Source organism: Xiphophorus maculatus, chromosome 20 (genome assembly GCF_002775205.1).
Source record: "Xiphophorus maculatus strain JP 163 A chromosome 20, X_maculatus-5.0-male, whole genome shotgun sequence".
NCBI classification, from domain to species: domain Eukaryota; kingdom Metazoa; phylum Chordata; class Actinopteri; order Cyprinodontiformes; family Poeciliidae; genus Xiphophorus; species Xiphophorus maculatus.
Window position 1 is genome coordinate 1,302,804 of NC_036462.1, and position 121,896 is coordinate 1,424,699.

General features: G+C 39.1%; 1 protein-coding gene across 7 annotated transcripts; it reads left to right on the top strand.

Moving 5' to 3' along the window:
• The first annotated feature begins 23,311 nt into the window (after positions 1-23,311).
• Positions 23,312-119,477, top strand: chl1 (cell adhesion molecule L1 like). 7 transcript variants are annotated; one of them, XM_023324786.1, is made up of 29 exons: positions 23,312-23,651; positions 76,155-76,352; positions 77,674-77,691; positions 80,553-80,661; positions 80,793-80,983; positions 82,463-82,585; positions 83,554-83,724; positions 83,924-83,947; positions 84,025-84,136; positions 84,210-84,391; positions 86,372-86,503; positions 88,215-88,355; positions 89,815-89,926; positions 91,195-91,361; positions 91,440-91,605; positions 93,024-93,148; positions 93,425-93,526; positions 93,776-93,973; positions 94,567-94,637; positions 95,357-95,579; positions 97,516-97,631; positions 97,745-97,949; positions 98,081-98,203; positions 102,732-102,911; positions 104,086-104,115; positions 106,005-106,070; positions 114,423-114,554; positions 115,620-115,692; positions 115,831-116,515. In XM_023324786.1, the coding sequence occupies exons 2-29, from the start codon at positions 76,247-76,249 to the stop codon at positions 115,901-115,903; spliced, it is 3,471 nt and encodes a 1,156-aa protein (XP_023180554.1). In that variant the 5' UTR covers positions 23,312-23,651; positions 76,155-76,246; the 3' UTR covers positions 115,904-116,515. The 7 variants fall into 7 exon arrangements, with proteins under 7 accessions (XP_023180554.1, XP_023180548.1, XP_023180550.1 ...); XM_023324780.1 differs by lacking the exon at positions 115,831-116,515 and adding an exon at positions 118,778-119,477 and having other exon boundaries at positions 23,314-23,651; XM_023324781.1 differs by lacking the exons at positions 23,312-23,651; positions 115,831-116,515 and adding exons at positions 39,057-39,220; positions 118,778-119,477.
• Positions 119,478-121,896: the final 2,419 nt, after the last annotated feature.

The window sequence follows — 121,896 nt, forward strand, 5'->3', positions numbered from 1 at the left end:
CAACTTTGTGAAGGAAAAAAGAACAACATGACAAACCCCAACATTAAAGATCCATGAGAAATGCCAACATACTAGAATAAATCCTAAAGGCATTTTACTTGCTAAACCCTTAACCACTAATTAAGTAGCAACATGTTCATATTTTCTTATGATTTCAACACTTTAATTACAACAAAAATGCAGTTTTTTTGTTGCTAGTCGCCACAGATTTTACAATCAACCTCCAAGCCAAACGAGCTGTTTCCTATTAGAGCAAACAAACATATGCTCTAACTCTCACATTGCCTGGAGCCGAGCTGAGTCAGTCTCCTGAAGCTTTAATTACGTACCTTTTTTTGTTGTTGTTTTCACAATTAATGACTGTTTGAGCATGATTGTAATTTAGGCCTATTGCTTTCTTTAGCTGTAGCTTGTAGGGAAATAATGTAATGAAAGCAAAAGGAAAATAAGCACAGAAAAAATATGGGTGTATTTGCTGAACAGAACATTTTCACTATTGATACACATGAACTCACCTTTGTTTTGCTTTTATTGGAAGCCTAGTTGACATGAAGATACAGAGTTTTTGGACACATTAAATCTTCAAATGCTTTTCTAACAATCTCATTTTGAACCAGACATGGAGCCAAAATGTTTCGATAAGACTCTCCTCATTCTGCATGATGGAGTATTTCATTTTCCCAGACTCTTTCCAGGATCTTAAAAAACCAAAACTACAACATGTGACTGTCATATTTCAATAAATCAGAATATTTTAAGATGAGGCCCATTTTGAAAAAAAAAAAATTAGGCAGGTATTAATACTTTTCATTAAACAAATTTTTCTGTGTTATAAAATGTTTTTTAATTGGTCTGGTGTAAAAGTGTAATTATAAATGTCATATTTTCATTACATGTAAGTGGGAAATGATCATATTTAACAGAAATAAAGACTTTCAAACATCCATCAGTGTGTAACTAATCTATATAATGTATATTTGCTTAATGCTAAAGTTCATGAAATCAATAAACTTTTCACTGACATTCTAAGTTTTTGAATGGGCGTGATTATTAAAGTACATTATGAGCCACTACCTATCTGCAGCCTGTGAATGTGTACAAATCAAGCGCACCTTTTCACAGTGCATGCAGTTACAGCTTACACTCCAGCCTGCTTTCACTCCTGATAACATGAACTAAAGAGTATTTATAAGATTCGAGTCACAAATCACAGGTACAAGTCACGTAATGAGACTTTAGAGTATAAGTCGAGTCTTTTTGTTTTTGTACCTTCAGTAGAACTTGAGTCCATGTCTCAAACTCGTCTCATCACCTCTGGAAATGTCCGTGTGTTTATGCATTTATGCTTCGTAATTATGAATGGTGAAGGTGGAAACATTTAGTCAGTCATGGGAGGAATCCATTCTGAGTACAAATATTATTCAACAAAAGAAAATGGAAAATGAAATGAGGAAGGATTCAGCAGGGGGATAATTTCCCAGAGCTACAGGTGCATCTCAGTGAATTAGAATTTCACAGAAAAGTTCCTTTCTTTCAGTAATTCAGTTTGTAAATTGAAAGTCATGTTTTGCATAGATTCAATGCACACAGTGTATTTTACCTCTGCACCACCACAGCACCCGCTTCTGACTCTTTTCTGACTATCAGAACAACAGTCTATTGTCCCTGGAAGAACAGCGTCCATGAGGTTAAGCCTGGTACTGCATGAACCAGAGAAACTGTGTGTGTTGGGGGAACCCAAGTTTGACTCTGGTTCCTTGTGGTGCCTTCCTCCAGCTCTGCCGAGTAGCGAAGCCACTTCTTGACAGTTGAGGAAGGCACCGGTTTGGGATGGTTAGAAAGCTGATAAAAAATATTCTAAAAGTTTTGAAACATATTGAAGTATTAAGTAATGTACTGGTTATAGGTCTGAGAACAAACACACAAACCGTATGGTTCCACTTGTACACTCAGTTAAATTAATAAGGACATGCCAATGAATCATGAATATTTATGTTAATGTTGTCTATTTATGTCAACATTTGTCTATCAAGCTGCAGCATAGGCACAAAACGCTGCAGTTATTTAACAATAAACACAGTTAAGATAACAGAAATATCAAAAGTGCTCAGAGTAGAATACAAATCAGCAGCAGGTTGCACCAAGTCAGCAGCAAAGAGGCTGTGTGGTTGGAATGAACTACCAGTGTAAAAAGAGGGGCTGAACCGCTCCACTGCTTGTAGTGGCTTTTAGATGTTTTTGTGTCAACACAATATGCAAGGTCAGTAATGACTTTTACATACAAGTAATAAAATGCGCAGAAAAGAATCACAATACTGCATCATTTAAAATGTGATAAACCCCTGTCCAATAATAGAATTTTTCCTTAACCAAAAGTCAACCTTTTTGATCATAGTTCAACATTGTATTACCATCGTTGGCTATCTGGGCTGAGACTGTAGAAAACACTTTTCCTTCTTGTTTTATTTTCTTTATGTTAACTAAATCTTTATGTAAAATGCTCATTTATTTACTGACGGTAGACCACAGTATTCTGAATTTTAATAAAAGTGTAACCTGCTTCCCAGGTTTTTCTTTCTGATTATTAATGTTTAAAAATCTAGAAAAAACAATAAAATCAAATAAATTAATAATAATAATAAAAATTATAATAATAATGTAATTCAATACAATATAATTAAAAAACACACATGGTTTCATAGTGGTTTGCATTGAAAAGGGTCAAATATTATTTTTATTTTTTTTGCATGATTTTCTTCACGCACGTGTGAATTCTCCCCAGGGACTCGAGTTTTCTCCCACAGTCTAAACGCACGTGCGTTAGCTTAATTGGCCGCTCTAAATTGTCCCGAGGCGTTAGCGTGTGCACGCGCTGCTTTCTGTTCTTGTGTGTCTCTGCATCATCTAACCGCGATAAATGTTTTTCCCTGAGCCTAGTAACTCACAGTTACTGGTGTTATTTATGAAGGCACAGTGGCTTGAAATGGCTATTGAGAAAAAATATAAAATGAGGGCGGATAAAAATAAGGTTTGCTGAAAGTGCGGCGCCAACAACGACTGTGGAGTGAGAGCTGGGTGGCTCACAATATGGAGACAGTTTAAGGGTGAGTGCAGTTCTGTCTCTGTCGTCTGTTCGCTGCACTTTGGCAACAGGAGAAAGCAGAGCATATCTGAAGCCCGTTCTGGTGCTTCATTTGGACCTAGATACATATTGTGAAAAAAAGAGCAGCAGCCTTTTTTTTTTTGGAAGCTTAACATGCTCGAGCTCGTTGATTTTGCTTTTTATTCGACAATCTCTGCGTTCAGTGCAACATCTGGAAAAGTGGCCAATATGTGCAGGGGTGTGAATGGCAATTTCTTTTTCCCTTGGAGAGGCGGTTGCCAAGTTTGGAGGGGGGTCTGGCGGCAGATGGTGCGGGTGTGAGATTAGAGTAGGAATTGACACATGGCGGGAGGCTGAGCTGGTGTGAAGCCACAGTGGATGAGAGCAGAGTTCAGAGATCTTCTCTATGGGGATGCATCACCGGCTCTGTAGTTTCTTTCAACTTTAGGGGAAACATATTAAATGCAACAACTATTTTTTAAATAGTGTGTTGATTTAAAATACAGAGTGAACACACTCTGTAGACAGTATGATTTAAAAAAAAAAAATGTTTAATTTTCCCCGCCGGCCTGAGCTGTGCCTGGGGTTTATATATAACAAAATGAATAACTAAGTAATCACTGGCCAGGACTACTTTGCATATGGCTGTGTTGTGGGAATAAAGTTCTTTATATTACTGCTGCCAAAAAACGGGATGATACTGCTGCCGGAGTTCATTAATAACAATTGTGGCCCATAATTTTTCAAAAAATATGATGTGTGCTTTTATGTGCAGGGCCATATCAGAACAACTCTATTTTCACTGGCGCAATTAAGGACAAGATGGTCGCTCAAGGGCATAAACATGGCTCTTTGATTCATCTCCCTGGTGCTAAATCACAAGGCTTTTGACCCTGTGTAATACCCACTGCTGACCCAGCAGAAAAAAAGACTAATTACAAAGCTGCAAAAAACTGTTGTGATACACTGGAGGCCAGGAAATAATTTTTAATAATAATAATGGTAATATGTTGTTGGTTTTTTACTTCTCTTCCTATAAACAGCCAGGAAAGACTAAAACATAACTTTAATCTTTACGCCTCTGATCAAACATGTTCTCATGATTTAGATATGTAGTAACCAGTATAGGCAGAAGAGGGCGACAGAGACTAAAAATTAAAAATAATGCATAGTTTAAAAAAAATTGTTTTGTCCAACAGAGGGAGGCAGAGGATTATGGGGGAAAACACCAGCATTTCTGCAATAGTCTAAACGGGTCTGATTCTAGGCTGGCTGGCTCTGTATACTTTATCCCTGAATCAAAAATGTATGAGATTACATTTTCCTCCAACAACACCTGTAATTGCTTTTTGAAATCTGCAGCTTTTTTTGTATTATTATTTCTATTGGCTATCTGTTTGTCTTTGCGAAATGGCTAAAGCTGAGTGTAACTTAATGGATTTTAGTTTGGGTTTTTTGTCTCAGATTTCCAGCTGAATTTAGGTTTGACCCAAATCAACTGAGTGTAGCTCCAGTTCTATATTCAGGGTTGGGGTTCTGCCTCTCATGTCTGGCAGCTTCTTAAAGTTTTTCTTCCAGTACCTTATATTTAGTTCTGTTAGCGCTGAGCTACTTAAGGTAGCCAAGTAAATAGATAAATATCATTTTGTTTGCATTTTGTTTAAAGCTAATTATTTAGTTCACTAACTGAATAGTTTCACTAACTGAACTTGAAGCTAAATATTTAGTTTGGAACTTAGCATTTTGATAGTAGCTCATTATTTAGCTTGATAACTGAATATTTACTTTGCAGTTAACATTTAGCTTACCTAAATGTTTCATTTGTAGCTAAACATTTTGTTTGAAACTGATTATTTAGCTTCTGTCAGGACTGGGTTTTTGGGTTTGGTTTTGATCTTTATCATTATGTCTTAGTTCTCTTTAGGTTAGCCCTTTATGGACCTTATGATTTTATTATTTGAGATATTTAGTGTTATTACAACTGTCTTGTTATTGCTCTCCTTATTTTCAATCATTCATAGTGTTTATAGTTAGTTTTTTTTTTCTTTAGTTACCTTAGGTTCTGTTATTCTTGAATATCCATGTCGAGCTTTCTTTAGTGATTATAGTTTATTTTTATTTAACCCTTCTAGTTATTCCTTATTTCAGCCTCCCTGTAGTGTTTCTAGTAATGTTTATTTCTTAGTTATTTTCATCACCCCAGGTTCAGTTATTCTTACATGTCTGAGTTTAGGTTTACCTTTCTTTAGTAGTTCTAGTTATTTCTTAAGTCCTTCTAGCTTTCCCCAGTAGTGTTTCTAGTTTTCTTATTTTGTCACTTTAGGTTTAGTTAGCCTTTTGTCTGATTCTATGTCCATCCTTCTTTATTTATTCTAGTTAGGTTATTTTTTTTGTTTAGTCCTTCTAGTCACCCTAGCTCTACGTCCCCTAGGTCTTATTATTGTTAGATCAGCCTTCTTCCTGTTTAGATTTATATTTTTTTCCCTCATGTCTTTTTGTCTTCTAGTTTATCAGGTTTTCTTTAGTATTAGTGTTTCTTTAGTATTAGAAGTATTTTCAGCTCCCTGGTGTTTCCCCTCTTTGTTTTCCGCAGTATATTTTCTTAGCCTCCCTGTTCCACCATCTCCCCTCCAGCTCCTGTGCCAACTACTCACACCTGCAGTCAGTTAGCTCATCTAGTTAGGCCCATTGTTCCATTTACTACCTCCCAGTACTTAAGCTCCTCTATCTCAGTCACAACTCACCAGTCCGTCTTGTTATCCTGCTCGTCACTATACTTCTTTCTACCCATGTAACACTTCCTGGATGACCTATTGTTCCCTGTTGTCTTTAGTTTGCTTTGTTTTTCTCTTTGGATTTCCCTGGATCATTAAATTTTTTGTCATTTGAATTTCTTTATTAAAACATCCACAACATTCAACTTCTTCTGCCTGCTGCTACTGGGTCCCAATCTACACACATCATGACAGCTTCATAACTAATTGTTTAGTTTAAGTTACCACTTAGCTTGCTAACTAAATAGTTTAGGGCTAAATATTTAGTTTGTAAACTATTTAGCTAGCTGATTAAATATTTATGTAATTTTCAAATATTTATGTTACTTTTTCTGCTATGACAGGCTAAATAACCAAAATTATTGCTCTTAATTTATTTCACTGTGTAACTTTGCAAGCAGCACCCCACAGTATGATCAGAGTCAGTTTCAGCATCACTTTCCCAACAGACCATTTGCATGTTTGTGTGTTTCCCATACATGGTCAGTGTTTGTCTCATCTGACAAGAATGCTTTGTTTCACATGTTCTCTGTGTCCCTTATATGACCTGTGCCAAATTGCAGTGCAGATTGTTTCTATTCTTTTGAGCAGTCTTTTGTTTGTTTCCTTGTCTGGTCTTTTCTTCTGGTTCCCCAAACACAAGATTTGTGGCGTACATGGCGGTCACTGCACTGAGCAGAGGAACTCTGCAGCTCATTTTATTACCCAACTCTGCTCCAAACATCTCCACAAGTTTTTCCTTGACAAACAAGTTATTTCAAATAGAATTTAGAAAATTAATTGGTTGCACTCGGTTTTATTTAGGGGGATCAGAGTTGGGGTGTGAATAAAAATGCACTTGACACTTGAAAATATGACAGGTCACACTTTTACAAAGTCATGCATGATACAAAACCAGGACTGGGTTTTTTAACTCAAACATTGCCAAGCGAATTAATGATCTGCTGCTTGATGGTTTTCCAAGTCAGTCATGAAATGAGTAAAAGTGCCAGAGGCAGGCAATTGATCTTAGTCAAAGGGTTTTTTTTCTCGGGGATCAACATGAGAAGCTATGTTTGAGCCCATAAATGACACAAATGACAAAAATAATGAGTAAAAATGATTGTTATCCCAGGAGAGATGGCTGCCTGGTAGCTCAAGTGCATAATTGGGAGTTTGCAGCAGGGATCAGAGGTCGGTCAAAGCCATGGGTTTTAAACAGACCATGTTGGAATGGACTGAAAGAAGAATTTTGTTGTAAGGCTGATGCAGAGATTTTTAGGCGGTGTGTGATATCTGCTAAGAGTTTAAATGAGATGGAGAGAGAGAAAGGATACCATTCCTTCTCATAATTTCTTAGGCTGTGTGTTGTTTTACAAAGACCTGAAAAGCTTTAATAGTAACATGTATTATTCTTTGAAAATAATCCATGAAACATTTCTGACAATCTGCTCTATGTCTAACCACATGTCCAGGTTTACAGGTTGCAGCTAAAATGGTTTTAAGGAAATTGCTAGATATTCTGAAGGGATCTTAGTTCTCCAGAGAATGTTTAAATCATTCATTGTCTGTGTTACCTCAGTTATTCTTGGTTTTAATCAGACCTGCCTTGTTTCTGTTCTGCTTTAGTTCATTCTAAAACAGAACAGAGTTGTCTTAGTTAAAAATATGTATTTCTTGTGTTTAGTTATTCTTTATTTCACATTTCCATTGACATTATCGCAAAAATTTGAATTCCGAAAGTAAATTTTGTTTATTGGAAACACGTCAATTTTGGAAGAAATTTCTGTTTTTGGATAAAATGTTTTTGTGTAAGAATGTGGTGGTTTTTCAGCTGTATCAAAATTAGTGTATTTCACAGAACTGCATTGGAAACACTTTTTTTGCATTACACAAGTCGTTTGATCAACCGACAGATGTTAGCACTGGCAGAAACCATGAAGAAGGTGACAGGAAGTGGTTGGAGAATGGTGGCATGGCAGGTTTTTCAATGACACGTTTTAGTGAAAACACTTATTTTAATTGTGTTTCTGATTTAATGGAAACACCTCAATTGTCAAATTATGTTTTGTCGACATTAGTGAAATATCGACAACATTTTCCAATTGTAATGGAAACACAGCTTTTGATCATTTACAGTAGTTGTTCCTCTTATGTTTTAAATAAAAACAGTTTGATCATGTTGTGCATTTTTGTTTTAAGTATTTACTGTATTATCGCAATACAGTGACACAAGGTTAGCATACATTGACATTGACATATGGGGAGAATCTCGTAAAAGTCCCAAGCCTAATCTTGACCTAAACAAACATGGAGAAAAGCAGATGACCTAGTAATTATTCAAAACTAATGATGTCTTTTCAGTCTTGTGACATGTTCTCATTATGTGCACTGGAGAGAGAAATAAGAAGACACAAACTGTTAGATGGGTGATATTCTAAGCAGGAAAGAAAAGGGGGCAGAGGTGGTGGGGAGGGTTGACTTCATCAGGGCTTGGTGTGAGCACCAAGAGGCCAGACAGAAACTCGATTACTGGGAAATGGAAGTCTGTTGTTGTGTGACTCTGACAGTGTGTAGTGATGGGTGGAGGGGGTGAGGGGAGGCATGACTCCAAGATGATACCATCAAAGTCCTCCTTTATTTTGCCTGATGAGGAAGCGACGTCCCATCTCCCTGAGCTGCCAGAGGCCATGCTGATCTCATCTGGCTGTCAGACGCAATGATGGGAAGGCTTCTTGCTTCCCCCAGAGCCACAAGTAAATGAACGAATTAGTGAATGGACTCTGCATCAGGTCTCACAATGAAACTGGATTGAGTACATTAGCATTTTTTCAGTTAAACTGACTGGATATATCCTGCGCTGTGATAAGACGTGTGCTATCTTTGATGAATCCAAGTTGCGCTATGCCGCTTGGTGCTGGAAATTCAAAGCACTGTTATGAGACACTCCTCGGTGCATCTGGGGGTTGGTTTAGGGTGTTCTCCCCTCTTGTGCTCCACCCTTGATCCTCAGAGACACAATAGAAATGGCAAAACAGAAAAGAAAGCAACTGCTTTGGAGTATTTTTAGAGGCAGATGCAAATCATTGCATTTATAAAAATGTATATAAAAAAAAGCTTGCTACATATTTGTTAAAACTGTCACCATGTTGTGACAGTTTGCTTTGAGACGGATATGAAAAGATCAGTCTCCTCCACCTCCTCTCTGAGCTACTATTGCCACCTGAAGAAATGCACCGCTCCCAACCAAAAACAACCAAACAGAGCCAGTAGGAGGGGCTTAGTGCTGTAAATCAATGTCATGTACTTGCTTCAAATTGTGCTAGAGGCAGAGAAACAACTTAATGTTACATGAAAACTGTTTAGCCACCATCATAGTCCAGTTAACACCAGGAGAAGGTAGAGCAGCTCAATCCTTTCACAGATGTTCTGTCTCATGCCATACTATCACAGCATAGTGACAGTTTCAACAAATGTTTAAAAAAATATTTTTTTTATAAAAGTTACATACTGCAGCTTTAAATAATTCAAACCTAAAATAACTAGATCATTTTTGTTTAGTTGTACATAAACTAAATAGCAAAGACATTGTAAGTTACATTGGAATAAGCCATTTGGTCAAGACTTTTTCAGGGTAAGCTATATTCTTAAACTGATCTGAAAGTGTCATTTTTCATCATCAACAACAGCCTTATTGTGTTACATGAGGTTAAAGAATGCATGCATGTCGACATGCATGCATGCCTGCATGCATTACAGAATCATGATGTCATCAGAGCATCCATCCATCCATTATCTTACACCCTTGTCTCTAGTGGAGTCGGGAGGGATGCTGGTCCAGCAGGAGAGAGGCGGGGTCACCCCGGACAGGTCACCACTCCATCGCAGGTCATCAGAGCATATTTTAGTTTTCAACAAGTTGTACACATGTTGAAAACTTTCTTTCATAGAGAAAGTTTTCTCTGTTCATTTGGTTTTTAAATGAGTAGAAAAGGAGTAGCTTCCTGACCCTTTACAATCCAAAATCCTCATCACTTTCAAACACTTCAGAGTTGATGAGAACTAATCTATGTTCACTTGAAATCTTTTATTAAACAGAATGTTTTGTTGTACAATGTGGTTTGAGAATAACAGCCATGTAGGGGATGTTTAAATTGTGGGATTTCACGCCGACGGCAGGTCACAGATGCCTGGGTTGTAAACAGACTGCGCCCTGTTGAAGCTAGCAGCGGAGTCTGACACCCTTAAACGCTCCGAAGAGCAACACCGCCTGGTGAAATAAATCCAAACCTTGACTACTCCACTGCAGTCAGACAGTGCCTAATGAGATGCAGCCGAAATACTAATTGACTTCCCTGGATACCACGTTGCATACATCGCCATGGAAATTGAACCAGCCATAGCTTTTCATACTAAAACGAAATAAAATCCTTTTTTATCCATATCTCCATTTTTTCTGAGTCTAAATAAAACATTTCCTTTCCGTAATCATCCCAATCTGTTAACTGCTAATCTTATTAAAGAAATAATGAGGTTTAATAAATGTAAGACATGATTAAACAGATTATATCTGCTTGAGGAATTAGTTATAATGGCTCCAACGTATGAGGCATGGAGAGTGAAGCGCTGTGGATAGAGGCCGTTAAAGGAGATGCTGTTAGTGCAGGGAGGAGGAGGAAGCGCCTGGATCCCCGCTGACACCAACACGGCCCGTTCTGTTCCCTGTCACAGTGACATAAAGCAGTCCTGAGTCACTGCTGAATCGCCTCCTGAATCCCTCTGCTTGGCTGACACCCTGACCCCCGCTACCCCACAACCCCCACCCCCTCCACACATCAGATCATGTGTCCTAATCAGATGGATAACAAGATCCAGAATGTCTCCTCCTGGGGAACAGATACTTAGGCAATAAGCTGGAGAGCAACATGTTAATTGCACAGAAACATGTGGTGAAGGCAGTGCAACGTTTCTGCAGGTTTCACCAACTCAAATTTAAGTCGTTATGAGACCTTTTTAAGACCATTATGAATACAATTTAAGATCATATCATGATTATCATAGTTAACCAAAAATAACGAAAACTGAAATAGAGAAAATATTTTTAACTTGCATTAATAAAAATCTTAATTAATAGTTAACAGAAACTATTTGGAATTATATTGTGCATTTATAATGCTATTTGCAACATGCTAAAAATATAGATACAATATCCTTTGTTTTTGTGTATATGAATCTTTTGAAATGATGTGCAATAGATTTTTTCCCCAACACAAGCAGCTGTCGGCACGATACCGAACTCCATTCTCCTCCTGGCGGCTCTTAAGCCAGTCCACAAAATGGTTACAGCTAAAGTCCAGCCAACTGAGAAGACATTTGCACTTACCCAAAAACCTACTTATCTAGCTGGCAAGGGCATATTAGCAGCTAGTTAGCGGTAGCTGCAACTGCCGCGAGTCACAGAACATAATGCAGGTTTGCACACAGTTCAAAACCCCCCAAACGACTATTTAATATACAAGATTAAATAGTCCTGGCATGACAACATTTAAGACCTGTGATGTTTTTAAAGCCATCTTACTTTTTTTAATGAGTAAGACATTTTAAGGCCTTAATTCTTACATTTAAAGCTGCGCGGACACCCTTTAGGGACTTGGCCCAGGCTTCACTAAGCTGGGCAGTTTACAACATGCATATCATTTCCTCTGCTGAGGAAGAATGTTGTAAACTTGAGTCTTTATGGTTCTCTAATATTTCAAACTGACAGTTTGGGATTTCTGCATGTATCCAGGCCCCATGGCTCTATAAAACAGCTTGTTTTAGAGTGTTAATATTTTAATGCAGGGCAGCGCACTGTGCCCATCCATTGTTTAGATACATTAGATTAATAACAGCAGAAACTGGGCTGCCAGCATCATGTTTTAGTGGCTTTAAGTGCTTAATGTGAGACAGACTCCATTGTCACACTGGATTCTGTTCTCATGTTGTGAAATGAATACTGTTGTAACAAATATTCAGACACTTTGATCCAAAGTGTCTTAGATGTCAGGAACAAATTGGGACCAGTGTGGTTTACAGTATTTGACCAAAGGACAGTTTGACATGACATGGATGATAGGAATAATACCAGACTTCAAATTGTCTAATGATTACTCAGAATATAGTTTCTAACTGTACTAGAAAGTCAAACAAGTCAAGAAAATCATTAAAGCTTAAGGAAATAAACTTTGACTACAATTGTCTTACTGGATATTCAGATTTAATAGCTCTACAGCAGAGACCAAAACCTGCAGTTTCCCTTATCTCTGTGGAATAGCCAATCAGTGCCATGGAAAATGAATGCCACTCCTGGATTGGCTTTGCAAATACCAGCCAATAGCACATCGAGCCTATAGCTGGTTCCAAAGCGGCATTTTCTAGTAAATATTTTAGATTTATTCAATGAAGAATTTTATGCGAATAATTTGGAGTTACTGTTCACAGGAAAATACGTAAACAAGTGACTTAGCAAATATGCAAGGGTACGCAGATATTATTAAGCTGTTACTATTTTATTACAGTGTAAAATATAACGTTAATATTTCTGTGAAATAATTATACTTACCAAAATAATTCAATGCAAAACAAGAAAATGTTTTATTCTATAAAAAATTCAAATCAAGTGTAAGTTTGTGAAACATTTCTACAGCAGAAAAATGTCAATAGTATGAATTCCTTTAAAACTTTAACATAAGAAATTAATTCTAGAATCTGACATAAGATTCTTCAAGAGTTTTCAAGTTTCAGCCTAGAAAGGCTTTTCTGTCAGTTATTGAGAAGGTTATGAATAATGTTGGATATATGTATCCAAATAAACATTTGGATAAATATAAATTTTATAAAGCTAATGTTTTAAACAGTAATACTTATCTTTTGAGACGTACTTGTGTCATTTTCCAAACAACTTTTAGTAAATCAAAGTCCTCTTTAAGTGTAAATTTACCAGTCAACATAGAAATTACACAGGATTTCTATGTTATTTCCATGGCTGTCCATGGCAAGTGTGCCATATATAACTGTATATATAACTGATTTGATACATGCAGCATAAAGTATTTAGTCAAAGTGCCAAGTGGATTAATTTCTTCTACCCCTGCTGAACCTTCAGTGGGTGTCACAAATCAAAAGAGTGGAAGAAACTCCATCTGTCTTCCAGTAACTAAATTAATAACATTAGCTAAATGCCTCTTGTCAATCTTTAGAAGGTCATGATAAAATAGAGCTCAGCTTGTCATGTTCCGTGTAGGATTTGATTTGAGGCTTCAGAGTGTTGGTTGCTAAATAGCTGAAGAAGAAAATGTGGCAGAGATCGATATGTATTCATACCAAATTCTTTGGTTTTTTGTTTTTAATTATCTAACCAAACAATAAGGGGTGCAACTGCATAAACTTGTGATTTATCACTCCACCTAATGCTTCACATTAATGAGAACGTGAGAAGACAATGAAGCAAATGAAAGGCATTATTTCCATTGATTGCAGGTGTGTTTCTCTTTAATTCGCCTTAGGGCTAAAGACTTGGTTAGATGGGGTTGCAGATTTAAGCTTATTGATCTGTTGTTGGGCCCTGCTTTAAAGCCACTTCGCTGGTTATTACCTGTCCTCCCATTCCCCTGGGTGCAGTGTTTGCCCCTGCTACCAAGCATGCTACCCCCCCCCCCCACACACACACACACACACGCACACACACGCCCCCATTTCAGATGGCTCCATAGGACATTTAATTGAAACAGACAAAATAACACCGCTGTTATCCCGTGGGCTTGATTCTATTAGCATCTTACGTGGGGGCTTAGGGAACGCAGCCGCAAGCGAAGGGGGTAACACGGACAACACCATCCATATCTTTGGAACTCCTCTGGGGGATGATCGCATTGCCTACAGGGCTGAGATGGAATCTTTCCCCCATTCCACCAGAGCTGATGAAAGACATCCTGCTTATCAGGGTCCCGATGATGTTTGTCCAAAACATCTGTTTACACAGAAATGAATTCACATCCAAACACGGATGGCTGTAGATGGATTTGAGCTTCCACTCGTCTTCCAAGAGACATCGACCTTTTTGCCCTGGTACGAGCGGACAGGCAATTATTTGCATGATCACACAGTCATTGTGTTGCGTCCAACCACTGAGAAATTTAATTATCTCATGGTAAATTCTTTCGTAGAAGACAAGTAGCGAGCCAGGCCCGTCCTCATTTCCCGCAGTGGTTCATGTCCATCACTGTGTCTATGTGATTGGATTTTTACTCCGTAAGGATTCATGTGTGAAAAACTACGCCTGTTTGCTTGCTTTGACTAATGCGCCACATATTAATTATAAGTGGCCACCTTCTGCTGCGTTGTCTGATTCTCAGAAATAATGGTTGATAGAATTGGAGTATGGATTCTGCTGAGCAGTGGAATCAATTGTCTCACCTGAGTAGTCACATAAACAATAGGCTTCAACAGACAGTAATGCTGCTGCATGCCTGTAAGACCCACATACGCATCATTCAGTGACAGCACTCCACTTTATCAAGAGGGCCGCACTCATATTACTGAAGGAACAAGAGAGTAGAACCTTATTCCCCATTTCCTCCTTTGTTTAATGATTGACGGCCGCCTGGTACCATTCTAACTCAAATCTCATTGCAGCAATATTTGGATTGCTATGGAAACGGCTTTTCACCCAGACATGATGGTGTCTCCCAGCTTTTATTGGGTAACAGGATGCTCCTATACAGTCGCTCTCATAAAGAGGAAATGATTCCACGAAGACATACGATGAAGCTCCACCAACAGAGCAAAGCACGGTCCCTGGGGAACGAGTGCCTACGCAAAGAGCAACCTGCCACGGTAAAAAAAGAAAACCTTCTCCCAGCCGGCTGCTGATATTAATTACCAATTGAAAGATGTGCCTCCAGCATTTCCTAAGTATGGCTGGGAGGGGAAGCTACCGATGTTCACACACACGCGTGTGCACCCCCACACACACCCCGACATGTCTTCTGGTAGAAAAATGGGAGAAGCTCTTGCTTTATTCTCAGCTCCTTGCAGCATGTGTCCTGGTAAGAAGTGGGAGAAAGCCTTCTTGTAATAAATCACAGCTCCCTCCAGATAACACGCCATGCGCTCACTCTACCTCTGTGTCAACTCCCATAATGCTTCTGTGCAGTGTAGCCTACAGCGTGCAGAAAATCACAAATAACTCTGAATAATTTCCTTCCCGACTTGTTTTTGCAGGAAACCTTTCTGCAATAACTGTATTGCTTTTGACAAAAAATTTAACCAAATTCATTCGTAGCCTATGAATATATCACCAATTCACAACATGCCATCTGAAAGCCCTTTACAATACAAACAGATCCCATTTTAATACAGGGATACAGTGGTGGGCACTCTTCTGCTAATAGTGGAGCAAAGTTTTTGTTTAGCGCTTTAGTGTTTTGGCTAACTTTAAAAATGCTTAGTTGACTTAGCTTCCCCTAAATTAATTCTTCTAGATAAATTTTAAAGCTCAAATTTACTTGACTGTTTTGTGAGCTTTTAATTGAAAAAAGTTTGACATCTCTGTTGAAGTTATTGACTGTTGAATGTTGACTGATGTTTACATTCATGCTCATATTTTAAAGTGAGTGAAGACTGTTCATTTCCTCTCCAGTTTCTTTTTCTCCCCAATAACTTTATTTTAATCAAGACATAGAGGAACAAAATGGATACTAAAAGTCAATGTAAATACAATATCTAAGGGCTTAGTAGAACATGTAAAATATAATGTCAGCATTAATTTAGTTCTCCAGGTATATCTACCTTTTAAGGGTAGATATAATGTGAAATGAAGTTAGCACTTTAGCATTAGCTCTTAGAAATTATTTGTTTGTGAATACAGCAGATGTGTGCGCAACTTGACTACATCAAGAGCCGGTTGGCCTTTGAACTCTCACTGGTTGCCATAGTTACCCACACTTATTTAGTTGTTTTAGCAATGTTGTCAGCAATACAACTGTTTATCACAGCGTGATAAAATAAGTTATTCTACCAAATTAACATTAGTGGATGAGATGCAAATTAATAACCCATAAGCAGCTTTAGTGTTAATGCAACTAACCTTTTGGCTGTCGGTGCCAACCACTGGAGAAATATATAATCAAATCAGCTAAATTATGTTGATGGAATACCATGCAAATACATACATTTTGTTGCATTCAGGTTATTAAGGAAATACAGTTAAAAAAGTAGTGCAGAATAAAATTTAGTGATTGTTTTTGCAATATACCATAATGCACAATATTATTTGTCTCCAATCTTAGATGGTTAGAGCCTCATTTGTTTTGGTTCTGTATTTCCTTTAATTAAATACAGACATGTTTCAGTTTTGGACTTAATCAGACTTTCAGTTTGACATATGACACTATTTAGGACACAGAGGACATATTTTCAAAATGTTTTACTTAATGATTTTAGCAGTCTCACCTTGCTGTACATAGTTGGCAGCCCTAAGGTCTGCACTATTTAGATTGAATGAAAAGAAAGCCTGTCTTGTACCGAATAACATCCTTGGAAAACCCAACAAAATCAGTTTTATATTGACCTTGCATTGTGATTTATCAGTAAACCTAACAAATTTACAATCAGAAATGTTTGAACTGGGAGCAGACTAAAGTATTTTCATTGCAAGTTGCAATAAATCTATTAAATTTAGCCATATTTAAAGTGCCTCCACCTCTGTGTGTGTTTCCAGGGCTAAAAGTGCGGCATGCTCACCCACCACTAACTAAAGGTAGTCTTTGATAATGCATGCAATTAAAAATAAAATTTTCCGTCCATTTGGTGGGTCTGGGTTGAGCTGTGTGCCTCTTTTCATTTCTGCTTAACCAATTCATATTGACCTTGCAAGCAAAGCCACTTACTGCATGCTCTCCAGTTTATTTTTTTTGTTCTGAATTTCAATAAATCCTAAGTAATTTAATTATACATCTCCTTTTGCAGTGGCTTCTGGGGACCACTGCTGACTTAAGTGGCCCATATTGCAAATAATGAAACCACCAAGTGAGCTACAAGGGGATGGGGGGGGGGGGGGGGGGGGGGGGGGGGGGGGGCAGCTGAAGGAGTTTCGGGGCCCACTGCTGCGACACAAGGTACAAAAACCATTTTCATGCCCCACTGTGAGGAAAGAAAAGCACATGTTGGCTGTTCTCTTTGTGTAGGTGTGAAATGACAGTACAAATGAAACCTAACTTATTGAATCATTGCCTTAGTATTCCCTTAATGCAAACATCCGCAACAAGAGAAAACAAATGATCCAAACTGGAATGAATGAACAGGTTAAATCTTTTGTGAAGGCGTTGAATTCCACTTTAAATAAATAAAACACTGGTCAGCATTGTTATGAGCTCCTGACAACATAATCCATCTTCATTTTTGATGAAAGCCTATAGGCTGTCTCAAATAGAGCAGGCGAGGCAGCACACAGGCTGCATATTTACTTCCAGCTCATTTATTCTCATTATGCAGCTCTGAGGACGTCAATGAGGGGATTTCTGCCCCACAGTGATATTCACAGTGATATTTGAAGATGCAGTAGGAGAGAGAGGGAGAGCAGGGAGAGAGATAGTAGGGGTGGGGGTGATGCATCAGACGGAAGAGGAGCAACGGGGGGTGCATGCCGTCATGCTCTGCCCATGAACTTTGACACCTTTGACAGTGGTACCCTCTGTTTTCAGTCCCCTTGTTGACGGCACCAGCTCATTCTTTTCCCCCTTGTTCAGTCTCCGTTGGAAATGTCACCACCCCCCTCACATAATGAGACCCTGCCCAGTCTAGCTGAGACAGATTCACAAATTTGAAACTTTGTTTTACCTCTGTGCAGTAATTAGGGTTTCCAGCACTCTCAATACTTGAGAAATGCTCCTGAGTCAGTGTGAGGTATTACTGTAGATATTCTAAAAACAAAGCTGTCCTTGTCCATTTAATGGTACTAGACTTTTTCAAACTCAGATATTTTTTCTGATTGATTTAGGAGCTGCTTTTCCACTAACCATAAAAGAGTGCAAATTAAGATTGAAAAAATAAATTTGCTTAAGGGAAACAGAACCATTTCAGAAAAATTAGTTTTTTGATAAAATGTGCATGTGCTAGGATGAGGTGGTTTCTCAGCCTTATTGAAATTGGTTTATTTTGCAAAACTGCAATGGAAACTCTTTTGACAGAATTACTGAATTACTAGGGGGACAGTTAGTTCCCCTCGTAATTGGTCGCAGTACAGGAAGTGTGGCCTAAAACTTCTGTTGTTCTAAGCCAAGAATCTGCTGACGGTAATGACCAGAGCGTTGTGGAGAGCCTGTGTCTTGTCAGTGTGTGGCGTACCGTTGGCACTCTCCAACTCTGTTGACATTTTTCAGGGTCACTGAGTGAAAGAGATCACTTGGATTGGCTGTGCACTATAACAAATTAGTGCAATAGAAGTGATGTGGCTTATATATACACAAACTTCCAAAACTTCTTGTACATTGCAATTTTCTTCTCCACAAAACAGGAACACAACAATAAGGAATTTAAATAACAGCTAATAACTGATTCATTGTCAAAGTATTTTATTTTATCAACAGTAGACTGACTCTAGAAAGGGGAAGAAAAGGCTTTGTTCCCTTAATCTTTTAATGATTAAGGGAAGAAAATGATCCAAAACAACTAAGATCCTTGTGAAGAATAATTCATGATCTTGTTCAATCTTGAATTAACTGTGATTTACTTGTTTATTGTTCACAATCTCTAAATACTCCCAGGTTTGGCATGTAGGATTAATACATCACTTAAATGAACCTTAAGTAAACCTATCTGACAATATGGAGCTGACTAATTGATCTTTAGAAAGAATACATGGGGCCCCAAATTAAAGACATTCAAGAACAGGTGAGGGAGGAAGTCACTGACACCTGTCGATCTGCAAAGGGTTACAAAGCCATTTCTAAAACTTTGAGATTCCTGTGAACCACACTAAAACATTATCCACAACTGCAGAACACATGGAATGGTTTAGAACTTTTGTAGAAGTGACTGACCAACTAAAACATTCTCCAGGACTGCACCGACGACTCATCGTGGAGGTCACAGAAAAGCTGGAACAACCTCTAAAGTACTGCGAGCCTCATGGTTCTGTCAAGAGCAGTGTTCAGTACTTAATACTAATGCCTCATTTCATAAAAAATTAAGTTCAGTTTTATTAGACCACAACACATTCCCCTCAAAAGTCACAGGAGATTTTAGCTAGGATATAGCTCTGTCAAGAAAAAGGCTTCTACATGCAACCCTACTCTACTGCTTAGAGACATGGACAACAGATGACATTGTTAGTACATTAAATACTAATGGATAAATATGCAGGTTTAGTTATGTACCATATTTCCTCTAATTGTTGTTGGATGCCTCGATAATAGTATTGGGTGGTTTGCTATTTTATCCTGACTGATACCTTTGCTCAATGTATCCCTTGATTTGTGATCTTGTCAATAATTTCTTGCTTATGATAAGATGACCCCTTAAACTAATTAATTAGTTGTTTTTGCAATTGTAAGACACTGATCAATTTGAGTGAGAATGATTAATTTATGATAAATAAAATTAGCTGAGCCTAAAACTGATGGTGTTTTCCATAGATTGAAATTTATTCCCACACACAAATCTATGAAAGTATCCATGTGTTTTACAGATGATGCCACAGTGTTGTGAGAACTTAAAGACACAACTGAGAACTAGGACTAAGGGCTATAATAATGAAACAGGAGCAATGGAAAGGGTACACTTGTAAATACATGAGTAATTACAGAACATAAGCAAACTCAATAGATATTGACAGAAATGTTCACCATAAACAGTCTGAATTGGTTGCCTTGAGGTGTCGTTAGGTTTGCCTTTCAACTGCAACAAACCTCAACGCTTCTCACATTTTCATTTAAATTTTGTTCAATGTTTTCAAATCAAAGCCTGTGTGTGACATGTGCTTTTTAATGCTGCTTTAAGCCTTTATATGCAAACAAAGACAGAATATCATGGTGACAGCAGGAAAATAGGAACCAGCCTAATCAGTTTACATATAAGTACACCTCTTTTAACCGGCCCTCCTACAGGTTAGCTGAGAACAAGACCTTAAGCCACTGTATCTCATTTAACACTTACAGCCGAGCCAGATTCACACTGAGTGTAGGAAAGAAGCAGATGTTCCACCAAATCTAATTAGATTTGATAAGAGCACCCGCTGCAGCACGGTGCACCTCGCAGAGGTATCGTATTCCATTCGTTGCTCTGTCTAACCATTGTGTAATCCACTCAGTGCAATTATGATGACCTAAATCAAGTTATTTGGATTCAGTTCAATCTGTTCATTTCCTTTCTTTGGGAACAGAGAGCTCTCAAGGCTTTTCTTTTTGGTAACACCCAGATGAAGATGATTCCAAGGGAGGAAGAAAACTGGGACGTTTCCAGTTAGCTTTTAACCAGAGCCCTGTTGTAGATTTACACCTTCTGAGACTATAGAGTGTACATATTAAATATGGTTTCCTGCCATGGAAGCATAACCCATTCATTTCAGACATTGGATCCATTACCACTGACCGCATAATTGTGCAATTTAACATTTAACAAATAAATTAACTTAAAGGAAATACGCTGATTTTGAAAAACTAATTTTTTCATAAAGTTTTGGTGCTAGGATGAGGTGACTTTTTTGACTGTATCAAAATTGGTTTATTTTGTAAAGTTGCAATGGTAACACTTTAATCACATCACAAAGTCACATGATCAACAACCAGATTTTGCCCCTGGCACAAAATATGAAGAAGAAGAAAAAAGGAAGTGGTTTGAATTTGATGGCGCTGCATGTTTTGTAATGACTTGATGTATGAACAAACCTATTCACTTGCAATTTTAGTTGTATTTCTTATTTAATGGAATTGCAAAATTTTGTGTTTTGACATTAGTGTAATAAAGACAAAGTTTTGTGCACATTTGAAATGAAAACTGTTTTTATAAAAAGATAAATAAAGCTGTCTTTCTTGACTTAAAATAACATAAATGCTTGGTTTAAAAAGAAAATAGACTTACTGGTTTTGCATTAAAGTCAAGCTTTTGTTGTTTGGGTGGTAGGGAAACTCCTGCATTAGTCCTTTATACTTGGCGCTGCCTGTTGGAACTTTACCAAGTTGGACTGTGCTGCGGTACCACCACCGGTCATTACATCATCCACTCGAGGTTATGCACCATCGTTGACTTATCTTGAATTTTCAAAACACACTTCTTCTCAATGTGGCCAAATATCCCAGTTCAAGTCTTGTCTGACCATCACCTTTAATTTTCCTGAAGGCTTTTGGTTTGTCCAAGTTGACAGATGGACATTCATGGTAAGCTGTAGGGTGCCAACTTTGGAACAGTGGCTTCTTTCTTGGACATTTCTGTAAATGTAAAACTGGGTTCTGTGTGATAACCATTGTGATCCTGGGTTAACCTGGTTTCTGGACTGTTATTAAACATTTTAACCATTTTTCTTATGCATTAGATTCTTGAAACCTAATGCATAAGGTTAGACAATGGGTTTTCCAACAGGACAATGAACCCAAAGAAATATCTTATAATATCTTATAGTAAAATATTCATTATATAATCTATCTCAAAGCCCTGATGGAAGCCATATTGTAAATTTGTGGACTATGCTAAAAGACATTCACTGCTCTCCCAATTCTGTCATAAAAATTAATGAAATGTGCAGCCAGACCAATACAAGAAACTTGAAGAAGTTAACTAAAGAGAGGTTTCATTTTCAACTTTTTATGGCGTATGCATCCACATGTACACATTTGAGCCTCTTCTGACCCTATGTGAATTAGCACAAAATTAGCCTTAGCACTTAGCCACAGGATAATCAATTCTTTTATCAGTTGAAACCTTTTTCCATTTCCAAGCTCAAATCAGGAGACTTCCTGTCTTACATATATATCTCAAATGCCCCGATGAGTCAAAGATGACCGATAGCAAGCTCTTCAACATTCCTGGCACCGGCCAGGAAGCTCTTCCCACCTTGTCATTTCCCAGGTTGGAGATCGGCCCCATCTCTGCGTCTGAGCCTGAGGTTATTGGATAAATTGATTTCTTGCTGACCTTTCCTGCTCGCTCCGCTGATGCAAAGAGTTCCTAATGATCCCGAACTGTCAGAGGTGCTGAAATCACAGATCCCAACAGACACCATTAGAGTGCAATACTGGGACTGGCTGTGTGATCAAAGCAGTGGAGTTCCCTTGATATACTCCAGGTTGACAGCACAAGAGCACCTGTTAATGTGCCGCAATCCGTCACTTGCAAAAAGCGAGACCACAGAGGTGAGGCAGATGATACAACTTTGTGCTAAGGTTTTAGACTTTAAGGTTTTAGATGTTTGATGACTTTTTCTTGCCCATTACCTAGTAAAACAAAAGAACAGTCCTATGAGTTAAAATGTACATTTTGCTCAACTTTTTTATCACGTCTTACTGAAATGTTTTGTTGCATTTATGTTTTACAGAATGAAATCACTTTTAGACAGTAAGGTGACATTGTCAAAGGAACTGACATCTGAACGGGGATCAGTTCTAGTTCTGATTTTCGGTTTCTTCAGATTTTGAGATGTGAAACATTTTGAAAGGACAAAAAATGTCTGATTTTTGTTTTTCTACAGCTACCAATTTCTAAACAGACTTTATCCTCACATTTTAGAAAATGTATGGGGACAAAAAAAATCTATTAAAAATGTTTATTCAGGGAATATCTTAAGAGAGACTTAAGATAAAAAGAAGATGGCTTTTAATCAAAACATGAAAATGTACTTAAATACTGTAACAAACAGAACAGTAATTAAGTACATGTCAGTTTCATGTATTATCTGACAAGATCAAGCCTGGCTTTATTTTATTTGGTTTTTATTTGACACATCAGGTTTAGAAAATGGATGGATAGTGTGTATTTATTATTTTTATGTTGTCTTGGTCAAACATATGAAAACCTTGCAAAATACATTCAATGGCACAATGTGGAAAAAGTTGCAGGGGTATAAATACTTTTATAAAGCACTATAATCAAAACCCATCATGTGGACATGTTAGTGTTACAGGAGCTGCTGTGACTCTAGTTTGAAACACGGAAATTCGTTCAATTCTGTGCAGGGAAACGCATTAAACTGTCTACTGATGTAGGAAATTGAAACGTTTTTGACTCTTCTCCATGTTTGAACAACATCCTCACCAGCAGAGTTTAGTCCCCGTCCCTCCTCCACCCTTTTTAACCTGCTCTCTGTGAAGCCTGGGAATAATGTCAGTCACAGTTGTTGGGGGGTCTGGACAGAAAGAGGTGGGGTCGCTTTAACCGGTCACAACGCGGGGAAGTTGTGTTACTGCGTTGCCATGGGGTTTTGTGAAACCTATTGACTGCGATAGGGTCCCTGCTTTTCTTCTGAGTCTGTCTTTGTTGAAGGAGGAGGAAGAGAAGAGACCCCTATTACTTTTTTCTTCCCCCACCAAGTCTGGCGGAGGCGCGTGAGGAGGCAAGAGGAGAGGAGGAGGAGAAACGAAAGGAGCAGCAGCATCCAGGAAAGGTGGAGAGGGAGGAGGAGGAGAAACGGAGCTGCTCCGGTTAAGACCAACAGCGAAACGAAGAGGCTCTACGTTTTTACCGGTTACACCTCCAACCTCTTTCTTCCGGCGGTGGATGCAAATCAACTTTGGAAAGAAGAGCTGCGGCATGAGTTGCACCTCAGGGTGAGTTTCTGGCTCTGTCTAAAATTCTCCTAGTTGAGAGTTGTTGGTTTTATAGCATGTGAACGTCGCTGGTTTGAACACGGAGGTATTTGGTAAAACCACTAGACTGGGCGAAGCACCTGCGTTTGTTTCATACTGGCAGGTCTCGGCTGTGTTCATGTTTTTTAAAAAGGGGGAAACTGAGATAGTGAGTCGTGTTTTGGGTTTCTCTGGACTCCTTTTTAATATTTTCATGACTTGAGTGTAAAAGTGTGTAAAAAGTAGCGGGGAAGCTAGGCTAAGGTATATTTGATCATTTTCCCCGATAAGTAAAATGACAGTAACGATAAAACTCTAAAGCTGATTTTGAATTTTATATATTTTAGAAAAAAAATGTATGATTGGTATTTTTCCGACGTAAATGTACTTCATTTAATTTTTTTATGACAAGTAATGACCAGAAATCATCCTATGTTCTATTCCTCTAGAGTGATTTGAATTTCGTCTCTTTACTGAGATTCAGATCATTCGGCTAAGCAGGAGAAGAGTCGGCGGTTCTCTTCTCATAAACGGCTTCAGTGTTTCTAGACACAGTGGTTCATATCTGCCATCTTCATATTTATACTCTTGGGTGTATTTTTTCACAGTAGAAATGAACAGTATGAGGTTGCAAATCTTCATTTGTTATTTGTTATTCTTCATTTGTTAATGATATAAATATTAAGACCATACTTAGAAATAATTTAAAAATAAAAAATAAATGAAATTCCACTTTATGTTGTCATTGTACCCCTGGTTCATTTATACTCTGGGTCACTTGTTACTTTGTAGTTTGGCAGATAAAATAATAAGTTCTTGCAGGAAGTATTCACCTTTTTGGTTATTTTATCCTTCTTACTGTTTTTCCAAATCAATAATGATAAAAAATAAAAATAAAAAATTGGCTTCTTTGACAAAAAATGCTGTTTTTTTTTTTTACCCCCCTTCAAGTCCGTATTAAGAAGACGTACTTTTGGTCATTTCAGTTTTTCTCCATTGATCTTTGCAAAGCTGTTCAGGTTCTGACAGGCTGCATGGAAATATTCTTTGAACAGCCCTATTAAAGTTTTGCCACAAATTCTATATTGAATTGAGGTGTCGGCTTTGACTAGGCCACTCCAGAACATTCACCTTATTGTCTTGAAACTATTTCTGTGTAGCTTTAGCTGGATGCTTCAGGTCATTGTCTTGCTAGATAATAAATGTTCTTATGGGTAAATGAACCTTCCAGACACAATCACTCACTACACTCAGGTGATCTCCAGGCGACCTGTGTTAATTGGGGTAAGTCACTTTAAAGGGGACTAATATTTTTCAGGCACTCATTTTTGGTTATATAGTTATTTAATTGTCCTTATTTAGTAGAAATCAGTTTTACTATGACAATAAAGAATGTTTTTTTGTCTTTTATTTTGTTCAAAAAAAGCCCAAATTGTTGATCATGATTAATTTATAAAGCAATAAAAGGAATAAAACATCCAACGGGGTGAGTACTTTCTATTGGGACTACACCTTTATCCCTTGATTCAATCCATTTAGATTTATACACCAATGCCAAGTCCCACACCTCTATTTTTATTGAAATTAGTAAAATCAATGTCATGTCTGTGCTTGAAAACATGGTAGTGACAAAATAACACAATATTTCATCATTCAAAGGTTTCAGTCAACGATCAATTATGTTCATATTTCTGCAGTATCTCCTCTGTATTTTGCTGTGAGTGATGTATTGTCCCAAAATTAGTCTTAAAATGCTGCTCTAACATAGGTGAACTCATGCCAATGTTGGCATGTTTTCTTTTTGTTTTGACATAAGTTGTTGAGAATGTGGCTAGTAACAGATTTATTGGTGTTCCTAGTTAAACATGTGGGAGCAAACCTTCCAGAAAAACATGACTGTTACTCTACAAACTTAGTGCAAAGTCTGTATGCCATGCAACTGGCAAACTTAAGGACAGTACAGCAGCAGGAGGTAGCAGAGGTCAGGATTTGTTAGAGCAGTGGTTCTCAAATGGGGGTACGCGTACCCCTGGGGGTACGTGGAGGTACTGCAGGGGGTACGTGAAGCTTTTCAAACTATCTTTAAAAAATCAGTAGGCTCTTCATAATAAGTCTTGGGAAAAATTATTTTGTAAAAAGTTCGATAAAATATAAATGTGTGTTCATGCACTGAATTTTATATTTAGTATTTAGTTTCAATATCCTTTAAAATAAAACGGTTTGACTGGTTTTATACCTTCCTGGTGGTCACCGTCTTCTGTTTTTCTTTTTTGTTTAACCATGCAATGTTTGCAACATGGATGTATTTGTCAGGTTCACTGATATAAGTTGTTTGGCTTTAATAAATCAGACAGTGATTTTACAGCACTGTACCTCTTTTTAATTCCAAAAATGTTTTGCCCGTGTCAGGGGGTACTTGACTAAAAATATATTTTTAAAGGGGTACATCACTGAAAAAAGTTTGAGAACCACTGTGTTAGGGTGTCCACTACAGAGCATTAAAAAAAAAATCCTGTATTGGGAGTCTGGCTTGATACTGTGGATCATTAACAGAACATTAGTATGAACTGAATCATAGTAAGGCTGTGTGGATGCAGTATAGAATTTGCAGGCTCTTTGTAAACAGTAATGGTCTGCAAAAACACAGCTAGGTGATTAGTACAGATGAATAAATATGACACAATTTATATAAATATACAAAGTGCAATGTTTACCTGTTAAACTAGTTAGAACAATCTGGAGAAAATCTGGTTACTTAATGTACATAAACACAAATGAATAAAAATACCAAAATAACTGTACAAAAATGATATGCTTGTTACACAAAAATGAATGTGACTAAAACCTACTTACATAAGAATTAATGGCCACACCTCACCTTTTCTGTTCTTTTATGCCCTCATAAGGAGTATACTGTACCACTGTGCTCTCCCTCTGACTATACTTTACTGTGATTGTCTAGGTTTCTCTTGTACTGCTACAGTGTTTTTAACTTGATGAAATGATTCTGACCTGATGCTGGAGAAGTGTTAGCTTTGGTTCAGCGGTGAGTAAATATCAAGTCAGATTTGCATAACACAAATACAATATTTGAAGAATTGTATTTATTTATTTTTAATCATGTATAATTTTTTATTAATTTTTTTATCTATATATTTTTTATTATTATTTTTGTTAATTTTTTATAAAAATTTTTTGTTAATTGAAGAGAGATGTTTGCTTTTCATTTACATGAGCAAGTCAGTAAATAGAAATGGTTTGGTCACTGCCCATAACATAGGCGTGTTCACTATTCACTCACATGATGAGAACTCACCAACACTGCAGGACGGATGAGATTAGGGCTGTTGTAAACGAATATTTTAGTAATCGAGTAATCTATCAATTATTCTTACAATTAATCGAGTAATCGGATAAAATAAGATAAAATAAAACATTGGTAAATCTAACATAACAGCAGTATTACTATTGCATAACAACGTCAGTCCAATTTTTGACATTTGAGCTAATAATGACTTTTCTGTAGTTAAGAAAATTAACCTGTAACAATAATAGCTCACTTTCATAGTTAAACTGAAGAAAAGTTATACAAGAATCTGAAATTATATTCAGTGTAATAATAAAGAGGCAGGCTCACAAATACGCTTATAAAAAATGTCTATACTCCAGCTTTTGGTTTATGTATTTATCTTCAGTGAGTTTAACAGATTAATTCTCACCTTGCCCAAACACTTATAGCTTTTGTGTTCATGTTAGCGACAGGATTTAACACCTTCGTTCGTCACACACAGAAACTCGTCTACCAGCTACGTGCCGCCATGATGAGCCCTGCCACCCATTTGTTGAGACCAGGATGATATGAAATACATTTTCCGGTTCGTCCGTAAAGCTACACTCACGTTAATTATCTTATGCTCAGCCGCCCTCAGTGTTCAGTCTATCCGCTCACCTGTATAAATACATCTGCAGCTCTCTTCCCCACCGTTCGCTCTGAACCAGCCACCAGGCAGCAGCTCCAGGAGGAGAAAGGCTGCCGTACTCCAGGCATCACGCCAGTCATTTTAAGGATGCTTATTGGTCCCCCGAAAAACGACAAAGACCTGGACATTATCATGAATCAATAAAATCTTCCCAAGCTGAACTTGAAAACTGGACGTTATGCTGCTAACACTTAGCTTTCGCTAACAACTCAGATGGAAGTGAGAGCGCTGTGCAACGCAAGTAATAACCCGGCTGGAACACGGTGCATTAAATAATAAAATATAACTTAACAAAACTTCAAGGCAGATAAATTTTCCTCAAGGAATTTTAATAATCCAGGTATTCGAATCACTCGAGGAATCGTTTCAGCCCTAGATGAGACATCTCTCTATCAGCAGTAAGAGCGTGCTTTTAGACCGGCCTGAGATAAGACACAATGTTGATATTCACTGCTTTGTGGTTAATCTGCACTGGATAGTGGTGTCCAGGTTTGCACACATGTAGTTCAATTCCAGCAGATTTTCTGCTGTGCTGTAAATTTATCACAAATTTCATAGTGTGATACAAAATACCCTCAAAAGCCAAAATATGTTTACAGGCAAACTCAACCCTCCGTGCCCCCTAAGATGTTCCCATGATTAAATTACCTGAGCTCTCCTGAATCCCACTGCACACTTGAGGAAACAGCTCATCATTACAGGCGTCAACGACTGAGAGTAAACACGCCTGCCAACAGATTACGATGAGTGATGAGAGTTAAATCTGCATGATTAAAATCGCATTAGAGTGACATTTAAATCAGAGACCTGGTAGCGCTTATCAGTGGATTCTGTAATCGATGGGATGTGGATGGAAAACTTGTTAGCTATTTCTGTTGGGCTTTAACAAACACCCCCTCTTTCTCATATGGTTGATGGAGAGATTCCCCTTGTTATGAATATTAATAAGGTATGGAAATGCATGTATGGAGCTAAGTGTTTTGTTTCCTCGCTGCTGTTTTTCGGTGTCTCTGTGCAGTCATCTGCCTTTGAGGGAATCCCAGAAAACAGCAATTCTCTGTAGTTTACTCCTAATTCGGTATTTGTATTCTCTTTGATGCTTTTCTCGGTTTGCTTCAAAAGCAACTTTCAACTTGGCCTATATTGTCACAGAAGAAAGCAAAAAATCTCCTAGTAAACATGCCACCAAAAGAAAACTTTTTCAGCTGGTGCTTTGGGTGCCTGGTGATGTTAAACACTAAGACCATGTGAAGTGGAGGACACCGTGAGTTCTTTTAATTGTCTTCCTTTTATGAGATGTCCGATTCAAACCAGCGGGTGGGTGGTGCCCAAAAGCACATAGGTCCTCCAAAGTTCATTATCACCCATCAGGTGAGCAGAGGAAGCCTAAATTTAATTTCTAGGCCAAAGACAACAACCTCTAATAGCACTTGTTATCACACGTGGACTCCTGCCTCCCCCCTCTGAATTCAGGCCAGCAGCGCTTTGTGTCCAGAAGTAGGTCGAATGCTTCTCACCAAAGCACATTTGAACCAGAGCCAGTAATTGGACAAGCAATGTGTCGAGCATCTCTCAGCCCGTTCCATGTCAGGCAGTGCCACTTAATATGCAGCTCCAACCTGCCGCATTTCATGGACCCTTTTTCATCCCTTTTAATCATCCGTTTAATCATTTGGATTTCAACACAGCAGCAAACAGAACATCCGTTGTGGCCGAAGTCATACAGATTCTCAATCAGAATTCAGCTGACTGAGAGTTCCAACTTTAAGGGTTTAACTTTACCTGGACTTTCTCCTGCCCCTCACGTAGATGTTTAAGGAGTAAAATATACAAAACCAGTTGTCTTTTTAGAGACTGTAAGAGTGCCACGTCGTAACACTCAAAGGGAACAAAGAATCTGTTCCTCAACAGCTACTCTGTACCTTCTAGGTTCAGCCCTTCTCCAACACACCAATCAGGTCTCTGCTGCACCTAACAACGTCTGGAGGAGGTAATTCAGCCATTAAATTCATCTGTAAATGCAGCTATATTATGTGCTTTGTGTGTATTTCATTCCTATAAAATACATTCAAGTTTGTAACTGTAATGTGGCCGAATGTGATCAAATGGTTCTTGTCGACTGAAGTTGCAGACCCCAATTTAAAAGCATTCCATCGTAGCTGTGGGACTATCTAAGGGTGGTTGGCCGGCTGGAAGTGGAACCTACATCCCACTGTCTCAAGTGTTTTGTAACCTGTAACAGGTTTACTTCCAGGGTTGCCCTAGAAGTACACTCATCAGCTCTTCTGCTTCTATTGTAGAAAGAACTCCCACAATGTAGAAGTGTATTTTTACAGGACCCTGTTGTATATCTGCTTGCCCAGGTGTATGCTTGCCTTGCAGCGTCAGTGTTTAAGCCGATGGAGCGCGTTCTTTTTTACTGTCCCGGTTGCAGCATGTGGGGCTCGAGAGTTGGAAGCAAGAAAGAAACAAAGTGCTCTTTGTTGGTAGCCACAGGCAGCACAGGCAGACCTGATATGGAACACAGGAGACCCAAAGATGCACTCCGCCTCAGTCGAATTGAGAAATAAACACGTTCTCTGGTTGAATATTTGAAAGGTCTGCTGCTTTACTGTCTTCATACTGCAACAGATACATTTCTTATCAGCTGCAGGAATGTAATTTCAGGCTGTAATCCAGCTTGTCGGATAAAATCTGGAGTATCAGATGGGTTTTAGAGATTAGAGAATCCTCTCTGCCAACAGTGAGCGTCAACTTACCTGCACTATCAGACTAATTGTCTATCTAAGCAGCCACCCTATCAGGAGTGCTGGTGCTGTCTGTGAGGGAAGTCAACCTCGAAGGAGAGGCATGTATGTCTTGAAAGCATAGTGCCTAGCAATTGCCCGGGCCCTAATTCATGTTCAGCTCAGGCTCCAGCGCTAGAAGCAATTACAAGGAGGACCGGTGCTCCTGGTGCTGCAGGCAGAGTAGGGGGGTGCCGCACCTCAACCGTACTGGAGCCCTCCTCTTTCATGTCTGTCATCGATGACAGCTGGAAGGGGCACGATTTTACACAGCGTGTTTGGTTACATGAAATATTCATCCCGTTGCCTACTCTCTGGCAATATACATATATTAATTCACCAGATTTATTTTTAGCGTACCTGTGAGTGGTCCAGAGAGGAGCCGGATTCCTTCCACTAAAGAAAAAGATAAGAAGTGCTGATTACTAGAATCAAGGTTTATTTCTTATTTAACAGGTCAGTGCATCATCAAGGGAAAATGTAGCTGGCGTGATCTACGGCTCGGCGCTGTGCACGGATAATTAACCTGGAGAGTCAGGACAGAAGGACAAACCTGTGGTGTGGTCAATGTTATCTGGTACGCTCAGCGCTTCTCCTAGCAGCTCAAGGGAGGAAGGAGCCAGGAGCCTGAGCTGACGGAGTGTTATGCATGCATCCCTGCACCTCTTAGGGTGTAGCTCTGCTTGTCATTGTTCTCTATTTTTGCTATCAGAGGTTGTTTTCTTGGAACATTTTTTACTGGTATTTTCTGCCAACTATTGAAGACATTTGGAAGAATCAGCAGCTCAAATACGACAAGATGGTTTTGTTCTATAAATTTAATGTCTACAGCAATGATCCCCGAACTTTTTTTAGTCTACATGAATATCAACCAACAGTATATTCTTGTGCTCTTTTTTGAATTCAGTACAACTCAGATGGTTTTCAAGAAATATTAAAAATTAAATTGGGATAATTTGGTAAGTTCTTAATTTTCTCTTAAATTTTAAACCAACTGTATTAAAGAGCCTGCAACACATTTTTCTGTTTTATTTGCTAATTTCAATTTCTATAAGTAATGGTAATAAATTGCATTCAGTTCAACTATATATTAACAAATTAGGCAACATTTTTAATTTAAAAAAACATTTTTGCTGCTAAATTATTGAATAAATAGAAATATGAGCTCAATAGTAGATATATTTATTGTTTTTAATCTGTTATTTGACCGTTGATGGCTATATTATACTCACCTCCTGTAAGTAGAACTTGAACATAGCAATAGTCTTTTGCATCAGCTTATCAGATTGTTTTGTGAAGCAAAATTTAACCCCCAGTAGGCCAAGAGAAGTGTCTTTGTTGTATATTGCTGTTGCTTGTGGATGATGCTTGTGCACCACATTTACCGGTGTAAGAAAATCACCTGAATACAAAGATTCCTGGCGTAACCTTTGTATGTAAACAAAAAAGCAATTAAATGCATAATTTTTTTAATGCATTAAAATTAATCAATCATAATTAACAAGTTAAAGTACTGGCCCTACTGATAATTCTTGAAAACACTCAAAGTAGAAGCCAAGAAGATAAGAAACTCAGAACTAGAACCACCAACAGAAAAATCCAATCAGTAGATCTCCACTTCCAGTCATCCCATGTTGTTTGCCATTTCTTTGTGCTTAAATATCTCAAAACCAAAAAGAAGATAAAAAAGCAACAAAGAGAGTGCCTTGTTCTGATTATGTCCTAGTGACTGTGTTCCACTTGTTGTGTTCTAATCCCAGCCTCCAGGCTGCTTTTCAGAAGCGTTTCCCCTCCTTTGTGGCATTCACTGTGAAGGCTGTGATATGTGGTGCTATTTTGCTTCATCTGGCTTTGAAATTGTAGTCTTTATGTTTAATTAATCATCTGAGATTAGGCTTACATGAAAACCATAAGCAATAATGAGGACCAATGAAAGGAGCTTTTATGAGTGGGTAACCGCAATCCCATGATGAACTGCTGTCAGCTTCAAGCTCATTCTCCAAACTGGCTGTCCTGGTTTTGGCTAGTCAGCACAGAATTATAATACCTCTATTGGGCCAGTGTACATATCCTCTGCCTTCCCTGTTCATATATTAAAACATCGACACATGCATGAGATTCTCAAAGGAACAACAAGCTTGACATTTATACCTTAAAGAGGGAAGAGTTATTATCCTATAGTCAGTGTGTAACATGGGTGATTTCCATTTCTTTTGAAGGCTTGGTTTGGAATAATTCATTCATCCAGAGGTAAAATGAACAAAGATCACAAGCACAAAAGTGACAAATGCAGAGAATGGAACAGAGGAGCATGCTATCTCCGGCTTTGTGTCCAATGAAGGGTATTGTGCATGGCTGCATGGATAAGGTTACGGAAGGACCCTTGGGAGATCAAAGTGAAGGGCGCCAAGAGGAGCATTTTGACAGGCAGGGGACACAGAGGACAGCACAGTGAAGAAATGCAACATACCCAGTGCTGCAGAGCTGGGACATTTGCTAGTAAATGTGTCAAAATTGCTTCTTTCAATGCAACAACATCCACACATAGTTGTTATTTCAATAAATGGCCCAGGAAAATACACGGGCAGATGACTGAGACCGACAAAAACAATGATGCAGACTTTAGTCAGCTTGACTGATGTTCTAGCAAGCATGCACTTTATTCTGATGAATAGCTTTTTCTAACCATGTGCCTGCAACCTGAAGTTACTTAATCAGTCCTGGTCAGAGGAGAGTCCAAGATCAAGTTGATTTTTATTTATTTTTATTTTTTTTACCATTCTCAATCAACTCTTATTCTCAAAATGTCATACCTTCTTCGCAGAAACCTGAAGGAAATAAAGACAAGACATTTTTTGCATATCCTTTACAGGCACATTAAGAAGCTGTTTGCCTAAGTCTGCCAGGGGAGATTTGTACCTAAACCACACCTCAAGATGGAATCCTGACTGACTGATTGACTTTATCAAGTAATAAAATCAGCAGCCTGTACTTTCTGATCAAGTCTAGTTATAGCTATAAATATCTGGACATCAAAGGTATAGGCAATACTTAGAATTTTTTGTGCTTCCAGAACAAAATCACTAAAGTGTTACCATACTGATCTGTAATTGGTGTGTATGAGATAATCTCTGTCTGGACATAGGCGATGACGATGAGTTGTAGACCGGGGAATGTCATAATGGCAGCAATTCTCCGTGTTCCCCTGGGATCTCATTACGTCGTGTCGGGGGCCTGTTGGGTCCTGGAAGTGGACTGTTCACCTCTGTGTATGTTGATGTGGTGTGAACCTATGAGGCCAGTGTCTGATGTGCATACAAAGAGGCTGTTTACAGGCCCATCGCGCCTCAGAGTCAAGCACAGAGAGAGCAGATCAAGCATGATTAAAGCCCTGAAACAAAGAGGTAGAGTTGAGTGGTCAATTTGTTAAGTGGGCAAACACATGAACAAAGTAATCTATGAGCATAATCACGGTGTTCTCACATCCTCTAAAGCTCTTAAAGTTATGCATCTAAAATCAAGGCCTTAAAATTGCTTTAGAAATGCAAGTTGGCCTTAAGATTGATAAAGTCTTAAACTTTTTGTTGTGGCAGGACTACTTAATCAAGTTATTGTAGTTTTTTTCACAGTAATCTTGTCAAACTTTTTTGCATCTATCACAGGGAAATGCAAATTTATTACCAGACGGCTGGACGTCCTGCCTTGTCTAACCCACATGATGCTAACTGTACAGTGCTAACTTATATGATGCTACATTCACAGAAAGCTTGGCACTGTGGTGCCTATTGCTGTCAAACAGACACAAAACAGATCCTTCTACTACTAACGTAAAGAATGTGGCAAAACCTTTAGTTAATCTCACACTTATTTATGTTTTTTTAAAATATATACAATACATACTTTTTTGCACATTTCAGTTGTAATATAGGGCTTATATTACATAAGGTCATAATGGTCTTCAAAAGTTTAAAATTTGAGTTGGTGAAAACAGCAGAAACCCCAATAATGTTACATATTTTATTTAAACCACAAGATAAGAGATAATACATAAACTTTTCTTTTCATGCAAACATATATTAAATACTCCACATTTGTACTGATTCTGGACCTTGTGTGTCGTTTTGCAACAAGAACAATTTCAATATTCTTCTCCATTTGCTTATTTTGAGAACTTTTCTCAGAACAAACTTCCCAGCAGCTTGTGAAGGTTATTTATCTCTGAAAGTCTTTGCAGTTGTCCTTCAGGGTCCTGCACAGTGAGCCAGATCTCAGCATGAATATTTCTTAATGTTCTCACCCCCAGACACAGCAAATGTTAGCGTAAAAGAATCTTGCCAAGCTGGTGCAGATCCAACTCAATTCATTGGCTTGAGGAAAGCTCCCATCTTCATTCTTTTTTCTTTTTCTTTTTTTTTTAACAAGCATGAACCACAGAGCTCCTTGACCTCGTTATTATCACAGCTCCAGAAATCAAGACTTCTTGTTTTTACAGCTCTCTATTAAATTGGAATATTTAAATGGTTTACAGTGGAATTTTAACAAAAATTGGAGGGTCGCCTGTTAGTAAAGTTGCATGGCTGGGTGCCTGTTTGTGGGACCGCTGGTGTGTTTGGGGGGTTAAAAAATAGCTTGGTGCTAAATTACTTCACAGTTTAGTCACTAATGGACTCATTTAGAGACACAGCAGGTCAGTGGTAGGAATGTAAGTTTAATTGCTGGAGCTAATCAGTCTCATGTAGCCTTTGCTAAGCGCAGCTCCAGCACCAGAGTGAAGTGCTCACTATGAAATCTGAACCATATCAGTATTAATTGTAAAAAAGATTCATCATCTTACAGTAGAGCTTAATATACTGTACATTTAGTTATTTTCGAAATATGGCACAGACGTCGAACTTTTCCACATGTTGTCACAACTACAAACTGAATTGTCTTTTATTGGGATTTTTTGTACATGTGAAGTGGAAGAAAGAGGATGTGTCATTTTAATTTTTTTTTTTTTCTTGAATGAAGAAGAATCTGAAAAGTTTATATTTGGAATCCACCTATTCTTGGAATTACTGCTGCATGCATTCTTTGCTAAATAATTCAAGCTTAGTGGCATTAGAAAGAGAGCATCTGTGAACATCAGTTTTGTGATGTGAACATCACTGTATGCCTGGACTTTGATTAAGCCTCATCAACATGGATCTCGGGCTGTTTAGGAACCTCTGACCTAGTGCCATATCTATTATGTCTTTTCCCTGGATTGCCCTGTATTTAACTGCATTCATCTTCTTATGAATTCTGATAAGCTTCCTTATACATGGTTAGAAGAAGAAGAAACATCTCCTTTTTTGGTTTTGTTGGCTTTAGTTGCCTTTGAGAGAGCTCAGACAGGAACCTGGGTAGTGAGAGAGGGGGAAGACATGCAGCAAAGGTCATCAGGCTGAGAATCGAACCTGCGACAGCGACGTCGAGGACTAAGGCCTCCTTACGTGGGTTGTGCTTTACCTTTGCACCACCACAGCAACCCACTAATCATAATTTAATTGAAAACTGAATAGCAACATTTTCATTTCAAAATCCTTTTTTTACTTCTAAATTATTGAATAAATAGATATAAGAGCTCAACAACAAAGTTATTGTCTGATATTGTTATTCAACCATCAGATTGGTTACTATTGTATTGCTGACATTAGCGTTGGGGCCATCTGTGCTGCTGCAGTATGTTTAGCATAGAGATGCTATTTTAGGCTTAAGAAGTTTCACTAAAATGGCTAACTCATTTTAGCACAACTTGAACACAATAGTGTTTTCGAGTGTCCGATCAGATTGTTTTTTGAAGCAAAAATCTAACTCCCGGTTGGCCAGGAGAAGCAGCATTGCTTTTGCTTGCTGATGTCGCTTAGAAACACATGAATACAAAGGTCCCAGCTCTGGATTTTTGTATGTAAAAAAAAAATAAATTATGTTAAAATTTTTAACACATTGAAATCAATGTAATTGATGAATTAAAATGAATACATTACACGTCCAGCCCTAAATGTAGCATGACTTGATGTAAAAAAATAAAAAATCTAATAGGTTTGAGTATTTCACAAGGCACTATGAGAAAATAGTTTTTGTCCCAATGTAATTTTAGCTTTAAATTTCTTCTATCAAAGCTTTTAAGGTTCCTCTTTATGAAGCATTCACGCTTCGTTCAGCTACAGAAATACAGCTGCGGGCTGTTTCCATCACCCATGAACCCATGAGAGAGATAACATTGTGTCTGTGAGCTCTGAGTGGAGGGCGAACTGTGAATATTTCCAGCAGAAAGCAAAACACTGAATATCTATAATGACCTGCTTCAGTAAACTGAACAAAAGGCTCGGAATGACAATATTGGCGACAGTTTTGTGTCATAAAAGCAGAACCTGATTAAGTGCCACTTGCTAATTAGCTGTGAGGGAAACCGGTGTGTACCTCTGGAGGGTGGGCGGTTTGTTTCAAATAAATCATGTTGTTCTTAAAGGAAACATGTACGTTTATAGATAGAATAACACCCTGCAGCTATGGAATTAGTGCTTTTGTTTGTCTGCATTCATCAGTGAAGATCTGTATTAGTCTACCGTGGCTAAGACAGAAAAAAAAAACAACCAGGAAAAGAAAAGAGCAAATGGTAGAGCATTTCGCTGAGTGCCCCGCCCGTTTGAAGAGGCTTAAAGGCTTAAACCAGAGGCTTTGGGAAACAAAAGCAGATCAATAGTTGTGATCCGATCAAAATCCTGCTTTGATATCTTGGAATCACACTCGACAGTCTTCGCATGTAGTGCAACTCTGACTCGTTTCTCCATTGCCTGCCAGCCACACTCCAAGGCGAGTGTGTCATCTGTCACCGGTAAAACTTTGAGGCGCTCGTCTAGTCTTAGAATGCACTTTCTTCACCAGGGCTTTTCCAGACAGTGTTGTCTTAAGCGCTGGAATTTGCATTTAAATTGACTTTCACACGTCGCCACTTATTTTCTCGAGACCGAGAGTTTTATCATTGACTCGGCTCCTAATTCTCTTGGATCTGCTACAAGTGTGATAACCAAGACAGGATTAATATTCGGGGAAATTGCAGTCCCAGGTTTGTTTCATGGTCTGCTGTAGATATTCTCCAACCGCCCCACTACCAGTATGTGACAAACTCTACAAAAACTAGAGATTATGTTCACGTCATTCACACACAAGGAATTTCTTCAGGAATTATTCCACCTTTGAAATTTTTGTGGACCTTGTAAAATGTTACATTTTTTCCCAGTTTTTCAAAAAGTCATTTTTCCTTCTTAACTTATACCAAAGTTTCTCTATATTGTCAATCTAACCGTTACCCATTCTTTATCATTAGTGTCAATCTTAAGCCTTCTTAAGACAGCTTAAGATTGCCCAGTCTCCACACGTTTTAAATGCTTACATTTGGATTTGGACTGTTCTAAAATATCTAATCAGGTTCTTCCTAGTTAATTCTCTGCATGTTAGTGATTATGTGATGCTTTGATATATTGTACCCGTAGAGAACCTATGCATGCACAGAGAGAACATGCAAACCCCATGCAGAAAGGAAATAAATTTGAGCCCAGGGCCTTCTTGTTGCAAAATAACTGCTCCACCATGCTACCCTAAAATAATCTTTCAGGTGTAACATTGTGAAAAGATTATTTGCAAGATTGCTTGCATTTTTAATATCTTCAGAACATTTTAGTCAACCTTGTTGATCATAATAGAGCTGTAAGGGTAAGGTAAGGGTTAGGGTTAGGGTTACCCTACCATAACCACATTCTCCCATCAATTATTTCTGATCATTAAATATTTATGATTATTAATGAGCTCATCAGCTTCTTTGCACCAGTAATACCTTCATATTTTTACATTTTTTATAGTTTTTCAATATTTTCTCTGAATACTCTGGTAGCCAAGCAACATTTTGTTTTCGAAATTCACTGTTGTCTTTGTGCAATGACAGTAAAGTAAGTCTAAGCACATTTAAAACTGTAGTCTAATTCTCATGGTATTGTAACGCATGGGTTGTGTTCAGTGGTGGAGAGGAGACTCATCAGTACAGTGAAAAACTCCCAATCACTGTCTTAAAGAGACACTACATAATTATTACGGCTGTTACAGTATGACATTTTTATGATTCATTTTAAACTTCCTTATCCAGTGTTACTTGTTTAACTGGCAAGTGCCACACATTTAAAGTTAGTGATAGTATGAATATGCTGGTAAAAGCATTAAATAGAGGAGCCATGTTGTGATGATTTCCTGCAGGCAGGGTTCTTGAAAGAGCGGGAGTTTTGAAAGAGTCTGAGGCCCAATTTCAAGGCATTGAATTACAATGTAAATTTTCTTTTAAGTCATATGTGATATATATAGCATTTTTATAATAACTGAAGGAAACATATTTACTTGAATATTCTACAAAATCCCACTATACCTGAAAAATATATTATTTTGTGTGGAGATTCCACCATATTTTCCCTAGTGTTAGTATTTAATTTAAATGTTTTCACATAATATAGTTAGAATTTTTCACACAATATATTTATAACTTCAAATTTTTGTGGTGGTTATTGCATTAGGCTGTTTACTATTATGGGTGCACTTATTAAACACCTTATGTTTATTTGGATCGTTAACTGTTTTGTTTTGCTGAGTTTGAAGGACTGGCTTTGGGAGAGGACTGGTTGTAAGGCAAACCAGGAAGTGGAACAAACCATCAGACTGCTGGAAGCAGGGGACTTGATGATGAACAATCTCCCTCTCTCTGCTAATAGCACAACCGGTAAAATATTTTTGGTGTTAGGTTGTTTTGTTTTTACAGTTGTGTTGTAGTCAAAATGTCTTGGTTTGAATTAGTTATTTATGTTTATGCATTGTTTGTCTTTGTCTCATCTCCCACCCCTCCTCGTTTGTGTAGGCTAGCCTTTGTGTATAAATTCCCCTGTGTGTTCATGGTGTAAGATCAGTTTTTGGTTTGTTCTCCTGAGTTAGGTCTGCCTTAGATCAGTGGTCCCCAACCCCCGGGCCGCGGACCGGTACCAGGCCGCGCAAGAAATAATTAAATATTTCCTGTTATGTATTGAGTCTGGAGGATCTTTTATTTTGAAAATCCTTTAACCGGATTCTGTCGGTTACGTCATGCGCGGCAACATTGAGCCCACAAGCAGCATCGGTTTCGGTCTCCTCCTTACGAGCGCGTAGGAAGGAGACTTAACTGGTCTTAACCGGTCCGCGGTACTAAAAATTTTGGGGACCACTGCCTTAGATGATTTATTTTGGGCCCATTTTGCTATATTCTTGAGATTGTTAAGAATTTTGAGAAAAATAAATAGAAGATATTTTTTTATATATGCCTTTGTCCTTGTGCCTTACTGGTTGGACCATAACATTCTGCCCCATAAAAAAAATGGCAAATTTGACCTCAACTTTTTGAAACATTTTTAATTTTAGGCTGCATTAATCACAAACAAATATAGCAACATCCTAGAGAAACTGATTTATTTCTGTCCACTGCACAGCTATGCACCACATAATGTTGATCTAACATGAAACATACCAGTAAAATACACTGAAGTCATGCTGTAGTAATTTGCTAATATGTGAAAAAGTTCTGGCAGTATGAATACTTTCGTAAGACTCTGTAAAACAGAAGAGTCCAAGCCAAGAAACAAATCTACAGCTCTTTTGAGTCATGTCAATGTGACCTCTGTGATTAATCCACCTCGCAGAAATAGAGGAGCAAGAGTCAGTCGTCTCTGCGGGGGGTCATGATAATTTAGGGGGCCGCGGTGCTTCTGGGCTGACAGTTTGACGTGGAGATCACCCCAGAAATCCTGTTTAATTGACACCATTACCCCCGAGGTGTGTCGGCTTTCTGACACGTGTGTGAGCTCACACATGTTTTTCTCTTGCCGTAAATAGTAAATCCATGCTTCATGTTTTTAAAGCATTGTACACCTCAGTAATCCGCTCTTTAACAGCTGCTAGTCCCAGCTGAGCCACAGTAGGTGTCTTGTGTCAGTGGGGAATGGGGGGAGGTTTGCAATGACCCTTTTTATGATTGACTCAGAGACCAATATACTTTCACTAGACAGTCCGCAGGTCGTTTCCTCCCTCTGGGTTTGTTCTCCTAGCCCTGACGTTGAACCTGCGCATTAAAGTCCCCTTGCACTGTAACTCACCCGCTGTTTAAACATTTGGACCGCGTACCCCAAGCCCCAAGCCATTCTCTGTCGGCTGTTCACGGGCATCGCCCAGCCACAGATGGCTCTCCTTCTTCCTGAGATGTGCTGGCAGAGGAGGCGTGAAGAGTGTGAAGGTTACTAGGTCTTTCTCTCTGGTTCCCTCTTCAATTGCTGTCGTTAACACCCGGAGACCTTTTGATACTTGAGCCACTCATATCCTCATCACTTGCGGTGTGAGGAGATTTTATTTTGGGCCAAAAGTTTGCCAAGAGTACCACTGTTAACCCCCCAGTTCTGTGTCTGCTGGTGAAGGGCAGACTCTTTGTCACTACATCAAAGAACAGAAATGACAAGAGAGCATTTAGAGTTCACTATTTTGCTACAGAGGATGCTCTTTTCCTCCTCCTTCCACAAACTTGAGGTAAACAATCAGAGGGTAAAACAATGTGTGTAGGAGTTTGTCCAAAAGAGTGATGCTTGTAAATTGACAGGGGAGGTTTTTCTAGCGTTGACGACAATCAATGCTTGATGTGCTGGATCAGGAGGATGAGGATGCTGCTGTTATAGCAAAGAAGGAAGAATCTACATCTGAAATGGCTCATCTAAAATGCACCATGTGTCTGCTTACAATCCTCAGTATACGACCAAAAGTAGTCCCCTGCAGTCTTTTCACATTTACAATCCAAAACTTTGGGATTTATTGGGTAAACCATCAAATATTAGTGTGTAATCGCAACGTGGAAGAGAACTTCCACTCTGTTCAAAAACACTTCACTTATCCCATAGGAAAATGAAAATTCATTACTCATATCATCCAAGTCCAAAGAGTTGTTGTGGATGGTGAAGCTGTGGACAGCAATAGGCCTGCTGTCACAATAACACGTTTTGCTGGACAATAAATTGTCCAAGAAATTATTACAATAATATTGTCGTTTTGAGACCATTCTCAATATCAAGATGTTTGGTATATTTTCACACTCACAAAGGCGAAGTAACTTTAATTTTATACAGGACACTCCACACTGGAAGACATTTTTGAATTTCCAAAATAAAACAAGAAAGCCAAAAACAGAAACCAGACCACACATAAAATGGATTATGTAAACAAAATTGCCTTTTCAAAAAATATTAATCATCAAAACGGAAGTTGTCAATCTCATTTTCATTTATTATGGCATTCATTGATTAATTGCTATTTGCGACAGGCTTTGGCAGGAATGGTCTCCAGTAGCAGTCTGAGGCTTCTGACTAAAGACTGTTGCTGTTTGTCATTTTGGAAAGCTTAAGCTTAATTCGGTAGGATTGAGAGTACTTGTGAATATTTGTCACACTTCACCGCAGATTTATAATTGTATTTAAGTTTGAACTTTGACTAGGCCATCCTAACAAGCTACAGCAACTCTGGCAGGCAGGGAAAGACCTGGGGTACAGAGTTGGAGCAAGGCTGCCACTACCTGAGACCTACACCAATGGAACCACTCAAATGTTCGAGGAAAGGCCTCCACACCCTAACATATCTGGATACATTATTATTGAGAGTGGATCGTACTTTTTCAAGATGTAAACAAGAAACCATATTATTCAGCCAGCACTTAAAACAGGGTTTTTGAGGCAGACTTCCACTCTATAAGAATGACACGTTTAGCCACAACCATCCCAAATAAATAATGGCAGCACCAGAACTGATGTCCAAGGGTAGCTTTAGGGTGTCCACACATGCTGCAAACACTTGAAAGATTTGGGAATATTTTACTTAACCATGCTTTAGAATAGTGCAGACGATGTACCACTTTAAACTGGATTAACTGCAGCCTAGCGTTAATAGAGTAGTCCTTTATTCCTATCAGAATGTGATCCCAAAGTGCAGCGGAAATTGTAACTCCTAGATCTTTGAACCATGCACCCGTGAGACCGACTTTTCAGATCACTCAGTTTCACCTTCAGAATGCCCTAGCAGTCCACTTCCTGCTTTCGGAGCTGCCTCTGGTCCACTTGCATCTACATACATCTTTGAACTGAACCGAGACCTGGGATTTTAGGTGGAGTAGAGTTTGATTGCACATTCTCACCAAACGAACCGGACTTTCTGGACAAACAAACTGGAGTTTGATTAAAACGGACCAGATGGGGCTGGTGTGAAAGCACCTTATCATTTTTCTTCCATTTCACTATTTTGTTTAGGTCTATCACATAAAATCTCAACACAATAGAATAAGGTTTGCAGTTTTAATTTGATCAAATGTAAAACAAAAGAAGTAAAGCTCAGAGTAAGACTACTTTTCAAGTCGCTGTTTTTTTGTAACTCAATCTCAGTTAATTACTCATTAATGATATTTGCCTGTAAACTGCACACACTGTAGCTGAGACCAAATAAGTCTCTAACTGTGGCGCTGTACTACAGATGGCAGAACAGCTGCCATCGAATTAGTAAATTAGGGGAAAAAAGGATCAAATAATCTAGCAGGCCTAGACTCATCTGCATCGTTTTCTGATGGCCCTTGAGAATCGCAGCAGATATGCATCTAGTGTGGAGGCTGTATGAGCACCGGAGGAACATATTGCTACTAAGATTGTGTTGGTATTGCCAGTGGAGTCACGTCTGTCTTCCTCTTTTTTTTTTTTTTGTTTTCTGAAAGCTGTGAAATGGGGACCAGTACTGATCAAGCCAACCATAAGCTAGCTCCATGCGGGGGACTCCATTACGGTGCTCAGAGCCCATAGTGGCTCCAAAAGGAACCAGAGGGGGGGATTTGATTTGTTTTGGTCAATAAGTTGTGAAAATGGCTGGAAATGCCCCCCTCCTCCTCCTTTTTCTCTACACAGTGGCTGATTTATAATCCTGCCTGTCTCCAGTTTCCTGCCGCTGTGTTAAAGTGGGAGGTGGGGCTATTAAACGGATGGTGTAGCATTGCATCTCTGTCACTGACAGCACGGAGCCCCCAGGTTGAGGGATGACGCTAGCCACTATTTGTGTAGAGCTTTTCTTCTTTTTCAGTGCAAACTGTTTTAAGTCGAACATTAGAGCCTTTAGATAAAAGAGACAGCAGCATACAGAAGCACAGGATTTATCAAAGCAGCGTGAGCTTCAGTGGATCAAAGGAACATTGTTTCCCAGACTCCCTTGCATTACCACTATTATTTCTGTAAACTGTTTTAGTAGGGGTGCACTGGCCGATCTCTGATTATCAATCTTTAAAAAGCCTGACTGCCGATTCTGATTTTGGCCAATTTCTTTCATCTTAAATGTTGCTAACTATAGCAAGAAAGTCTTTCAGTTGGCAACAGTGAGGTGAGTATTTTTAAATGCAAATGTGCACATATGACCTGGTGGGTGGGAACAATCAAACTTTTCTCATGGGAGAGCAGAGACGACGATTATGATGATGATGGTTTTTAGGCCTTTGCTGAGGTAGATAAGATCGGAGGATAAGATCAGCTTCAGATGTAAACATCGGCCAACACTAATCTCCTGGAATTAAGGAAATTGACTGATCGATAAATCGGTGCACTCCTAGTTTTTACTGTTGCTAAAAACTATCAGTCATTCATGGGTCACCAATTTGGGGTTTACCACATTTTGTTATGCTTGATTTGAGTATGACCTACTTTCTGATGTGCTAAATACTTAGCTCATCCAAATGAAGTATTATGCTTACTAACTAAATAGTTAGTTTCAAAGTAAATATTCACCTTGGTAAATGCGTAGCTTGCTACATAAATATTTACCGTAGTTGTAAAAAAATATTTAGCACTGTGACTAAATATTTTATTTGATATTTAGCTTGCTAACTAAATATTTGCTTAGTTAGCAAATATTTAACTAATATTTTAGCTTTATACTTATAAAGCTAAATATTTGGCTTTATAACAATATTTAGCTTTCTGAGCTAAATATTTTTAAGTTAGTTATCTAGCTTGCTAACTAGATTTTTTGCGTGAAACTGAAAATTAAAAAATTAAATGAATGAGTAATATGGAGAAAATACGATTTTGGCTAAATAACCCAAATTGATGTTGATTTTTGATGGTGTAACTTTACAAATGGTGCCCCAGAGTGGAGCATCGTCAGATCCAACCTATAAAAATCCCAAATTCAAATGACATCATATTTCTTGTTGCAATTTTTGTTAGCCATTTTGTCTTTGGCATAGAGTTGGTGAAATTTGCTGTTATTTTTCTGGTTTAATTTTGTCCTCACGTTACCACCTCAAAGAAAAGCCCAGTTCTAAGCAGTGTGGTTCCAGTTGTAACTTTGTATAGGCAGATCTGGTATTATCTTCCATGTTGGGCAAATCCTCTTCCGTCTAGTCAGAGCCAAAATGCAGAGCACAGCAACTTCACAGCCATCATCATTAGAGCTGTGGGGCTTTGGACCCCGATGGCCGTCCCTGCACTGCTGCTGCAGCACATTCAGGAAACCCTTACAAGACTCCAGGGTGTGAACACATGAACTGATTCAGATGGATGAATTCATAACTTCCATTTCTTGCTTTAAAGCAGAGTTCAAAACACAAGAACCTCTGTAGCAAAGAGCCACAATGAGCACATTAGCTGTGCTGTCCTCTATGTACCCTACTGAAACCATTAAAGGAGGCTAATTGGAAAGTTTGCCCCCATTTGTCTTCACTCTGAAGGCAGGAAGAGACGGTGCTGTTTACAAGTTGCAATATTGAGAGTGGGGACAGTCCCAGTGGTGACTACCAGTGGTGGCAGTTTTGGGTGGGGGAGGGCTTTGTAGAATCAATGCTGTTGGAATAAGCCGTCCCCAGACTCCTAATTTTCTTCTACGATTTCAAATAACCCAGAAAAGACTTTGCTCAGTGGATGCTAGCAGGTCAAGTGGCAAATCTGTATGCAGATTATAGCAGAAGAGAGATTTATTATGCACATTTATCAAGAAAGGGGCAAACCCCGTATTTGAAAATCAATACAAGATTATAACAAGGCTCATTAATCACGTTTATTTATTTTCACAGTCCTGGTAAAAAGCTCTCAGTGGTCATCTTTTACGAATTACATGTTGTTTTTAGTGGGCCAGTATGGATTTCTAGCCACCCAAATGAACTCTTTTAGAGCCTGGAGTCATTGTTCTCTGCTTTGCCTGTGGTTTCGGGCACCATTTCCCCTCCTCCTCCACATGTACTCTTTCCCAATCAATACATTTTCACAGTACTATAACTTCATGTGCCCCTGAGAGCTTGTGGTAAATTCACCAGCATATACTACAGGTTGGAATTAAATCAGTGCATTTCCTCATTGTCCTGTCTTCTGTTAGCCTTGTTACTTGATGTCAGGGCTATATACTGGACACTTTGTTGAAGTTACACACATTTATTTTTGTGCCATTTACCCAGCATTTTTCTACAGATGGTTCACAATTTATTTTTTCACCTCAGAGTCTGATTGGGGGGATGGTGGAGTTGCAAAGTTTAACACTACTGATTCTCATTAGTTCAGTGACTGTGCTCAGCTCTTACCTGATGACAATCAATACTCATACTGCATCAAATCAATTCCCCTTATGGAGTGGAGGCTGGGGACCACAGTACTAATCTGTGTGTTGGAATCTACCCAATATCTAATTTCTGATCATGAGTTTCAGCCAAAATAAAAGACAATCAGTTTTTCAAGTCATTAGATGATATTGTTGTGAATTATTCTTAGTGTTCATGTTGCAGTCTTTTTAATGTGCAAAGATGTGGTGTGCTGCTTTTCTGTCTCACGTGTACACCGACACCAATCTGTCTTTGCTCAGACAAATTGCTTCACCAATAATGGGAATCTAATTTAGTTTCCTTCTGATCTATGGAGGCTTGGAAATGTCAAATCGAAACAGGGGTTATTTGGGAAAATTTTATAGGATCAAATTAATACAAAACTAGAAAAATATTAAATATAAATAAGTCACCATGAGCCACAGCATTGTTTTTCAAATATGTTATCTAATTATTCAAATCCAACTTGTGGACACAAAAACTCCCTGCTCTCAAAACCAGGCATTACTACATATGGATTAGACGCAGCCTGATTAATACAGCTGTTTAATACAGAAAAGCATTTAATGCTTTATCTTCTGACTGTCAAAAACCTCTAGTGGTCTCTACAGATGGTATTATTATATTAAATCAATAAATAGTCTCCTCAAACGTTCTTTTCATTTCTATTCATGGTAATCTTCTGCAGCAGTCATTCGTTTTTTCTCAGTATTTGAGCAAAATAAAGCACAGTTTGGCCAGGCCATGTTTATTAATAAAAACATATTCTTTAACACTGCGATGGACTGGCAACCTGTGCAGGGTGACCCAGCCTCTCGCCCGAAATGTCTTGCTGGAGGTAGCCACCAGCATCCGTCCTGACCTCACTAAGGACCAGGGTGTAAGAAATGGATGGATGTTCTTAAACATTTTATCTAACAGAAATCCTTTGTCCGTTTGCAAGCCGTTTGCTTGGCTTGTTTGCTTGCTTGGCAGTTAGCTTCACATTGTACTTTCTTGGAATTAGACTATAATTTCTAACTAAAGCCACAGGGAGCAGACAGAGCACAGGCCAAGAAAAACTAACTTCAAAAGTTCTGCTTGCTGCATTTTTGTTGTGGACATTTGTGTTGTTACAACTTCAATACAATTTTGAATGTTAAGAGCGACTCATGCAACACAAGTTTTGCAAGGTGACATTTGAAATTTTGGAAGTGCATTTGAAAAAGCCACAGCAAAAAGGCAAAAAATGTCAGATCAGCAAAATGACTACATTCAGTAGGAATGTTGGTAACTTTAAATGGCTCATTTTTACCATAATTTTGGCTCGTGAAACCAAAAAGACAAATATTTCCTGTACTTGGTTCGTATTGAGGCTGGTCTGTATTCACACCGGAAGCACACTGCACCAGAATTTGTTTGGAAGCGGACCGAGACCAATTCCAAAAGTGGTCTGGGTCTGATTGTTCACTTGAGTGTGTTCACACTGGCACAAAAGGTCTGGACTAGGGTGGAAATAAACTGGCAGGTGTGAATAGACCCAAATGAAATAAATTCTAAAGGTGTATAGGCTAAATTAATATTTTAACTTCCCCTCCAGCCAGCATGTGTACTGTTTGATTATTTTTAAGACAAAATAACTTGTTTTGAGGACATTAAGTTTATAGGGTTAAAGTGGAATGGCAGACCGTGTCCTCAGAACACCATGTGATGTAATTTCATTCCAATTGAAACAAAGGAAAAGGTAATTTTATTTATATAGCACACTTTCAGCAACAAGGCAATACAAAGTGCTTAGCAAGTGAGACTGAATGTGAGTAGAAAAGTAAAACTTTCAGCTCCTTCTGTTCACTATTGCTGTTTTACAAACCCACTGTGTGGCTAGCTGATTTGAAAATAGTGTAATTTAAAAAAAAAAATTATTGTGTCTAGTGCGCGTAGTACTACAGAGAGGTATTCATTTCTAGGTTGGGTGCCGGTTTGATAGGCCTCCTATAGACCACCTTTCTCCTGACTCCTTCCTCCTTCACCATGGAAATCATCGTGTCATTAACTAACGTTGAAGCTGAAGACTTTGCTCTCCCTCAGTCTTCCATGGATGACGTAGCCAATTTCTGGCTACTTCTGACTGTATATTTTTTAAGAGTTCCTGACTTTTAAAATAGAAAATATGCAATTATTTTGTGCAACAAGCCTGAAAATAATTGAAAAATAAATGTGCTATGTTATTAAAAACAGACTGAAACATGCTGTCCAAGAAGATAGTCTTTATCCTTTGATAGTAGCACATTCATTAATACTCCATACTAATCCAATTCTTATCCTTGTCATAATTTAGTTTTTCAAAATGTAAAACAAAAAACACATCACTATAACCTCCCACCACTTCCAGCCTGATTGTCCACGATCACAATGTTTCTCCATCCTCTGAATTTCAATCAGTCCTCTCAATAAGCTTGTTTGGGATTAGCAGCTGCTCACTTGATGGCCGCCTACAAGTGCTGATTGACTATCAGAGCTGTGCACTGAGGTGTACCCACGCTAAGGTACAGCTCACCCGCCATTGTTCCATCATCGGCCACAGCTGAGCAACATGCATTATGGATGAAACTCGCCCTCTGCATGCAACACGTGAACCGTCGAAAAGCTCAAAGATGAAAGCGAGAGACGTCAGACGGCGGAGAGTCTGCCTCGCGCTGATCGCGGTTCCTGCTGCGACCGCAGCATGAGGTGGAATCACAGATCAATCACAAGGCTTCGTTAATGGACTGAACAGCACTGACGGATTCTGCTCGGCCCGTTACCAGCTTCACATAAGAACATCATTGCTCAATCTTTTAAGCTCTTCTGTCTCTGCAAGACCTTCAATCTGTTTTTGTCTGAACAAAGACGGACAGCCAAATGATGTGTAAATATGAAGGCGCAGCAGCCTGTTTGAGTTGGCTATTATCGGATGAAGGATGTAGAGAGGAATGTAGGGTTAAAAGGAGTGAAAATTGCAGAGAAACTAGTCAAAGTTGAAATAATTTTAGTGCTTCCTGTTTTAGAGGTGACGAAGCGTCTGTTTACGAAACATTTTGTTACGTAATTGTTGAAGACTATTTTGTTTTCTTGGAAAATCTACTGTTAAATGTTCTCTCCATGCTCTCCCCAGTCCAAAACAGAGCAATTCCTAAACCTCCCTTTAATAGAGTCTTTCAGGGAGGCACAGGAAGAGGAACAAATGGCTCTATTCAGCAGCGTCCAAAATGCTAATGCCCCCAGCCCTTTATAACGTTTACACGTTTATAAGGGTTCCCATGTCACGACATGGCATGGTCCACTCCTAATAGTGGCTGTGGCCGGGGACAGCACGGAAACGGGCAGGCGCGACAGAATATGAGAAATATGACGAGATGGGAGGTTTCCCCTGGAGACAGAGCATCTGAATCTGCTTTTCCTCATCAAAGGTTCTGACTGCAAAAGTACAAAACCTTACCAAGTACTTTGGTCTAGTTTCTAGTGAAAACATATGAGTACACATGAACTTTTGAGCAAGACGTAGGGGCTTGTTTTTGGTCAGAAAGATAAAAAGTACAACTTCCTCTGGCAGATTAGTTCACTTATAACAGGACAATTTTCCCTTGTCACAAGTGAACAAATATGCCAGTAGCAGTAGTTCTTTTTCATCATTACTAAGAAATTATTGACTTAAAACATTCACTTACTGTATGCGTTTCTTAAAGTTGCTTCTAAGTTAGTTTTGTCCTATTTCAAGTATACTAAAATGTTTCCACTAGAACACTGACCAAAAATTTGGTGTGTGAGAAATTAGAGGGTTTTTTTTTTCTCTTTGTTGTTTCTTCAGTCACTGAAGTTTGTGTTTTGAACACTTTCTTAGCCCCGGTGTTTGATCTAACACCACTGAGTGTTCTTCTTCTAATTTTCTGGTTTTACAAGAAAATTAGGCAGCAATGCGACTGATAACAGTTTCAGTTAGGCGTACCATTATAGCAAATTCCAGTAACGCAATAAGTTTCTAAATTGAAGAAGTTTTCTGGAGTCAAACACATGAAGGGCCAGGCAGAGGTTAGTGATTGCTTGGGAAAGTAATTATGCCTTATCTGTATGGCTGCTGGAAGGCAGTTTATAGACCTGTGGCTCCAGCCTCTGCAAGGCTCTTTTTGAATTGAGACTACGTCAAATGCTCCGAAGCCGTCGAACAGTTCCAGCACGGTATCGACCTGTTGGAATGATTGGATCAGAGTCCATCAAAGTTTTCTGCTAACTTCTAATTCCATTTATGATACCACAGAGGTTATTCCCTGATTCAAAGCGTGCTCGGGTGTTTGGATTGACGTTAGTGAACTGCTTTAGGTAATACTACTGATGTTTGAGTTAAGACTACGCCATAAACAAAGGTGAAACAGAGAGAAAGCAATGGGGGGATGACTGGTGATGACTGCTATCAGTGTCATTTTTAATAAGTCTCCAGTCCTCCATATGTGGACTATACTATGACAGAAAGTTTGTTGCAGTTTATTTTTACATGTTTGACCAAGGTAGTTCAACCCATTGTTTTAGTCAGTCTCAATTTATTTATTATTTATTTTACATTGGTAAATAAATTTATAAATAAGTACATTTATGTCTGCGTTGAAAAAAAGGAATGTCTTAAGTCAATTAAGCTGTTTTTCTGTATTGCATCGGAATCAGGCAATAATAAACCTCAGATATCTGTGTCGATATCAGAAGTCAAAAAAGGGGAGTGATGCATCCTTAGTCATGTATTATCACATTAGGAAGTTTTTCAGACAAAACACATCAGGCTTTTTTAAAGATCGGACAAAAAACTGCAATAATGCACTGCTGATTACAATTGCACACCTTAATTTATTGGAATTTTATGTGCTAGACGAACACAAAGTACATAGTGGAAATGAAAATGTGTGACAGTTTTAAAAGTCTTTGACAAATTCAAATGTGTCATTTTCATTCATCTTCCCGTCAGTTCTTATTAGCTTCCCTGTTGAAGAAAATCATCCCTACAGCGTGGCGATTGTGTTTAGGGTGTTAGGTTTTCTTTTAACATAGAACTTTGAATGAAAATAACAATAATAAAAAGTTTCATTTTGATCTCATCTGACCAAAACACCTTCTTTCCTGTTTGCAGTGTATTCATCTGGACTTGTGGCAAAAGAAAGACAAGGTTTTCTTTTCATTCTTCTTTGATCGCCAAACTTTGGAATCACACGATCAAACAATCCCAGCTGAGTTTGGGATCTTTGTCACTTCTCCAGAGTTCCTGTGGTCCTCTAGATTGCTTTTTTGACAAATATTCAGCATTCTTAGATAATGGATGGTGGATATTCAAGCTTTTTAACCAAACCCTCATTTCAACATCTTCCCAATGTTCTCTTTGACCTCCCTGCTGTGTTTTTATCTTCATAATGCTGTGTTTTCCCCTAATGTTTGCAATTTAATCCCAGTATTGCTGGGATTAAATTGCAAATTTAATCCCAGCAAAAAAAATCTTTTAAGATTTTTCTCTGTAAAAAATATTTAGAAAATGATGCATTCATTTCTTTCTACTCCACAACTTTTTCACTACTCTGTTAGTTTTGCAGCTTAAAAGCATTGAAGTCTAAAGTTGCAACATGATGCAAGAATGTAAGATATAATTTTGAAATGATTTTTCGAATGTTTATGGCATAGAGAGTCACACCAAAACCAAATGAGTGTTAAATTATTCCTCTTCATCACAGTTTTATAAAGCTGTGATGATGAGTTTGATTGCATGGATCAGATTTCTTCCTACCACGTTGAAAGGCTTCTATTCAGGATGAAATATTTGTGCACTGTGGAGTGAATGAAAGCTCAACAATTGTGCCAAAGGAAATCACTTTACCCATCATGCGGCTCTGCAAAGTGAGTCATTTCTTTTCTGTTTTTTTGTCTACCCCCTTTTGTTGCAGTTCTGTTCTTTTGTCCCTTCAGTTTGCTGTCACGTTTTGTCTCCATACCAAAAAGCAGAGGCACTACTTTTAAAACCATCAAAGTAACATATTGAGACTGAGGTTGCTGCTGGTTTCCCAGTAAACATCAGCTCTTTGCTTCGGTTTCAGTTGCCTTTTGTGGACAAAATAAAGTTGCTTGATGAGTCACTGGTTGACTCTTGTATCCAACCAATGCATGGAGGTTGTAGATCAGCTGAGCTGCGTTGTGTTCTGGAAACTGCCAAACCAACCTACATTGTGGGGGTTTCTGCAGCAGTAATCGATGGCAGAGTGCACAGCTACAGATGGCACACCAGCATTAATGATTTTTATCTTTATTTCCTCCCCTCGCCATGTCCTGTTGGAGGTTCGATTTTATGATTAAGCAAATTGGATTTGATCCCACTCAGCACCGAGCGCAGCAACAACAGCTAAATGATGCTGCTCCATCAGCACTTTAATAACCCACTCTCCACCTGAGGAGGCCCAGCTCTTTTTTGCTCCAGCCACTCAGGGCCTCTTGAGACCTGAATGAACTCTCCCCTATCCCCCCAACCTCTCTTGCTCATTTGGAAACATCCAGCTTTTATTGCTGTTATTTCTTTAGCGTTCTACAGCCTAAAATGTTGAGCACCATGCAGCAGTGAATGCTAAGTGAATGCTTTGCAAACTTAACACTATGTAGGGTCGAAATTGTGAAAACCAGGAGCCGGAATGAACATTCAGAAAACGGAACTGGGACATTCATGTTGCCAGGATATGTGACACGAATGTTATTGATTGCCCTGCACAGATTACTGTAACAGCCTCCAACAAAGCTCGATGTGACTGTATCAGTTTCATTCCAGAGTTTACTTCAACTGAACCAAAGCTTTGGTTTTTAGGTGGACCAGAGTTCATTTTTCTCGTTCGCATCAGAGTTCCATTCCACATTCACATCTCTCTAAATGAAACAGACTTTCTAGGCAAACGAATTGACATTTGATTAAAGCGACTTAGCAGGGCTGATCAGGATGCAGCCTTTGTGTATTTTACCATAAAGACTGTCAGCATCTGGACAGAGCATCACAAAGCAGATTGTGTCACCTCCCAGACTTTTCTTCACAATGTCTGTGAGCTTTAGTGAATCAGCCACTGTAGACATACATCAGGTGTGGGGATTAAGGACAACCGCATAGATTCATTTTTGCTTTGCAGAGCATGACTGAATGACTCTTGATGTTTCCAAGTCTGATGTCCAAACAGTATTTAGCAATTTTACACACTGACATTTCAATGATAATTGTGATGTGATAAATTATGCTGCTTTTCATCACACTCCTTCTAATTAGTGGATAGACTAACAGTTCTCAGTCTTCTGTGATAACAGAGGACTGTTATCACGGTGGCTATCTAGTGAATTATTGTGATGATAAATGACAATAAGTGGAAGATTAATCTGCTTCAGTGTGACTTGAGTTCAGCAAACAGCTGCCCTCCACCTACTCAGAGAAAAGTCAAGTGATTATCTGTCTGCAGGCGAAGCGTTTGATGTTACCCTGTCAAAGGCACACACTCCATAAGTTCTTTCACTGGATTTTTTACCCCCCTGTCGGGGGATGTACTTCCTATTCCCTTTTTAAGTGATGAAAAAATAACTTTCAGGGTGTGCCTTGTTTTGCAGTTCGAAACAGACATTTGTTTCATTTGTTCAAGCTCCCTTTCATGTGGCAGCAACTCTTGAGAGCCTTGAGTTCTTGATCTGGCATCCAGCTTTATTTTACTGGAGACACCCATGATGAAATCAGAGGACACCCATAATCCTCTGATTTCATCTCTTGTCTGTTGGTCGCATTCATTCTACTGTACATTTACAATCATAAACTAAACACGCACTAGAATATTGTGGATAATTCTACACAAATGATAAGTTTGTTGCATTCTTATATTGTTAAGATATCATCGGTGTTACGTGTCATCTTGTCTTGTTAGTCAAATTTGTCGAATCAAAACAAAACGCTCCCATTTTTTCAGTCTGTAAACACATTTCTCAAGGATTTTGAGATTGTATTTGGGATATTTTTAAAATCACAATTACAGATTTTTTTAAAACTACTTTAGAAATATTTGCAATATCTTTTCTCCAGTAAACCCTTTCCAAAATCTACATAATCCACAAACAAAAAATGTGGGGAATTTGAGGGAATTTGGCAATTGTGAAATCACGAAAAAGGAAATGACTGTTTATTAGTAATAATCCTTTGATGCTTTGGTTTTTTGGTGTTATTTCAAATCCACTTCAAGGAACAAGCACTTTTTTATTCAGAAAGTCTAGAACGTGAACTTGAATGAAATCAAATTAAAAGAAAATTCCAAATTGGTATTGGCCTGATTAGTTCAAATCTGCTGCTCTAACAAGGAGACAGTTTTTCCCTCCAAGTCACCAGGTGCTGCTTTATGCACGGCTCAAAATTTTCCAGGCAGCGATGTTATTTATGAAGCTGCCTGTGTCATTCACTGGCCTGTAGGAAAATGTCACTTCCTCAACAAGCCCTCCAAGGCGCAGTGAATAATTTCAAATGATTTTAGCTGTAATAAGTCATTACTGCCCCAGGATCTCAAACATATTTCATTTTCTAGAACACATGGAGTATAAATGATCCAATCAAACCCTGAGAACTAATAACTCTACTGTTGCTGTGGTCCTGGGCCCACACACGCAGTGAAGAGCTCGTTTTATGCGCTCGCTGAATGGATATGACGATGAGGTTTAAAAAGTTATGCAGCCAGCCTTTTGATGAGTTTGTCTGGATAAAAAAACACACACATACACATTCACCCATCTTTTAATTTGTCTCAAATATTGCGCCTGCCTCTCCGTTTCTATCCCAGGTTGTCCAAGTGTGACAAAGCCCTCCATGGCTTTTCCACAGCAGGATTAGTGGTGTGCTGCAGCAGTCTGATGCGCCTCAGTGGGCCTGAAGGGCTGACCCCTGTAGGGCTGACCCTGAGGTGAGGCGCCCAGCAGGACGCTCCTTAAAAGGTTGTTAGATCCATGTGGCTTATTATGACGTTTCCCGCTCAACCTTTTCAGTTAAATATAGACTGGAAAAAAGACAGTTCTCTGGAAATAATTAATCCCAATTGTTGCCGTTGTGTTATGCAGGTGAAAACATGTCTGCTGCTTTGGATTCCTTTATGAACCTTTTAACAACGGTCATGGAGCAGTATTATGTGTTTTCCAGCTACATAGTGTAGTTTTATAGGACAATCAAGTAACTATATTATCTTCAGTTGTTATATAAATCAAATATGACTTAAAGGAGAAGTAAATCAGCTTATTTGAGTTTCACTTGATGTTATTCCCTCATCAAAAACATACCTAGCACATGCCTAGATTCTTTCATGCACATTTGAGAACAAACAGCTCCTCCACTCAGCTCCTTCAGACTAGCCAGCAGCCAATAGCAAACACCTGAAACTGCTGAGCTCATTATAGGAGCTACTTCTCAAAGCACTTCTGGTAAAAATGTTGTTAAAGGGTTAATTGAGGAGCCATGTTGGGATGACCTGATGAAAGTGGAGTTTCAGGAAGAGCAGGAGGAAGACAAATTGGCAACCATTCAGCTGTGCAGAAACATACCTCCAGGTATATGGAATAACATTATAACAAGAAGTAAAACAAACAAAAAAAATTATTTCACATAGTACTGTCCCTTTAAATTTGGAAAAATCAAGCTTCACTTGTGTGTTCATCAGTGGAGGTCTGAGCACACTGTGTTGGTATGGATGTGCACCCCTGCTTATCCCTCCACTCGTTTGGAAGGTGTGTGTCCAGGGTGTATCTTAGAGCAGAGCCAAGCACCAAGCCCAGTTACCATGCCGACACGTCTCACCGAGTCACCACGTTTATCTTAATGAATTCATTTTCAAGCTCATGTTTGCCTCTCTATTCTCTGTCAGCTGTGTACACACACTTAATGGTGGTGGACTGTTGTTAGTGACCTGGGGGAAATACCTTATTGATTCTGGGTGGGTGGGGTACGGGGCGGATTATTGCATTTTCTTCTTAGCTGACGCTTCTTATGAACTTATCCACAGAGGAGGGAGGAAAGATGAAGTGCTAATCTACTTGAATAGTTGAAAATTTAGGCATTTCTTTTTACCAGTCACCTGATATGTTGAAATTTCAGAATCTTTCCAGAATTCCCGTGCTCTCTGTGTACAGAAATACACAAAGAGCACATTTAGTGTCTGCTAAATGTGTTTACTCACCTCTCTGAGGTGTTGTACACACAACATACAACACCCAGGGAGACGGAGCAGACGGTGTTGTGCTCATTGTGTTCAGTTGGTGTGCTAATCGGGACCAGGGATCCCCCGATCGCTGCCACAATTGCTGAGCTCACCATCTGTGGTGCTCTGACGGCCGGCAGCCTCGCTGAGCGAGCAGCAGAACCGTCTGGCCCAACTATACCTCAGTCTTCACACGTCCTTACAACCCTACTGTCAGTCTGAAGATGCTTCTTAACAATACTCATTTCAATTTTGTCACTCTGCCAACACAAATGTTTTTGTATTTTATTGGGGTCTTGTGCAATAGACCAGCAGAAAGATTCTACATTTTTTAATGGAAGGAAAACGATACAATAATAATCATAACAGAATAAATACTTTAGAAGCTTTTGTAGCTTATGGTTTTCTTCCATAATTGCTATGTTGGTCCATCCATCTTCCTGTCATCTCTGCTGAGGAAAGCAACTTCACAGCATGTTGTTACCACCATGTTGAGGATGGTATGTCCATGCCAGAATGATTTTAAGTATAGATATGTGCCAGATATATAATTTGTGTGTAGTTTAATTTGGTTTCCTCTGACCAGGATGCCTTCATCTACATATTTATAAGCATGTCTCTAAATATTATGGCTTTGTTTTAAAAATGGCTTTCCAATAGTCAGAGATGCACTGATATAAAATTTGGGCCAATATCTGATATTTATGTCTCGTTTTTTGATAACTGATATTTATCTATATTGCTTATGTTATATTTCTATTACTCTACCCTTTCAACACCATTAAAAAACACTCTGCTGACATTGCATGATCACTATCACATGACCAAACAAATACGACATGACCAACTATCTTTCTACTCCTCGTAATGAAAAACAAATGTGAACGACAACAGGATGGAAATAAACAACAGTTATTGGTATCGGGCCGATACCGATAAATTAAAAAGTGAACAGCAAGTTACTGGTACACAGAAAAAAAAGAATAAGAGATTGTACAATAAGGCAAGTTTTAGGGGTGCACTGATTGCAGTTTTCTGGCTGGTCACCAATTATGATCTTTATAAACCCTGACCTACCCATTCTGATTTTGGCTGATGCCATTTTTTTTTCTGAATTGTTGCTAAATATAGCAAGAAAGTCTCTGAGTTGGTAATAGTGGGGTGAGTATTCTTAACTGCAAATGTGCTGACTTGACCTGGTGGGTGGGGCGAACAGTCAGATCTCTCTCAGGGGAGCAGAAGAGGACAGCGGTTGATTTTTAGGCTTTTGCTTAAGTAGATAAGATCAACTTCACATGTCAGCATCAACCGATCACAGATCTGACAAAATAAAGGAAATCAAAGCTGGTGAATGGGCTGGGCAATGAATCTGTGTGATGCTGTGAGAGCTTGATGGAGCCAGCTGTACATTGTCTAAGGAGGCCGGAGCCTACAAATAAGGATGATGCAAACTGGTGTGACTTGTGTGTCACATAAAAAAAAAAAAAAGTTTCCGTTACAGTTTTGCAAAATACACTAATTTTGATACGGTTGAATTTTTTTTATCAAAAGATTTTTTGAAATTGGAGTGTTTCCATTACACAAATTTATTTTCAGAATTTCAATTTTATGGTCAATAGAAATGCAGCTAATGATGTAAAAGTAGGATAAAATGTGACATGACAATTCAGAAAACTATCAGATATGCATTTGATGTTGTGTGACATAATTCAGATTTTCTGCTGTGAAAAGTTGGATTTAGGTTGCATCTGCCTGCCTAACAGCTTAATTGTTGTCTGGTCTACAGATTCTCCTGGAGAAGCTGGAGAAGTTCTCTTTTTGCTCAGCTGATGAGGTTTTTGTAGTAGCATAAGGATAATGGGTTGATGTGAAGCTTTGAACATTGCTTGTAACCTAATCCTGCATGTGACATGACATGATGTTTCAGAGTGATGTGGGACTTCCTATTCAGATTAAACAGCTTCAGATTGTGACTGCTGAAGAATGCTGCAACCCTGTGAAACTTTTAAAACCGCAATAAGAATAAAGATAGGGGCACATGTTACCATGGTAACTCCAAGTAAAACCGCACAGCAAACCATAGTGGTTTTCATATTGATTCAGAATACAGAATGAAGACCTTGGTATCAGTCAAAAGCAGGTTGCCCAGCTTCTATCTTTCCAGTGCCAGGTTAGAGGCTTATTGACCGTTTTTTTTGACAGACTGACTAACAGACGAGTTTTTCAGTGAAATGGGCCGTGAGCCCGAAGTTCAATTAAAAGCCCCGCTCTGCATGAGAGCAGCATATTTGCCAAACTGGGAGAAAAGTGTAAATCAGTCTTCATGCTTCCTCAGCAACCTGCTTGTCCTTGGGGAGTATTGATGGTTCTGGCTCAACTCATTTTTTAAAAACACCCATCAACGCTGCTACATTTATCTTATCCTGACAGGTTGAGGGGGATTTTTATGCGGCACATGAGTGCTTTGGAAACACATGGCTTCATTTTAACGTGCTAGCAAGGCTGAAAGCTGCACGTGAAAACCACCTGCCTTTTTTTTCTGTCCCAAGCAGCAGGAAAGCAACCTGGCTTTAGCTCGAAGCATGCTTTTGTTTTCTCATTCAGCTTTCTCTTGCTTAACAGACTCAGCAGGTCAACAGAGCATTAGTCTAATTCCATGCTCACGATACGGCTGCAGACTTTCATTTTGTAGTGGTCAGATAAGGTTGTGTGAATCCTGCTGAAGGAAGATAAGAGACATGTCATAAATTAAGACTCTTGTGGGGAACCGTGAATTTTTTGATATTATATCGTCACCTTCCTAAAATAATGGTCTAAGTAAGTTTTTGCCAAAAGGAATTTTGTGAAAAAAATATCACCCCTATTTTAGAGGAATTAGACAAAAACAATCACTATTGCAATAAATAACCATTATTTAAGGAATGTGACAATATTGATTACTGAAGTACTGTACATCTGACAGTTGCTGAGTGTCCAAAACAAATGTGCGCCAAACTTTGTCGCTATTCTGCTAATGTTGAAAAATGTGCCAGTTTAACACTATGAAGCTTACTGGAAATTTGCCTGCGCTGTAAACAACTGTCCTCCACTGAGAAGAGAGAAGTGCCAAGCCGAATGAGATAGCTGTTGATGTTATCTCAACATTTAGAAGTGTGACCAACATGGACTGAATGGCTTCCTTGACTTCCTTCCTTACATTACTAAACCTACAGGTACACTACAATTCTAAAAAGAGCATAAAATTGATGTCATTATTTACAACTTCTTCTGTTCGCTGACTGACCCGGTAGAAATTGACCAGAGACAATCTGAGTTAAGGGGAATGTGCTGGAAGTAAACATTTATTTCAAGCGGAATTGCACAGGAAGGCAGTGGGCAGGCTAGTGTTTCCAACAAGCAAATTTATTTTCGGATTTCCAATTTGCACAATTTTAAGGTCAATGAAAATACTTTTAGTATGAGGTATGACAAATATCCCCAAATACAATGAAAATAGAAACTAGTCCTTCACAGGATGTTGCTGGTTGGTTCCTGGTGTGAATAAATGTTTGCCTTCTCACCCGTGTTTGTCGTGTCCGGATGGTTTAATCAGCAGGGCTCAGAGTGTGAATGAGCCGCGGCGGTGGACAGAAAGGGGAAGAGGCTTTTCCCGGGGCAGTGCCCGGGACAATGTCAGGTTTGTCTGGCCCGAGTGCACCAACACTAAGCGTCTCGGAACTGGCAGCCCGCCTCGGGACCTACCCATCCCGTCCGGCTTCCAGGGCCGTCCAGCCCCGGAGCACTAAGCAAAGTTCATAAGGCTTCCTTCTGTTTGTGCGGCTACAAAGGAGGCTCCATCCTGTTGTAGCTCAAAGAGGAGCTTATGGGCTCGCAGATTCTGGCACTGGCTGTGCAGAGGAGTGAGAGTGTTCTCAGTTACTGACTCTTGCTGACTGCTTTCAGTCATTGATGAAGATATTCCCGCTCCTCATCACCCCAGCCACCGCCATACCCCCTCATTAGATCCAGATCTGGGCCTTCATTAACAACACTTAATTTGTTCTCAAGTTATTCACCTTAATCTCCAGGTGAATTAGCATCCATCCATCCATCAGTCCATTCATCCATCATCCATCCATCATTCATCCAACATCCATCCAATATATTCGTTCGCCAATCCATCCATCCATCCATCTATCCATCATGCATCCAACATCTATCCATCCAATATGTCTGTCTACCTATCCACCTTCCATCCTTTCTCACTCCTTTTTCTAAGAGTAACTGCAATATTTAAAGTCTAACCACTGAAGAAATTTCTTCATTCATAAAATGCAGCAGAAAAGGACAAAGAACATGGAAATCTTGATTTCTGGAAATATATTAACTCTTGACATAGGAAATGTGTAAAAACTCTGAGTATTGGGATTCTGTCTCATTAGGACTGTCAGCTTTTTCCGATTCTCCCCGTCTGCCCTCCATAACCTCCCACCGAGGTAACAACCTTGTCATCTCAGGCTGTAAGTCTGCTCCAAGCAGCCGTGCTTTGGTTGCTGTTTTTCCACCGTGGTTACGACCCACATCAGCATAATTCAAGCATGACCCTCCTCCCTTCCTTTCATTTTCTGCCTTTTCTCTCTCATTTAAACCCAAGCCTCTGTCCTGAGTCCACATCGTACATCATCCAGCACCGAGGTTTGCCCTCTCTCTCCACCTCCCCCTGCATGTCGTGGGAGAATTTCCTCCCCCCGGTCCTTTTCTTTTACGTTTGAAAACCGGCATCAACAGCACAAGCCCTCACTCCACAATGTCGGATGTTCTAGGCCAGGTAACAGACATGGTTCCCTTTCTGACGTAGACCACGCTCCTGCAAACTTCTTAAGACATTTGAACATTTTCTTACATTAAGAAAGGGGGAGAATAAAACAAAAGGTCATCCAACAAAGTGCAGCGCTAATGCTGGCTGACAATCTTAAGCAATTTGATGTGAGTCTCCAGCAGCATTAGCAGAGAATTAAGCAGATTGTCAGTGGCTGACAGAACGAGCTTGCAGCAGAAGCAAAACTCAACAGATTCCCAGTCAGCGGGGAATCTGGCTTCCCATCCTGGATTCTGCTTTCCATCGGTTCTCCCAGCCGATTATTGCAAATAAACACTTTGCTGAGCCTACAGGTGCATCAAACGTCTTTCATTATGCAAATATAGGAAGCAGGAGACGGGGCTGGGGGTGCAAGATGAAACTCACATTCCTCAACTCTGGTTTGTTCACACCCGCTGAATAGCCCTTAGATCAGCCTTTGTGGGAGTGATTGTCAGCAGCTTAATGAGCTTCTTTGCCAAGCTAAAGGCTTTGGCAACATATGTGACTACAGTGCCTCTTCGCCTCCGTCTCCCACCTGCATGATACAACATAGAGCAAGCTCAGCGTTCTTCCTCCCTGTAGACGTCTGAACTCCCATAACTCATCATTTTCCTGTTTACTCTGGATTTGAGCAACCCGGAAAAAAGGAATTGCTACTCCTCTCATGGGGACCAGGACTGAGAATGAGAAAGTCCGATTTTGTAGGTAACTATATGCTACATCTGAAGATACCTTCTAGGGAATGTTCTGGTTCCTCCAGGTTCACTTCAGCCAACACTAATAATCCTACACTGTCTCAGTAGGATTTTATGTAATATGGAATACAAGGATGCATAAGTAATACTTTCAGCGATATTTTCATTATATCATTGATTGTAGTTCTTACTGTCACTCTTTCCTCTTAGTGGTTGTCTTTATAAGCCTTAGATTAATTTTAGTTGATCTTAATGCAGCCAAAAAAACTATCTTAGAGACGTAGATGTTACTTGATGTTTTGGAAAAAGACACTGATCGCAGGTATTTTTTGATGAAATACCTTCTATAGGAAATTTTTAAAATTATTTTTATTTTATTTCAATTTGTCTTTATTTTATTTCGCTTTCTTGTTTCAAAATAGGAAAAACATAAAACTATTCCAAAAGCAAAATGGATATGTTTTCTATTACATATTGTGAAAAATGATGTTAAAAAAAGGCAGTTTCCAACCTGTTGGAAAAAAAGGAAAACCTTTTGGAAATTTAGTGCAATTATTCCATTAAAAATGTAAAATAAAATCTTGCTCTTGTTATTATGTCTATTTCTAAAAATAGTTGGTCCTTATTCTTTTTAGCCTGATAGTAAGAGTCATTGAGGAAGATTAAAACGTTTGTTGTAGACAAATCAGCAACACAAATCATCCCCCGCCTCATCCAGCCTCTCTTGCATCTAGTTATGTTTGGATTAATGGTGAATTTCATGCAGATCAAAACCATCTGTACTAGATCTGCAGTGATCAGGGTTCTGGTTTTTTATTAAGTCTTTGTTCTTCCATCTCTAATTTTATCTGGTTTTACAGTGACAGTCAACAGTGATCAAATAATTATTACCAGCCTTGCCGCATTTAATGAGTGGTCATTAACCAATTATATGAGGAGCAGAGGTGATGTCACACTACGTGTTATGAGAGCAGAGTTTTGCTAGTTAAAATACACAGATGACTGTTAAGTTGACATTTTAAGCTGTCTGTGAAGTTCCCCTCAGGCCGCAGGGTTTGTTATGCACATGCAACAAAAACAATGGTGAATAACATCGTGCTGTGTGTGCTGCTTAACCTGTTCAATTTAACACAACTTCTGATATGGCGCATTATGTGTGATATGAGCATGTGGCTTATGGCAGATTATTGTTCTCTAAATAAATTGAAAGCAAATGAATTGGTAGCTGAGTGTCAAAAACACATGGTGTTTTGATGAGATGCTAAAATCACAACATCATCCATGACAACTAGAGTGGATTCAAGGTGTCTTGGTGGTGTCATGTAAATGTGATATCTTAGCTCAGTCAACATCTGAAAATACTAAGGGTACATTTAGCCTTAGTGATTAGCAGAATTAGCATAGTAGCTGTAAAGACGTATTTTCTGTGAGCATGCTTCCACAGACTGATTAGTTGTTATGGAATAGGTTCAGATTGCATGCCTTTGACCATCGATGTTTTGTCTAGAGTTGGTGCCTATATCTATCCTTTCTAGGAACTAATCATGTATCATTAGCAGGGGGCAAGATGGTGAATGCCCTGTGTCACTGCCACGCTTTTTATTTGTCTTCAGTCTGACCAAGGGTGACGTCACGATTCGTACTGAAAAACAACGCATTCCACAGTGTGTAGCTGAAACCAGATTTGGCATTCTGGAGCTTTGCTTGGTCACCCAGTGGAAACGTGACACTGGTTCAAAACCATTGAATGGACTATGAATCATGTTGGTAGCAAAGCCTTATGTCAGTTGCCTTGGTTTCCAGTATATTCTATGATTTGCTGAATTCTCAAATATAAAATCCCAAAGTTTCTTGAAATACTTCTTGTTTTCTTTAAACATGGATTTGTTTTGAGTCTTCATTGATTAAAAATGAAAGGATCATTCAACAGAGTCTTAAAAGTGAAATGAAAAGCAGTTTGGGCCATGTCAGGATGATGAATCATCTCCTCCTGAGGGATCAGGGTCACCTTTAAGTCACATTTTCAGCTTTCACAGTCTGCCACTTTGACCTCAGAAAGCCTGAATCTTGACTTGTTTAAAGCGGCAGCAGTCTAGAGACACAATAGAGAGAGGGCGGATGAGTTCCAGAGCACTCACTGAACAAATACAGACTGTATCCACATGCAGCTAAAGGTCTGTCTGTGCTGAGCTTCCTGCCAAGGCAAATTTACATCAGGGAAGAAAGGGAACTGTTTCATTAATGACTTTAAATAGACTTCCAGGACCATCACTTTGATTTTCTTAATTAGGGTTATTTACCAGGATGGCCATCCTTTGAGAATCTGACCTTAACTGACTGTAAAAATCATGTAACTCTACATGGATACATTTTATTTTGGCCTACATTCTGATGTCTTTCTCTTACATCAAACTGAAATATTCATCAGAATGTAAAATTCTCCAATGCTTTACTTAAAAACTAAACCTTTTAGCCTTAAATCTTTCTATTTGATGTGTTTGAACGCAGGCCGTTAGGCAGCAGAGAGCCACAGGAACTGGGCCACATATCCGGCAGCTGTGTCAAACAGCTTACCCCGAGTAACACTGTCCAGATGTCCTGCTGCTGCACAGGACAGGATTTTCAAATGATACATTTTGGGGCAAGGGAACATTTCATTTTATTTCACAGGCTGAAATCCTTGCTTTAATTGCGTGTTTGAGACGCCAGGAGGGAGTAGAATGTGGACCGAGCAGCAGACATTTCCGTCGTTTCTTTCCCACTACAGCGATGCTCGTTGGTATAAATAAATTGCTTGGAGGGCCGACAGAGGTAAGGATTGGGAATATAAGAGCCATCGATCATGTCTTGCTGCAGCATGGTTTCGTCGGGGTTGGTAGACATTGCCGGCATTAGTCAGTCAGAAGAGCGAGAGGAGCATGCTGCATTAGTTCACTCAAAATATTATCCCTGTCCTCAAAGTCCAGCTCATGAATTCATCTCTCTGCCTGTTCCTCTGAGGGGATCACACATTAATGTGATTATTGTCCTGAGCAAGAGGCACTCCTGGGAGACTTCAAAGAGAGCAGATGAGAGGGAGAGGCAATGAAAACCTGGGACAGGTGCAGTCCACTTTCTGAAACACCTTCTTTCACCTCTGACTTCAGGATGATCAGAACATCTGTGTTGCTTTTCAGACACAGCTTGTACAACCTGCGTGGCTTAGAACCATTCTCTGTCCTGCTCTGTTCAGCTCTTCAGGTTTGTTAATTGAACTCATGACTTTGTTTGGAAATAATTCAGAAAGAAATTTTGTCATCTTATTGTTATTTGTCCTGCATATTACAGCACCGCAGTGAAGCAAATTCTTCTATACAAGATATTAGTCATGCTCTTTGCCTCTAGAAAAATGACTGAAATGTCTAATTTACTTATGGTTTCAAACCTTTCAAGCTGTTTGTTTTTTGTCAAACCAGTTCATACCTGTTTTACTGGAACCGGCTGGTGACAAGATTGTCCAGTTGCTGCATTGCTCGTAGTTAGACCAGGGGCTGCAGGATGGATGCCCCCTTTCACAGGGGACTTTGTTCACCCAGGGTCAGAAAGGTTCTGGATCATTAGTTCATTCAGAACATAGGGGGCAGAAATGGTGCAGTCCATCAGTCGATCCCTGAGTGTTTGTGGCCAACTAGCACTTGCTCCCTTGCACCTGAGACACTTCCTCTCTTCTCCTGCCTTGTGTTAGTGGTAGGATCAGGCTGCATCCTCCATACTGGTCCTGTTTGTCTTTATCCCCTGACACCCCAAAATATGAATGGCATTGTAAAGGAATTACATTGAGTGAGTTTTTCACAAGGTTTCCTGTGGAATTTGAATTGGATGATTTCTGGGTATGCACTATGAAGATAAAGTACTGAAAAACAGTTTTATTTCCAGACTTTATGCTCTGTCTAAATGTCCATTCCCTTCCTCCATTCATCTTTCTATTCTTTCATCTAATCTGTCCATCCATCTTTACAATCTGCCTATCATTGGTCCATCAATCCCTGCCTCCATCCAGTCTCTTCGTCCATTATTCCATCTGTCCATCTAGCTAATCTGTCTATTTGGGGCCTGCCATGCAAAGCAATGGCAGGAACCTATTACTCTACACCCAACAAGCGTCTCTTTATTATAATTCTTTATTTTTCTTCCGTCACCGTTAATGCGGCTCATACCGCTGGGTGCACACCTACAAATGAGGTATCAAAACGTGCAGAAAATTCACGCCATTGGAGCTATTATTTTTGGTGGGATTTGGGCTTAACGTGGCGACATAATTCGCAAAAAACTACGAAAAAAACCCCATTATAAGTCAATGGGAAAAATCCTGGAAATACCCTATTTTTGAGGATTTTCTGTGTCGTCACAAATTCACCTAGAAATGCCATTCAAATTTCATTTTGTAGATACGTCTGTGATCTCTTCAAAAGTGAAGACGGCTCGTCGATACCAGTTACGGTTTGTCCACAATTTGCCTCTAAGCGACCCAAAGTTTCTCATTTTTCCGAAAATTACAGTGCTTCTCTCGCTGATTAGAGTGAGAGATGAAGACAACTTTTTCAACCCAAATCATTTTTGAAATCGCCATCACGCCCACAAATATCGCACGATTAGTATCAAAATCGGTCCTGACATTGATACGCCTGTCTGCTCCGGTAAAATGTTTTCGAAATTTATCTAGACCGTACGGTTTTCTGTCACGGTGCTTCAGAGCAAAGTCATGCGACAGGATTTTCTGAGGCTGTCTGAGGCTCTCTCCCATGTATTTGAATAGAATTTCAGATCTGGGCACAACATTTCTTTCTCTCATCGCTGTAAATGTTCTGAGTGAGGTACAGATATGAATCTCGGGACTATCGCAGAAGACACATTGCCCTCTCATACGCTCGAAACGCTTTTCGAATATGTATTACGGTTCCCGAACAAGAAGGATTTGTTTCCAATGCTTTTTTGTCAGTAAAACGTGTTTGCTCAAACACACAATTGTGTGTTTGAGAGCTCAGAGCTCACACCCTGCTGAGACCATTATTTGCCATAGCAACGGATCTCAAGAGGCTATTGGCTGCTGGTTTGGACTACGAATACGCATCGCTGTAGTTCTATCTATCCTCAGTTGAAACAGATCAGGACTGAACTGGCCTTTAGAACTACCTGCTGCTATGGGCTGTATATAACTGATTTAACTCAGTAACTGTTACACATGGGATTAGTTTTGAACTTTAAAATGAAGCTTAACAAAAATTTCACAATAAAAGCCTTGAATATTTTTACATCATGTAATTGCTCTTTTTGGCTTTATTTGACTTTTTCATCCAAAGCACTGTTACACATGGTATTAGTTTGGCCCTTTGAAATGAAGCTTAACAAAAATTTCAAAATAAAAGCCTTGAATATTTTTACATCAGGAAATTGCTCTTTTGAGCTTTATATAACTGATTTAACCCAGCAATTGTTACACATGTGATTAGTGTGGCAATTTAAAATTAAGCTTGATGAAAATTTCAAAATAAAAGCCTTGAATATTTTTACATCAGGTAATTGCTGTTTTTGGCTTTATGTGACTTTTTCATCCAAAGCACTGTTACACGTGGTATTAGTTTGGCCCTCTGAAATGAAGCATACTGAACATTTCAAAATAAAAGCCTTGAATATTTTTACATCAACTACTTGCTTTTTCAGCATTATATAACTGATTTAACCCAATGACTATTACACATGGGATTAAAATATACTGTTTTGCATGAGCAGCAGATAGATCCTCTATTGCACATGTGTCAAACTCAAGGCCCGCGGGCCACATGTGGCCGGCTACGTCATTTTATGTCGCCCTCTCCCCCCTACCACCGTTTTACAGCCCCATTGATTGACTTAAAATAGGTTTTGAGCACGAATTGACTACAACCTACATATCCCATAATGCCTTCCGATTCTTACCAACCAACATTACGGCTTCTCGCCACTAGAGTGCAGCAGAGTCACCTCAAGCTGATGATTAATTTTCCCAGCGAATAAAACTGAAAGATCGACAAGCTAACAAGCTAAAGAGCGAAGTCCCGTGATGTTTCAATCGAGGACTTTTACCGTCTCCTGCCCCCTGATTTGATGCCACAGCTTCGACTCCATGCAGCTCGTGTTTTGTCCACGTTTGGAAGCACCTATCTGTGCGAACAGATGTTTTCAATAATGACTTTAAACAAGACCAAGCACAGATCGCGCATTACTGACGAAAACCTACACGCCGTTTTGCGGATTACCACAGAATAGAACTAAAACCAGACATCGACGAACTGACCAGGGGAAAACGGTGCCAGACATCCGGCCAGAAAACATTGGTAAGCACGAACAAACTACATTTAAATAGAATGAATGTAAAACCAAAACGCAGTATACTGGAATATGCATATAGTTTATTGATTTTGCTTGTGTTTTGTTTATTTACAGAACACAACGCAATGAGGATGTGTGTGAGTTGGTGACAGGGTGAAGAGGGATCAGCGTTGTGTTCAAGGACAGGCAACGTCACCTCATTGTTTTGTTCTTATGTGAAATGCATGTTCGTTGCGTAATAAATAACGAAAAACTTTTGTGAATGAAGTTGAGAGTTAATATCAAAACTTGTTTTTTATTATTTGTCTGCTTATCTTCAAAGCAGACAAATAATAATTTTCCCAGCGAATAAAACTGAAACATCGACAAGCTAACGAGCTAAAGAGCGTAGTTTAGCAAGGCCCGCGGGCCACATGTGGCCGGCTACGTCATTTTATGTCGCCCTCTCCCCCCTACCACCGTTTTACAGCCCCATTGATTGACTTAAAATAGGTTTTGAGCACGAATTGACTACAACCTACATATCCCATAATGCCTTCCGATTCTTACCAACCAACATTACGGCTTCTCGCCACTAGAGTGCAGCAGAGTCACCTCAAGCTGATGATTAATTTTCCCAGCGAATAAAACTGAAAGATCGACAAGCTAACAAGCTAAAGAGCGAAGTCCCGTGATGTTTCAATCGAGGACTTTTACCGTCTACTGCCCCCTGATTTGATGCCACAGCTTCGACTCCATGCAGCTCGTGTTTTGTCCACGTTTGGAAGCACCTATCTGTGCGAACAGATGTTTTCAATAATGACTTTAAACAAGACCAAGCACAGATCGCGCATTACTGACGAAAACCTACACGCCGTTTTGCGGATTGCCACAGAATAGAACTAAAACCAGACATCGACGAACTGACCAGGGGAAAACGGTGCCAGACATCCGGCCAGAAAACATTGGTAAGCACAAACAAACTACATTTAAATAGAATGGATGTAAAACCAAAACGCAGTATACTGGAATATGCATATAGTTTATTGATTTTGCTTGTGTTTTGTTTATTTACAGAACACAACGCAATTTTTAAACTGAGCAGTAATTTTACATCCATGCAAACTCAAATGTAATATTTAAAACTTGAATACATAAAATCAGTTATTTAACAATATGAGGTGTTGTTTAAAAATAAAAAAGATAGCAATTTCTTTTTATTGCAGAGACATTAGATTCTTAAATTTATGGTATTCTTTAAATGTTGTAATTTTGGTTCATTGTAAACTTTACCTGTAAAAGGTTTGTAGAAATCTTTAACATAAGGTCAATATATATTTTTAAACTGTAATATGTTGTGTGTGTGTGCGTTATTGAAAATTTATATTTGTGACAATCATTAGGTAAATGCTAATGAACTGCCTTCCTGCAGTTTATGAGCATTGAACTGTTACTAAACAGTTCAATGCAAGGTTCATTAGCGTTAGCATTTTAGCTTCAATAAGCTATTAGCTATTTATTTTACTTTTTAGCAATGTTTAGTATACTGAATGGAGTAAATCAATTACAGAAAATATCCTAGTGATTTCCCACATACTGATGAAAGCAATGACGCTAACATTAGCGTTTCTGCTGATTTTAGCTGATATACTTACTTTATAATACTGAATGGTGCACGTCCGCCTCGCTTAACGTTCTTGCGATTCTCCGCGTGCCACTGATTACGTTGCGGCGTTCTTTAGCGTCGACGCCGATTTGTGGCGTGACGACGCCGGGCCCATGCCCGACGGGCGCGCCTTGGCAGGCCCCGGCTAAATTTCTTCCGAAATTTTCTAGTCTTTCTTAAAATATGTCTGTCTATTCCTCCATTTCTCTATCATTGAAATATATTTGTGAATGTACCTTTTTCTTGTTTACTGCTGTGGGTTAAATTTCATTCTGGAAAAGTATGAATATTTGGTAAAAAAAAATAAATGTGTTGGAAAAAAGACATACATGACCTTGACATTATGCTTTACCAAGAGATGTGTTTTTCAGTCCATTAAACTTATCAAGGTTGGAAAAGCATTTCCTTTCAGATTTCAGAGATGAAAACTTTATGCTCTGTCGGTCCATTCCCTTCCTCCATTCATCCATCCATCCTTCCATCCTTTCATCTAATCTGTCAGAGATGAAATCTGAAAGAAAACGAAAGCTGAAAGAAGAAAATCAGGCTGATTCTTTGGTTTCACACTCTACAGCCATTGTTGTCCTCTTTCCAGACTGCTTTTGAAATCTTTAAGTCAACTGAGAAACCGGCCTCTTGAAAACTTTTGTGGTCTTTCTAAATGAACAAGAAGCAACTCAAGTCCTCTCAGAGTTAATCAGCTCAGCTGCTGTTCTAATTGTTCTCCAATGATCAAATGGGAATGAATGCGGAGGGATTCTGGACCGTGAGAGGGAAGCGTGGAGCTGCTGTCTACCCGTTGCAGGTCTTTAGCAAAGTGAATATATTAATCCAGCCTGACAAGACGAGGATCTGCTTAATCCTATTAAGGGTCTGCACATTAAACTACAGTAGGTCCGCACTTCTCCTTCTGTTGTCTTTGTGTGAGAAAGGAGCAGATGGTGCCAAATTAACAGCCTAGTCTACTGTAGTGAACTTTGAATGGCTGAGCAGCTCGGACTGGCACCCTGTTACTAAACAACACGATCACAAGTGGAGGGAATTCTCCAGATTTCTTCTCTTGGTGGGAGTACATTGTCTTTGACTTTATATCAGTTTATATTAGGTGGGTGGCCTTCTCGATTTTGAGTAGTATATTTGGATGTTTTCAGCAAAATAAAACACTCTCATTTAATTTACTTTACCATTAGTTTTTGAAGTATATTCTTCTTTTTCATTAGTAAATGCAACACAGACAACTTTTTTACTTTTACAAGGTGTTCTAAATAAATAATATTTTCCTTTAATTCTGCAAATATATGCTGTAAATATTGCTATAGATGACAGTTTGACAGGCATAACAAATCTTTAGTATAACAAGGTGATGTCTATAAAGCTATTAGGCAACATACACAAGCCGGTGTGTGTTTGTTGTGTGTCTGAAAAACTGGATTAAAGCAGTCAAGTTGAGGTGAAAAGAATTGTGTCAAAACCTATTCCCCATTTAAAAGATATTAAATAGATGTTGTGTTTAATAAATATGGAAAAAGCATAATGCCTGTCTCATTCTCAACCAATGGCTCTTTAAGAATCATTGTGCTGAAGCTAAAACTGCCACTTCAGAAGTTTTGAGTAGAATAGATTTACATACAAAGGGGTTTTTTTATTCCTAAATTCAAATTGTATATTTGCTTAATATACAATTTTAAGCTTAATTATGGCTCTGAGTACGCTGTTCTTTTAGCAAATGACCTTTTCTTTGGTCTGTACACTCCAGTTAACGATTAATTGAATTCTAAAGTAGCTGACTATTATTTCATCATGATTAATCAAGCAGCCCTACAAAAAACTTACATTTCTCACTGGAGGTAAGGGAATGTAAGGTTACAGACACCAACAACTTAACTGTTGTTTTTGAACCATTGCCTGTCAATGTAAGAAGTAATGGAAACATTGTTTTCACGGAGTTGGGCTCCTCCACATTTGTACCAGTGTTATCTGAAAATGGTTGTACCTTTGGTCAGGTAGTTAATAGTCGACGGTGTTTTTAAACTGCCAGGCAGAACGAAGACAGTCTTTTCTTGGCTCACATTTCTTTATTGCCCCTCCAGCACTGAGCTGGTTGGGCTTCACGCTGGCCTTCCCACAGCCAGCAGCATTTAACCCCCCACCGTCTCCCTCAATCTCAGGATGGTGTGATGGCTCTAGAGAGAGGCAGGGATTAGGAACAGCCTGTGGTCAGTAAATCAGACATGAGTTCAGGGCTGGGCCTCAATGATATAGGCACCATACCCTCGGAGTTCAACATACACATTATTGCTCACAGCAGTTTGGTTTTGACCGGGCCTCTCTCTCAGCCAGATGGCCGGGTCGGGCCTCAGCAAATCATTGGGCAGGAGGAGAACAAATTAAATCACCAGGCCCAGTTTGAACTAACTGTAATCCATCTAAGCCGGTGTTAGGAAGGTAGAAGATTTTGGCCAGGACCATAAGATAATGGGAAACACTCTCTTGTGAGGATTGAATGGCCCACTTTGCTTAACCCGGCCAATCTCACCGATAAAGCACAAACCAATTAGAGTGAAGGGCTCACCGTTTCCATTTTAATTTGTTTTCAACTACATAAATCACACACTGTCTGGGAAAGATTAAACAAAGGAACGAGTGCCCTGGGCTGCTCTTTGAGATCACTTAAATCTTAAGCATGAACTAAAATCAATGGGTAAGAACTGTGATTAGATCGGGTTCATTTGGATCACGTGCAGTACCTTTCCAGAGCATTCATTCCTTTTGAGATTTTTCACACAAACCAAGAACTTTCATCTAGTTTTCACTGATTTTATGTGATTGACCAACACTATGTTGTGCCTAATTGTGAGATTAAAGCAAAAATGTTCTTCACTTTTATTTTGGAATGTATTTAAATGTATTCACACAGATACACCAAATTATAAATCAGCCACAATATGTATGTCATGTGGTGGAAAATCCACAGTTTTTAGCATGACTTGAAAATTGATGTTCACAGAAGCTTTGAATTCAAACTGCCTGAGTTTGATCTGTGTTGATGGTGAATTACTTAGAATTTCAGGCACCAAGGAGATCAGGTGTATTCCACAAAGGTTTTTTTTTTTTTTTTTTTAGGTTTAGGCTCTGCATCCACACAGATCCGACATTTTGGGAGACCTGAAACAGTAATTGTTTGAAAACGGGTCCCAGTATGGAATAATTTCAAATACTTGTTTCATGTTTCAGCATATAATTGCAGGCCATGTTTTTCTAATAACAAACATGTTGCCGTTTGGTGTTTTTTGCGTCGTTCTGCAGCAATCTCACAGTACCACCAATTGGCCCAGCATACCTACTACCGTATTTTCTGTGGTGGATGAACATTTTCTCTTAATTGTTTGCAAAGATTGATGTCTCCATGTGGACGAGGCTCCAGGTGTGCAAACTTTACAAACTTTACACTTTACACTACTTTTTTCAGTATAACACTTATAATCCTTATTAAATAAATAGAATAAAAGGTGAAAGGGCAAGGAATCAGCAATGAGTATTTATCATATCATTGATTAATATCATGAATCATCATTAGAAATTGGGGAAAATTTTTTGTAAAAACAATAAATTCCAGTTGAAGTTTGAAAACTCCAAAACCTGGCTGTATTGACATAATTGTTACTTTTACTATTTTTTCCACAGGATTTTGCATTTACTGTTTGGGTTAGTGATAAAAATCACTTTGTTAAGTAATTGTTGTCCTGAAGAAGCATATTATGAATGGAAAAGTTTTTCAAGAGCATTATTTGTGTTGTGCCATGCAGTCACAGCCATAGTGTTATCTAAACAAGATGGCAAAGAAGCAATAATAATTTCATACCTTAATTTTTGTCATAATATTATTACAAAATAATGTAAAAAATCTTATGTTCTTACCCACCACCCCTACTAAGAACATGTTTCCAAGACTACTTTAGTTTGTACGATGAACACTTCGGTCAAAGGCCTATTCAGAATCGTTGTAGTGCAGTCAGTCATCACCACCTACGACAACTCTTTGAAAATTGTGGAATATGAGTTAAAACATTTAGCTTCACCCTGTGGGGAATAAAGCACTGAATTGAAACCTGAGCACTGCTGTAGGCTGGTAGCTAGAGGTCCCTGTTAGTTTAGGAAGGCTCTTGTTGGGTCACAGTTAATATTATTAAGTGTGGATGAGAAGTTCAGAGTTCATGTTCATATAAAAAGAGGCTCAATGGAGCCAAATGAAGTGTGCTGTTCAGCGGTCGGTTATTCAATTCCAGCTCTTGACCAGGAGGCTGACCTCAGCGCTGCCTATTGATTCTACTGAGGCAGAAGGAAGATTAGACCAGAGCAACAAGAACATTCCAGTCTCCTAATGTCTCTTAGTTGAATATCTCCACATAAAGAAGGTCTGCACCCATGCACACCTACTTTGAGATTATATAGACTTAGAGTTTAGATTGGACCTAAAGAGTTCAACCCAAACCAAACCTGTAGCCATTATCTTAACCCAATCCGACCAGGCTAATTAACTTTAATCATAGTCCTGAGGACGAAGTAAACCTAATATTATTTTAATTATGACTTTACTGCTTTGATTTTTAGACCATAGTTTAAGTAAGGTTTAAGTTTAAATTTTTAGCTTTGGTTAACCTCTTCCAGCTCCGTTTTGTCACTTGTTGTAACCGCAGGGTGAGTCATGTACAAATTTTATGGGATGTGTGATGCAGTGCACTTGTTACAGTCTGATTAACTTCTACTTAGTTACTTTATTCCTTCAACAAGTTCAACTACCTACTCCTCTAGTTACACTATAAGTAGATTAACACAACTGTATTGTACATTTTTATTTGGTTTTCTCTGTGCTGTATAATAAATCAATAACAGTATTGTGATATATTTAAAATTTAATAATTTTACTGAACTTTGATTCAGAACAGGACAGTGTTCTGGGGGATGTAGGCAGAGAAAAGGTTTTAGCTGCTCAACCTCTCACAGCCAGCTAAGTAAAAGGAGTGGCATCAACTAGCTCTTTGGTTACTTAGCAACAACCTGTTGAGTAACTTGTGGGTATCTAGCAATAACCTGTTGAGTAAAGTATGGTTACCTAGCAACAACCTGTTGAGTAACTTATGGTTACCTAGTACCAACCTGTTGAGTAACTTATGGTTACCTAGCAATAACTTGTTGAGTAACTTGCACAGCAGCAGTTTCAATCAATAATTATCAACATCGACTGATAGGAAATGTCCAGCCGTACTGTCCAGCTTAAACTGTATGTACTTCAGGCTTATTAAACGTGTCACAGAAGATCGAGCTGACCCTGTCTTCACGTGAGTTTCAGGTCAGGCTCAGGCTATAAATCTAAACTCTAATTGGACTCCCTATCTCAGCTGCAATAAGTGTAATTTCTGGACTTTTGCCATTTTATTTGCAGCCTGAAGTCCTTCTAATGGAATTCCAACATCTTCATGACATCATGTTTCTCTGTTCCCCTATAATCACTCTATTCCGTTATTAGGGTGAGCTAGCTATTGTGCTAATTACTCCACTGTGACCGCTAAGCCAGGTCAGAGCTAATATAAGGAAGAGTAACGAAGGGACACTCTAGAGATTTCCTAGAGAGAGCATCATTCCCGGCATTGGCGTTCCCATAGCTACCTTCCTGTCCTCCTCTGGTTCAGCAGCCTGGACCTCTCACACTTCTGTTCTGTTAGCTGCTGAACGAAGCGCCGCTGTGTTCTTCTTCTGTCTGACTCCAAACTTCGCTTTGCTTTTTTGTCTCCCCTAAGGCGAGCCTGCAGTATCTGCAGTAATAGATAAAATTGCGGCCGCATTCTTGAAGTCTTTCAGTCAACGTTATCCAAAATCTGCATCTCCAGATGAAAACAACACAATGATTAAATCAGCCGAGCTTTGATGTTAATGTGGCTTCAGTTTTTCCTCTCTTCGCAGCAAGGCTGAACATCTGCCATGCATTATTAAACCCACAAGCTCCTGGTGTTTTATTTTTTATTTCTTTTTATTGTTGCATTAGAAAAGTACTCTGGGAAGCTCACCTCAGCAGACAATAAAATATCTAAAGAGGGGGAAAAGCAGAACTTGAATGAGTTCACAGTGTGGACTTGTGTCTGGGTGGAAAACGAAAACGTGTGACTCTGAGCAGAGAGCAGTTGTGTTCCCAGTCAGGGAGGCGGGGGATTTACTACGTGTGGGTTTTGCCGGAACGTGGGTTGGATTCATGGGGGCTTCTCCATCTGTGCTGCCTCCACAGGTACGGCATCTTCAGCCCGTCCCGGAAATGAACTGAGCTCACCGAGGAGAGCGCTGGTTGGTCGATGAAGTCCTGAATCCTGCAGTGAAACCATGAGGTCACAACGAAACTCCGGATTGGCTGGCAGGCTGACGCTGCTGGTGGTCACCTGCCTCTGTGCCTTTCACACAACCACAGCCATCGATATTCCTCTTGAGGGTGAGTTCAGATCAGACAGGAAAATATGGCTTCGTTTGTGACGGGTAGCGTCATAAAAGGCATCCCTGTCTTTTTAGGTTATATATTAATATGAGGGGTTGCTTTAACGGAATATTTTCCATCTTTGATCGGCTTTGTTTTTAAACGACGGAAAAATGTCACCGAAGTTGTAAAATAGTCCACTTACATGTAAGTTAGCTCTAAATTACTGGGCATTACTCTGTTATATACTGGATAAGTTTATAGCAGACTATATAGTTGTTATAAAATAATTAGGTTTATCCAAGTAAATTTATTAAATGTATTAAGTTGTCATGCTAAACAAATTTTAAAAAAGTACATTTAACAAACTTAATTCGATTATATGTAACAAATTAACACAATTGTTTTTAAGTTGGAGCTCCATTCTTTTTTTCCAGTGTACAAATAAATGCTGTTGCAGCTTTTAAACCCAAATGACTCCGCTCAAACTGTAGCTTCAAACAAGTGCAGGTTAACTTGGAGTCAAATCATGTCTGATTTCAACCAAACAAGCAGCTTTTCATTTCACTTCCAACAGAAAAAACATACTTTTCATTTGAAAAGCTGTCATTAAACTATCAGCTTGCATTACTCATCATCACTCTCCTTTTCTTTATTCTTTTCTTTTCTAACGCAATGCCTGGACTGTAAAAACAGCGTGAATAACATCCTTTATGGCAACCTGAGCACCACAGTGGTGACATTGTGATAGAAAACATTATGGAAACTCTACCAGCTCAGCCTGACTCATTATGAGTGCAATAGATGATAGGAAATGAAGAAAAAATAATTTTTTAACTAGTCAGAATCACAGATGTAGAGGATAAAGAAATGCTTTGGCACTGATTTTGCTTTGCATGCATATTTTAACCTTGGATGGGTTAAATAAAGAAGTATTTAGTAATAAATCACCCCACAGAGATCTGTTACGGCTGTAATGCATCATGTGGACCGAACACATTCACAGACATTATCATGTTTGAATCAGGTTTTTGCTTCATTCTGTGTTAGATCTGCGTGTCTCTCCCTGTTCCCTTGGAAACGCATCTCAAACACGTCCTTGTAAATTATTCAAATATTTCTTAAGCCTTGAGGAAAAAGAAGAGTTCTAACAGGTTATCTAAAAAGGCTAATGCATTGTGGGATCACTGTCAGACAATTTCTCTTGATTGTTGTTCTTGTGTGTGTGCTTCAAGCCTTTCGTGTCGAGAGATTACTTATGACAGGCGGGGATTATTCCCAAACCGCTGACTGTTTTTTGTTTTGTTTATTTCCCCCCTTGCTGCCATGGATTATGTAGTTTTGGGTCACGTAAACAGTAAGTTCACTCTGCATTACTGTTGTTGTATTAAAGGATTCTCGTTTTCCCTCTGTGGCATCTTTACTGACGGTCATGTTCTGAAAGTCATCGGCAACCGTCATTAATCCATACAACTTTTTTTGTCTCTTTGACCCTAATCTCAGTTTATGGGTAAATGTTTCATCAGATTGAGTTGAGCATGTTTCATTTCACCAAACATCATCATCACATTTGTGACAATTCTTTCAGTAAAAGGTGGATTTTATTGCATTTATTTAATAATTTATTTTTTAAGTTTTGGGTACACCGATAAATCTGATGCACAAGTAACATCCTCAAGCAGCAGCAACAGATGTTTTAAATGTGCTACAGGAAATGCACACAGACCACTGAAGTTTACACTTTCAACACAATACACTATCAACTACTGGCCATCCACTGTAAGAGCAAGAAATTTTTTCTTAAATCCAAAACAGGCGAAAAAGCATGAAGACTAACTTAGGAATATCCAGTCCCTCTGTCTACTGTACAGGTCTCTTGCAGATAAAAAAAAAAAATTGTGAAATCAAGTAACCCCTAAAGACGAATACTATGGATGTATTTTCCAAAAAACAACTTTGTATTTAGAGAAAATTACAACTGATCACCTAGAAAAAAAAGATCCTATAATTTTTTTTTTTACAAAAATCTTTCCATCTTTTTTTATGCCTTAAAGAAATAAAAACACTTTTGAAAAAAATCCTGACATAAAGGATCATAATTCATGCATCTAGAGTTAATAGGTTTTAAGTACAAACAACACCTTCCACATTTACGTTTCATCCTAGTAAATATGGGGAAAGAGCCTGTAAATGAATATAAATTTTATAATATTTTATGCATAATCCATCTTTGAAAAAGTAGAAAAATCCAATCGATAATTTATTCACTGCAGATCTCATAAAATTCAGAAAAATAAACTCATGTTAAAGGAATGAGTCATTTATCAACATCCTTGGTGATGAATCAGTGACTCCCTCTAACAATACCTGTGAGATCAAAGGAACTGAGGCATTTCTGTTGATAAAAGTTTACTTTTTTCATCTCAGCAAAGGCTTGGGGAATTTTTAAAAGGTTACCCATGATTCCATGTTTCCCTGGGGCAACAATATGATGCAACACAGTGGTTCATTTCTTTTAGTCACAACAAACAAAATGAAGTAGCTTTCCATTTAAGCAGATGTCTGTTCATTTTCCATTAAATTTCAACATTAAAACAAGTTCATCTCAGCGAGTTACAGAACCGCAATTCTGACTGACACTTCAGGGTCAACAAATCTCCATAGTAACACCATTTTAAGACTTTTGTGCATCTTTGACACGAGTAAAAATAATTGTGGAGGATGCTATATTTCTATAGGTGCATAACCATGATGCTAGATAAAAATGTGCAGCTTTCAGATGTGCATCACTCAATAACCTCCCATAGTGACCATCATCTGTAGCATTAAACCTTAGATCCACTGTGCATTAAGCTTAATTAGTTATTTTTAAATGTGGAAAAACCAAGCAGAAAGCCATTAAGTAAAATAAATAAATAAAAACATTTCCAATACGCTAGAGAAGATGAGGATCTTCCCTGACCCCTGCACCGTGTAACTGCTGTGAAAAGAATCCATTAAGGGATTAAAGTGAACACTGGCACAGAAACGGAGCTCGTGTAATTAACTCACGCAGTGAGTGTAAACAGGAACCATCAGCATTCACAGAGACAAGACAAACTTTTAACAATCAAAGCTTTCAGGACGTCAATTCGCCCTCTGCTTCATCACAACACACTGGCAGGATGACAATAAAATAGAATTATTCTTCCGCAGCATCAGGTATAAAGGTTTTTACAAAACGCGTTTTTATAGGGACAATATTATGCAAAATCAACTTTTTTTTTTGAGCTTTGCATCATGTTATAATGTTATTTTATCTAAACATACCTGGATTGTTTATGTAGATTCTTTAATGCATGTTTTCGAAATCCTTTAATCTCGCTTACAACCATTCAGCTGAGATAAACAAGCTGCCTTCAAGCTGCAGTTTCCAAGCTTCAACACTCGGCTCCTTCAGACTAGCCAGCAGCAATCAGCAAACACCTGGTGGAACTGAACATCTGCTGAGCTCATTATAGAGAAATATTAGTGAAAACATTTTAACGGGTTAATGGAGGAGCCATGTTGTAATGACTTTATGAAGGCGGAGTTCCAGAAAGAGCAGAAGCTTCTTAAAGAGGCATGTATCCTATATACAGTATTTATAACAACTGACGTTACTTTGTGTTATAAAATGGCACTCTATGTCTTGCAAATACTGCCCTATTAAGTGTTAAAAGCAATATATAAAAAACAATATTAACAATAGTAACGGAAAATACTGTGCAGTTTTTGCAAATAAAAATATAGGATTTGCGAGTTAGACCACGTTTCCAAAATGTACATAATGTGTGTCTGCATTGTACATTAAAAACTGTTTACAACATGCTGTAGCATCACCAAAACGGCCATTTGTCAGTCTGTGTCATATGTGTGCATTCATCATCTGCATTTAATGCTTTTTATTATATTAATACAAAGACAGACATGGTAGTGTACTGCTTCCCAACCTGTGTGTTCAAATGCCTCAGATTAAACCAAGTTAAATGACCTGGCCTTTTTACTTCTTCAGTAAGCAGATGAAACACAAAGCCCCTGTTGCAGAGAGTTTCCTCTGAACAGCAGAATAAGTGTTGAGTTTTGTTTGATGAACCAGGTTTGGAAGCAGTGCTGTAGCAGATAAAACGTTCTTTGACGGGATGAAGGGCCTGCGCCGGGTCTTTGATTTCAATGTGTGCTCTACTGTTCACTTCCCAGTTGAGCAGCTGCCCACCATCACAGATCAGGCCCCCAGCTCCCTCATCGCCTTTCCTTTCGACGAGAGCTTCCCCATGACGTGCGAGGCCAAAGGGAATCCCGAACCAAAGTAAGTGACTCTTCCATTGCTTTTCACGCAAGAGTACCATCACATTCCAAACAACAACAGCTCACCATCAGAGTGTTGCATTCCAGGGTTCCTGGTTTGGGCTTTGACATTTTCACACTTCTTTTATGCAGATTCCAGTGGGAAAAAAACGGGGAAGATTTTGACCCTTATCTAGATCCTCGACTGATGAAAGAGGAGAATTCTGGGACTTTTGTGATCCCCAACAACGGGAACCTCACAGAGTACCAGGGAACCTACCGCTGTTACGCTTCAAACAAACTGGGGACGGCCATATCCAAGGAGATTGAGTTCATCGTACCAAGTGAGCTACATTTGTGGGGGTGTGTGTGTGTGGGTGCGTGCGTGCATGCGAGCTGCATGAATGTGTGTGTTTATATGGGGTGCCATGTTACAGTGTTCTGGAAATTATTCCAAACCTCTTCATTATGAGAAGTGACTGAATATCAATGTAAAACAATGTTACATAGAGTTCAGAAAACGTTGTACGAGAAAGTAGCGGTGCACCGATTTCTGTTTTCTTGCCAATCACTAAACTTTAAAAAAATCTGACCTGCTGATATCAATTTATTCTTGCTGGAAAGTTGCTAATTTGGCAACAATGATGTGACAACTTTTACTACTGCAGAGTTAAAAGATCTTATCTTCAGATCTTTGCGGAGAAGGATAATATTGGTTTCTAGTGCAAGTATTGTCTGATTGCCAATTTCCCAAATTGAAGGAAATCGGGTCCCATTTATTGGCGCACCCCTACTAAAAGTGTTTATAGTGTTGCAGTGTATTCTTAATTTGCAAAACACGGTTCCTTGCAAAAATATTCACACGATTCTAATCCTTTTTTTTTTTTTTTTTTTTTACATTTTCTTATGTTACAACCATAAAATTCTATGTATTTTGTTGGGATTTAATGTAAAAAAAAAACAGTAATGTGTCTTTTTTTAAGTGAAAGAAAAGTGATGGTTTTCATCAATTTATGCAAATTAAAATTTTAAATTCTTGGTAAGAGGATCTCCTACCAGCCCAGCAGTGTATTGAGACATGTCTCTACTAGCTTTGGACGTACGGATACTGATATTTATGACCATCTCTTTTTTTTCCAAGCTCTAAGCCAGGAATTAAAATACCTTTTCAGTATATCTCTGGTATGTTTGTCGTAATGGAAGATGAACCTCCATCCCAGTTTTACATCTTCTACTTCCTCTAACAGGTTTTCCTTCCTGTTTTTAGGAAGTATGCTGGTGAAAAGCATCCTCACCACCATGCTTCATGGCTGTGTTGTCCCTGACCTGTCTGCTGTGTTCCTTTGTTTTCATGCTGCTGTTGGTTCTCTGAGGCCAGAAACAGCAGCTGGATTTTTACTGAGGTTCAGTTACACACAGATGGACTCTGTTTACTCATTAGACCTGTTACCAAGGCAAATGGGTGAAATAGATTTTACTTAGGGGATATCAGAGAAAAGTGGTGGTTGATTACAAATGGACACCACAATGTTGGATTTGTGGTTATGAAAAAAAAATAACACAGTGCATAATTATTTCAACTTCACAGTGCTCTTTTGTTGGCCAGTCACATAAAATGTTAATAAAATACATCAAAGTTTGTAGTTATGTGACAAAATGTGAAAATGTGTTACATAGAAGTACAGTTCTTGCAATACGGGTCTCTGTTTGATTTTCAGAATTATCTTACTGCCCTCTTCTGGAACAGAAACTGAACTGCAGTGTGATTTCAGTTCATTTCCTCCACCAACTCATCAGTTTGCTCTGCTGTTTTTTTCTCCCAGATGTTCCAAAATTCCCTAAAGAGAAGCTGGACCCTGTGGAGGTGGAAGAGGGCCAGCCTTTCATTCTGAAATGTGACCCCCCCACCGGCATCCCGCCCCTGCAGATCTACTGGATGACTATCAGTAAGTGACGCCTCATTTCTTTCTCCGTCTTCTTTATTAATAGACGAGGTGAATATTTTTGACTTCTGAATCACGTTATGAGAAGTATATATAGGCTTTTAAACAGCCCTAAGCTGCAGTAATCCATTTAAACATCCCTGATCTGAATATGTGTCAGTACTCACAATCTCAAACATTTGACTTTTAATCCAATTTTGGAGCTTCACATTGCCAAAGGCAGTAAATGTGTCAGGAGAAATTCTGCCAAAAAAAGAGAAAAAAACATACGTTTTAACACACCACATGTGAATGTAGCATAAAGTGATTTTCCCTTCTTTAAATACATGTTTAAGTGGCAGAATTATGTAAAATAAAAATTTGAATATACCTCATGTTATGATGGTATTCCCTCATCAAAACATACATGAAGTGTTGCCTTGATTCTTTCATGTTTGAGAAATCCTTTAATCTCCATGGCAACCATTGAGCCATGCAAAACGCCTGGGTGGACCTAGCACTGTCTTCAAGGTAGAAGCTCCTCTTCCTGTGGTTTCCAAAGTCCCGCCTCACAGAGCAGTCTTCACCCACTCAGTTCCTTCAGACTAGCCAGAGAAAATTAGCAAACACCTGTTGTAAATGGACATCAGCTGAGCTCATTATAGGAGCTACCTCTCAGAGCATCGCTGGTAAAAACATTGTTAAAGGGTTAATAGAAGAGCCGTTTTGTGATGACTACCTGAAGGCGGGGTTTCAGAAAGAGCAGGAGTTTCTTAAAGAGACAGAGGCCCAATTTCAAGACGTCAATTGAAATCAAATTTCTTTTTAGTTATATGTGATATATGTAGCATTTCTATAAAAACTGAAGGTAACAGTTACTTGATTGTGCTATAAAATGGCACTATGTGCATAAAATGATTTAGTACTGCCCATTTAAATGTGTAAGAAATCACTTTCTATCAGTTTTATTTCTGCTGCCTTGTTGCTCTCAGACCTCCAGCACATTGAGCAGGACGAGCGGGTGTCCACCGGCCTCAATGGGGACCTCTACTTCTCACACGCCGTGGAGAAGGACAGCCGGAGGGACTACTGCTGCTTCGCCGCCTTCCACAGGATACGCACCATCGTTCAGAAGACCGCCATGTCTGTCAACGTCAAGACAAGTAGGTCACCGAGCCACATGCCATGACGTAAACTTTGATTTTCCATCTCCAACAATCACAAAAATCCATTTTGATGTCACCTTGTCTGATTTATTTGCATGTTTTTAGTTGTTTGGGTTATTTTTTTATCTTTTCATGATTCACCCACATTGTCCTCGATGTGTGTGTGCATTGGTGTGTCATCCAACTTCCATGTCAGGAGGAGGTGACAGGTCTGAGAGTGGTAAGTTAGAAGAGGGAATTTGAGTCTTTTTGTCTTTACAGTTCTATGATATTGTCATATTCTCTCTTGTTCACCAGCCAATGCAATCCTGGAGAGGAAACCCTCACTTCTAACGCCTCCTGGTGGCAGTTCAGAGAAACAGCTGGTCAAAGGAGAGGACTTGGAATTGGAGTGTATTCCAGAAGGAATGTGAGTAACACCACATAGTGATGACGTTTGAAATGCGGTTTTATGTTTCAACTCGACTTCTGTTTTTTTGCAGTCCAACTCCACAGGTGGAGTGGATAAAAATTGGTGACCAGCTTCCTGTTAAAGCAAAGCTGGAGAATCACAGGAAGCTGCTGATCGTTCCCAGAGCACAACAGGAGGACAGCGGGAAGTACATGTGCAGAGCAAGGAACCCACTGGGAGAAGTTGTCCATTACTTCACAGTGACAGTTGAAGGTAAAACAAAAAGTCAATAATTAGGTTAAATCACTTTAGCTTTCCTCATCAAATCCACAACATGTAGGTCTCCTCTGACCCTGCATTGCTGTAAGTTAGGATTACAAACCTGTCCTGTCTTTCCTTAGGCCTCAATTATTGAATTAACATTCAGTAATTACCTTTCAAACTTTAATATTTACTAACAGTTATCTTTCAATCATTGAAACTTTCTGTTTGCTACCCAAAAATGTGCTGAAGGCTGCTTTATTGACATATGAATAAGCATTTATTCTAAAAAAAAAAATAGAAAAAGATTAATCAAAGTATTTTTTGGTGTAGTAATGTTTAATGGCTATTGTCTTCTCATTTTTTAAATATTGCACAAAATATGGCTTGGAGGTGTGGTTTTTATTTTCTTGTTTAGCTGCCAGTGATACTGGTGTATTGCACAAAGAGGACAGCATGAGAAAGAAACACCAATGTCACATCATTAACCTTCACTTTAAATCTGCAGCTATGTGGTTAAAACAGGTGCATGTTGATGCAGAACCAAGATCAGAACTGGTTTCGGAACATACAAAGTAAGCTAAGATTCAGCTGGTTTAATGGCTCTGATCTCAAACCAACCTAAGCTTTCTGACTGTATTGTCTCTGGGCCCTTTGTTCAATTAGTAGTGGGGTTGATCTTATTCACTGATCTTATCTACTTCAGCAAAGATCTAAGAGTCACCCACTGTCCTCTTCTCTGTGCAGTGAGAGAGGTTTGACTGTTATTTCCGCCCACCAGGTCCTGTCTGCATGTTGGCAGTTAACAATATTCACCCCACTGTTACCAACTCTGCAACTTTCTTGCTATATTTAGCAACAGTTCAGACAAAAAGAATCGGTATCGGCCAAAATCAGAATCTGCAGCTCAGGCTTTTGAAAGATCGATAATCAGCCAGAAATGTGCAATTGGTGCACCCCTAGTTGTATGTTTATATTTGAGTCTGTATGTATAATAATGACACTACATTAAGTAGAAAAATCTTCCCTAAGATGTCAAATTGACTTGAACTGTTGTTGACATGCTTTCATGGTCACCTCATTTGTTTATGTTTTAGGTTCTCTGCCCTTTGATGACATTTTATTTAGTTTTCTTTGTTTAATACATTTGTGATTTTATAGATATTTTTGCACTTTGAATCAAAAAAATTTTGTGGATGGACAGATTAGCTTAAATTCTACAGGCTGCTGTAGAGTAGGTTCTTAGCGCCATCAGTCATTCTTGTGTATGTGCTGCTAAATGTGCTAATGGTGGAGACGCAACTTATCATTACAGGAAATCTGTTCATTTACTGTCATCACTGTCATGCTATAAAGATATTTGCACTATTTACCCTTCTGACAACTTTTAAGTTAGATTTGGCTTATTCTAAGACATTTGCACTAAAAATTAGACCAAAAATACATGTTAGGATTTTATGTTTTTTGTGTGTAAAGCCCACTTTATACAGTTTATCTGCAAAAAAAGATGATTTGATGTTTAGTTACTCTTTAATCCATCCAGTCAATCTACAGAGGGCGACAATAACATTGTTGTCCCTTTAACTGCAGGCCATGGAAACCATCAGGTATAAAAATGATGGTAATGAATTATAATGCTTGATCACTTTGCACCACTTATGACACAGAAGACAGAAAAGGCACAATTACGATAGATTCACTATAGCTGCTCAGATTTTGTTTAAAGAGGACATCTACAGCGACGTCCTTGTGAGTGACCCTGAGCAGGTGTTATTGTTCAAGTGTTGGGTTTATGTAAGAATTACACCTGATTCTATCCTGAGCAGACTCACTCAAGGGAGAAATGTTCCTTTGTTGGTCCATGTCTGCAGGCCTTGGATAAAAACAACACAGCATTACTTTATACTACATAGAACGCAGTGAAGAAGCGACTGTCTCTCTGTGCGGTGTCTCTATGGCAGTGATAACATGGAGCTGACTGTGTGTTCCCAGGGCCTCCAGAGTGGGAGTCGGAGCCACAGAGCCAGCTCAGTATGATCGGCTCCCATGTCCACATCAAGTGCTCGGCCCGCGGCGTCCCGGAGCCCACCATCACATGGAGGGTGAATGGCCAGCTGCTGCAGGGTCAGTCCCACAACACTGATCATTAAACACTGCAAAAACCCGGGATCTCACCAAGAATCTTTGCTCTAGTTTCTAGTACAAATAAATGTATACATTTGATTGTTATTGTTATTTTACCATCATTATCAACATTTGACATTTTTTTTTTTTTTATTATTTTAGTTGGTATACTACATAGATTATGAAGAATAGGGTGTATCAACCAATTAATTAGGAGTTAGGAGTGTCAGTTTGTAATCATTTGTTTTAGGTAATATTATTTATTTGTAGTCTCTTTAGCACAGTAAATTGCTTGTTTTTAATTACACATTTCTGATCATTATTGAGTTGGTAAGTGATGATTTTTACTACCTTCTGGCAGATTATCTCACTTATAACATAGGAAAATATTATGCCGATGGAAGTAGTACTTTTTCATCAATATTAAGAAATTATTGACTTAAAACAAGCTCCTACATTTTGCTGAAAAGTTACTTTTAAGTTAGTTTGTCGTATTTCAAGTGCACTAATATATTTGTACCAGAACTAGACCAAAATTACTTGGGAAGATTTTGTAGTTTTGCAGTGAAAAAGAAAACTTTTTCTGCTTTTGGCTTTAAAACAAAAGAAAAAAAAAACGTTGGAAAGTCAAGAAAATTAAAATGGAATCAACTGTGCTTTTCTGCAATGTCTGGTTTATTTTAAGGGAAAAGGATTGTGTTATCTGAGACCGAACTGACCGGTTTCACTTATTTCATTTCTCATTTTCTTAGGAAGCTGAAATATCTCAGTTTTTAATTTTCTTGTTCTTGAGAGTTGTGCTGCTGTTTCACAAGGAACAGAATTTTGGAAGGTTTACTTGCCAGACCTGGTTGGTTAAATTAGCTGCAGCTAAACTGTTAAACAAAGCTAATATTCAGATCATTGTGGCAAATGAGCACTAAGAGCTCATATTTCTCTAAGCTTGCATTTTAATGTAGCTGGAAGAGGTTTGCTGGCATAATAGTAATAAAGAATTCTCAATTTGTTTTGTAGATTTCTTCAGCCAACGTCTCTAAGAATCCTTACAAATTCCAACAATGTGAAATAAACACTAAAAAGCATCTGATAGCCTCAAAAATCATCGTTCATGAATTCATTTGACTTTAGATGAGACGAATGATTCAGTATGAGATTCTCACATTGAAATACCACAGCATTCATTTTATACAGTATTAGAAATGCTTAAAAAAACACAAATAAACCAATTCTGTTTTTAGAAATAGGCGTGCTGTGGTGGCGTAGGGGATAGCGCGACCCACGTTTGGAGGCCTTGAGTCCTCGTCGCGGGTTCGATTCCCGGACCCGGCGACATTTGCCGCATGTCTTCCCCCTTTCCTGTCAGCCTACTTTCATATAAGGGACACTAGAGCCCACAAAAAGATCCCCTGGAGGGGAGGGAAAAAAACTAAATGATAAAATAAACATTTAATTGCGTATAATGCAGTAGCATCATTCCTTTAGTGAACATTTGATCATTTGTGGCAAAGGATGCATCTGCTGATAAAGAATACATCTAACATCAACATGTGAAAAGTTCAGCACTTTCTGCTCAACTTCAAATCAATTAATCAGTTGTTAATTTAGTTGATGATCCTTTCAATAATCAACTCACTACAGTTAATCCGATTAATTGTTTCAGCCCTGTTCCAAATAGTAATAATGTAAAACATTTGCATTTGCCCCGTCGCAGACTCCCCAGCGGCCAACAGGAAGATTCTCGGCGATGCCGTCTTCTTACAGAACGCCAAAGCCTCTGACAGCGCCGTCTATCAGTGTGAGGCCTCCAACAGACATGGGACCCTTCTGTCCAACGCCAACATCATGATCATGAGTGAGTAAAACAACCTCTACTGAAGAGAATGAGAAAAACATAAAATCTCTGCAAAGCCTTTGTGAGGATGTGTTACCGCCGGAGAGCCGACATGCGCCCATAGAGCGGTGAGGAGCCCAGGGAAGAACGTTGTCTGCTGGCTGTTTCACCCAGCCTGGCTGCTCCCCCAACAAGAAGCAACAACATTCTGTTCTCTGCCATTTATATGCTAACAAGTTCGCCCTACATTCTGCGCACATTTCAACGCTATAAGACCAGCACAGGAGTGTAGATAAAAAAGAAACATACCAAACACAGTCCAGCGCTTTCTGTCTCCGTGTGGAGTTTCCGCTCAGCGACACAGGAGTTAATAAAGCCGGACAGCTTCTGAATGCTAAGTCCTGCTTGCTGCTGCTTCGCCAAACAAAAAGGAGAGACGGAGCATTTTAATGGGGACGCTGTGGCTCAAACTGATAAGGTGCATGTGCTCCACTAACTCATTATTGCATTGTTTTCTGCTGTCGTTTCATGTTCGCATTCCTGATAACCAGACTGCCGAGTTATTTATTTCACTTACACAAAGGAATTTGTAGTTAATACACACATACGACAACTGGCAAATGCTGCCACCTCATTTAACCTGCAGTTGCCTTTGCTGTTTTTTTTTCATGTGTCTGCTTCCTTAAAAAGTATCAAATTCATGTCTAAAATTAAGACCAGAAATGTCTTAAATTCATAAAATTGTCAATTGACCTTGAAAACATTAATCACAGATCTTAAAATTTGTCATGGCAGAACAATTTAATATAGTTTTGTTTTCTATGAGGGACTTTCCTGTCAGGGAAACATTTCAGTTGCACACAAACATGTTTGTTGCATTCCTCGCTAAAAATCAGGACAAAAATCTATATTCCTTATTTGCCAGCTAATCAGCTAGCTATATTTTTTACCTCTATCATGGGCACAAAGCCCAGCCATCGTCCAACCATCAATCCCCAATATGTTTCTTTTCTGTCTTAAATTTCATGTAAGGTGACATTAAAAAGGTCTTTAAAACCTTAAATTCATGTGTCTAAAATTGAGGCCTTAAAATATCTTAAATTTATTTAGGAAAAATATTTCACCTTAAATATGTTAATTACAGTTCATAAATTTTGTAATGGCAGTACTGTTTGAGTGACACACAAACAACAAAGCCAGGTTGACCATTTTTGTTATGCTTTATTGTTATGCAACTAGCTCTTACTATCCTTTATATTTATAGTTTTTTCAGTCTTAAATTTCTTTCAAGCGGTGATTAAAAAAGGTGTTAAAAAGTCTTAAATTTGAGTTACTGAACCCTGCAGACACCCTGGGTTAGAAAGACTCTAATCTCGCAACCTGCCAGGTTTAAAAGTCTAAAAAAAAAAGCAACCTCTTGATTTGTACACACTTTTTGCTTTTTTAAAGAAGTTAAATTTTGTTGTTTTGTTCTTTTCAGATTTGCAGCCTATGATTCTGACAAATAACGGGGAGGATTACTCTGCAGTGGAGGGAAAGGGAGTGATGATGCACTGTAAGGTCTTCAGTTCCCCTCCTTCAGCAATCACTTGGTAAGCCCAACACACCAGCAGGGGGCAGTAGAGTCTCAGTAGGTTCATCTGTGTTGTGCCCTACTAGTCAGATTCAAGCCATTGCTTCAAAACATGCCACTTGCAGTGCATTGTAAAAGTACTGGCTCCCCTTAAACATGTCGGTGTTCTGTCACATGACAGCTGCAAACTTGAATGTATTTATTTGACAGACCAGGGTCTGCACCTGAACCTTACACAACAGCTCTTAGTAACACTGACTTAAAAGGACTGAGTCAACTAATATTTTGAAAAGAAATTTAATAAAAAAGTGCTGGTTAAAGCACTTTTTTCTTATAATAAATTGATATTCTTTGACTGAATCACACTAATAAAACAGTCGTATTGTTTTAGATCTGTTTTAGACAGAAGCAGACAACAAACACAACCATTACAACAAGAGCTCCAATGTAAAGGTTTCCTTGTTCATGTGTGTGATTTTATACTTCTATCATGTTCAAAATAAATGAATAAAATAAATAAAGCATATGTCTGTGCTAGAGCGGCCCAGAATTTGTGCCCAGTCACAAATTCTCAGACTTAAATCTGAGAATTTGACAGATCCTCTGTCTAATCTAACTAAACTATTTTGCAAAGATGAATGGACAAAAGGTGGGTAGAGAAACACCAATGGTATGGACGTAAAGTTTTACCATCATATTTTGAGATAGTATTGTGATAACAATAAAAGTGAAAGCTGCTTATTACTGTTTTTGTTAACTGTATGGTTGTAAAATAAACTCAAGCATTGGTTAAGGCACAGCAATAAAACCCCACAAATATAAACGCTGCTCTTAAAAAAAACAGAGAGTTTTAGGGAATTTTGAAAATTATTTATTAGAATTTATTGTGACAGAGATAAAATTATCATGAGAAATTGTTCACAATAAATGGTAAAAAATATGATAAATGCCCACTACTAGAAACACCCGAAAGATTCACTGCTGCAAACGTAGTATTGACTCAGATGTATCAAATACAAATACATTCTACACTATTCAGGTTTGTATTGATAAAAAATATTAAAAACCATCATTCCACTTCATACACTGCTTTGCGTGGATCTACCACAGCAAATAACATAAAAATACATAGAATTTTACTTTGATAACAGGACAAAAAGTGTCATGTAAAAGTGTTCCACTTTTGCAGGTATGTGTGTATATTTTCTTACAGTTGCCTTTCTTCATATGTATTTGTACTGAAGTTACCTCAGACTGAAACCTTTTTGTTTTTCCTCCTGTCCTCAGGAGCAGGGATGACTCCTCTGAGTCGGTGGCAGGACCCCGGTTTACGTTTCATGACAACGGTTCGCTGGAGATCCACTCGGCAGAGAAAGGCGACGTGGGACAGTATACCTGTTTGGCTAAAAACACGGAGGGATCATCCGCCATCGACGCCGTTCTCTACATAAAAGGTAAACACTCGTTCCTTTGCAAACATGTGGCAGCAGCGGTGTGTGTGCTCTGCAGCTAACTCGTCCTTCCTGTGGAAGATCCCACCAGAATAGTGGTGGCCCCAAAGGACCTGCAGATCTTAAAAGGCAGTGCAGCCCAGCTCTCCTGCCTGGCAGAGTACGACGAGTCCTTCAGCAACGACTTTGAGCTCCTGTGGGAGAAAGATAACACACAGATAGTGCTCAACTACACAGAGAATCCCAGGTAAGGCACAGAATTTTGTTTATTTTTAAAACATGGCTGATTTGGTCTCAGCTCAAGTAGTAGTTTTCCTTCTCAAGGTACTTGGCAAAAAAATATTTCCACCTTTTGAAGGTTTTTCGCATTTTATACCCAAACTTTAAGGTATTTATTTCATGGGGAGTTTTTTGGGGGAATAGCACAACGTTAAAGGAAAGGAAAGAAAACAATACATATAAAAATCTGAAAAGTGTGGCATGAATGTTTACTTACATGATTTACTTACTTTAATCTTTCTGTTTATCGACTCTTTTTTTCTTCCTCTTGTCTGGATTTAATTGATTCTGTGTGCTCTGTTACTACTTCTTATTCTAAAGCTGTGAAGAGTTGAAATTATTTGTAATGAACATATAAGCTTCAGTCTTCACCTCTTCAACACATGAATTATTTTTATTTGACTTCGTTTTGAATTTCTTTGATTTGCAGTTAGAATGTTGATTATTATTATGTGTGCAACTGAGTGTTTTGGACCGAATAAACTATTTGGTCCAAATACACATTTTAAAGCTAAAATGTGTATTTTTTCCTCCTTAATGTTTCTACACTGTGTGTATAACCACATTTTGCCTTTTGTTTTCCTCCATTCAGAACTAACTACCACATTCCCTCAGCATGATGCTGCCACCGACATCTTTCACAGTTTCTAACGTGTTCAGAGTAATGTTCAGTGGACCTTCTACCATACACTGTAAAAGCACAAAATCTTACAAAGTTTTTTTGGTCTGGTTTTCAGTGCAAACAAAATGAACTTACAAGTAACTTTTCAGCAAGATATAGGAGTTTGTTTTAAGTCAATAATTTAACAGTACTAGTTTTACTGGCACTGGCACTAGTTTCACTTTTAACAATATATTCTTCCATGTTATAAGTGAAATAATCTGCCAGTGAAACAAGTACTTTACATCAGTACTAAGGAGTTGTTGGCTTAAAACAAGCTCCTGTATCTTGCTGGAAAGTTACTTTAAGTTAGTTTTGTTTAACTAACCAGAAACTAGAAAAAAAAACAAAACTCTTGGTAAACATTTTCAGTGTAGTGTTCTATTTGTAGAGCAAAAAGTTCAGTTTTGGTCTGTTTTCATAATTGAGACTTCTTGAGGCTTTTTTACCACTGGCTCTTTACTTGCCACTCAGTAGTAATAGCCATTTCAGTCATAAACTTAATCATGTGATTTACTAGTTGCTCTGGATTTTATTTAAGGGTTCAGAGTTCGGAGGGTGAATAAATAAGCGTGGCTCACTTTTCAAATATTTAGTGGTAAAATAATTAAACATCCATCTTATTTTGTTCCATTTCACAATAAAATCATTTGAATGTGGAAACGTTGAAAGGGTTTGAATACTGGTTCATTGTTGATTTTGTGTCTGGATGTCTCTGTGAACAGATACATCATGGAGGATGGCTATCTTAACATCAGCGACGTTAGCCATGGAGATCAGGGTGTGTACAGTTGTGTGGCGAAGACTCCGCTGGACAGAGACACAGCTTCGGCCTTCCTCATGGTGTTAGGTGAGCACATGCCACAGCATCAGCAAACCCCACAGCTCTGAATTATTGTTTGTGAGGAGATCAGAATGTCAGAAAACACAGAGCAGCAGCGTATCTGACAAGACACGGCTGACGCCTCTCGACCGAAAACACACAGTGCCGGCGATTCAGCTCGTTCCACATCCTCTGACTCTTGGGACGACTTGATCGAACATTTGCTGCTTTGGCCTTTCCTTGCTAGCAGAGATTGATGCCCCTTTGTGTGATTTTGTTTTGTTCTGTTGGGTTGATTTCCAGATGTCCCCGTCGCTCCAGAGAACTTGGTTTTATCTGAGCACAAGAGTAAAAGCGTAAAGCTGGAGTGGATCCCCGGGGACGACCACAACAGCTCCCCTACAGGTACGTAGGTGTAAATGCACATCAAAGCAGCAAGATGTGAATGGCATTAGGACTGCTTTTTGCTCATCATGCTGCATACATAATAAAATTGTTGGATAAAATCTCAAATCCATTATTACTTCATGCAAACATGAATTGTGGTTTGTGCCCCAGAGGAAGAGAGAAGCCAGGAGCGCTCTGCTCAGCGGAGGGTCACAGAAGTGATCTTTGGAAACAGGACACTTTGATTATGTTTCTGTTTCTCGCCAGAGTTCATCATCGAGTTTGAGGAAAACAAGTGGGAGCCAGGAAACTGGAAGGAGCTGCTCCGAGTCCCTGGGAACCACAACTCTGCCATCCTCAGGCTCCATGGTCACGTTGAGTATCGCTTCCGTGTTTACGCCATCAGCGCCATCGGAGCGGGGCTGCCTAGCGAACCCACGGAGAGATACAAGACCCCCCCGTCAGGTGGGACACGCCCTCCTCTGTTATTCCACAATGTGATACGTTCCCCGACAACTCCACAGTTCAGGAAACTTTAAACATCCTTAAAAAGTCTTAAGTTAATTTGGCTAAAATTAAGGTCTTAAAATGTCTTCAATTAGTAAAAATCAGGGTCCATACACACAAACGTTTTCAAACTTTTGCTGCACTAACTTTGGAGATAAAAACAATTCAAATGAACTACAGAAGACAGTCTCAAATGAGATGGTTGAAGCTACCGCCAACTAGTAGCTAATATACTTTTGCTAGCTAGTTGGCTAGATTTTTTGCTTCTATCATTGGCACAAACCCGGGTTCACAGTGTTGGTTGTGCTTTATTTTTATGCAGTGAAGTTCCCCCAACCATCCCCTATATTTATAGTTTTTTCTGTCTTAAATTTCATTCAAGGTGGCATTAAAAAGGTCTTAAAACATCTGAAATGTGACTTGTTGAAACCTGCAGATACCTTGTTAAAGGGAGCCACTCCTGCCACTGTTGTTGAAAATCTGCTCTCTTTCACTGCTGATGTCTCCCACTAACAATGCTGACAAAAATCTATATCCTTTCTTTTTTACAGCCCCTGACAAGAACCCAGAAAATATCAAAATCGAAGGTCATTTGCCACATGAAATGAGTATCAACTGGGAGGTAAGAAGCAGAGCCTGGCCTTTTATTACCCTGTTATTTCCATATTCTGCAATTCGTCCTACCTTTGCATAGCGAACTCCCACCCACCCCCACGCCTCCTTCTGCTTCAGTTCATAGAATTCCTCTCAGCGATCACAGATGAAGTTTTATCAATGTTTCATTTGCAAGCAGCAATAATTTAAGAAGCAGAAACGGTCCATTTCTGATATTTTCACGTTCCGTGGAGATCTGAAGAAAAACCTTCTTATCTGGGATCACTGTGAATATGTTTCTATTGAACGCGGCTCCTTTTCTTTGATTAGAAAGCAAACGAGAAGGCTGTGAAAAGAAAACCTTTTAACATTGGCAGTCATCCATTTGCCTTTTATTGTAGAAAGATGAATCTCCTCTTCACTTATTATCTGCTTGCCCTGTCTTGGTAATGCAGCCCCTGATTTGTGGATTCCAGCTCTCCCACTGTTAATGATTTGCTTTTGTGGATAATGCCATCTTATTCTATTTCTCACACTTTTGATTCCTGTGAGGAGAGGAATCTTTTCATCTGCGGCGTATGTATTAAACAAAACTGACCACGTCAGCGGCTCCGTTGTTTTATTACACATTGTGATGAAATTCTCCCACAGAGCCGTGTGCAGCCCACCACACACTCTGGGATTTGACACCAACCGGTGACAAAACATCAATGAAACTTTTCTATTCTTCCTGTCTCCACCGTCCAGCCGCTGCTGCCCATCGAGCACAACGGCCCCGGCCTGGAGTACAAGGTGAGCTACAGGCGGCAGGACGGGCAGGAGGAGTGGACGGAGCACACCGTGAAGAGGCACTCGTTTGTGGTGCGGAACACTCCCACCTTCGTTCCCTACGAGGTGAAGATCCAGGCCAGGAACAACCAGGGCTGGGGGCCCGAGCCCAGGATTGTGAGCGGATACTCAGGAGAGGACTGTGAGTTTTGATGGAAGCTACTGTCGTTCATGTTTCAGTCTTAGGTGACTTTATGGCACAGGAAGAAGCTAGTTGACGAGGATGCATTTCAGAGATTCTTTTTCTTTCCTTTTTAAAGGGACATTATTATGCAAAATCCACTTTTTTAGCTTTATATCATATCATATCACATTCTCTCATCAAAAAGAAGCACTGTTGTGATGACCAGGAAGTGTCGTAAAGAGACACTTAAAAAGACAGAGACCAGTTTCAAGGCATCAAGTCAAACTTCTTTTAAGTCACTTGTGGTTACTTGGTTGTGCTATATAGTGCCTTTAAAAAAGATGAAAAAGACATACAAAAAAACATAATTTATCATTTATTCAACAGGAAAATAAAATTGATGCTAAAAAAATAATTAGAGATTAGAATTTAACATTAAATAATCTAGAATAATTTAGATTATTCATTTTATTCATTTAGAATAAAATGAAGAAAATCATCCTCACCACCACTGCCATGTTTCACTTGGAGATATGATAAATGAATAGATAAATAGATACCAGAGCAGAGTCATCTAAAACTAAACTCTGCTCAAAGATTAATCACATCATGATGAAGATGCTGCTTAGACTATCTGCTCATGTATCACTCACTGTTTTAAATCTCATTTCACACATTTTTTCCATTAACAAGACACAAAATTAAAGAAAATAGAACATCCCAACACTTAGCTGAGAAATGGTAGCTTTCATGAAAAAATTATATGGTGTGAGAATTGAGTTTGTACAGTTTGGAATAGAGAGGAAAATGGAGGAAAAAACTATAATTAAGTCTCAAGCTAGTTACTTAAAGCTGAATGTCTTACTCCTATTTTTTAATTATAAAATCTGATATTTTAGATGAACAGACTTCACAGATTCAGACATGAAACATAAAAAATCCAGCCCATCTTATTTATTACTTCCATTTTTGCAGTGCAGTATGTTGGAGTTTGAAGGGAGCATCTTCTCATTTCTGTGTGCATTGTCTGCTGCGGTGTTGTAGTCCAAAGGAAAAATAAACTCAGGCATTGGTTGAAAGCAAACTAGTTATGTACTATAAAAAATGACTTCCACTGCTTATAGCAGAGGGTCATACCCCGTTTTTATCCTGCTTCTGTCTGGTGGTTTGTTATTTTTTGTGTAAATGTCGATTTTTACTTCTTTTAATAGAACTATGTGAACTGTGCTCTGTCCTGTGAATTCCATGGTGATACTTTTGGTTTTTTCTGCTTACTTATCTTAGGACAAAGGGTGAAGTTTAGCTATTGTGCTAATTCCTGCATATTGACACTGCCATGAATTATGGTAATGTAGATTAATGTGCACTGTCCTACTGAAGTAAAATAAAATTGAGTTAAATAAGTGCACATTATTAACCTGAACACATCATCCCCACTGTGAAACATAGTGGTGGAGATGCTTCTCTTCTTCATGTTTTGTGATGTTGTGGATAGTTCAGCTCATTATAGAGAAGAGGCAAATTGTTTTGGTTTTGGACCTAATCTTGTTTTGATGTTCAGGTACAGCTTGGCTCTAGCTGGGTCTGGGGTAGGAAGTGGGGGTAAGTTGTGGAGGGGGGGGGGGGGGTAAGGAGGAGGTGTGAATTGTATGACTTCCTCTGAAGCATAAAACTAGGAGTCACACAACCCTGTACTTCCTGTGTTCAGCCTTCTTCTGGACTTGTCCTGTGGAGGTCACCTCAGGTCATGACTCCTCTTTAGTGTCATGTGCTGTCATTAATGTAGCGCTAGCTCATTAGCCCAACCCTGTAAGTCCGTTTTTTTATAGATATCCATGAGAGAAGATTTGTGAATCATAAGTGTGTTTTGTTTTTGTAGATTATTAGGTTTTCTTAGAAAAGCTGCAGTTCCTCTAACTGTTACTGATTCTGACGTGTGTGTTTGCCTCTGCAGTTCCCTCTGCTGCACCTGACGACGTAGCTGTGGAGGTGATGAACAGCTCAGCGGTCAGAGTGACCTGGACACGCGTCCACAAGGACAAGCTCCATGGACATCTGGGAGGCTACAGGGTAATGCCTCAGAAAACATGGCTTTGCTTTCAGACGCAGCTTAAGAGGAGTGGCCACAACCTTGCTACTCCCAACATGTGTATAAGGTAGAAACTGTCTGTCCTCTGCTTCAGATAAACTGGTGGCGCCTGCGCAGCCTGGTGGACTCCAAGAAAAGCCACGGAGACAAACACTCTCTGGCGTTCCCCGGGGATCGGACCCACGGCACCGTGCCGGGCCTGACGCCCTTCTCTGAGTACAGTCTCATCGTCATGACCTTCAACGGGAGAGGCAACGGTCCGGGCAGCCATCCGGTCAACTTCAAAACCCCAGAGGGAGGTAGGGTTGTAGAAAAGCAGCGTGAGGCGCATTGATTCACAGCCTCTGAAGGAAACATCCAATAATAACCAAGAAAGTAGGTTACTGCTGCCTACAGTGCTTAATGTGTGTGTTTGTTCTTTGCACCACAGTCCCAGAGAAAAACCCAGTTTTGAGGGTCACGGATGTAAAGAGGAACTCAGTGTCTCTGGCCTGGGCCCCTCCTTTGGAGCCCAATGGGATTCTAACAGGATATGTACTGGAGTACCAGCTCAGTATGTATCGCTCAGGAAAATGACAGGCTTTCTTTTTATGCTTCCACCACAAAGTTTATAAATATGAGTGCATAAATATTTAAGTATTTACAGTTTGGGAACAGTAACAATATTATGAGCTTAGTTTAAAACAAATGAAATGTTTATGCTTAGTTTATACTTCCTTTGTTACATTGGACTAAGTTTAGGCCAGTATGAGATTCTCACTGGCTGCGTTTCCATTGACTACCTTGACATTTCCAATTTAAACTTGCTTAATGAAAACATGCCAGTTTCAAAAAAACTTGTCTTTTGATCAAAGGTTTTTGGTGCTAGGATGAGGTGGCTTGTTCGACCGTTTCAAAATTGGTTTGTTTCCCAAAACTGTAAAGGAAACACTTTTTTAAAACACATGTTCAACAATCGCATGTTACCACTGGCATAAACCACGAAGAAGAAGATGACAGGAAATACGTGAACAAACTTGTTCATGTCTGTTTTTAATTGTTTCTTATTTAATGGAAACACCTCAATTTCAAAATTGTGTTGTTTTTTTTACATTAGCAGAGTATAGACAAGGTCTTGTGCACATTTGTAATGGAAATGCAGCTATTGTGTGATATCATTTAGTAAAACTACTGTTTTAAGTAAGCATAGTGTGCACAAAAATTTCAAAACAAAATGTATATTATGATGTAATACATGAACAGATGATGCTCATGTTCAATTCAATTTCTTTATATTGCACCAATTCACAACGAATGACGTCTAGAAGCAATTTACAAAAACATTACTTCAATTCAGTCACACATACATCCCAAATGATCCTAGTTATCAAACGTTGCAATAAGCTGATTAATTACTGTCTTGCAGCTTTCACTCCTCCCAGACGAACATTCAGAGACGATATGTTGTTAAATTTACATTAGTCCCTCACACAGAGCATGCATGTAGCGACAGTAGAGAGGGAAAAAAAACCCTTTCAACAGGAAGAAACATCCATCAGAACCAGAACCGTTTTCAATAGGAAGACTGATACCGAAGAAGAAAGGTCAGATGCACAGGGGTACTTTCTATGTTAATGAAAAGTAAAAAGTTAACAGCAGAAGAGGCAGAACGGTTAGTTGTTGGTAGCATTATCTCAGCCAGGAAGGCACCACCACTCAGCAGTACACTAGACCACGTGTAGCTTCAATGGAGAAAAAAATAACAGAGAAAACATAAACCTAACAGCAAATAATGTAAATTGGGGAGTAGTAGAAGAAGAGCCTGATGAAAAATGGTCAGTGTGTCCTCCAGAAGCCTACTGCAGCATCAGTACAGAAATGGGTCAGGATAATTTAAGCCAGCCTACTGTAACTAAAAGCTTTACAAAAAATCTAACTTTTAGACCGACTTTTAAAAGTTGACAACATCAATTTGACTTAACATCACTTTTGCTTTATTTTCAGGATCACAAATTGGCTTTTTTCCACATTTTTCAAACTTTGCTAGATACAAAAAGTATTTTCAAAGAAAGAGTTTATCCATATGCTATTGTTATCACTAATAATACATAATAATACATAAAAAACAATTAAACACTTAGGGAATTAGAAACCTTTCTTTTGTTCAAGATAACAAATGAGAGAGCATTTTAAATGGTTCAGAATCTGGTTCTTTTTTAGAAAATACAAAATAAATAAAGAGAAGTTTTGAAACCAGAACCTTTAAAATGTTGGTATACCATGAGACCAAAACTCGATCCAGCCTAAATTAGACTATAGATGTGTAGTTTGTGACACTGGCTTTAAGAAGGATGTCTGAAAAGACAGAAGGTGAGTTTCTGGCCTGTTGTTGATGATTGTGCATGCAGCCCTTGGTTTTTAACAGAGAAACATATTCATCCTGGTATAAGGATATGTTGGGCAGGATAGGTGTTTTGCATCACAATCATGAGCAGTTCTGGCTCAGTCCATTAGAATCTAATTGTCCTGACTCAAATACATCCCTATTTGGATATCCTTAGCTTGCAGTTCCTGAGGACATTATCCAGACACATCACATGTCCAAATGCTGTGCTGATGTTATGCAGAAGTCATAAGAAAGGTAATGACCAACTTCTAATAACGTCGTAGTGCAACATTTCCCCGGCTAATTGGGTCTGATTTGGTCACTGCGCAGGAGGGCCAGGCATCAGGCGGCATTCAGGAAAGGACTTTTCTGGTTGTGCGCCACAGCAATTAGGCTGATAGGCTCTCTGAAGTGTGACTTTTTGTTGAAGTCCCCTTGACGGAAGTCATGTGCGAAACGTTGAGGATAATGCAGCCAGCTGTTGGGAGTATCATCAATGACACAAGTGGAGTCTCAAGCTCCAGCGCATCTGTTCAGGAATAATATCAGATCCTACAGGTTTCTGATGAACGTCTGCTGTGACGCTTTTCAGAGTTTGCAACAGGATTTGAATCCCTGGCAAATTTCCTTGAAGTAGTTTATTTTTTAAAGTTGTCATCAGAACAGACCAGCAACATTCCAGACACTGAACTGCTGACAGAAATGCTCATTAAACTACAATGAAATTAATTTATTGTTATTGTATTATTTAATATATCATATAGGTAAATACACCACTCAATTTTCTGCAGATATTCCATTATTTCTTTGATTCGGTACAATCACTGCTAACAGTTTATTTTTGTTGGGAAGAATCACAGTTTCTGTACTTAAACAAACATTAGACAGGGGCGTTTTACTGTGTGTACATTTTTAATTATTCTTTGTCCCAAAACAAACAGCTGTCTGGCATTATATATGCTTTAAATGTTTTCCCAATGACATTTACTAGCCAAACTAAAATCTTCAATTTAGCAGAGAGCTAACATATCACAAAACACAGTCATCATTTTAACTTAGTCACAATATACAAGAACACCTAAACACAAAACAGCAAGTCTAAATACAATAAATCTTCCTGCGGCTGGGTGCATAAGCATTAATATAGAATGTGACAGAAACAATTCAGGATACACTAGCTGAATGCTAAATTATCAGGGTAACTAGCATGCTAGCACCGAATTGCTACCACTATCTCATCATTTCCGTCTCAAAACAGAGTCTACATAAGACCAATTAATTTTATATCAAATAGTATTTGTTTAAAACTATGTGATAATTTTATCTGTGGTGCTTAATAAACTTTACCAACATGTAATTAAACAATGTGTAATTACAAAATTAGGGCTAGCCAAGTAGACCAAGAGACTTCAGGGAAGCACTGCCACCTTGTGGTGTGCCTCGGTACAACACGGCCACGCCACATTCTTTACCCATCTAATGCTTGTTGCACTTTCACTGTACAAGCCATATGGCATAGAAAATACAGTTATCTTTTATCTAACAAGGTCCTTTTACTGGCAAACTTCTACAGATACCAGTAAATTTTAAGGAGTCCCTTATTCAGAATTCCACTAAAAGCACAATTTTTGCTTAATTCTTTGTTTCAAAGTATCATTTGGATTTAAAATTCAAAACTGCTGAACGTATCATTCCTCTTTTATTTGCAGCTTTTGTGTTTGTGCAGATGGGGTTGAGGCACAATACGAACACTTCCAACCAGTCTAGTGTAGCTTGCACTGTTCTGAACTGAAATATTGTTCTAAGTGGGAGTCGAAAACAACGTTGGCTTTGGTTCATTCTGTGTAGCAAAATCCTGGCTTGTTTCACACTTCATAAAGCCAACCGTGTTTGGCGCCGGCTGAAGAATATTTGGACTTGTTGTTGTTTGTCGCGAGTGTGCGAGCCAGAGACTGCAGCCTTTCGCCAGTTCACTGTACAAGATAGAGAACACAAGCTGGCAGGCCACAGGGTTTCTGGGAAAGTTACAACATAAAGCATTAGCAAGATGGAAACATCCTGCTGGTGGCCTTTTTTTCTCTCTCTCTCTGCTCCAGTGTGGATTGCATAATTTGCCAAAAAGACAATTTCATCCCTTGAAAGAAAACTGAACAAGAATCAAAATTTTTACTGAAGAGGAGAGGAGTCCCTGGGTGGAAGGAATTTACACTGAAGCATTCATGTCAGCATTTCTGTTGCTCTTAATGTGAGGAAAAACATTGCACCTCTTCCACAGCAAAGGTCACCTTAACACCTGCTGGGTTTGTTTTTGTTACTAAGAACATAAATGTCATCTTTATACCTAGCTGGCTGCCTTACAGTCTGAAAAATGAGATGCAATCAGAAAGCAGGCATCAAAAACACAAAGACGATTGAGTTTTAAATGGACAGTAGGTAACATACTGAGTTCACTTTTTAAAAAGAAAGAGGAGGTGCATTATCTACCTGTTTCTTTGTGAGTTTTTATCAACTGAAGAACATTAAGTTAAATCCAAATTATTTATACTCTCTGAAAATCTTGGTTTAAAGTTTTTCTTACCAGCACATTTTCTACTTACTGTTTTCCTGCAAGTGATAAATGAAGCAAACCCTTCCAAGTTTTTGTCAGTTGGCAACTAGATAGTTATAACTGAATATTCTACCAGAATTAAAGCTGTATTTTCCTTAATTTCTTTAGTTAATGACACAGAGGAAGTTGGGCCTCTGCAGGCTGTGAACATCAGCAACCCTGACACCACGAAGTGGATCCTGCATGAATTAGAGCCTCTGAGCAAATACAAGTTGTATCTTCGCTCCTGCACTGCGGTTGGCTGTGGGCCCGTTGTCAGCGAGGAGAGCACCACCGCCCTGGAAACAAGTGAGTGACTGTTTATACAGTAGCTGCATTTCCATTACAAATGTGGGCAAAACTTTGTTGATATTCTGCAAATGTTGAAAAGACACAATTTTGCATGTGTGGTGTTTCTATTCAAAAGGAAACACAATTAAAATCACACATGAATAAGTTTGTGATAAGTCATTAAAAACATGCCACGCCACCATGCGCCTTCCATTTTCTCTTGACCATGTGACTCTTGATGCAAAAAAAGTTTCCATTGCAGTTTTGCGAAAAACACCACCTCATTCTGGAGCAAAAGCTTTTTATTGAAAGATGTGTGTTTTTTTAAATTTCCGTGTTTCCATTAAGCAAATTTATTTTCAGAATTCCAAGTTGTGCAATTTTCAATTTAATGGCCAATAGAACTGCAGGTAATGTCCACTAAGAGGGAGGCAGAAATTAGTGCATTCTCCTCTGCGAGGCGTTCACAGGCCACCTGTTCATGAAAATATCTTTCCCTTTGTCACCATGACAACGCAGGATAAGAAATAAAACAATGAAATGATCATCTGAAAGAGGGCTTTACATTTAGTAGCGTAAAATAAACTATCACAAAGAGCTGATGTGTTGGAATTAATTACCAGCTAGTTTGTAGCTTCTAATCTTTTCAAATGCATACTTGACTTCAGAAAGCCATTTTTATTTACCTGTGTATCTGTTAACACCAATAATTGCTGGATGGCTTTTTTTTTTTCTTTTTCCAAGAAATTGGCAGCACAGGGGCTCATTATGCAAAAAAAATCTTCAGTGTTTACAGACAGAATCCTCATAAACACAGAAATACACTTAATTGGCTTTTGTTTATTTGTAAGCTGAAAAGCCAGTGGAAATGATTACAGGGAGGATGACTCACTTTTGTCATGTCGCTACTTGTAATTTTGCTGGGTGGCTTTGTGCATGTTGGAGGGAGAATGAAAACCTTTTGTGGCAGCTCTGCTTTCAGTCTGAGCTCCGAACATGTCGGTGTTGTTTCTGCTAATGGTCCTCTGTCTGCACTCTCATACGCCACTAAATAGTGCATTGCTTTCTGATTTTGCTTTGATCATGACAGTGTGTGTGGTGAATTTGTATGTGAAGGTGTATGTCTACTTGGTCATGCAATGTCTGTCTCCTCTTCCTTTCATTTTTGTTCTTTGGTTGTGTTTTCTTGCAGCTTCTTCTTTGGCTCCTACTGTTGGCATCAGTATGTTGATCTATGTTTATGCAGAAAGCGGGGCGTCGTACCAACACACACTCTGTTTGTAACTTTATGCAGTTTACAATGGTATTCATGTGTTGTCATTTTACAACCACAGACTTCAACATATTTTATTGGATTTTAACTTATAGGCCAAAACATATTAGAACAAAATTGAATCTGTGATTTTCAAACTTTTTTGTTGGTAAAATTTTGAAAAGTGTACATTTCTCAGTCCCTTCAGTTTTTCACAATTCTGCAACACAAAGAAATTCACGTGAAGGCAACAGAGCCCCACATTTTTTCATCCTCCCGATCAACATCAAAACTCTGAAACATTCGGTTATGCACAAGGGGAGGATAATTAACATCAATTTACTCTGTTTCCTTCTTGCAGACTTTGGAGAGGGTTTAATGAGGAAAAGGTGTCGCAAAATTCCTTGCAAATATCTGTAAAATAGCACAGTAAAATCAGTGATTTTGATTGAAATAAAACAGCAAAAAATCTGAGTGATTAACTTCTATCCAGTCTCACTAATGTCAACATTGTAAATCAGTCATTTGCTGCGATTCCAACTGTAAGTCATTTGGGGTCTGTCTGTCTCTACATCTAAAAACAGATTTGTTTTAGATATTCTTCTATTCTTGTTTTTTAATTGCTGTGGTTCTCTGACTGGGTGGAGAGCAATGATTGTGGCCATTAATTTTTTAGACTTGCTACAAATTCTCAGTTGGATCTGGACTGGGCCATTCCAACACAGGTTTTGATCTAATTATTTACATGGTAGCTGCGTCTTTGGAGTTGTTCTCCTGCAGTAAGATTAACCTTCACCTCACTGTCATGTCTTTACAGTCACTAAAAAGGTTTGCTTCAAGAACTTCCTTGAAGTTAGCTTCAACCATTTCATCATCAACTTTGTGTGGCTTCCCTGTTCCTACAGAAAAATCGCATCCCCACAGCATGATGCAGCCGCCACCATTTATCACACATAGGAATTTGTACCATGCACCTGTCTGCTGTGTTCCTTGGTCTTCATGATGTGTTTTGTTCTTTAATTGTTCTCTAACAAATCTCTGAGATTTATACTTTTCATATAATTGTTCAGGTGATTTCTGAAGGCAGTTTGGATAATATTTGATTAAGTGACAGTAGGCTGAACAGGTCCAAATATAAATGTATAGCAGACTTTCTCAGAAATGTATGTGTTAAAATTTATTATTTCTGTTTTCTTCTTCATGTTCTACTTAAATGTTCACATAAATTCCCATTAAAATTGTTTGAAGTTTGTGGGTGTAATGTGGTGCAACACTTGAATACCTTCCCCAGGTTCTGTCTGAATTTTAAAATGGTGTTTGTTGGTATGAGTCGTCCTGTGATGTACATAGCAGTTGCATGTTTTAGCCGTAGCAGGACAGACATCAGTGCATGCTGTACGCCTCAGTTCCAACCAACAGGAAGCGTTTTATTTGTTTGATGTTCCAGCTCGCCCTCAGATGATTGACCCCCTCTGTTGTTTGCAGAGAGCACTTGGTGCCTCCTTTCATTAGAAAAATGTCAACTTCCTCACACTAAAAGTTCGTGGCTTCCTCTCTAATAACAGTGCTAATGAGTAAGCTAATTATAAACTCCTATTAATCGTCCCCTATTAGCACCTGTAAATGAATGTTGACTTTTTATCCTAGCAACAGCAGCCTCAGTGCTTCATGTCAAAACTCTAGCTAAGGTAATAAATTATGCTTCGTATAATTTATACTGCCTTGTGTTTGGAAACTAGTGGAGCTCTTTTGTAGATTTGTAGTCACTAATTTTAGCCCAGGATAGCGCTATGCTAACAATAGAATGTAGCTCCTGCTAGCTTTGCTTCTGGTAACCACAAGATGTGTTTTTCTTTTAGGAAAGTCTCTCTCAACTCCGACCACTCCAAAGTCACATGTGACCAAACCCACTCGTCCCAACATAGGTATAGCAGCAGTTCTGATACGAACAGCAAGAAAACACGTAAAAATGCTGACAAACCTTTTTGTAAAATCAACCCAACTCACTAAAGAATATGTGACAAACTAGAAAATTTCTGAAGAAATTTAAACGAGGCCTGCCAAAGTGTGCCTGTCGGTTGGCACACTTCGTGGGCGTTCTGATGCTACAAATTAGCATCAATGCTAAAGTAAGCTACAATGTACTGTACTCAATAGCATGTGGAGATTGACAAACATGTTGAGTAACATGGACTTATGCCATTCAGTATGTTGAAATTAGTGTACAAGTTAAAATGAGCCACACTGCTAACATTAGCCAAAATGCTGTCAGTAGCATGTGGAGCATCACTCCATTCAGTGTACTAAGCATGGCTAATAAATAAGAAAAATAGCTAAAAGCTTATTTTAGGGAAAAGGCTAATGCTAATGGGGGCAGTGAAATGCAAAGGTTTGTGCTAAGGTTAATTTACTGTCTTGTGCAGCAGGGCAGTGCAATAACCTGAGAGAAAAAAGATAGTAAATGCTAATATTAGTTAGCACTACCCTGAGAGGAATATTTAGGCTTTTATTTTGAAATTCAGTTACAAAACTTAACGCGGTGTCACTGTTGCTCCCCGTGATTAAGCTCATAATTACAATCCTCTGTACTGAATAGCTCTCTGATAGCAGACGGTGTCCATAAACAAGTTTACTAAATATTGTACAATAACTGAAAAGAGAGATGTAACTTCTATCATGAATATAGATTAGCCAAAAACCCTCCAAATTACAATGAAATACTTCTACTTCTGGTGGGCGACGGAAGTAAGACCCTTAATCGTTTCCCCAGTAAGCCTCCCAGGAATAAGGTTGATAGAATGTTCAGTTCCAATGGTATCAATGACATCAGTGGTTATGACGACACTCTATGATACCACAAAGGAGTCTCTCTCTTGAATGTAGCTCGCAGACAGCGTTTTCTCAGACCTGTTCCTCAGTTCTATCGCGACAGATCACTCTTCAGAGCAAGTTCGAAATTAATCGAAGCAAGCGGGATATCGATTCCAGATATTACACGCCTTTCAGAGAAGCAAGAATTTACCAGAACATCGACATGAAGCAACAACAGATTGCTTGTGAACATGAAGCTTTTCCACCTGAGCTTTCATGGGTCGACATTATGGACCTGAACATCCAAGTCGACTACGACGCTGTCATTTTCCCTTTCGAGGAAGACACAGACAGCCCCATTGAGCCGGAAGACGGATCAACAGAGATCCAGGGGGAATCAAGTCCTTCCGGCGACTTAGAGAATCCAACATCATTGGAAGTCGAGCAGGAAACAACTCCCTCTGCTGGCTTCAAGATTACCCCCTCGGTGGAAGTCGTGGAAGAGAAAAGCCAACACGTCATCGATCTCACAAACCAGGTAGACGATCTTAAAAAAGAACTGCAGGGTAAGATTTTTGATCTCCATGAGGAAAGAGAACGAAGGATTGCATGCCAGGCTGAAGTCAAATCACAGCAGGAGGAGATTCAAAAACTGCAAAAAATGGTAGTAAAAGAACATCACCTGCGAGTCAAACGCGAACATGAAAGAAACGTGCCAGAGATCCACGTATCAAAGGTTTCTTGCTCTACCAAAGTTACAGCCGACAAGAGCGTTCTTCAACAGTTGGACTACTTCAAGAGGGAGGCTGAAAAATACGCCTCCCGCAATAAAGGTCTGATAGAAGTAATGGTTGAAGAATATAGAGTGAGACTTAAATATGAGGAGCAGCTCAAAAGTCACACAGAGCAAGCTTCCAAATTCAAAGAACAGGAGGAAACAGTGAAATCTCTGCAGGGTCAGGTTGCAGACCTGAAGGTGAAGTTAAAACTTGCTCTGGAAAACAACCATCCTAGAGTCTCCACCCAACCAGAGGCTCCCCTGCAAATAGAAGGCTCCCTACGAACAGAGGAGTTCAAGGAAAGACAGACCTCCCATCAACCAGGGAGGTACGAGGAAAGACAGACCTCCAATCTATCAGGGAGGTCTAACGAAAGACAGACCTCCCATCAACCAGGGAGGTACGAGGAAAGACAGACCTCCAATCTATCAGGGAGGTCTAACGAAAGACAGACCTCCCATCAACCAGGGAGGTACGAGGAAAGACAGACGTCCAATCTATCTGGGAGGTCTAACGAAATACAGACCTCCAATCAACCAGGGGTCTCCATGCATAGCGTGGCTCGGCCTTTGCACCGACCCACACCCAGGTTGCAATCAGAGGAGTCCACGCAAAGCCAAACCTCCACACAAACATGGAGGTCAGAGGAAAGAGAGACGTCCATGCGACCAACCTCCACTGGTTGCATGAAGGGGCTTCATGTTGGCGTTGGCATGAAGGCCAATCTATGCCCGGCTCGGCCTTTACGCCGACCCACCCCCAGGTGGCACTAACCTAGTGGCACTAATCTAGGTCACTATCCAAACCTAGGTTTTGCTAACACTCGGCATTAATTGATTGATTAATTGATCTCTCTAAATTGTCCTAAGGTGTGAATGTGTGTGCGCAAGGATAAGTGTGTTAGATGATGGATGGATGAATATTTGTTAAAAGTGTCTGACAGTAGAATATGAAACAGAGAATCTGCGAAAATGCATCTGGCTCTGCTACTATCCAGAAACATCCAATCAGAATCAAAAGGCAAACCTTTGGTTCTGATTGGTTTCTAATGCGTTGAATGTGTCTCAGCACATTCAACACATTAGACTACTAGTACACTGCAGCTACACAATTGGCAGAAAAACACCCTAATATTATATCATCATTGTTTATACTGATTTAGAAAACAAAATGCTGTACAGGTTTGTCAAAACTATTTCGACCCATATTAGAACTTTGCATTGATTTCCTTCATTTTAGTAGCTGCGATTTTGCCTAATCCACACATTTTCCCTAACCCCAAACAATATTAGTCTATTCCTAACCCTAACCCTATCTAAAACTTAATTAGCATCTTACCTCTAAATGTTACCCCTGACCCAAAACAATGAGTCCATCATATTAGGACCAAAGCCTGGTCCTAATATGATGGAACTAATGCAGTGTTTCTCAATTCTGGTCCTCAGGCCCCCTGCCCTTCATGTTTTAGGTGTTCCCCTTCTGCCACACACCTGGTTTGAATCTGTGGGTGATTAACATGCTACTGCAGTACTTGATGACTGCAGAAGAGGTCATGCTGTTCTGGAACAGCTGTTCTGAAACAGAGACACACCTAAAACATGCAGAGCAGGGGGTTTAAGGACTGGAATTGAGAAGCACTAACCTAATATGACACTGGACATATAATGGTGCGTTCACACCAAATACGTTTTGAGCGTCAGGCGCAGCTGGTTTGCATTCAAAGTCTATGTGGAGGCGCATCGAGGGCCGTTGCGTCCTGCTTCAAGCCTCTAGCGCGGCGCGATTTGAACCGTTTGGAGCGTTTGACAAATCTAGCGCATCCAACGCTTCACATAGACTTTGAATATAAACCAGACTCGCCTGACGCTCAAAACATGTTTGATGTTAATGCATCAGTAGAATGTTCAGTTCCACTGGTAACAATATCAGCAGTGATGACATCACTCTTTGATGCATCAAATGAATCTCTCTCTTGAGTGTAGCACACAGGCTGTTTTTCAGACCTGTTCCTGTTTCAGAGTTATAAGTTATGAATCTTTTCCAGGAGTATTGTTAAAATTATTTGAAGGCACAGAATCAGCCCAGTACAGGTTCACATTCTCAGGTTAGAGAGACTCATCTGGTATAAAGTTAATTTTTTGGTACTGGAATCACATTTATTAATTTAATCAAAGCATGTCATCATGTCCAGAGCATAGTAGCATTTTGTTGCTTTTGCCACCACTAGATGATATGCATATAAGATATAACATAAACAGCACCATTCAGAGATGCAATGAGTTTATAGCAGCTGTTCCACCATGTCTGTAGTTCTGACGTTCTGCCATCACTGTGGTTCTAAAGAGCAGCTCAGAGAGGCAGACTAAATTCTGTCTATTTTGAGTCTAACTGACACTGTTTTGTGTCAGTTAGACTTTTGTTTTGAGTTAAATTTGGCTCTTTTTTTGTTAATTATGTCGCCACAGTTACTCGAAATGCCAACAAAAGTAATAGCTCCCCTCACAGGATTGAGCCGCACGTTTTGATATATATATTGTGAGGGGCCACGCAGTGGTACGAGCCGCATTAACGGTAGTAGGAAGGGGCAGTTATTTTGAGGTGTAGAACAATAGGGGCCTGCCCATAGCATTGCATAGGGATTCTATCCCTATGCAATGAATTATTTTTCTTTCTTTCTTTGGGTTTATTTCAAATGTAATGGACAGAGATGACAAGAAAGGGAGAAAGGCGGGGAAAAAGTTTCAAAAGAAAGAAAGCAGAGGATAGAAGCTTAGAGAAAGCACAAGTCAACACACTAGAAGTCAGCCTCTAAACCAGCAGAAAGAGAACAAAATATTCACAAAAAACTTAACTAACTACTAATAAATGCCTTTATTATGGAGGCACTGCAGGATTAATATGCAGCCAATTCAAACATGTCAACACATGTGAAAGTACATTTATTTGAGCATTTTCAAACATTTACACACAGTAAGTAGAATAGCTAATTAGAGTGTTATTACGCATGTATAGACATTGAGTATGTTGTTTTTGGTAGTAGTTAGTCATTATGGGGAAAGCATTAATAAATGTGTTCATTTATAGCTTGTTAAGTATGAATCATCCTTAATTAATTAATGTTTTGTAGGTTAATTAACTGTTAATGGTTAAAAAAGGCTACATCAAGATTGACTTGATGTACATTATAAAGTGCTACCCATTTTCCTAGAATGGCCACAGGACCCGTTTGGTCTGCAGAGCAACATGAAGCAGAAACCACCAACTGTTTCTCTTACTGTACCGTAGTTTAATATCTTGGCAACACTGTAGGGAAATCTAGGACAGCAGATCTATATTGTGAGCCGGCAGTGCGACTGCAGAGAGGAGTCGCTTGAACGGGACAAATACGTCTAATTGTAAGTGATTGATTTGTTGGGCCCCGGCGCCGCCTGTACACGGCAACAGATTGACCCGAGAGCCACCGGAGATTTCCATGAAATCTTCAAGTCAGTAAACAGCCACACAGCTCTAATGAGTAGAAGAAGAAGAAAGAAAAGAGAGAGGAAAGCTCATATTGATGTTTGAACAACCATAAGTGGAAGCTGATGAAAGCACCTATATTAGAATATTTCACAGCTTTGCCTTTGTGACTTTGAAGGGCCGTCTTCTCTTCTGGGCTCCCTGCTGGCTGAGCAGCTGCTCTGTGCTCCGTTTAATAGCAGGCTGAGCAAAGAGGTGACAAAAACACGGCTGTATTTTTAGTCATCTGCCCGTTTCAGCAGTTTGAATTACCGTGGTTGCACGCTAATCCATCTGCACTAGCCAGAGAGACAGAGTGTCAGGCCGTGGTTAGGGGACGGACCGACCCAGGTGTGTTTGTGAACTGAATTATCACCTGGAAATTAAAAAAAAAAAAAAAAACAGAAGTGAGGCACCTGAGCTGGAGATGGAGAGGAAGATTTGCATGTTTGCCTTGTTGGGGGGGAGAGAGGCGGATGGTGCCTTGTTCACCTGAAGGCTTAGAAAGATCCTGTTTGTCAAACTGATGATGCAAATCACACCCAACATGAGAAAACTGCAGAGAAAGGTTTAAATATTAATACATCAGCTTTGACATCACTTTTTAAATGTGACCATTTAGATTTAATTCAGTTAAATAATCCTCACCACTCTCAGGATGGAAAAAACAAATCCATTAGCAAAGAAAGCACATGTTTAATGTCATGAAATGAACATAGACAGGAACAAGATGAGTCCATCTGTAATATTTACATCGTATCAATTCAATTCAAAAATACTTTTTTGTACTCCCAAAGGGAAATGAAATACTGTAACCCATATTATGTAACTTTCTTCAGAGTTGCTGTAGAGGCTTTAGGTTGTGGGATCACATCTGTTAACAACAGTCACCAACTCAGTGACTTTGTTACTAAATTCATCAACTTTTCAGACTGAAAAAATCTGTATCAGTCAAAACCAGAATTGGCAGGTCAGGCCTTTTAAAGATCTGTGATCTTCCAGAAAAGTGTAATAGATACACCTCTAGAACAACATTCATCACCTGGAGTTTACATTGTTTGGGAAAAAATGAATATGATAGAGATAAGCAGATGATTAAATGACCTTTTTTGTATTTCGGTTCTGTTTATTTTTTATCTAGTAAAAGGTTAAAACAACACAGATTACAGATGTACAGTATTAAACATCAATAAGGTGTTTATGTGTTCTTCATAGTCCACCTTTGATTCAATCTCAATATTATCATTTTTAATGAGGCATATCATACTAATACTGCTGTGAGTAGAACCAGACACTTCCTACTGAACACTCTGCTACATCCTCTGTTTCCTTTCCCCTTCACCAATGCTTCCTCTCCTCTCTCTCTCACTCTGTCTCATCACTCCATCATCCCCGGTCCTGTTGAATGTCAGCTCAGCTGTTAGCAGCGGTTCTGTTAATATCAGCTGGATTCCTGCAGGTTTTCTGCAACATGTATGAACAGCTGCAGGTTCTTCTCTCCTCAGCTCCTGGTTCCTGTAAGTGGCAGCAGTAACATCTGCAGTGCCTTGAAAAAGTTTAAATGTCCACATGCCTGTTCACTTTTTTTCCCTGACAGATAAAATCTGATAAGTGTGGCATGCACTTGTTTTTCCAATTTAGTGCAGCCAAATGCCTTCAAAAATGAAAATGTATTTTTTTTATTATTAAATCCAGTGAGTTATTCAGAACAAATTGTTACTTAATAAACCAAATAAATCTGTGAATTATTCAATCTGAGTATAAAGCAGTCCCTCAAAGACTTTCTAATTGTTTGTTTGATTTGTTTTAATCAAAATCATTTTGAATGTGATGCTACTTTTGTGAGCAGTTTAGTGATGTTTTCCCTCATTAAATCCTTTTCTAAATTCTGCATTTAGAAGATTAAAGATGAGAAAAATAGTCAGTAAGTTACTGTTACTTCCTGATTATTTTCACAAACATTTTCATTCTTACATACACAGCTCCATTTTGCTAATTGTCACATCAATCACAGACTATAAATGCAGACGTATGAAATCCTGCCACCTGCAGTTGGGAGTTATTTAAATTAGTAATTTAAATGTAATGTTTTAATCATTTTTATGGCAAAAATTTGGCAATAAACTCACAATTATGCAAATTAAGGACAGCAGTAAAGTGTTCAAAGTAGAGGGTAGAAGCATAAACCTATTTTTACACCCACCTCTCTTACAACAATAGCATCACCCAATAAATGACTATTCAGGTTAACTTGGTTATAACATTCTTTTTTAGCTAGTATAAATCCATATCTATGACTGGTACAATGCATTCATATTTGCATGCCTTTATGAGCAAGCATCACTCATTTTGAAAATTGAAATTGAAATCAAAATTATTTCTGTAGAACACTGGAAACTGGAGTTTCTCCTTCCAGCAGGACACACACACAGCCTGAGCTCCAGTAGAATGAGTTGGATGGAAAGGTTTAATCAAAGTCCAAATGTAAATGTAATGAATTTATTGCAAAAACTGAAAACTAGATTTTTGTCAATTTAATTCATGCCACAGTTTTTCGGTTTTCATTTAGAAAACATTTTGGAAAACCACTTTGTTGGGGTTTTGAACTCTTCAAAGGACTGCAGCATCCGTAGCCTTGTGCTGTTTTTTAAAATTATTTCTTCATCACTAGGTGTGTGTTTTCAAGACACCTTACAACCCCTCCCCCCAGGAGTACAGGTGAAGGTCACTGGACAACATCAGAGCTTTAAACTCTTCTCTCACTTTTCATTGATGGACTCAAACCTGAGACTGAATTCACCGTGTGCCTGATTTCTAACAGCCGGCTTGATAAAGCTAGTATGTTTGAAGAGGTTATCACAAGCAGGGCTAAAGGTGAGGAGGGAAAAAAAGTAATTGACCTCTTGATGAGGAGAGCTCAGCCGCGTCCTTGAAGCAACATGGCGACGTGGCGGTCCTTCACGCCGTCACTAGAATTCCATTTAGCTCACTAAGAGGAATTACATTTGTTCAGCGTTCCCCGCTTGATTAATTAGACAAGCAGGATTAGCTGTTTAATATTAATACTGGAGCGTTTCCATCAGCGCCTCGGCCCGAGCATCAGATTAGCTTGGTCGATGTAAACATTCAATCAAGTGTCCAATGCAAAGGCCAAGGCCAGTCAAAGTCACGGCATCTTGTCCTCCACAGGCCTGGCCAGCGTCCACGGAGGAATCTCCACCCAGGGCTGGTTTATCGGCCTCATGTCTGCCATCGCTCTGCTCACACTCATCGTGTTGATTGCTTGCTTTGTCAACAGAAATAAAGGAGGAAAGTATTCCGGTAGGCACACACACACACACGCACACGCACACACACACACACACACACACACACACACACACACACACACACACACACACACACACACACACACATACACACACACACCTATTCCCTTGTTTGAATACTAATTGTTGCCTAAAGCATCATTTTAATTCCATATTGTTGTTTGTTCATGCGAGAGAGGTGATCAATCATCAGACGTGTACACCACACCACACAGTCATTTACTGCAGCAGTAGACAGAACAGGCTGCTGCTGTGTTTGCTCCAGAATGCCTCACAGTTACATTTTTTACGTTGTTGGTGTGGCGGGTTTATCTAATTCTGTGCATGAGGTCACTTCATAAAGAGTGACGGCCTGAGCTGGGCCTGCCTGACAGTTTGTTGTTCTCCTCATCAGAGGAAGCAGAGACATCATCGGCGTCATTATTCACAGCTAATGACCATGAAGGACGGGGAGAACAACCACACACAGATCTGTGTTTCCTCATTTAACTCTCACTACCACTGACAGCTAGTGGCTGCTTTTCATAGGGTTCAGGTGGCTCACCACCCCGGGCGTCATGGCCAGGGGGACGCCACAGGTTCACACGTGTCCCTCCCTGTTCTACTCAGTGTTAAAGATTGGGGTTGAGAACTAAAACTGACATCTGATGTCAGGGGTTGTGTTGCTCCTTAGTGCTAAATTAAAGGAATATTACACAGTTTTCACAGAATCAAACATGTATACTAATGAGAAGCTCAAATTGGTGCTAAACTTTATGTTGTACAAAAACATCTTTCCTTTTATTATATAGATAGATAGATAGATCATGCAAAAATTAGCATTCTTCCTGTTGACATTAACAAAGAGCATACAAACTATTCACAATCCAGAGTTTTCTTGTCCTTAAGCTCTGAATTGTGAAGTGATTGAAATCTTTTCCTAAATGCTGTCATTGATGTTTGAAGTGGGAAAATGACTGCATATAATTGGGAGCAGTCAGGCGACTTGTCCAGCTGTCCATCTGTCTGTCTGTCTCCTGTGGAAATCTCTCAGCTCTTTTCATCACTTTGTGTGCAGTGAAAGAAAAAGAAGACCTTCATCCAGACGTGGAGTCCCAGGGCATTAATGATGACACATTCTGTGAATACAGGTAAGCTCTCGCTCTACCATCCCCATGAGGACAGCGTCTCACCACGTCACTGCATCCCCGTGAATGTTTGCCCCTCTTCTTTTTCTCCATCTTCTCCTCGCTAAATTCTCTCTGCCTTTTTTTGCTCTCGCCGAAAAGACAGCCCAGATTCCATGAGGCTCCCGCAGAGCCTCGCTCCTCTCCTGCCGGAGACGTTAGACGGGCCGAGTAACCGTGAAGTATGTGATAACCGGTTTACATGTGGGCGTGGTCAGAGTAGCTGCTTTTAGACTCGGTGTTGTGTGTGGTGAACAGTTCTGCTCTGATGTCACAGTTTTCTGCTCCCTGCTGAAGCCTCAAACCAGTCAGTCATTGAATGCGCCTCATCTCCAGGGCAGTAATATCAGGGCATGTGTCATTGGTCCTTTAGTGGTTCTGTTCATAACCGTCTGCCACAGCATGAGTCCCAGTCTAATTCTCCAATCAGTGGGATCCTCACTGCTAAACAAATGCTGATGTGATGAGGTTAAAGTGGCTCAGTGTGGCAGCAGTTAGATTTCATCATGTTCACTTCAGGAGCCTGTTGCCCTCAATGTTTAAAAAGGTTTCTACCAAATACTATCAAGTTCAAATTATTGACTAGTAATCATCATTTAGAGCTGTTAAATTCAGTCAAAAAATGCAGAATTTCACCAAAAAAGAGCTGAATTTTTAAAAATGTCTTGCAGTGAGGCTCTTTGAAGGTATTACAAGTTATAGTTTTCCTATTGAAGCTTTAACAGAAGTAGGATTTTTAACATTTATTAAAAGTGTCACCATGTTGTGGCAGAATAATATGAGACAGATAATCTGTGAAAAGATTCATCTCCTTCACCTCCTGCCTGAGCTGCTATTGCCATCTGAAGAAATGCTCACATTCAAAAACAACCAATCAGAGTCAGCAGGAGGAGCTTAGCACTGTCACTCTCCCTCATATATACACTTCCAAATATGTTAATGGCAAAGAAACAACTTACCATTGCAGAAAAACTGTTTATCCACCATCACTAGATAGACAGTTGGTAAGCTAGTTAGCATTAACTAACTCTAGCTAAAACTAACTAGTCTCACATTCATGGCATCTGTTAGGAAGGAGCTGTGGCAGAGCAGAGAGCACAAGGAAGGTGGGGGTGTGAGTAGTGCATACATGAGGATGATTGACAGCGTTTAGACCCTCCTACTGGCTCTGATTGGTTGTTTCTGACGTAGCAGTGTATTTGTTCAGATGACACCGTTTTTTCACAGATAATGTGTCTTATATTATACTGTCACGACATAATTTTAACAAAAATGCAAAAAAAACATTTTCTATAAAAGTAAGATATTGCAGTTTTATGTCATATGGCAGAGAGTCTGTAGGAAAGTGAAGGAATCCTCATGAGCAAAAAGCTGACAGCCAATAAGATGAACTGCAGTTTTAACCATTTAAAGCAACACTGAACATCTCTGTACATGGAATACAACGCTATATTAGCAAATATTAAACTTCTACAATTACAGGTTGCATTTATCACACTAGATGTTAGTCATAGCTACCTGGATTAATTTACAAACTCACTGTGGTATAATATATTTCTGCTACAGGTAAGAAAACTGCTACTGATAACAATACCAAAAAATCTGAAATGAAAGCAGACCAGGTTCAAAAAGTTTGGCATCATTTTTGCTGGAAGCCAAATAAGATTAATATTACTCTGTAAGGAAATGGCAGCAGTCAGCTAGCTTAGCATAGCATAGCGTTTTTGAGTCATGACTGTAAGTCATAGTTGTGAATGTAGCTCTGTGTTTAGATTCACTAGCACTGTTTGCCTTGTTGGTTTAGAGTTTGCAGCTGTATTTGCTGTGACTCCTGAGGTAAAAACCACCAGCTGTTCCTGACAGAACACAACTCCAACTACCTGGGCCATGTGTATTTTCATATTTTTGCTATTTTGTGCTGTAGTCCATATTAACAATCACATATTACCTCTTGATGTGATATAATGTTCCTTTAGGAATGGGCCAGAATGAGATTCTGTGGCATTATACCAAGAACCAAAGTCTCTGTTTTACATGCATACAACTTACTCTGACTATTCACAGATTCACCAGTTTGCAGATATTTTTGTGGAACATTTTTTCTATGTTCCACAGAACATAGAAACCACTTCAAATTGTTCATGGAAAATTCACCTGTTTATGAATTTGTCTGTAGCTTGAGAAGCTGAAATAGCTGTGCACAATGCTACTGGGCGAACCAATGAGCGGCGTTAGCCAAACAGTAAGCAGTGTTTCTTCAGCATTTATTTTCAATGCCACTGATTGTCTGCCAGGCTGATTGATTGGCTGATAGGCTGTACTCCCAACAACTAGAATAAGGAAGACTGTAGATGTCTTCTGTTATAGTGCCAGTTTTCACTGTGCGTATCGATGCACTTTAAAGTATATTTGATGTCTGACCTAATGAAATAGGCAGTTCTAAATGTGTTTAGAGGGAGTCTCAAGTATTCCCAGATTTTAGTTATTTATGGATTTTAGTTATTTATTAGTTATTATGTAAACATAAAAAGCTACAAATATAACTCCTGCTCCTGATGTAAGATCAGTACTGTCTACAGATACTTTCTGTGTAAGATCAAAGTTAATTGCAGCTTCCAACATTCAGTAAACTCACCACTTCTGCCTATTTTGTCAAAGCTTCTGCAATCGGCTCCTGAATAAGCGGCTCTTACATAATGCTACATGGAGTATTCTATGTAACACTTTGCATTACAGGATGACAGCATGAGCATCACCATCACCAGCCTCGACCCAATGCACCCGCCCCTCTTTATGGCTCATCTGTCTTCCTTTGTAAAAAAAATACATCGTTGCATGTTGAGTCCAACCTGTTACTTTGAGAATCTATGGAAGCATCCGTGACTACAATCCATCGGTCAGCCTGAGGTAGAAGCCGGTGTCCCTCACTAAAACCTGGGTGGAGGCAGCGATAGCGCCGGCCTGCACCTCCATCTCTCCCCTGTGACCCACAGAGCGGAGCTCCGTGTGGAATGCTGGGAAATCTAAACCCACTGTGCCTCTCCCACAGCGACAACGACGAGAAGCCGCTGAAGGGCAGCCAGCGCTCCCTCAGCAGGGAGATCAAGGCGGCGGACAGTGGGGACAGCCTGGTGGACTACGGCGACGAGGACGTTCAGTTCAACGAAGACGGCTCGTTCATCGGCGAGTATGGGAGCCGCAAGGAGAAGAGGGCGTCGGCCGAGGTCAAAGCCTCCACTCAGACCCCAGCGTGAGGAACAGAACGCCCAGCCAGCATCACTCTACCCACATGGAACCAACAAACCCAGGAGGACAGAGACGTTATCGAAGACTGCCGAACATTTTGTGTCAAAACGTAATGAGTCATTGCCAACTGCACACTGCCATACTCATTCTCTAAAGCTCTGTTCCTTCACACTGCAACACAAGCGTTACTAAATACCATGTATATATAGTGTATATTGTATGTGTTGAGTGTTCCTTTTTTATAATTATTATCACAAAAACTTTAGAGGTGGTGATTTGTTTTGTATTGTTTGCTCTTCATGTTGGTGTTTTCAGCTGCACTCTGGTTTGTATAAATGGTGAACTCTCACATGGCGCTCTGTCATTACATGAACCACTGATGTCACTGTGTTGCAGGTCACAGGCGAGTAGGGAGAAGTTGATATTTTTCCAGTCGAGCAATTATTACTGACCTTTTTATATCTGAAACAATTCATTAAATTTGATGTGATTTGTGTATGAAAGTTTGCCTATTAACTTATTTTTTCTCAGTGGTTTATACCTGACAAAATAATGAGGAAATCTACATATCACTTCTCCACCGTAACTATCCTGAGACATGAGTGTCCCTGTTATCTGCCTCAGCAGCTTCAGTCTTTGGTTAATGTGAAGCTCCTTCTCCATGGGCGTCCTCTGGCCACATTCCTCTCAGCTTGCAGATCCTTCCTGATTCCTCTCAGTTTGTTGGCACCACTGCAGGTTTCGGTAAGCGTTGGTGTTTTCACATCTGATAGTCCAGTAGACTCGGTTCGATTGGGAACCAAAACTCCAACATTTGTTCCATTTTCAGCTGCTGTTTTTCACTTTCACACTGAACTGAGTGAAACAAACCAAACCCTCTGAGTGACCCAAGAACAACAGAAGAAAACACAAAAACTTCTGAAGAAGACTCCTAGTGCAGATTCCTTCTTCACAAATTGTGAACAAAATTTTACTGGTTGTAATTTTTTTTTTGTCTTTGGTAAAAGACTACAACCATTGTTCCCCCAAGCGCTAGACTAGCACGTTTGTTTTGGTTGTATTTACCCAGAATGCTCTGCACTGCAGTCTGCTTCCTGCTCTTGGAGTGGTCTCTGGTCTGCTTGCATTCACATGTGCATTCAAAGCACACTAGAGTTCACTTCAGTCCAACTTAGACCAGAATTAGTATTTTGGTCTGAGTTTGATTGCACATTCACAAGAGGTGAATGTGCAAACAAACACAGTCCAAACAAACTGGAGTTCAGTTAAAGTGGACTATAGAAGGATGATGTGAATGCATCCCCTATCAACTTTGCTAGAAGAGAACATACAACATCAACTGGACAGGGAAATTTGCAACAAATATAGCGAGAAATTTCTCAAATCTGTTCGCCCACAAAATGACATTATTGGAGCACCAACAGCCCTCCCACATTTTTGCCCATGTGGGCAACCCTACACCCAACCTACACCCACATGGTGAGGATCACACACCCAGGTTGGCTAAAACTGAACCAGACATTGACCGTCTGGACACTTGACAATGGAGAAAGGGTTTTATTTTTCCACATATTCTCAAATTCCTGAAATAATGGCCTAGGTGATTTTTTTGCCAAAATATTTTTTTATAGCCCAAGTTTCTTTTATGAAGTAAAATATGTTCTTTTTTTCTGCAAAAAATACTTAGATCATTATTTTAGTAAAGTAACAATATATCAGTGCCAGGTTTGGAACATGTGGTTCATTCCAGATGATCAATGATTATTTATTTCATAAAACATTCCAGACACTGATGTTTAAATGAGAAACCTTTGGCTGAGACAAGAAAGCTCAGGAGTTTTTAGCAGCTGTTTCCCACTCCAGCAAATCTGAAGTTCAAATCTACAGTCAGCGGTTATTTAGCTTAGAAATAATCTTTATCGTCCCTCAGTGGGGAAATTCAGGCAAACCTGCAGCAAAGTGACAGGCAGGTTGAAACGTAAACTCACACCAAGATTTAAACAATGTACCAAGTAAAACCATGTTAAAAAGGCTGGATACTCTGATGATTCAGCCTAGTAACAGTCAAATGAAGCAGTTTGATCTGATTCAGTGGGTCAAGATATTACAGCTGGATGTCACATCTCAGGTGTGTGTGTGTGAGTGTGTGTTTGCCACATTCCTCATTGATCTGAAAGAACCATCTGGTGGTACTTAACCTGAAAACTGCTATCTTAACATGAATATTTTAATTTCCATCTAAAGTGCCTTGTAAAAGTATTCCTAGCCCTTGAAATTTTTACATTTTGTGACATAACAACCACAAGCTTTAGTGTAATTTAATGGGATTTTTATGTGACAGACCAAAGTTCTATCTGATTTTCAAAAATAAAAATGCAGCATGTAGATACATTGGTGCCTTTATTTAAACAGGAAGAGGAAAAACTCATTGAGATTTAAAGTCTCATTTATTAAAGTGTCCTGAGCTATTCAGCAGCAAAACCAGCTAAAACAAGACAATTGCAATTTTCTTAAAATGATAAACAGCCTGAAGAATTACTGTCTTAAATAAGAGTTGTCAAAAAGTGCCATTTCCATTTAATTTAAAATAATTTAAGGAGGCTTCTACTTTTTAACCTCTACAAGAGAATTTAAGTACAGCTTAAATTAATGTGACCAGGCCAAGAAACCTGAAAGACATCTGCATAGAAGTGAAAAGAGACTTTATGCTGTGAAACAAATTGACGTCAGAGCAGCAAGAACAATGCAAACAAGGCTGGTCTCAAAACTGAGCCCTGGAGGATCCACAAATTAAGAAGGGTTAGTTTTGATTTGCTATCTCCATCAATCATGGGGCCAGAAGCCGAGGTCCACTCTGGAGATTTCATCAGTTCATCACAGTGGAACACAAACACAGTTACACCAACGGGCAATTTAGATCCC

Coding starts and splice junctions, on each gene's coding strand:
- chl1 (XM_023324780.1), top strand. CDS start 76,247: ATGAGGTCACAACGAAACTCCGGATTGGCTGGCAGGCTGACGCTGCTG. Junction 82,586..83,553: donor GATCTACTGGATGACTATCA/GTAAGTGACGCC, acceptor TGTTGCTCTCAG/ACCTCCAGCACATTGAGCAG. Junction 94,638..95,356: donor AAATGAGTATCAACTGGGAG/GTAAGAAGCAGA, acceptor TCCACCGTCCAG/CCGCTGCTGCCCATCGAGCA.